Source organism: Lycium barbarum, chromosome 4, assembly GCF_019175385.1.
Source record: "Lycium barbarum isolate Lr01 chromosome 4, ASM1917538v2, whole genome shotgun sequence".
In the NCBI taxonomy this organism is placed as follows: Eukaryota; Viridiplantae; Streptophyta; class Magnoliopsida; order Solanales; family Solanaceae; genus Lycium; species Lycium barbarum.
The window spans coordinates 136,680,183-136,813,999 of record NC_083340.1 but is presented as its reverse complement, the minus strand read 5'-3'; the positions used below and the strand labels follow the sequence as shown (position 1 = coordinate 136,813,999).

At 35.1% G+C, this 133,817-nt stretch overlaps 6 protein-coding genes, 1 long non-coding RNA gene and 1 pseudogene across 18 annotated transcripts in view; 3 read left to right on the top strand and 5 right to left on the bottom strand.

The window, feature by feature from the left end:
• The window catches only part of LOC132637870 (rac-like GTP-binding protein RHO1), a 5,520-nt gene extending 3,032 nt beyond the window's left edge, over nt 1-2,488 (bottom strand). The window contains exons 1-5 of the mRNA XM_060354894.1: nt 2,397-2,488; nt 1,411-1,498; nt 725-812; nt 473-582; nt 313-376 (exon numbers count right to left, since the gene is read on the bottom strand). Coding sequence (XP_060210877.1) covers nt 313-376; nt 473-582; nt 725-812; nt 1,411-1,498; nt 2,397-2,488 — 442 coding nt within the window. The remainder of the gene's footprint in view (nt 1-312; nt 377-472; nt 583-724; nt 813-1,410; nt 1,499-2,396) is intronic.
• Nucleotides 2,489-15,981: 13,493 nt separating this feature from the next.
• Nucleotides 15,982-25,593, bottom strand: LOC132637869 (rac-like GTP-binding protein RHO1; the record flags this gene model as incomplete). Its single annotated transcript, XM_060354892.1, has 5 exons — nt 15,982-16,267; nt 18,291-18,354; nt 18,451-18,560; nt 18,703-18,790; nt 25,417-25,593. Coding segments are annotated over 5 exons (450 nt in total), but the record flags the coding sequence as incomplete, so codon positions are not given.
• Nucleotides 25,594-29,035: 3,442 nt separating this feature from the next.
• On the bottom strand, nt 29,036-34,442 carry LOC132636617 (uncharacterized). Of its 2 annotated transcripts, none has more exons than XR_009581344.1 (5): nt 34,016-34,442; nt 32,672-32,719; nt 30,775-30,808; nt 29,358-29,410; nt 29,036-29,268 (listed from the first exon to the last, which is right to left on the bottom strand). It is a non-coding gene; the product is annotated as an uncharacterized LOC132636617 (long non-coding RNA). The 2 variants fall into 2 exon arrangements; XR_009581343.1 differs by having other exon boundaries at nt 34,050-34,439.
• Nucleotides 34,443-49,864: 15,422 nt separating this feature from the next.
• Nucleotides 49,865-54,648, top strand: LOC132636616 (cytochrome b6-f complex iron-sulfur subunit, chloroplastic). The gene is made up of 5 exons (XM_060353575.1): nt 49,865-50,025; nt 50,895-51,142; nt 53,212-53,329; nt 53,483-53,665; nt 54,359-54,648. The coding sequence occupies exons 1-5, from the start codon at nt 49,987-49,989 to the stop codon at nt 54,458-54,460; spliced, it is 690 nt and encodes a 229-aa protein (XP_060209558.1). The 5' UTR covers nt 49,865-49,986; the 3' UTR covers nt 54,461-54,648.
• A 1,685-nt stretch (nt 54,649-56,333) lies between these two features.
• Nucleotides 56,334-59,750, bottom strand: LOC132636615 (receptor-like protein EIX1). Its single transcript, XM_060353574.1, has one exon. It carries the CDS (start codon nt 59,301-59,303, stop codon nt 56,556-56,558), a length of 2,748 nt encoding a protein of 915 aa, XP_060209557.1. The 5' UTR covers nt 59,304-59,750; the 3' UTR covers nt 56,334-56,555.
• A 26,497-nt stretch (nt 59,751-86,247) lies between these two features.
• On the top strand, nt 86,248-90,418 carry LOC132636614 (uncharacterized). Of its 7 annotated transcripts, none has more exons than XM_060353573.1 (3): nt 86,248-86,663; nt 88,953-89,364; nt 89,543-90,418. In XM_060353573.1, exons 2-3 carry the CDS (start codon nt 89,308-89,310, stop codon nt 90,263-90,265), a joined length of 780 nt encoding a protein of 259 aa, XP_060209556.1. In that variant the 5' UTR covers nt 86,248-86,663; nt 88,953-89,307; the 3' UTR covers nt 90,266-90,418. The 7 variants fall into 7 exon arrangements, with proteins under 7 accessions (XP_060209556.1, XP_060209555.1, XP_060209554.1 ...); XM_060353572.1 differs by having other exon boundaries at nt 86,261-86,663; nt 88,515-89,364; XM_060353571.1 differs by having other exon boundaries at nt 86,264-86,663; nt 87,642-89,364.
• A 3,211-nt stretch (nt 90,419-93,629) lies between these two features.
• On the top strand, nt 93,630-108,013 carry LOC132636613 (rac-like GTP-binding protein RHO1). Of its 5 annotated transcripts, none has more exons than XM_060353562.1 (8): nt 93,630-95,111; nt 96,844-97,008; nt 97,202-97,270; nt 97,866-99,940; nt 101,618-101,705; nt 101,848-101,957; nt 102,054-102,117; nt 107,532-108,013. In XM_060353562.1, exons 4-8 carry the CDS (start codon nt 99,722-99,724, stop codon nt 107,540-107,542), a joined length of 492 nt encoding a protein of 163 aa, XP_060209545.1. In that variant the 5' UTR covers nt 93,630-95,111; nt 96,844-97,008; nt 97,202-97,270; nt 97,866-99,721; the 3' UTR covers nt 107,543-108,013. The 5 variants fall into 5 exon arrangements, with proteins under 5 accessions (XP_060209545.1, XP_060209546.1, XP_060209549.1 ...); XM_060353563.1 differs by having other exon boundaries at nt 96,839-97,008; XM_060353564.1 differs by lacking the exon at nt 93,630-95,111 and adding an exon at nt 95,119-95,334.
• Nucleotides 108,014-117,718: 9,705 nt separating this feature from the next.
• Nucleotides 117,719-121,138, bottom strand: LOC132637868 (transcription factor MYB15-like; annotated as a pseudogene).
• Nucleotides 121,139-133,817: the final 12,679 nt, after the last annotated feature.

Below are 133,817 nucleotides of genomic sequence, written 5' to 3'. Positions count from 1 at the left end.
TTGTCTTTCTATGAGCCGAGGGTCTCCCGGAAACAGCCTCTCTACCTGGCCAAGGTAGAGGTAAGGTCCACGTACATATTACTCTCCCCAGACCCCACTTGCGGGATTACACTGGGTATGTTGTTGTTCTTGTAATTAAATCCCTTCTTGGTTTTGAGAGACATCATATATATTGGACCAACTTTTAGAGGCTAAAACATCAATTATTTTGGACTGGAGGTAGTAAATAAATAAGAAGATTGCAGACACAATTGATACCACAGATCTATGAAACAAACTGCAGACTAGATCGAGTTTGAAGAAAAGCCTCACCAAGTTTTGTTCCAACAAGAACTATTGGGACACCAGGAGCATAGTGCTTCAACTCAGGAATCCACTGAAAACAACCAATAAAAATAGTAAAATTTTCATGTACAGAACAATAAATTAGAAAGAACACTAAACGAGGAGAAATACATAATGAAACACTAACCTTCTTGGAGACATTTTCATAGTTGGCTTTACTTATGAGAGAGAATGCCAAAATGAAAACATCGGCCCCACGATAACTCAGAGGTCTTAATCTATTGTAATCCTCATGTCCTGTTAAAGATTTAATGATGTCAGGGTCATAACAATTTGGACAGCTCACAGGTTTGCACTATAGGTATATGCATTGAACACATTACCATGTTACAGTTATCAGAAGCTTCAAGCAATAAATGTCACGCAAATAAATAATTACCAGCAGTATCCCACAACCCTAGATTGACAGTGGCTCCATTGACAACTACAGTTGCACTGAAATTGTCGAACACAGTGGGCACATAATCCTATCAAACAATTGCATGAATGAGGGAAGAGCAATTGATGTTAAATTAGGGAAAGATGAAGGGACTACTTCTCGGAATATAAAAACTTAGATATTTCAATTGACAAACAAAAAAGAGTAGACTCTATGCATGTAAAGTCATATGTGATAATACAACATTTTCCCTCAAAACCACAAAAGATGTAAATGCATCAAAGAGCAAACACCAGACAATCCGATATAATTATCACCAAGTTCATATTGAAGTAAATTCAATGTCTTCTCTTCCTTACATTTAAGGCTAATTATGAAAAATTTATTTAGAAGGGACATGTGATGAATTTTGTAAGAAATAACTCAATATTCTTATAAAAGTATAGCATAACAAAACAAACATGTAAACCAAGAAATATTTGTGTAAAAATGTCGAAAAAGGTAAAATTTAGCTCGTAACAAGATATTAAAGCAACAGGTCATGCAAACCAAGTAATTTATCCAAAAGATGGAAACTGGGTCCCATTTAGCTCACGACAAGATATTAAAGAAACCAGTCAGGCTTGTAAGTGGAGAAGGGCAAAAAGGCGGATCCATCATCCATTGAGTTTCAAAGCTGGAAATACAAACAAAACATGGAAACCAAGAAATTTGTCCAAAAGATCAAAACAAGATAACGACTTAGCGCCGGACAAGATATTAGGCCAAACAGACCTTCAATAAGTAAAAAAACCAAAACACGCAGCAGGAACTTGTGGACATGCCTAAGCAAAAATTTGAGACACTCGAATTTCTTTTCAAAAACTGAATAAAGGCTAATAAGACACGCACTGTTTACATGATGTTTATCAGTATATATTCACTGTTGACACCCAATTTTGTCCCGCCTCTCTGCCAAAATACCTATTTTTAAGCTTCTAATATTTTTTGAAAAAAATAAAAATATATATATTATGTTTGCTATAATTATTAGCCTCTTATCAATACCGACATTTTATTATTCTATTATAATAATAATAATAATAATTATTATTATTATTATTGTTATTATTATTTATTAATATTATTATAATTCACAATTCTTATCATTTCGGCATTTTACCAGCTTACGCATTTATCTTTGCATAATTAAATAATAGTATTTATTTAGTGCGGATTTTCAAAGAAAAATAACATATATTATTACACGGCTATTATAACACCATATGATTTTATTACCCGAGTCTAATAATCACACATTTTGGTATTAAGCAATATTTTGTCACCCTCGGTATATCATTAATTAAATTAGGTCTTCTATTTAAATTTAGAAGACAAACTATTTCTTGCACTCGATCCGTATTTTGACTTATCGGACCCCAAACCAAAGTCCGATTAACCCCTAATATTTTTTGGACTAGTCCGTATCTCTTATCTCAATTTTTAGAATAATCTGTGTTTTAATTTATTAGCCTATTCTCTTAATACCCAGTCTAAAAAATTGACCCAGTCCATTTATGGACTGGGTCCGACCCATTTTCGTCCAAAAAGGGGGAAACCCTTAGGGCTTCCCCACATTTTCACCCGCCTCCTTCTTCACTTCCTTTCCTCTTTCTCTCTCGCCTCCCTCCACCTTTCCTCCGCTTTCCTCTTCTTCACCCGCCACCCATCGCCGTCTCCACCATCCCCTCCATCATCGCCTCCACCACACCACCATCTCCCCATCGTTCCCTTCCTCCCCTTCATCCTAAAACCTAGCCGCCACATCTCTCTGACACCACCCCCACTGCCACACCATTGATTCTCTCTCCACTCCTCACTGCCGCTCCACTATGTTTCTGACATCCCACTTCCTCCGCTCCACTCAACTTCACCACGTTACACCCACTCATCCTTGTTCCTCTGACACCTCCCGCGCCTCTCCCATACCGCTGCCATTTCCACTCACTTTGTCCCCCACGTTGACCACTGCCATCCACCACGCTTCTATTCCCTCCATCTTCGCTCGTCCCCGCCCCCCTCTCTCTCTCTTTCTTCAACACAAAACCTAAAAAATCCTATAAATAGTGGTGGAGTGGAATCGGGAGGAGGAGGGCAACGAAACCCCAAGAAAGTTCTTGAATCGCCAAATTTCCTCTAAAATATAGGTCTGTATTTGTTCCAGTTCCTCTTTTAAAAAACATCCGCTTTTAATTTTGCTATATATTGTCACAAAAAATATTAGATCCCATTCTGTTTTTCTTCGAGTGTTCGTTCGAATTCGAGCACCCACGAGTTCGAATTTCAAAGTGTTTCGAGTAGATATTGAGACCTTCGCCTCATTTCGCTGCACCCCCAAAAGGTCAGTGATCCTCATTCTCCCTTTGCTTCGGTTCTGTTCTATGTAAACTTGTGTAGTCTGATTAGTTTAGTTTCGTATTGATTTCCGATTTAGCATGAGGATTAGTTATTTTGCTAAGTATGTTTACTGATTCAGTTTGCCCTAGATATAAGAATCATATCATGTGTAGTTTAATTTGCCTTAATAAAGTTATATGTGTTAGCTTATTTGATTGTTGAGCATAATCAGATAAATAATGCTCTCTACCTTATCTAGTAGTTAGACCTGTACGGTATTCCTGGATTAGCTTAAGATCAGTAGGTCCTATATGATCATTCCACTCCGCTAAGCATGATTATGCATTAGTTATCATAGTCTTCTTTGTTTGGAATGCTTAGGTGTGGGTTTGCTTAGTATGATTATCTGATAGCTGGGATTAATTATGTTCCAGCCAACATGTTCATGTTGGTTTAGTTTATTTTACACAGTCGAGATGATGTGACTTGAGAATCATCAATTTCCAGACCCTATTGCTAGCATATATTTAACTAAATTTCGTGTCTTGATTATCTGAAGTATATTCTACAAGATCTGGGTATGTTGTTAATTCATTCCTGTGGCAAATATTGGTCCTTATCATGTGTCAGTAGTATAATGAGGTTGTATGTACGAAGTCGAATTGGGGTTTAGATATGCATATAGGAGTTTGAATCAAAATTCCTACTTGGCCTTCCAACATGTTTAGCTCATTGTTTGACTCCATCATCAGATTAGTATTGCGTTACTTTCCAATTTCACTTCAGCCTTGCTCTACAAACTTGTTTGTTTTGTGTCTATATAATTTCCCATTTTTGGCATGGCTTGGTTCAATTTAAAACTTGTCCATGACTGCCTGTGTTGCTTGTTTATAAGTTTGTATTTAGCTTGTTTGAATATGGCTGAATATTCATTATGGTTCATGTGCTAATATTTTGCATATGGTGTTATTTGGCTTTAGCCCATGTTGAAACACTATTTGGTTGATAATTATAGGTGTCATTCTTATCTAATATAGACAAGTGATATTGGACATCGACATGTTTGTCTCTATTACTTAAGATAATCCTGTGGTATGAATGGTAATCTTGATACACATACACTTTGCCCAGATTTGTCAAATAAGATTATAATTGATCTCTGCTTCACTGCTTAGGACAGTGTCTGTTTTAAACTTTAATATATCGACTGGTTGTGTAATTAATTGGTCATCATATTGTGTTTGCTGAATGTTGAAGCTGATCATTTGTTTCTCTGGTAGTCATCAGTTGGTATGAATGAGAGTAAAGAGTAAATGGGTTTGTCTATCTGAATATGCAACATTACAAGATGAATATTTTCGGGTGTTCATTACTCATATGCTCCCCTCATCTCAAAATACCCAGAATCGACTGATCTGTTCTCTTAGGATATTGATTTGCTTAGGCTGTCTAAATGTTTAGTCCTCTTTATTGAGAAAGACGAAAGGATATGTTTGTCGGTCCTAATCGAAAACTACGAGATATACGTACAACCTGTTGGTTCTACCATTTGTGAATACCTTTTATTTCACCTTTGTTTTGGGTCATTATCTGGCAGAGGGATTCAGAATCCTGCCCTGCTCATTGTGGTGATATGTTCATATGTGATATTAGATGATTCGTAAATCATTCATAATTTGAAAATCCTCCGTTACTGCTACCGCGATGCAGATTCTTCGTCTTCGCGCATTTGTAGTTAGTTTTGCAGTGGTCATTGGCTGTTGTATGATTGATTGGAATATTCCCAATATACCTATAAGTGCCTTTTTTTATATATGTTCATTTTGTTAAGGCAGCGAGGTGGTATATCCATGTTTATGTGAAGTATATTCCAAATATACGTACAATCTACCTGCATGGCTAACTTGTTTGGGTATATCTAATGTGTTTGACCTCGTTTATTCGATTATATCCTAATCCTTTTCCTTTTATTTTTGCATGACTATCGCGTATGAGTCCAAGCGACTCGTCATCTCCCGCATTCAGCGTCGGGCCAAGGCCCAACAAACTCTCCTTCCGCGTCAGCCCAAATCTGCAGCCTGCAGGAATAAAAATGCATTGGGCCGAGGCCCAAACGACAGAATATATAGCAGCATATATTCAAAAGAAATAAATGAATTTTGGGCCAAAGCCCAATAGCGTGAACGGATCACAACAGCAGCATATATTCAAAAGAAATAAATGAATTTTGGGCCAAAGCCCAATAGCGTGAACGGATCACAACAGCCTGTCTTAAAATGGGCTGAGCCCCATTTAAATTATCTCTTCTTCTATTTTTCTTGTGCACTTAATTTATATCATGTAACTAACTCTTTTTTTATTAGTTTGGATAAATCGTGATTAATTAGTAGGTTTAGTTTTAGTCGCGGGTAGTTAATTTAAGTGAGGTATTAACATTAGTTTCATAAGTACCACTCCTTCCTTTTCATGTTAAAATCCCTTACAATGTCTAATATTTATTATGTTTTAAAAAATCAATTTACAAAATAGGATGGTTATATACATATATATATATATATATATATATATATATATATATATATATATATATATATATATATGTATGTATGTATGTATGTATGTATATATATATGTATGTATGTATGTATGTATGTATATCAAGTAAAGAGAATCATTTTATTCTTATTACCTAAACATTTCAAAACGTCGTCAATATGCAAATATAAATTCAAGTATATTTATAAACAACTCTTCAAATTTGGAGTCAATCATGCATACTTTTAACTGGGCATAATTAGTAAGAAAATTCACTTCCTTTTGAATCCTATTATAAGTTCAGATTTTTTTTTTTTTTTTTTTACTTTGCTACATTCACGTTATATTTTCTACAAGTCTTATTTTAAATAATAGTTACTATACTTCATATGAAATCTTAGCAACATTTTAAGCTTTATCTAAACAACATCTAAAATTCTCTTTTATGCAAACTATCTTTTCATAAGTTTTCATTTCCAAAATTAGCATTTCATTTAAAGCCGTAGTAATATTTATGAGTTTATTTAAAATAACATTTAAAGTCCTCTTTTGTGTAAATCTTATTCCAACTAACATTATTTTCTTTTAAAAACTTCAGCAATATTTTAAAGTCATTTTCTAAATTTTATATTTAATTTTAATTAATTAACCTAAGTTGGTCGGATAACCGTAAGTTAACGGATTCTAAAGGATGCCTAACCCCTTCCCTTTAGGATAATATAGAGCCCTTACCTAGAATTACACTGGTTAAGCAGACTATTAACTGAGGTTTAGTTTTAACTTTGCCTTAGTTAACCTCTAGGTGTCCTAATTCACCGTTAAATTAATTAGGTGGCGACTCCTTAAAACAAAATAAACGGGAATCACCAATACGTCATACTCCTTAAATCAACCCGGTTAAAATGGGGTGTGACAGCTTGGCGACTCCGCTGGGGACTTTAGGCTTTTAACCATAACAACTTAGGTTATTAAATGATTTGTTGGATGCTTTGTTTGTTCTGCTTTATCTTGCCTATATTGTTGCTTTCTATGCTTTTAAGTTTTTTTTATTGTTCCATTCCTTATGTGCATTTTCTATGTAATATGTATATTACTGCTTTCCTTAAATTGGCATTCCGCTCATATTTCTTCCACTCCTGGAAAACTCACACATATCCACACACTTAAAACGGCTTCGCAGTTTGCGCCCGTGCACTACTAAATTTCCCTTTAGTTGGATTAGTCTTGTGGATTTAGTCGATCGGCGGTGCAGTCGACGGCCACGGACTTTCCACTCCCAAGTTGTCCGTTTGGGAGAGCCTTGTGTCATAGAAAAACCACTCTTAGTCTACCTAGGGTAGAGCGAAACCAAAACCTTGTAAGGACATGCATCATTTTAAACCTAGGAAGCTTAATACCCTTGGTGTATTAAGTTCATTAGTCAGCCTTACCAAATGTCCAAATGAGTCTATGACTCTAAGTGACACTACTCACTATCTATGTGCATTATTTGAAGGACAAATATGTGGAATATGTGGACCTAATACTCTATAGATAAATATTTCAAGGAAACTGACATTTTGTTGCAGGTTGCCGTGGAGCATTAATTAATGCCGGAGGTTGAAGACAATCAAAGGAAATTAGTGAAGTTGAAGTATTAGATATCTTAGGTTGATTTTGAGATGTATTATTGGCATGTAATAATTTTTATTCTTGCAAATTACTTTTAGGAGGAGTTGTGGAATGATACATAAAAGACATGTTTGTCCTTCAAATATTCGTTAGGCCTACCTCTGGCATAAAGAGGTCCCTTGCATTATAAAACGCGATGTATTATGCGCAATAATGTGTTTATATGCAATAATATGTCCTTACCGTATACTGACTCATTTTCTTTTTTTCTTTTTCTTGTTTTATCTTTTTTCTTTTTAAAATTTATTTTCAAAATAAAAGGTTGACTTGTGCTAAAAGGGAACTGGCGGAGCATCCATATTTCACACGGTCTAAAGCCAAGAAATCAGATTCTGACTCATCACTAATCACCTGGTTAACTAAAAGGACTCGTTCTAAAATGGAGCAAAGTTTGATCAATGCAACCACTTCATCTGAGCCATCTCTTAGTTTACCAATCACGAGTGATCCCACATCCTCTAATGAACCAGAAACACATTTGGAGACCATTGCTCGTCTGGAGCGACGAGTTGCCGAACTAAGTCATATGGTACTTCATAACCGGTCATTTTCTCAAACACCGCCACATATGACTCCGTCCCAGGGAGTTCGTCAAACTTTGCCTGTGCCACATCCATTCCCAAATTTGGACGAATTTAACCAAGCAAATTATTTCACCACTTCTCAGCCAGTTCGTTCCGAACACCTCACTCAAAATGCTCCCTTTTTATTTACAACCACCTCTTCAAAAGCTCAATTCATACCGCCGGCACATGATACACATCAAGGTCCGCCAGTGTATACTTATACCACAGCTCCACCCATGACACAAATCCAGGGACAATGTCGCACAGATGTTGATCATTATGTCGAAGTTGAAAATGAAGCACGGTCAGTTAATGATGAAATGATAAATAGAAAGCTCAAAAGTTTGGAGGATGCCATGAGAAGTTTGCGTGGACTGGGTAGTAATCAAAGCGTGAGATATGAAGAATTATGTGCATTCCCCGAGGTAGAATTGCCACCAGGTTACAAGATTCCAAAATTTGAGAAGTTTGATGGGTCAGGAAATCCTTTCTTTCATTTGAAAGTCTATTGTGAAAAGTTGATTGGTGTGGGGAAGAATGAAGGGATAAGAGTCAAACTATTCAATCAGAGTTTGAGTGGAAAAGCCTTGGAGTGGTATTCTAAGAAAGATACCACCAAATGGCGTACTTGGGATGATTTGGCAAATGCTTTTGTGGATCACTACAAGTTTCATGTTGAGATCGCTCCTGACAGAATCTCAATTACAAAGTTGAAGAAGAAGTTCACCGAATCATTTCGAGAATATGCTATACGGTGGAGGGAAGAAGCATCTAGGGTACACCCACCCATGGAGGAGACAGAAATGGTTACTTTCTTCATTCAAGCACTAGAACCGGAATACTATGAACGTTTGGTGACAATGAGTGGAAAAACTTTTGCAGAAGTGATCAAAGCTGGGGACATGATCGAAGATGGCATTAAGACAGGGAGAATAACAAGTCTAGCAGCTTTGCAGTCTACCAGTAGGGCTATACAAACTGGTACTCTCGGAAATGGAAAGAAAAAAGAGAAAGAAGCAGCATCGGTGATGGCCTTGGGAAACACATCATACCGCCATCAACGACCACCGCGATACCAGCCTAACGCTCACCACTCACAATATTTCCAATATTCTCCACATCCCTACGACCAAGCTTTGTCATCTTACCAACCTCAATCACCACAAATATCCTACCCTGTTTACAACACACAACCAGCATATCGAGCTCCGCGACCACCAACATATCCAGCTCCATCATCACAAACTCATCATCCAAACAATGCATCCGCACCTCGCCCAAATAAACCGTTCCGCAATTTCACACCATTGGGAGAACCACTGAGCGTTGTTTTCGAAAGACTGCAAGCTTCAGGCTTAGTATATCCCGTGGAAGGTAGAATTCCAGATCCATTACCCAGAAGCTTTGATCCCACTAAAACATGTGCATATCATTCGGGGGTAAAAGGCCATTCCACTAATCGTTGTTACGCATTGAAGCATAAAGTTGAGGATCTTATTGAAGCAAAACAGATCACGGTCAAACCACCAACACCAAATGTGGTTAACAATCCACTCCCGACCCATGATGGGGCCACGATAAATATGATTGGAATAGATGAAAATGTTGACGACCCAGCCGAATTTATAGTGCCTGTGGATCGTGTGGAGGATCATGATTTTGTAGCCGTTGCTTCTCCGGCTGTAGTGATAAGGGGTTGTGTGCCTGTCGAGATATTAGGAGCTTCATCAACGCCTGTGGAAGTAGTTCAAGCACCAAATCAGTTACCAGTGCTCGATACAAAAGCCGTACCATGGAATTATCAACAAACTGTGATGGAATGTCGAGGAAAGGACACGATCACTGACAAGGTTAAGACATCAGGAATGACAAGGTCTGGAAGATGCTATTCTCCAGAAGAGCTAGTTAGATTGGGGCAAGTTAAGGAAGCCAATGTACCTCCCAAAAGGGTCGTGACTGAAACCGAAGCAGAAGAATTTTTGAGGAAGATCAAGGCTAGTGAGTACTCAGTTGTGGATCAGTTGAAAAAGACCAATGCTCAAATTCCTATTCTCTCTTTGCTTTTGAGTTCAGATATGCACAGGAATGCATTGTTGAAGATCTTGAATGAAGCGTATGTTCCAAGCGAAACAACTAGTGAGGCGTTAGCTGGGATGATTGAGCGCGTACTTGACAGCCATCGAATCAGCTTCGATAATGAAGAACTGCCGCCAGAAGGATGTATGCATAACAAAGCACTCTATATAACTGTCAAGTGTCGTAACATGTTTGTGGCTAAAGTATTGATTGATGGGGGTTCTGGACTCAACATCTGTCCATTAGCAAGTCTGAAGAAGATCGGATATAATGTTAGTGAGCTCAAGACCAGTGATATGAATATTCGAGCATTTGATGGGGCTCAAAGGCGCCCTATTGGAGAAATAGAGTTGAAAGTGTTGATTGGCCCTGTTGAATTCATTATGGATTTTCAAGTACTTGATATTTCCACGACATACAACATGCTGTTAGGTAGACCGTGGATCCATTTGGCTGGGGCCGTACCATCTACTTTGCACCAAACTGTCAAATTCGAGTGGGATCAGCAACAAATATGTATACACGGAGAAGGGGACACGTCTTTCTATCTAGAGCAATCCACCCCATTCATCGAGGCAGAAGGAGGGTTCGACGGAGCAGCTTACCACGCTTGGGAGGTTGTGAATGTCACTAAGGAGAGTGAAGTATGTCAAACTCAAGAGTTCAAAAGATCATGTGCCGCAATTATGGTTGCAAAAGAAATGGTGAGAAATGGGTACCAACCTGGATTTGGGCTAGGGAAAACACTAAATGGGCGGGTTGAGCCAGTCGTTCTCCCTACGCAACAGTTTACATTCGGTTTGGGATATGAGCCAACTGAGGAAGAAGTGAAGAAAGCACGAAAAAATAAAATGAAGGAGATTGCATTGCCAAAACCTATTCCTACCATTGATCAAACTTTCTCAAAACCTTCAGATCTGATTGTTGAAGTTGCCTATGATGATATCGTGGAAGGAGTCAAAAACCTGTTCGTGGAAGATGAAGATGATCATGCTATGATAATCAAAGACTTTGCTGAAATATTGACTTTATAGGCTGGTGAGCCAGGACCTGAGTTGCAAAATTGGACTTCTATCTTAGCCCCGGTTCGCCGGGAGCTTCAGTATTTTAAGTTTAAATTTCCTTTTGTAGTAGGCCGGAGGCATCAACTAGAACATTTAGTTCCTTTTGTCATGTTGCCTCTATGTTTTGTTACGGCCTTTTTTAAATTAAGATTCTGTCATTTTGTTTGTAACGAACTACGTTTGGCCTGACTTCCTGTTGGATACGTAGGCAGCCCATATCGGGTTCGGCCACTCTTTTCAAATCATTCCAGTATCTTTGTTTGTGGTTGGAACTACGTTTGGCCTGACTTCCTGTTGGATACGTAGGCAGCCCACATCGGGTTCGGCCACTTTTTCAAAATATTTCAGTGTTTTGTTGTATGAACGAACTACGTTTGGCCTGACTTCCTGTTGGATACGTAGGCAGCCCACATCGGGTTCGGCCACTTTTTCAAAATATTTCAGTGTTTTGTTGTATGGGTGGAACTACGTGTGGCCTGATTTCCTTTTGGATACGTAGGCAACCCATATCGGGTTCGGCCCCCCCTTTAGTAAAAAACAAAACAAACTCAAAAATCTTTATGTTCATCACGAACTACGTCTGGACTGATTCCTTTGGGATACGTAGGCAACCCGAGGCGGGTTCGGCCCTTCTATCTTAAAATTTTTATCTTCAGTTTGTTCAAACATTTTGGTTCCTATAAAATATATAAGGATTTTTATACAAAACTTGGTCTTCCCCACCGCTTAAATTCATGTGTCTTAGTATCTTGAAACTGAGACAAATTTTTGAAATCGGTCAAATCACTTTCAAAATTTTCATTACAATTTTCTCACTTTTCGATCGTTTAGAACCAAGCGTTTCCAGGACTTGAAACTGGGACAAATTTCGAAGTCGGTCAAATCACTTTCGAAAACTTTCATTATAAGTTCTTATTTTTCAATTGTCCAGAATCAAGCATCTCTAAGACTGAAACTGTGATAAATTTTTAGAGGTAGCATAAAAGTGGTTTTAAACAAAAGTCCATCCATATTTCTAAAATGTGAGTAAATTCAAAAATCGAGTCTTCTTAATCATGTTACATATCAGAGCCACTAAGTATTTCCTTTCAAAGTCATCTAAATCTCATTACTTTTATTTTCAAAATACATTTTTTTTATAACTGAAACTCCCCGGCAAAGCAAGATATATGGTGAGACATCGAAGAACGTGGACGCGACCGAGACAAAAGTCAATTCAAGGGCCAAGTTCCCCGACATGCACAAGTCAACCAATTTTCTTTTAAACTCACAATTTTTCTTTGTTGAGACAGGTCCAATTAACATGAACACGGTGCATGTATTAAATTATGGGCGTGATCAAAAAGTTAACTTTCTTCAAAATGCAAATACTCTTCAGCGTGGATGCAAAGGTAGCTTATGCCGAACGGTGGGCGTTGTTCCCCTCATCACGAAATTTCAATTGCAACAGTGGACACAAGTTCATCTTCTCAACCAAGGGCTGTAAGTATAATTCTTTCAGACCCAACTATTTATTCTTATCACTAACAATTGTTTTAGCTCGTGACATTCATCGATGGATCGAATACATATAATCATGGACACTGACCTTGATCACCTGTTATTGGTTAGAATTCCTCAATTTCGTCATCACTTCATACATGTTCAAATCATTATCAAATTCTTTTAGAATGAAGTATGTTAATAAGATAACAAGATCGAAATATTGCATCGTATATCAAATTGTGGGGTTAATTATAGATTTAACCCCCGTCACAATGGGACATCGAGTAAGATGTGGATATCTTTTTACAATATTATCTCTAAAGTGGACGTGGATTTACATTTATATTGTGGATACGAGTATGGGAGTGGGAGTAGAATTATATTACAAAAATATACATATAATTGTAGAAAGTGGATACAGATTTATGTTTCGAAAGTAAAAGTGAATTTATTTTTGCGCCGTATAATGCAGACGTGAAAGTAGATGTAAATTTACTGTTGTACCGTATAATACGGACGTCAAAGTCGACGTGGATTTATATTTTGTACCGTGAAATGCGGACGTAGATTTATATTTTGAACTGTGAAAGTGGACTTGGATTTATTTTTCTGCACCCTGAAAGTGGATGTGGATTTACATTTTTGCACCATGGGAAGTGGACATGATATAGGCACCCACCTTAGAATGCGGGTATTTCAAAATTTAATTTGGGCACCCACCTTAGAATGCGGGTATGTCAATTTTCAATTTAGGCACCCACCTTAGAATGCGGGTATGTCAATTTCAATCTAGGCACCCACCTTAAAATGCGGGTATTTCCAAATTCAAATTAGGCACCCACCTTAGAATGCGGGTATGTCAATTTTCAATTTTAGGCACCCACCTTAGAATGCGGGTATTTCAAAATTTAATTTGGGCACCCACCTTAGAATGCGGGTATGTCAATTTTCAAGTTTAGGCACCCACCTTAGAATGCGGGTATGTCAATTTTCAAGTTTAGGCACCCACCTTAGAATGCGGGTATGTCAATTTCAATCCAGGCACCCACCTTAGAATGCGGGTATGTCAATTTCAATCCAGGCACCCACCTTAGAATGCGGGTATTTCAATGTTCAATTCAGGCACCCACCTTAGAATGCGGGTATTTCAATGTTCAATTTAGGCACCCACCTTAGAATGCGGGTATGTCAATTTCAATCCAGGCACCCACCTTAGAATGCGGGTATTTCAATGTTCAATTCAGGCACCCACCTTAGAATGCGGGTATTTCAATGTTCAAATTAGGCACCCACCTTAGAATGCGGGTATGTCAATTTCAATCCAGGCACCCACCTTAGAATGCGGGTATTTCAATGTTCAATTCAGGCACCCACCTTAGAATGCGGGTATTTCAATGTTCAAATTAGGCACCCACCTTAGAATGCGGGTATGTCAATTTTCAATTTAGGCACCCACCTTAGAATGCGGGTATTTCAATGTTCAGTTCAGGCACCCACCTCCGAATGCGGGTATCTTATATTTCAAGTTCAGGCACCCACCTCCGAATGCGGGTATCTTATATTTCAGTTTAGGCACCCACCTCCGAATGCGGGTATCTTATATTTCAAGTTCAGGCACCCACCTCCGAATGCGGGTATCTTATATTTCAGTTCAGGCGCCCACCTCCGAATGCGGGTATCTTATATTTCAAGTTCAGGCACCCACCTCCGAATGCGGGTATCTTATATTTCAGTTTAGGCGCCACCTCCGAATGCGGGTATCTTATATTTCAAGTTCAGGCACCCACCTCCGAATGCGGGTATCTTATATTTCAAGTTCAGGCACCCACCTCCGAATGCGGGTATCTTATATTTCAGTTCCGGCATCCACCTCCGAATGTGGATTCAACTTTCGAAACAGGGGCTGCAAGTGTAACTTCTCCAACCCTGTCTTATTTACATATATTTCTTTATTGCTAACAATTGTTTTTAGCTGGTGGCTTTTGACAACATCAAAGTTGGCATCACACATCAAATCGTGAAACTATTTCTTCGGCAGCGAACTGGGGCAAGTTGTCGGGAAGGATAATCAAACTTCCCGACACGGGTCAAAGATCTACCTCGAACACTCGTCTCTAATTGCAAGTATTCTCTTGCGTTCCAGCAATTCAATTTTCAGAATTCTAAAGTTTCTATCACAATACCCAGTGTTATCATAATTCAGCACTGGGACAATATTTTGCAAGTTTTGCGCCAATTGGGGTTCAAATGTCGTAATTGTCCCAGAACTACACTCGACCTGATTCTCGTATAGCCCGAGATATGTAGGCAACTCAGAGACCGGAGTTCGGTCATAATCCTCTCAGATTTCCTTTAGCCGGGACAAAATAGGCTATTGAGTCAACGTCTTTGCCCGACAACTCTTTTCATCATTACCGGGCAAAGAGGGACAAGTTGTTGACACCCAATTTTGACCCGCCTCTCTGCCAAAATACCTATTTTTAAGCTTCTAATATTTTTTGAAAAAAATAAAAATATATATATTATGTTTGCTATAATTATTAGCCTCTTATCAATACCGACATTTTATTATTCTATTATAATAATAATAATAATAATTATTATTATTATTATTGTTATTATTATTTATTAATATTATTATAATTCACAATTCTTATCATTTCGGCATTTTACCAGCTTACGCATTTATCTTTGCATAATTAAATAATAGTATTTATTTAGTGCGGATTTTCAAAGAAAAATAACATATATTATTACACGGCTATTATAACACCATATGATTTTATTACCCGAGTCTAATAATCACACATTTTGGTATTAAGCAATATTTTGTCACCCTCGGTATATCATTAATTAAATTAGGTCTTCTATTTAAATTTAGAAGACAAACTATTTCTTGCACTCGATCCGTATTTTGACTTATCGGACCCCAAACCAAAGTCCGATTAACCCCTAATATTTTTTGGACTAGTCCGTATCTCTTATCTCAATTTTTAGAATAATCTGTGTTTTAATTTATTAGCCTATTCTCTTAATACCCAGTCTAAAAAATTGACCCAGTCCATTTATGGACTGGGTCCGACCCATTTTCGTCCAAAAAGGGGGAAACCCTTAGGGCTTCCCCACATTTTCACCCGCCTCCTTCTTCACTTCCTTTCCTCTTTCTCTCTCGCCTCCCTCCACCTTTCCTCCGCTTTCCTCTTCTTCACCCGCCACCCATCGCCGTCTCCACCATCCCCTCCATCATCGCCTCCACCACACCACCATCTCCCCATCGTTCCCTTCCTCCCCTTCATCCTAAAACCTAGCCGCCACATCTCTCTGACACCACCCCCACTGCCACACCATTGATTCTCTCTCCACTCCTCACTGCCGCTCCACTATGTTTCTGACATCCCACTTCCTCCGCTCCACTCAACTTCACCACGTTACACCCCTTGGTGTATTAAGTTCATTAGTCAGCCTTACCAAATGTCCAAATGAGTCTATGACTCTAAGTGACACTAATCTACACTAAGTTAGTCTACAACATTAGACTACTTCACCCCTCGCAAACATTCACAAAACACTTACACAATCCACAAATCATATGGAGGTGGAAGACTATATGCAATGCCATTCATGAGGGGATCATGAGGCAATGGAGCGCCGCGTGGTGGGAGACGTGGCGACGAGCTTCTATCTCTAATCGCAAGGTTTTCTGGTGGTCTCCGGGGAACCCCCGTCTCCTTAGCTTTCTTTGTTTTCTTACTCCTCTTTTCACCTGCCATCTATACAATAATGTATGTAAGTATCGCAAATATAAATAAATAGAAAAGGGATAGCTTCAAAATTTGTTTAAATAATTCACCTATTTAACTAAAATCAACGAACTACGTAGTACAGATTATTTGACAACAGAGCAGTTACAAGTTTAATAATAATTCTATTAGAATTTATAAAGTGGAGCAGTGCTTGGCAATGTTACAGATATTCTTGACCTGCATTTTCAATAGATTGTTACTTTAGGAAAACTTTAAAACTAGGTATGTTGGGTAACCAAGATACAGTAAAAGTAATGTGCGGACAATTCAACCTATTCGAATAGTGTTCATATTTTCAATGAAGTTATGCAGTACAAATTTTCAAAAGGAAGTAAAGACTTGGGATTGACCTTTTACTTGGCTTGCACTAATAGTAAGTGAGCATCGGTTTACATTTCAGATAAAGTTCTTTATAGATTAGAAACAGTTATCATACTTGTGATGTGATTCTGCTGGATTTGTATCTAACTGCTCTCACTGTTTGTTCAAGCAATATTTAATGGTCCCTGTTGATGGTGAAGTGTTGTTGATTGATCTGATATGCAACTAATTGTTTGAGGTATGTTGATTTTATATTAAAGCAACCGAGACATTGTACTATTTTAAGCATATTAACTTTGATATAGCAGACATTAAAGAGGTTAAGGAGTGAATAGGGAGAGGAAAAAAATCCGATGAGAAGAATTGACAAGTCGACAAGTAGGGAAGTGACATTTTCAAAGACAAAAAAGCTGCTTACTAAAGAAAGCCAAAGAACTAACAATCCAATGTGAATATTATTTTTCTTCTGCCATTTACTACTACTCCTATTATTTAAAATTTGTATGTTTAGTCTATGGTGTCTATGTGCTTTTTATGAGGGGCTAACAGATTAATGATGCTCTAGGAGGTAAAGGTGTCACCAAGTACTGACTGAAAAGACTAGAGTAGTTATAAAGGATCAGCTGCAAGGAAAGAAAAATAGAAGTAAGAGTTCTAAATTATATCAATATTTTCCTGGTGCCAATCTGATAGCCCTTAATAAGCTCTTTCTTTAATTTTTAACTTGTATTCATTACTCCTTTTTTTCCTTGTAGGACGTTGGACTTAGTTGATGAAATTGGAAGGTTTGGTGAAACCATTTATGGAAAGTCAATTTATTTGAAATTTCAGGTTTGAATTTGTCGATGTCTGTTTATTTTCACCCCTAATTATATATGTTTGTTGTTCCTTTTAATATCACCATCTCCTCTTGCATCACAGTTCAGTTTTGATTGTCTAAAAGTGTAAGAATTTGAACATCGAATCAAAAATCTTAAGGTTATGTATGGGTAAAGTATCCCAAGAAATCATAGGTCCCTTTGAAAATCTTTAAACAACTAATGTGGTATAGGTCTATTTTTATCTTTCTCCTGCAATTTTAATTGCCGCAAACAGTAGGACCTTTTAGCAGCAATTGTTTGGGTCTTTACCAGCTAAAATGTGTGGCTAACCTACTGGTACTTCTTTTTTTTTTTTTTACTAAGATACCCTTAATTATGAATTTCTTTTCTTTTTAAGTTGTTATATACATCATTAAATTTGTACATTGAACTGGGAATATGTCAAAGGCAAATTTGGGAAAAAGAATTAAATCCCTTCTTGCCGCAGTTATCTTATTATCTTGCTATTGTTTCTGCTTGTTGATAACGCCTATTTTTTGTCTTTCTATGAGCCGAGGGTCTCCCGGAAACAGCCTCTCTACCTGGCCAAGGTAGAGGTAAGGTCCACGTACATATTACTCTCCCCAGACCCCACTTGCGGGATTACACTGGGTATGTTGTTGTTCTTGTAATTAAATCCCTTCTTGGTTTTGAGAGACATCATATATATTGGACCAACTTTTAGAGGCTAAAACATCAATTATTTTGGACTGGAGGTAGTAAATAAATAAGAAGATTGCAGACACAATTGATACCACAGATCTATGAAACAAACTGCAGACTAGATCGAGTTTGAAGAAAAGCCTCACCAAGTTTTGTTCCAACAAGAACTATTGGGACACCAGGAGCATAGTGCTTCAACTCAGGAATCCACTGAAAACAACCAATAAAAATAGTAAAATTTTCATGTACAGAACAATAAATTAGAAAGAACACTAAACGAGGAGAAATACATAATGAAACACTAACCTTCTTGGAGACATTTTCATAGTTGGCTTTACTTATGAGAGAGAATGCCAAAATGAAAACATCGGCCCCACGATAACTCAGAGGTCTTAATCTATTGTAATCCTCATGTCCTGTTAAAGATTTAATGATGTCAGGGTCATAACAATTTGGACAGCTCACAGGTTTGCACTATAGGTATATGCATTGAACACATTACCATGTTACAGTTATCAGAAGCTTCAAGCAATAAATGTCACGCAAATAAATAATTACCAGCAGTATCCCACAACCCTAGATTGACAGTGGCTCCATTGACAACTACAGTTGCACTGAAATTGTCGAACACAGTGGGCACATAATCCTATCAAACAATTGCATGAATGAGGGAAGAGCAATTGATGTTAAATTAGGGAAAGATGAAGGGACTACTTCTCGGAATATAAAAACTTAGATATTTCAATTGACAAACAAAAAAGAGTAGACTCTATGCATGTAAAGTCATATGTGATAATACAACATTTTCCCTCAAAACCACAAAAGATGTAAATGCATCAAAGAGCAAACACCAGACAATCCGATATAATTATCACCAAGTTCATATTGAAGTAAATTCAATGTCTTCTCTTCCTTACATTTAAGGCTAATTATGAAAAATTTATTTAGAAGGGACATGTGATGAATTTTGTAAGAAATAACTCAATATTCTTATAAAAGTATAGCATAACAAAACAAACATGTAAACCAAGAAATATTTGTGTAAAAATGTCGAAAAAGGTAAAATTTAGCTCGTAACAAGATATTAAAGCAACAGGTCATGCAAACCAAGTAATTTATCCAAAAGATGGAAACTGGGTCCCATTTAGCTCACGACAAGATATTAAAGAAACCAGTCAGGCTTGTAAGTGGAGAAGGGCAAAAAGGCGGATCCATCATCCATTGAGTTTCAAAGCTGGAAATACAAACAAAACATGGAAACCAAGAAATTTGTCCAAAAGATCAAAACAAGATAACGACTTAGCGCCGGACAAGATATTAGGCCAAACAGACCTTCAATAAGTAAAAAAACCAAAACACGCAGCAGGAACTTGTGGACATGCCTAAGCAAAAATTTGAGACACTCGAATTTCTTTTCAAAAACTGAATAAAGGCTAATAAGACACGCACTGTTTACATGATGTTTATCAGTATATATTCACTGTTGACACCCAATTTTGTCCCGCCTCTCTGCCAAAATACCTATTTTTAAGCTTCTAATATTTTTTGAAAAAAATAAAAATATATATATTATGTTTGCTATAATTATTAGCCTCTTATCAATACCGACATTTTATTATTCTATTATAATAATAATAATAATAATTATTATTATTATTATTGTTATTATTATTTATTAATATTATTATAATTCACAATTCTTATCATTTCGGCATTTTACCAGCTTACGCATTTATCTTTGCATAATTAAATAATAGTATTTATTTAGTGCGGATTTTCAAAGAAAAATAACATATATTATTACACGGCTATTATAACACCATATGATTTTATTACCCGAGTCTAATAATCACACATTTTGGTATTAAGCAATATTTTGTCACCCTCGGTATATCATTAATTAAATTAGGTCTTCTATTTAAATTTAGAAGACAAACTATTTCTTGCACTCGATCCGTATTTTGACTTATCGGACCCCAAACCAAAGTCCGATTAACCCCTAATATTTTTTGGACTAGTCCGTATCTCTTATCTCAATTTTTAGAATAATCTGTGTTTTAATTTATTAGCCTATTCTCTTAATACCCAGTCTAAAAAATTGACCCAGTCCATTTATGGACTGGGTCCGACCCATTTTCGTCCAAAAAGGGGGAAACCCTTAGGGCTTCCCCACATTTTCACCCGCCTCCTTCTTCACTTCCTTTCCTCTTTCTCTCTCGCCTCCCTCCACCTTTCCTCCGCTTTCCTCTTCTTCACCCGCCACCCATCGCCGTCTCCACCATCCCCTCCATCATCGCCTCCACCACACCACCATCTCCCCATCGTTCCCTTCCTCCCCTTCATCCTAAAACCTAGCCGCCACATCTCTCTGACACCACCCCCACTGCCACACCATTGATTCTCTCTCCACTCCTCACTGCCGCTCCACTATGTTTCTGACATCCCACTTCCTCCGCTCCACTCAACTTCACCACGTTACACCCACTCATCCTTGTTCCTCTGACACCTCCCGCGCCTCTCCCATACCGCTGCCATTTCCACTCACTTTGTCCCCCACGTTGACCACTGCCATCCACCACGCTTCTATTCCCTCCATCTTCGCTCGTCCCCGCCCCTCTCTCTCTCTCTTTCTTCAACACAAAACCTAAAAAATCCTATAAATAGTGGTGGAGTGGAATCGGGAGGAGGAGGGCAACGAAACCCCAAGAAAGTTCTTGAATCGCCAAATTTCCTCTAAAATATAGGTCTGTATTTGTTCCAGTTCCTCTTTTAAAAAACATCCGCTTTTAATTTTGCTATATATTGTCACAAAAAATATTAGATCCCATTCTGTTTTTCTTCGAGTGTTCGTTCGAATTCGAGCACCCACGAGTTCGAATTTCAAAGTGTTTCGAGTAGATATTGAGACCTTCGCCTCATTTCGCTGCACCCCCAAAAGGTCAGTGATCCTCATTCTCCCTTTGCTTCGGTTCTGTTCTATGTAAACTTGTGTAGTCTGATTAGTTTAGTTTCGTATTGATTTCCGATTTAGCATGAGGATTAGTTATTTTGCTAAGTATGTTTACTGATTCAGTTTGCCCTAGATATAAGAATCATATCATGTGTAGTTTAATTTGCCTTAATAAAGTTATATGTGTTAGCTTATTTGATTGTTGAGCATAATCAGATAAATAATGCTCTCTACCTTATCTAGTAGTTAGACCTGTACGGTATTCCTGGATTAGCTTAAGATCAGTAGGTCCTATATGATCATTCCACTCCGCTAAGCATGATTATGCATTAGTTATCATAGTCTTCTTTGTTTGGAATGCTTAGGTGTGGGTTTGCTTAGTATGATTATCTGATAGCTGGGATTAATTATGTTCCAGCCAACATGTTCATGTTGGTTTAGTTTATTTTACACAGTCGAGATGATGTGACTTGAGAATCATCAATTTCCAGACCCTATTGCTAGCATATATTTAACTAAATTTCGTGTCTTGATTATCTGAAGTATATTCTACAAGATCTGGGTATGTTGTTAATTCATTCCTGTGGCAAATATTGGTCCTTATCATGTGTCAGTAGTATAATGAGGTTGTATGTACGAAGTCGAATTGGGGTTTAGATATGCATATAGGAGTTTGAATCAAAATTCCTACTTGGCCTTCCAACATGTTTAGCTCATTGTTTGACTCCATCATCAGATTAGTATTGCGTTACTTTCCAATTTCACTTCAGCCTTGCTCTACAAACTTGTTTGTTTTGTGTCTATATAATTTCCCATTTTTGGCATGGCTTGGTTCAATTTAAAACTTGTCCATGACTGCCTGTGTTGCTTGTTTATAAGTTTGTATTTAGCTTGTTTGAATATGGCTGAATATTCATTATGGTTCATGTGCTAATATTTTGCATATGGTGTTATTTGGCTTTAGCCCATGTTGAAACACTATTTGGTTGATAATTATAGGTGTCATTCTTATCTAATATAGACAAGTGATATTGGACATCGACATGTTTGTCTCTATTACTTAAGATAATCCTGTGGTATGAATGGTAATCTTGATACACATACACTTTGCCCAGATTTGTCAAATAAGATTATAATTGATCTCTGCTTCACTGCTTAGGACAGTGTCTGTTTTAAACTTTAATATATCGACTGGTTGTGTAATTAATTGGTCATCATATTGTGTTTGCTGAATGTTGAAGCTGATCATTTGTTTCTCTGGTAGTCATCAGTTGGTATGAATGAGAGTAAAGAGTAAATGGGTTTGTCTATCTGAATATGCAACATTACAAGATGAATATTTTCGGGTGTTCATTACTCATATGCTCCCCTCATCTCAAAATACCCAGAATCGACTGATCTGTTCTCTTAGGATATTGATTTGCTTAGGCTGTCTAAATGTTTAGTCCTCTTTATTGAGAAAGACGAAAGGATATGTTTGTCGGTCCTAATCGAAAACTACGAGATATACGTACAACCTGTTGGTTCTACCATTTGTGAATACCTTTTATTTCACCTTTGTTTTGGGTCATTATCTGGCAGAGGGATTCAGAATCCTGCCCTGCTCATTGTGGTGATATGTTCATATGTGATATTAGATGATTCGTAAATCATTCATAATTTGAAAATCCTCCGTTACTGCTACCGCGATGCAGATTCTTCGTCTTCGCGCATTTGTAGTTAGTTTTGCAGTGGCCATTGGCTGTTGTATGATTGATTGGAATATTCCCAATATACCTATAAGTGCCTTTTTTTATATATGTTCATTTTGTTAAGGCAGCGAGGTGGTATATCCATGTTTATGTGAAGTATATTCCAAATATACGTACAATCTACCTGCATGGCTAACTTGTTTGGGTATATCTAATGTGTTTGACCTCGTTTATTCGATTATATCCTAATCCTTTTCCTTTTATTTTTGCATGACTATCGCGTATGAGTCCAAGCGACTCGTCATCTCCCGCATTCAGCGTCAGGCCAAGGCCCAACAAACTCTCCTTCCGCGTCAGCCCAAATCTGCAGCCTGCAGGAATAAAAATGCATTGGGCCGAGGCCCAAACGACAGAATATATAGCAGCATATATTCAAAAGAAATAAATGAATTTTGGGCCAAAGCCCAATAGCGTGAACGGATCACAACAGCAGCATATATTCAAAAGAAATAAATGAATTTTGGGCCAAAGCCCAATAGCGTGAACGGATCACAACAGCCTGTCTTAAAATGGGCTGAGCCCCATTTAAATTATCTCTTCTTCTATTTTTCTTGTGCACTTAATTTATATCATGTAACTAACTCTTTTTTTATTAGTTTGGATAAATCGTGATTAATTAGTAGGTTTAGTTTTAGTCGCGGGTAGTTAATTTAAGTGAGGTATTAACATTAGTTTCATAAGTACCACTCCTTCCTTTTCATGTTAAAATCCCTTACAATGTCTAATATTTATTATGTTTTAAAAAATCAATTTACAAAATAGGATGGTTATATACATATATATATATATATATATATATATATATATATATATATATATATATATATATATATATATATATATGTATGTATGTATGTATGTATGTATGTATATATATATATGTATGTATGTATGTATGTATGTATATATATATATGTATGTATGTATGTATGTATGTATATCAAGTAAAGAGAATCATTTTATTCTTATTACCTAAACATTTCAAAACGTCGTCAATATGCAAATATAAATTCAAGTATATTTATAAACAACTCTTCAAATTTGGAGTCAATCATGCATACTTTTAACTGGGCATAATTAGTAAGAAAATTCACTTCCTTTTGAATCCTATTATAAGTTCAGATTTTTTTTATTTTTTTTTTACTTTGCTACATTCACGTTATATTTTCTACAAGTCTTATTTTAAATAATAGTTACTATACTTCATATGAAATCTTAGCAACATTTTAAGCTTTATCTAAACAACATCTAAAATTCTCTTTTATGCAAACTATCTTTTCATAAGTTTTCATTTCCAAAATTAGCATTTCATTTAAAGTCGTAGTAATATTTATGAGTTTATTTAAAATAGCATTTAAAGTCCTCTTTTGTGTAAATCTTATTCCAACTAACATTATTTTCTTTTAAAAACTTCAGCAATATTTTAAAGTCATTTTCTAAATTTTATATTTAATTTTAATTAATTAACCTAAGTTGGTCGGATAACCGTAAGTTAACGGATTCTAAAGGATGCCTAACCCCTTCCCTTTAGGATAATATAGAGCCCTTACCTAGAATTACACTGGTTAAGCAGACTATTAACTGAGGTTTAGTTTTAACTTTGCCTTAGTTAACCTCTAGGTGTCCTAATTCACCGTTAAATTAATTAGGTGGCGACTCCTTAAAACAAAATAAACGGGAATCACCAATACGTCATACTCCTTAAATCAACCCGGTTAAAATGGGGTGTGACATTCACGAATAAGGCCTGAAATGAATCAAATTATGAATATAAGAGAATAAACAGAGAAAATGAGGCAAGAGGATGAATGCAATTTTACAAGGTAATACACATTGAAAAAGGAAAAAACTAGAAAGAAAAAAGAAGGAGAAAATAAGCTGTGTATTTTCTGGAAGATGATCAGAAAATGATTATCCAAGATAAAACATTTTTCCAGAAACACCTTTTCCTTTAAGTCCCAATTCTTTAAAAACACAGCTTGTTTTTTAATATCATTTTCCAGGTTTGATGTAAATGCAGGTGACGTACGGCAATGATAAGATACACAAATTGAATCTTTATTAAACTTTAGAGCAAGGATTTACAATAATGTATAAGATATCAGCAACAAATTGGCTTCTTTTTGCACCATAAACCTAACGCACACTAAAACAAGGGTATATGGACCTTAGAGAGCAAGAGATTGAAGTACTCTTTTGGCTAAATGTGCCTTAGAATCAAGAAACCATCACAAATTCAGAAAATTTAAAACCAAACACATGAAAAAAGGTACAATTCTCATTAGACAAGACTGTAAAATCCCATAGCACCCAACATTGTCTTTGGCATGGACATACACTTCCCAATTTGCAAAAAAAAGAATGGTCTTGAATGTCAGGCTTCCCTACTTTCTTATGAACTAGTGGAAATAGATTTTTTTTTTTAAAAAAAAAAACTTGGAAATAGAAATTTTCTCCCTGTAACTTTCTTCCATCAAATTAACAGCACAATGCCAAATATAGAACATTAACCATCATCAGGAGCTTTCTAATTATAGCTCAATATTAATTAAGAAAAGAAAGAAAATATACCTCAAATGATTGGCTGTGGACGCGACAGCGACGAAGGTACTGATTAGGGACGGTGGCGACGGTGACGACAATACTGATTAGGGATGGCAGCGATGGTGACTCCCCGCAATGATGGTGATATCGACGACGTATTATTAGGGTTAGAGAGAGAGGGGGAGTGAAAACTGATAGGGAATGAGAGAGAAGGGTTTATTTGAGTCTGTTTTAATTTAATTTGTTTGCCCAATTATACCGACCTCATGAGGTCGGTATATTTAATATTTTTATTTTTATTTAAAAGAATACCGACTTCACGAGGTCGGACTATTAAAAATAATTTTTAATTATTTTTAATGAACCGACCTTTTAAATTAAAAATAAAATTATAATATTAGGCATCAAATAAATTTTCGACCTACTGAGGTTGGTACATTATTTTTTCAAATTTTGATACAAAATTACCGACCTCATGAGGTTGGTTTATTTTTAAAAAAATTGAAAAATAAATATTACGAATTTACCGACCTCATGAGGTCGGTTTTTTGAGGTCGAAAAATCCTTTTTTTTTTTTGTAGTGTTGGGGTGTGCTTATAGTGTATTGCTTCTAGTTCAAGTTTAATGCTTCCTAATTAGATACAATACCCTTCTGTATTATATAACTAAATTAAGGTATGCACCATGGTATGATGTTCTTCTGTCATTTAATAGTAAATAACATAATAAGTCCTCAGTATTTGACAGTGAAAACCCCAATTAATAACTTTCACCCTTTTCGGTAGCCAAAAGTGTGGGTAGGGAGGAATGTCATGGATTGTATGAAGGAAAAATGTGCTAAGGCATCAGATAATATCGCGTTTAGTAGCCAGAATTCTTCAATTTTACGAGTATATTTTCCTTTCTTTTATCTCTTTTTCCAGTAGATACAACTCTAGTCAACTGGCTGTTGTTCAATTGGTGGACATGGACACTATGAACGTTGTGAAATTCCTATTTGAGTCAGAAAGTTGTGGCAATGGTTGTGGAGGGGAAGGATTTGCTAGTCGTGCAAGAACAAATAGAGGAGAGGGGTAAAATGGGATAGGGTTGCTGAGGTGGCATGCCATGTGGCTTCCACCTCATCAAATGTTAGTGCCACATAGGATTGGATGTCCACTTTGGACAACTATAACGAATAAAGGATATATTTGAACCAATAGTATAACGATAGTAGTATATTTGGACCCAGAATATAACGACAGATATATTTGGCCCTTTTCCAGTAGAACAAGGGTATATTTGGCTCTTTTCCGTAATTTTAATTTCCTTTTATAAATTCAACATTAATTGTTGTCCAAGCTATAACAAGCACTACAATCAAAATGACAGCCAAAGCAAAATTAACAAAAAATTATGTACCTATTAATAAGTTAAAAAAAAAATGAACAGTACATTAGTAATTTAAGTTAAAGATGTTCAGTATAACTACAAATTGAAGATCCAAGGCATGAGGATGTTTTCAAAAGAACGCCATACAGGGTCTTTTAGTAATTTAAGGCGGATTTAGTTTACGGGTTTTGAAGCATAATTATTTTTAATATTAAATTTTAGATAGATTATATATTTTAAATAAAGTTTTTAACATAAATATAAAATTTGAATTAAAATTATTAAATTTTAATCGAACTTGCAACAATAGAAGTGAATCCGCCCTAAACTAGATATGGTGATGCCTGTGCTGAGCTTGGGCCTAACACAACACCCTTGACGTTTCTGCCCTTGTGAACAAAATCAATTTAAATCTCCGACAATTTTGAAGAGAATGACAAGAATCAAATAGTTATTCCACAATAACCTTCAATATTATGGTCAGATTGGAAAAAGGATGGGCAATAGATATGAAGCAAAAAAGAAACAGAACTAATTTAACCCTTGCTTGCCTCGGGTACATCAATTGACTCTGCAGATTGTCATCCTAGTATTTTTCCCCAATAATCTTATTGTTTTGACAAAGTACATATAGCTGCATCCATATCAATTGCACTTCAAGAAGTTACTCTTTTCCAGCTTCAACATTCGATCTTCAAAGAAAAAGTTGATAATATAAGAAGATGTCAGCTCCGAGATATTCAGCTCATGGAAACATTTGATAGACATTTTTGTTCACAAAACATAGGTGCAAAATCCCCAAATGGAACACTCATCAGTAGAAGAAAGGTTGAGAGCTCTAACTTCCAAAAATGTGTTAAGAGTAGAAATGTAACATGTTCTCATATTGATATTGTGAATAAATCTACATAGAATTAGAAGAAGACCGAATCAATTTCAGCGATCATTGGCTCCCTTGAAGAATAAAAGAATTGGATGTCATGTAGCTCGAAATAGTCACTTCAGCAAGCAACAACAAGGATGAGAAGATATAAAAAAAATGATGCTTCAATGCCCATCTCTTCTATGCAATTCAATATTGGAACAAAGTCGATCAAAAATATTAAATTATACTCACTTGTACATGATCCATCGAAAGCTACACAGTGAAATAAAGTTCTGAAAACTCTCAAATTCTACATAACCAAACATTCATGAACTTGAAATTTCATTATCCGTTTGAAGGAACTTCACTTACCTCATATGAAGGTATACACTCGAGCGATGCTAGTGAAGGTGAACAAAAAATTGAACTTCTGAGTAGGTCCAACAAAAAAGTAAAATAAAACAAGAGAAAAGACATCATTTCATCCCTGAACTTGGCACGAAAACTCACTTTAGCAACTAAACTTAAGTTATATTTATATACCCCTCTTAATAACTTATGTTTCAATTATTTTCCGCCCTGAAAAAATAATACCACTCTCACAATGTGAGGTGTATTGCACTCGCGCCACATCATTGCCACGTCATTGCCATGTCAAAAATTACCAACTCTTCATTTTTTATTTTTCTTTTATTATTTTTTCTCTTTCTTCTTCTTTCTCCTCATTCTCACCACACTTGCACCACCACCACCATCGTAGCCACCACGCCACCACCACCGCCGCCGCCATCACACCACCACCACCATAATCACCACCTCCTTAAATCAACCCAGCTGAAAAATTCCATCTTTGTCAAAGATTTTCTTTTATTAATCATATTTCAACCATAATCACCACCACAGCAGTCGTCAACCTTCCCCACCACCGAAGCAACAATAATCACTACAAGAAAAATGACCTTTAAGGAAGGGAAATCTGGTCCCTAAAAGTCCAAATCTGGTCCCAAAAGGGGAAATTACGATGGGAAAAAGTCGGTCGCCACCCGTCGTAATAGCCTTCGCCGCTAAAGGTCAACCGCGACGGGTTCAATAATCTGGTCGTTAAAAGTCTTTTGAGACGGGTAATATATCTGGTCGTTAAAAACTTTTAGAGACTACATATCTCATCCCTAATGGATGATTAATATCATCATAAATAAATGATTTCCGGTCGTTAAATCTTTTTAGCAACCAAATGTTACTGGTCCTAGATTATCTTTAGAGACAAGCATTACTGGTGCTTATTTACAATAATTGTACTAATTTTCACGACCATATTTCTGGTCTCTTATTGACCGCAAGTCTTCCCGAAAGCTCGATGTCACAAAAAAATTATTTTATCAATAAATGTCGGATTCCTACTAAAACATCTAGATACAAAAGCGTTATATATATATAAAGAGGAAGACAAGAGTTATTAATTACAGTAAAATTGTTAACATCCCATGATGTTAGTTTCAATATTTGCTCGACACCTTAACAAAAAAACGTTGCTAACACTCGAGCTAGACTACGATAGCGAGTGCATAACATTCCTAGCAAAATAATGAGCTTGTGCATCTTCTAAACTTCCATCTTGTCTTGTCAAATTCAATCTTCAAAACCTGTAAGTACAAAATTTTGGAAAGACTTGAATAACTATTAGTAAGATAAGATATATAAATTCTACACTAGTAGTAGTTATACCGCTTACCCCAAAAGCAATCTAATAAATTCATTAGGTGTTATCCAGCAAAATCATCGAGGCTGCAAGAGTATAAGAAAAATTAATTAGAAAAGTTTCGGGATGCATTAACCAAGAATCAAAGTCTATTTTAAAACGCAACTAAAATAATAACTGTGAGAAGCATAATGGAAGTGTTTAAACTTAAGCCGTTGTTTCCCGTGGCAAAGTTAGAAATATAAAGAAAAAACCTTGACGGCTCCCATGGAGCTTTGAGCTCTTTTCGGCCTTTCATGGCCTCTTAGGCCACCGAGCGGCAATGGTATTATCCTATGCGTACATTGAAGTGGGATCCTTGGTTTAATCCTAAGGAAGAGACTACTATAACCATTGCATGGATCTCGTTTCCAACCCTAGCACCTAATTATTTTGGCCAATCTCAGCTCTTTCCTATGGCAGCAGTAATAGGGAAGCCTTTGAAGTTGGATATGGCTACTAAGAATAAGACAAGGCCAAGTTGTGCTAGAGTAGAGGTAGAAGTTGACTTGCTTGTTAATCATCCTAAAAGGGTACAAATTCAGGTTATTCCTAATACAACTGGTGCAATCAAGGCTAAATGGGCGAGAATACATTATGATTTCATGCCCAAGGATTGCAAGAATTGTTGTTTACAAAGGCATGATGAGGCAGGCTGCTGGAAAATTCATCCTGAATTGTTAAGGATTTGTACAAGTGGAAAGATGCCAAAGGAAAGAAGCAGGTGAAGAGCAATGGTGATGGACAAAAACAAGGTGCACAAACTGCAGATGCAGCACTTGTCTGAGGTGGTACAGGAAAGGAAGTGCAAGCAGTAGTTCCTAATGCTAATGATGTGCAAACTACTAATAAGTTTGCTGCTTTAGAGGAAGGGAATGAATATCATGTGGAGGAGGCAGGTACTTCAAAGCAACTTGTTGCAGTGAAGGAATCAGTGAAGACAAATGCAGATGTTGTGCAGAAGCAATTAGTTCAAGTACCTGATACTTCTGTGGCTCAAGTTCATAAAGATCCCAAGTCGACTAATAATAATACTAAGTCGACTACAGTTGATAAAAATCAAGCAGTTCATGGTGTGCAAGGCAATGTTGCACCACTGGTAAAGGATGTTTCTCCTGGTGTCACTGGTGGAAGTGGAGATCATATAGAGCTTGAGGGTGTTCTTGTGGTTGGTAATACTGCAGAAATTGGGGCTGCAGTTCCTATTGATGAGAACATTACTATGAAGCAGCTTAATGTGAATTTCATAAAATTTGGATAATTCAATTGCATTTTATTCTTTAGCTTCTCAACTGTTATCCCTATCTCTAGCTAGCAAGAGTTTGTATGAGTAGTGAACTTTGTCAATAAAGCTATAATAGCATAAATAGTGGTAGTTTTCTCTAGAAAGAATGGAGCCATGAGAAAGAACCTGTCACGGTGAGTGGCACACCACCGGATTTGCCCTGCAAATTCCCACAATTAAACAAGTCTTAAAATAGACAAATGCAATCTTGAATAGCACAGCAATCGGCTCATAATCTGCTACACTCACCATTCAAACTACATAATCAATAAAATGAAAAGTATTCTGCTATTTTAAATACAAAACAAACACCATTAAGGTTTTCCATTGTAAGCCACACAAAGAACCTTATATCATTTTCCTTTCATGTTTGAGCATAAAGTGGATAAATTTCTCATGAGAGAACTTCAGTGGCGACTGAGCTTTGCCATATTACAAGGAGCCAGAGTCATGTGTTCATAGAGCGGCTTTCATCACTAATGAAAATAGAAAATGCCAACTTGAATTGAGGAAGATCCATATAAACTTCATAGAGCTAAGAGATGAATATAATCAAAGGAAAAAGGTCAAATATATCCCTCTACTTTAGTTATTAGTCAAGTTTTCCCTCCGTTAGTGAAAGTGGTCAAATATACCCCTGCCTCTACAAAGTCAACACATTTACCCTATTTTGACGGATTCCCCCAGATCGGACCTAAATTATCCAATTTCAATCTAAATTACCCATTCAAACAGATCCCCATTAAAACCCGACCCGCGATCCACTAAATAAAAACCCAAATCTTGTCGTCTTATTCCTTCAACCATGGACAAAAATTAACAAAATTTTCTATTGTCAGGATGTTTATTTTCAGCAACCATCCTTCTCATTCTTCTAGGTACCCAATTGATGAAGTTTATCTGTTCTCTTATGACCAACTGAAGTTCACTGGTAGTGTAAGATTGTTACTTGAAGGACCTACTACAATCATGAACAAATAAACCACGCATAATAATACCAGAATAAAAGCACTGTATTTTCTGTAAGCACAAAATTACGATTTATTACTTCCCTTCTACTTTCAAGTAAAGTAAATCTTTTCCTTGTTTTCTCCTCCACTAAGTAGATATTTGAAAAAATGGCCACTCAAAACGAAGCTCGTTTGCAAAAATCAGAATTTAAACTTTGAAGCTTTAATGGAGCGTTAACTTCTGCCAATGGTGGTTTCAGTTCGGCGTTCTCGCTCAGACGAATGGAACCAGTATTTTCAAGCACAAATTCTAAATCACCAACAAACCACTACAACTCATTTCAATTAATATCGTCTTGCTGTTTGAATCAATCCTCAATAGCAATCTTAGAAATCCTATGAACTTCGGGTGTTTTTATGCTCAGAAAGATCAACAGCTTTTCAATTGGTACTCAATCTTTCATACCAGCTACTGAAATCAAAATTTTAGCTCTAATCTTTTTTTTCCTTTTCCCCCTTTGGCCGCCATTGAAGCTCCATCAATGGTGGTTTCAGTTCAAGGATCGAAGAAAGAAGACAACCAGACCTGCTCTAATCTCTAATTCATGTTTTTTCTCAATGAGGAAAGTGGTATCGTTAATATTGAGTATGGTGGTCGCAGAGTTAAGGAGAGAGAGGGTATATTGGATGATTGAAAGAGGCTCTGTTGATGGTGGCAATGCTGCAGATGAAGTTTTGGTCTGTGGGTTGCGGGTCAGGTTTAAATGAGAATCCATTTGAAATGGGTAATTTCGATTAAAATTGGGTAATTGAGGTCCGATTTGGGGGAATCCGTCAAAATAGGGGTAAATGTGTTAACTTTGTAGACGACAGGGGTATATTTGACCACTTTCACTAACAGAGGGCAAACTTGACTAATAAACTAAAGTAGATGGGTATTTTTGACCCTTTCCTATAATCAAAGTTCTAACATCCAAACATGAAACAACTTAAAAGTCTTCCAGGCAAAAAGAATAAGAAAATGAGAAGGTTCGAATCAAGAAAGATAAGTTGATGGAAAATTTTGAACTCACATTGTTGTATAGTGACTGTCATTACCCTTATTACTCTTAGGAAAAGCACTAGAAAAACAACAGAAAGACAAAAGATAAGCAAGATTAAAGATCTTCCAATGTTTCCATGAAAAACCATAGTATAGTTGTGTGAGTATACAAAAACACATCAGTCAAACCTTCAAAATGCATATCACGATTTCTCCATTTTGATAGAAATTCTTGACAAGAGTAACTAAAACAGCAGTATTTGCATAAGTTCAAGAATTTTCCCCTATGAATATACAAAAACACATGCACCAAATCATTTTGTTTAATTGATCTTCTAGTGACTACAATATACTTTCATCCAGGTTCAATCTCAAACACATAAAACACAGTCTTCATTTGCTTTGATTTTTATGTGATCGCTATACAATGAAAAATCTCAAGCATGTTATTTGGTCTTATGTGATCCTTAGAGACTTTGGGAATATAAAGGGAAATAAAGAAATGACAAAAAGAGTAGTTTTCAGTTGAATCAATTAGTACCACTATGCTCTCAATGATCCTACCAAGCTGGTAGAAAATTCAAGAAGTTAAAATTGAAGGTGATTACCACACAAGTGAATATTTGTACAAACAAAACTAATACAAGTCCCACACAAGTCCCAAAAGGTCAAATGAAGAAGCAAACTTAGGTATATCGATATGTGATTTACTACCAAAAGTGACATAAAAAGAATATAACATACAAATCTTAGCTAGTACCATCATGCTACACATCATTTTAAAATGTTTCTTGTCCATGTTCAACCTTACATTGATGTTATCCCTGATATCTTGGTAATGTCACTATCAGGTGATATACTTGGTGTGGTGTGGTCACAATAGTAATGAGAACAAAGTAAAATTTCACGTGTACCTGATGTTCTTTTCTTACTTGTTATATTTGCTTAAGCACTAGATGAACCATATGTTTTGATTGCAAAACTAAGACTAGTATTAGTTAGTAAAAACCCTTGATACACATTATTTCTTCTTACCATAGCTGGTATGAGTCTATTAAAGCTGTAAGGAGTCCAAAAGCACCAACATAACATCAATATTATTAGAGAACTGTAAATTATAGCACATTTTAAACTTTTTGAAGACCAAAAAAGTTAACCCATTCATCGAAGAATCTATTGATGTCACTAATACGAATACTTTGCATAATTGGAAATGCGTATTATAGAAACTAAGATATTGAAAGCCCAAAAAAAAAAGTAACACGAGTATTCTGTTTTCGACACTAAAAATCTGGACAAAGTACTAGTAAATTCTCAAAAGAGAAAAGAAGGGTTGATAATAACAAAAAGCTGAAGGTTCTTAGGAAACACATACACATTCAAAAAGATTAATGGGTCACCAAGGAAACCTGAAAATCGGCGAAGTAACGGTGTTCTCTGGGTCAAAATAGTCGATTTCCAGTCCTAATTTTCCCCAAACCTGTCAAAACTATCAAATGACTAAGAGAGACATGAAACGATGGAAGAAAAACACCAGTACAGTCTTGGACGGTTTTAATTTTGTATTTGGGAGAAACATTGAAGAATAATTGTTAGATTGAGGGGCTAGGGTTAAGGAATTTTTTTCAATGGAGAAAGAGAGATGAGCGGACTCTTTCTTTCGCAAAAGAGTTGTTATATTAGTGTTATATTTATTCTTGGTTATCTTTTTAGGACCAGATCTTAATTTATTTTGGGACGTAATTAAGATTCTTCCCTGAAAAATAGACAATTACGGGCCAGCACATAATCTCGTCTCTAAAGGTATACCTTCAAGGACTAGATTTTTATCTCGTCGCTACATAATGGTCACAGATAACCCTTTTTCCTGTAGTGAATTTCCAACAAACCATCTTCTTCCAATTTTACTTCTACTTCTCATTCAAATCACCAAATTAAGAAAACTCACAAATTTTGGACTGAAATTCGAATTGCAATTTCTTCATTGCAATTCGTGCAATTTCTTCAATTCTTCATTACTGTTTAGAAAAATAGAGACGATAACAGAGGCTTATCCCAATTTCAATAACATACCCACTTCCACTCTACCCACTTCCACTCTCCGCAAGCTTGCTGCTTCTTCGAAAACTTTCAATGTCATTTTTCAAATCTGATTCGAAAACTACCAGAAACGCATAATTCATTGTTGTTAAACGATGAAGAAATTGCACGAACTGCCCTTCAAATGGACTTATACAACAACAATGAAGAAATTGCACGAACTGCCCATCTTCATTTGCATTTTGTGTTCACATTAAATTAGATAAAGATATGTTTATTTATATTTACCCATTTATAGATGCAATATTACATTTGCTCTCTTCAATTTATCTAGAAAAAGAAAGGAGAAAAATGAAAAAAAAAAAAAAAAAAAAAAGAAGAAGAAGAAGAAGAAAGAAGATGAGGAAAAGCAACGTTTTGAAGGACAGATAAGAAGGAGAGGGAAGGGGTGGGGAGGTGGGGTAAAGGTTTAGGGGCCATGGGGCCCATTTTTATTATTTTTTATTATACAATATACACACATCAGTGGGCCCGCCTTATTTTTATGGAATTTACGCGCATGTTTTTTTTTTTTTTTGCCACATCAGCATTAGAGGTGGAAAATAATTGAAACGTAAGTTGTTAAGGGGGGTATATAAATATAACTTACGTTTAGTTGCTAAAGTGAGTTTTGCTACCAAGTTCAGGGATGAAAAGATGTCTTTTCTCATAAAACAAATTAGATGCATTCCTTATTCAGTTTTGGGCGATGACACTATAACAACTCCAAATTCACGATACAAACATTGATATATCTTATAATCTTAACTGAGAATAAAGGGAATAATCGAAGGATAACCAGAAGGAGATGAAAAAGCAGGACTCAGAGAAAGGAATGAGAGAATACAGATACTTCATAACTGTTTGCATAAACTGTTCTTCTAAGCCGTAGTCCTTTTAACCAGTTGTTAATTGGGTTTGGATTCCAAATAAACCTCTGTGAAGGCCTTCTGGTCCTATTGCTCCTTCATGGCCCAATACCAGCTTGTGTGACACCCTTGCACTCCTAGTACTGGGCTTGATTCATGGCAAACACTTTTATAAGATTCACTTTTTGTGGGAAAAAAAAAATGGAAAACGAGTTAAAAGGATGTGGCAGACTAATTTTATAAAGCGCTTAGTTCAATTATCTTGGAAAAAATCACATTTGTTTGTAAAATTTACAAATGAAAGTTAAACTAACTTTAAATAAATAAATAAAATCTTGAAATCAGTTGGTAGTTACCAAATTGTAAGGTTTGTAAGCATATTTACAAGCTGTAAATGTTAGTTTTAGTCAAATGCATGCCTAACTCATACTAAAAGAACTTTTAATATCTACATTTATTGATAGTTCAATTAGCTCTAAATCTGTTCTGCCAATGAATGACCTGGCTGAAATTTTCTAAAGCCCATCAAATTAAACCACGACCATATGATGTAAGACTATTTAAATGCATATCTTATCCCTTACACTAAACTTTGCTTCAACAAACAGTTGTATTTCCATGCCTCCTTCCCTATGTGACTCTGAAACGGAAATTTAAATTTGATTTTCAGAAAAATGTAGGTTAGCATTCTGTTAAACTCCAACATAATTGCCTAACTAAAGCTCTTTTATCTCTGCAAGCTATCGTAAAATTATATAAAGTATACTGGCCTCTTTTGCAGGTCAACTCAAGGCATATTCAAGTAAGCAACATCAAGCCTTAATAAATGACTTAAGGTGTTTCTTACGGATTAATTGGAAGGGATCAAAGTATGGGCTACGTGGTGTAAATATTTTCAAAAATAGACACAGAGCGTAAATATCCCATAAAGAAAAAAAGTCTTCAACCAGTATTTGGAGAGGTTGAACCACCACAGCAACTAAGCCACAATCCGGGATTGGCTTAACAAATCCTCTAATACGTTCCGCTTAGGGGTGGCAAACGAGCGGGTCGAGTTGGATATGGGCCGGATCGAAAATGGGTTGACAAAAAACGGATCAATTACCCGACCCGCCCATATTTAACACAGTTAAAAAATGAGTTACCTGACGGATAATATGGATATCCATCTTATCCATATTATCCAAAGCTACTTTAAAGATGTTGGCTTCATGTAGCCAATATGGAAAAAGATTAATTTACCATTTGTCCACAAATCTAATCCCTGGTACATAGTTGCGCCTCAACATTTGTGGGATGAATAAAACTTCGAAACTTTTCAATGAAACGACCTCCAAGAAAATCATTCTTGGAAACTACCCGCCCAACCCCACCTCCACCACCCACTCCCCAACCAAATCCCAACCCCACCCAACGACCACCCTCGAACGCACTTCATCTTCACCTACTTACCCCCACTCCACCCCATCCCACACCACCGCTCCACCCAACCCTCACCCACCCCCTCCCAAAGTGTCTATTTCATATACGACTACTTTGCAGTTTGAAGACAACCCCAAAAATTGACTATGTTTGTAAACTAGCCAACTTTTAAAAGTGACACAAAAATGGCTATTTTTGTAAATTGATCATTTTTGAAAAGTGACATAAAAATGGTTATTTTTGCAAAAATATATTTCTTGCAAAACGACCGAAAATGTAAATTTGCAAAAATAGCAACTTTGTTGTCATTTTTCAAAAAATGATCACTTTACAAAAGTAGCCATTTTTGTGTCACTTAAAAAAATGACCTCTTTAAAAAGTATCTACTTTCACAAAATGGTTATTTTCTAAAAGTGACTACTTTTGCAAAACGACTATTTTTAAAAAGTAGCTACTTTTCCCAAGTAATACTTTGAAAAAGCGGCTACTTTTGTAAAGTTACTACTTTCACAAAATGTCTAGTTTTGTAAAGTTGAGAGATAGGGGGTGGTGGTAGAGAGATGAGAGGTAGGGGTTGGGGGTAGGTGGTGATAGGGTTAGGGGTGGGGTAGGTGGTGATATGGGTAGGGGGTGGGGGTAGGTGGTTATAAGGGTGGGGAGGGAGATAGTGAAAGGTGGTGGGGGTAGGGGGTGAGGGGTGGGGATAGGAGGTAGTGGGGGTAGTAGGGTTGGTGGGGGTGGGGGTAGGAGGGGGTGGTTAAGTGGTGGGGTGGGGGTAGTGAGGGTGTAGGGGTGGTTAGGTGGTGGGGTGGGGTGGGGGTACGAGGGGGTGGTTAAGGAACTTATTTTTCTAGAGAAAATATTTTCCAAAACATTTTGACCAATAAAAAATGGGAAAATTGGAAAACATTTCGTCCATACCAAACACACTCTATATGTTGTGGGTTTTATCTATTTTACCCATTAATTTACCCATATTTTAAGTGGATAATATGGGTTGACTCATATTGAACCCATTTTAAATGGGTTGGGTCGGGCGGATAGCCATATTTTTTACCCATTTTGCCACCTCTAGTTCTGCTTCATCTAGACTAAAATAAAAATTAAGGGTTCTCCTAAGCTAGAGACTCTAAGGGCCCGTTTGGCCATGAAATTGTGAGCATGCACGCGAAAAAAGTAGTTTTTGTTTTCAAAGTGAAAAACGGTAATTAAAAATTGGAGTTGCGTTTGGGCATGAATATAAATTGGAGTTGTTTTTGGATTTTTATCAATGATTTGAAGTCAAAAAAGTGAAAACAACTTTTTGGTGTTTTTCAAATTCTGAAAAAAATTCGAAATTTCTACTTCAAGAAAAAATAAAAATTGTTCATGGCTAAACGGCCACTGAATCTCACAGTTTGTCCTTACAGTGCCATACAAATCTTTAACCAATACAATTTATCCGAAATTTTGAAAATAAATAAATAGATGGTTATGTCCACATGATGTAGTCTACCCAATAAATAAAATTTAGCATAAAACTGTCACGACCCAGCTAGGGGCCGCGATGGGTACCCGGGGCTAACCACCGAGCACCACTCGTTCTATGTCTCATCATACTCATTTCATGCTCTTTTATTACTTTTATACTCAAATCGTAGGAAATCATATTTCATATAAAACGTAAATACTTATATAGATATATGCCTCTTGGCCATCAAAATAACATTTATACTATATAGCATCTCGTGAGACCATCTAACCCACACTGCGTATCTGCGAGCCTCTACTAGAGTACTTGACATATGGACGGGACAAGACCCCGTCATGCCCAAAATATATATACACATATATATACACAAAAGTATAAACTCGATTAGCACCTCTGGAATAATGGAGTGCTCCTGAAATTCTGCTGATAGCTCCTATAAGTCTGCGCCGTCTCCCTGTCTACCTGTGGGCATGAACACAGCGTCCAAAGAAAACGGACGTCAATACGAATATTGTACTGAGTATGTAAGGCATAACAATGAAAATACGTCAATGAGATGAATGAAGCATCAATACGGAGCAACTATATATGACTGTAACTTATAGAAGAAATAGCACATGCTGACTTACTCATAATCATCATCATCATCTCATGTATGCAATAATGTATAAGCTGCCCGTCCATATAGGTACGGTGTGATAATGTATAAGCTGCCCGTCCTTATCGGATCGGTGTGATAATCATAGCCTGCGTCCAGGCCTCCCGCGTCCGGGGTATAAGCTGCCCACTATAGTGGTGTGTATGTCTGCCCGTCCATATAGGAGCGGTGTAATAACATCATCATAATATGCTCATCATAATACATGCATAAGAACTCAAGGACAACTATACTTTGTCGGGGTGACGTAGGGTCGTGATCCCCCGACTTCATTATGGACATCTATACGTATCCTGCCTCACCATGAAGGAAGTAGTGTATAAGGTGAGTGTATGCCATAACAGACATCTGTAACTTAATAGTGTTCTGCCTCACCTTGAAGGGACAATACATAAGGTGAGTGTATACAATACATGACATACTTAACTTAACGGTATTCTGCTTCACCTCGGAGGAAACAAGGTATGAGGTGAGTGTATACAACATACGATATCATTAGCGTTATAGGAATGTAATAACATGAACTCTAGAGTCTTTAGACTCAAGCTTATCATCATTGGACTCATAACATATCTCTTGTCTCATATAGCTATTCATGATCATAGATTCTTGATTTTTTCGGGATATATATAGAGAATTCATGTAGAGAAAGGAGAATCATACCATCGGATTCATGCCATAGAAAGAAAGGACTAGCCTCACATATCTTTTACGTTTACTATTCTTATAGCTTGCTTGCTTCCCCTATGATGCACTTATGTATACCTTCAAGAGAATTCATGCTGTCGTTAGCTAAGCAATTATAAGAACGGACTACTATTTTTAGGGAAAATTGGGCAGCATTTCCTTTGTTTCTACTACTTTTCCCATATTCTATTTCAGCTCCCAAACATTCGCAACCATAATCATAATATAGAAACCAACAATCATCATTTATATACATTTAGCAAAATCCACGAATTTCTCCACATTTAGTGGTTTTAGCTTATCATCACATTTTTCTCATACATCACACTTATTTCATGGTATAAACATCATTTATAGCATACTCATGATCACAACATATCAACGTTCATGGTTTCATTCAACTACCATTCAATAGTGACACTACTCATCCTTCCAAAACTCATTTTCCATGTTTTTCTACAATCCAAGCATCTTAGCTTTACAATACCTTAAATAGCACAATAAAACCATGAAGCATACCTTAGATGATGGTGGAACAAGCTTAGAGTTGAATCCTCCCTTTATCACCAAAACCCTTCTTCACCTTCCTTAGGATTTTCTTGAAGAAGATGAATCCTACTTGAGTTTCACACACTTGGGTTCATGAATTTGATGTTGTTAATCTTGGTTCCCTTTGATTTTTCTTGTGGATGAAGTGTTGAGAGGGTTCTAGAGGGTTTTCGGACCAAAAATGGTGAAAAAATGGGTTAAAAACGAAGTTGGGTCTATATATAATTGTCCAGAAGATTCTGGAATGACACAACATGCGGCACTCTATGCGAGTCGCATGTCGAACATGCGAGTCGCATGTTGTGTCGCAAATCATGCCAGCTGACCAACTCTCACTGGCACGCTTTGCGGTTGCATCTGCGAGTCGCATGTTGAACATGCGAGTTGCATGTTGCGCCGCAAAGTGTGCCAGAACGTGATATTCTGCCCCCGAACTGTCTGTCGTAAAATGGCCATAACTTTTGATCCCGATATGCTGTGAGGGACCACCACCTATGGTTAGAAAGATCTTTCAATTGTCTACAACTTTCATCCTGTGGTGGTTTTCCAAAATTCCAACTTTATAATAGCGTGTTTGCCCCTCCAACCTAGATCATTACGAAGATGTTTCCTTAACTCGCCCTCTGGATGGCCTATGCTCATGTTTGGCTTATGGGTTCTTCTTGAAACTTACTTGGCACTTCATTACCAATATAAGGGACATTATAACTCTTCTCCAAAATGTCGTTAAGCCATCATTAATTCGATACTCGAAATTCTTTCCCGATACACAACATATACCTTGCTTTCCTTAACAACTTTCGTCTCCTACCTCCAATGTCTTTGAAATCTCATTTAGAATCATTAAATATTATTTCTTACTTATCAAAACATCATATGCATCATGCCCTTGGGCAGTCAATTCACTGTGCATGAACGAAAAAATTTCCGAGGTGTAACAAAAACTTACTTCAATTAGTGTATAGTTACAGTAAAATGAAGAGTTAGCCCCTGTTTGGATGGTGGTTTCCCGTGGTTCATTAATGTATGGTTTTCTATGAAACCATGTTTGTTTCCATTGTTCTTAAAATTATGTGGTATAGTGTTGTAAACCCGTGATTCATTCCAAGGTTAATAACCATGAAAAGTCTCAATTTTCGTAACCACGGATTTGGTGGTTTTTCCGTGGTTACATATTTCATTTCTCCATTATACCCCACTCCACTCCCACCCTACCACTGACCCCCACCCTCCACCATCCATCCCACCCCATCCCTGCCCCACCTTCCACCATCCATCCCACACCACCCCCACCGTACCACTCACCCCCACCCCACCCCTGCCCTACCACCCACTCCCACCCCTAACTACCCCATTCCTCTGCCACCCACCCCAACCACCCCCTCACCACCGCCCAACCCCACCCCACAACAACTCACCCCCACCTTACCACCCACTACCCCCACCCTTATCCTACAACCACCCACTTCACACCACCCACCCCTCCACCACCCCTCACCACCACCCAACCCCACCCCCACCCTCATCCCACAACCACCACCCAACCCCACCCCCACCCTCATCCCACAACCACCCACCTCACACCACCCATCCCTCCACCACCCCCACCCACTACCTACTTATTTTTTAAAGTTCCTATTTTATTCTTTACCTGAGTTTTATTAATATATATAAACAAGTTTCTAATTAAGAGTTAAGGGTATTTTAGTAAACTTATAAGTTATTATACAGTACCATATAGTCAAACCAAACAATACAAATGTTATTAAACCACAACAGACGATACAGTCTATCCAAACATGGTGTTCATTAATACAGTACAATACAATACAACACCATACTGTACCATACCATACTGTACATTAATGAACCACGGGAAACCACCATCCAAACAGGGGGTTAGTAAGTGCGTTCAATTAATGCAAGAGTTACTGCATCAAGGTAAGCAACAATCATCTAGCAGCGTCTCGAACAGGCTGTTTGGAATTGAAGATAATCAGAACTCCATGTTTGAGTTCTTTGTATGAAACCAGAAAGAAGAGAAGAAGGTGATTGAGAAGAAGAAGAACAGCTTAGTGATGAAGAAGAGAATCAGATGACTTTCATTGATAAACGTGTAAGTTTACAATGCTATGTATCTTTTATATTTACATGTGTATATCAGTAGAATTAGTTGACTAACTACTTCACTAACTACCTTTCACAAATACAGTTATAACTAACATTTTACAGAATGCTATACTAAGCTCATTAACAGCTCATCTAACCAGTTGTGTTAAGCAATAATAATCCCTCAGATTAGGTCAATCAAGGGTTGATCACTGCACTTGATCAAGGGAAGTTGGTGCAACAGGCAAGTGAAAACCAACCTGGAGCATGTGTGTTTACCAAAGAACAATATGACCAGATTCTTCAGATGCTGAATAAGAGCGCAGCTAGTGTCAATGCTACAGGGTCTAAGAGTCAAGCGGATAACACAGCTGGTAAGGATACAGGTATAAGTAATGCTTTTCTAGCTAAACTAGTGCAACGGATTATTGACACTGGTGCCACCAATCATATGGTGTCCAATATAGATATGCTAGATAAATCAACTGTCATTAAGAGTAAGAATCCAAAGCCTATTTATCTACCAAATGGTGACATTTCTATGGTCACATACACTAGTTCAAGCTCTATATCACCTAGAAATACCTTAGAAAATGTGTTCTTATTGCCATAGTTTAAGTATAACTTAATGTCTGTTTCTAAGGCTACAAGAGAGTTAAAATGTGCGGCCTTGTTTTATCCTGATTTTTGTATATTTCAGGATCTGTCCCACGGGAAGGTGAAGGAGATTGGTAGACAAAAGGATGGGCTATATCTACTTAATCAATCACCTGGGGATCATACTCATGGTGTAACTCTAGCAGCTAAAACCAGTCAAGAATTTAATCAATCAGAGATCAACCTATGACATATGAGATTTGGACATGTGCCTTCATCTGTTCTATCCAAATTACTACCTAGTTCAAAAGACAATATTTCTGAAATACTCAATAAGTGTACTGTGTGTCCATGTGTTAAACAGACTAGAATTCCTTTTCCTGCAAGTAGCATTAACATAAATGAATGATTGAACGTGTAAGTTTACAATGCTATGTATCTTCTATATATACATATGTATATCAGTAGAATTAGTTGACTAGCTACTTCACTAACTACCTTTCACAAATACAGTTATAACTAACATGTAACAGACTGCTATGCTAAGCTCATCTGACCAGCTGTATTAACTGATTGTATTCCTTTCTTCAACAGGAATCACGTAAACTTACAACGACGGTAGGTACCAAACATTCAAGGAGAAAATTTCAAGGCGTTCTGTGGAAGACGCTATGCGGCAAGTGTACGGGATTTTCTGATACATATCGAAGAAAATACCAACAGATAGAATTCGGTATACATTCTAGAGAGAGGACGGGAATATAAGGTTGTGTAACCTGAATTCCTTCGACCAGGTCCGACAGGCGACAGAATGTCTATCAAAATGCTATCTGTTGAATTTTCTTCTATATATATCGAGAAATCAGATACATTTGCCTCGTTGTAGCGTTTCTACATACCGACTTGAAATTTTCTTGAATGCTTGATGCATTCTAATCATTTTACTGTAACCTGGATTGTTCGAAAAATCCCTTTGTGGAGCATTGAACTGAAGCTTCAAATTGTAAAGCACACTAAGAGACCCTAAGATTTCTAGAAGCTTCGAGAAGATCGTGGAGTGAACAATGGTGGGAAAAAAAGTGACAGAGGAGCGTGAGTACTGTGGGGGAAAGACGGGAGAAAAGAGAGTTCTTAGAATTTGTATGGAAACTAGGAGGTGGGCATTTGGATACAAGGATTGTAAAATTTGAAAAAAGGTACTCCCTTTTATACTATTTTTACTTGTCCATTACATGTGCTATAATAAAAAAGTACATGTGTATTTTTAATTGTTCACTGTATTAAAAATATATTTTTACTTTTATTTGTCACTTTTAGTATATCAAGAGATTTTTTTTTTTCATATTTACTCTTAGCATTAATTACTTATTCCTCAAATTATTTCTCAAGATCTAAGACTATATAAACATCAATTAATATGAGTATTGTGGTAAAAATATTCATATGAATTAGTAGTATTGTTTCTTGAAGCATGTGTATAAAGTCAAACTGGATGAGTAAAAGTGAACGGAAGGAATAGTTTAGTTTAGCAAACCAAGATAGAATTTGGGATGATTTTACCTCACGTTTGGTTGGGGAAAAATTCCCAGATAATTACTCCTGGGATTAGTTATCTGGAATTGTAGTGTTATTTTTATCCCACATTGATAGTGAATAATAATTTCGGAATAACTAATCCCGAGATAACTTGTTCCCCAACCAAACGAGTCCTGTTTTTATGGAAAGAAGAATCTTTTTCCTTTAGTAAATCGGAATCCATCTTTTTGTTGATATTTACTTGATTCAAATTATATGCTTGTTTAATTTAAATTTCCTTTAAATAAATTCAATACAGAAGCACGCCTGGCAAGAGTTATTGCTTCTTCACGTGACTCTGTTGTAAGGAGTGATCATATGTTTGAATTCAAACAAAAAGTTTTTCTGATGACTGATGAAAGAGAACTTATTGCTCAAAAAAGGTCAATAATGAAAGATGAAATTTTGTGTAAGTCTGAAATTTTGGGGCTAGAGTTATTGGTCTTTATTCTTTTTTTGCTTAGGCTATTAAATTGTTTCCTATTTAGTGTAACCCAAAATGAAGATATGAATCTGTGCAACTACCATAAAGATTTATCCTTTCTTTTAAACATAGTTGAAAAGTAATAAAGCAAGTCAGACTCTAGAGCACATCTGAACGTATGTTATTGTAGCACAGGTCACTTTTCTTTGTCTAAGCAGACAAACTATATATGCCCAATGCCTTTTTTTTTTTTTTAAGAATAAAAAAAAAAAAAAAACAATTGAATTTCTTCTATAGCAAAGTGCCAAATTTTCTTTTCTTTTTGTTAGAGAACTTGTAAAATTTATTAGGGGAAGTGCACGGATAGTCGATTTCAGGACTCCAATTAAATTATATTCGGAGTTCTTAATTTGTTCAAGCTTATATGCTTTAAATTAACTTCAGACACACGATATCTGAAGTTCAAACCTTCGCGCCTGAGTTTAGCTTGTCAAAGTTCAACTTCGGACACTTTAAAAGTAAATAAATTTCAGGCATTTTTACATGAACTTAAAGCACGTATATATGAAGTTTAGTCAATTTTTGCTTGAAGTTCAATTATAATTTTTGGCTTGAAGTTCAACCATTTTTACATGAATTTAGAGCACGTATGCGTGAAGTTCAACCATTTTTTACTTGAAATTCAATTATTTTTTACCTGAAGTTTAATCATTTTTGCATGAACTTAAGACAGATATGCCTTGCTTCACATGCAAATTCTGGAGTGGACAACATGGAAGATATAGGGGAAACTAGTTTCGGAAAAGGGTCAAAATTACCCCTGAACTTTGGGAAATAGTTCATCTATACCCTTCGTTATACCTTAGGGCCAATTATACCCTTATCGTTATACTATGGGGTCAATTATACCTTTATGTCTAACAGCTGCCACGTGGCATCATCCCAGTCCTTCAAAATTATTTTTCCCACAAATAATTTTTTACCTACTAAAATAACCCAACCCGACCCGAATTTTTTTTTCTAGCCAAGGGGTAATGGGTTTGGCTGGAAAAAAAAAATTCGGGTCAGGTTGGGTTATTTTAGTGGTTAAAAAATTATTTGAGGGGAAAATAATTTTGAAGGGCTGGGATGATGCCACGTGGCAGCTGTTAGACATAAGGGTATAATTGACCCCATAGTATAACGGTAAGGGTATAATTGCCCTAAAGTATAACGAAAGCTATGGATGAACTCTTTATTTTGGCCTATCTAAACAATGATATTTTAGAGGTAGTATCCTTAAGATATACCTCACGCACCAATAACTCAAATTAGAGGATGTATCGTTAAGATCATCCTCACCCACTGTACTGTTCAATTATTTTATAAAATCCTTCGTTTCAGCAAAAAAAAAAATAAAAAAAAATGACACATATGCCTGAAGTTAGTCATTTTTTTCTGAACAAGTTTTTGCCCCGGAATGACTTGCTTTTCGAATTTCAACAATTTAGCACATGATTTAATACCTAAATCTACTATAAATGATCTCAAATTTGAAATATAAGTTTCAAATATCATAAAAGCAAATCTCAATCATCAATTTGTCAAAATAATAATAAATCTAATGGAAAAGGAAAATAATGCCCCTCAACCATGACAAATAGAAGTATAGAACAACTTTGTCCTCCGTTTGGATTTGGTCCTAGATTTGCCCTTATCATTGTGGAATGACTCAAATTTGCCCCTTCACTATGGAAAATAGAACAAATTTACTCTCTGTTTGAATTTGGTCCCAAGTATACCTTTTTTAAAAATAAAATAAAAAAACGCCGTCTGTGGGGATCGTAGCCACAACCACGTGGTTAAAAGCCCCAAATATACCCTTATCATTAAAGAACTTGCTCAAATTTATCTCTCAAGACTAACAAAATTCACTTTTCCAAGCAACCCTATAGTTTCTGGTCAAAGGTTTATTTGACTTCTATTTTCTAAAACGACGAGAGGTAGAGCTAAAAAAATATATAGAAACTTTTTTTCTTTAAAAATACACATCAAAAGGATGAGAGAAATTTTTCCCGAACATTTCTTTTTGGCTCAACGTATGACTAATAAAGTCTCTTTCGGCTTCTTGAAGATCAATACTTTTTTGTCTACGTAATTGTGATCCTATTCATAACTATAGTTCAACAAAAATAAAATTAATCTTTTTTTTTTTTTTTGGCATGACAATAATCATAATTTTTTCATAAAGATTAAATCGTTTTGTCAACTATATATAATAACTCCTCCCAATTTCTTCAATTATTTCTCACATATTTGAGAATTTTGATTCGGTATTGAGTGCTTGAAGATTATTTATTTTTCCATAGAAGATATTTGATTTTCTCGAATTTGTGTTCGGTTCAATTGTTGTTTAACTTCAAGAGAGTAATTTCTTTCTAATGGGGGAAAGACATCTAGATGTAACCCAACTCTTTTAACCATCTTGGGTCAGCTAATTTCCTTGACAAAAATTTTTATAAGAAAAATTTAGTGTTAAGATTAATATCTTTCAATGGCATTCCATTTCAATAATAAAATATGTTTTAAATGAGTAAAAATAAGTTATTGAAGGTCCGTTAATTTTGACGGACAAATTTAAGCAAGTTCTTCATTGATAAGGACATATTTGGGATCATATCTAAGGGAAAATTTCAGCTATTCAACAACTATAAATAGGCGTTTGGCCATGAAAATTCAGTTTTTTTTCACTTTATTTGGAATTTTGTCTGTTTGGCCTAGCGGCTAAAAACTGCTTATTTTGAAAAGTGTTTTTCAAAAAAGTACTTTTTATGAGAAGTAGTTTGTGTTTGGCTAATTCATTTGAAAAATATTTTTGACTGCTTTTAATAAGAAAATTGGGTTTGGCTAATCTTCTTAAACATTGCTTTTGAGTGTCAAATTAAGAAAAAGGGCAAGTATCAATAAACATTTACTATCAAAATTATTTTACAGATAGAAATTATTTTAAATAGCTATTATGAGAGACATTTATTAAATTTACTTTTACCTAATTAAAATTTAAAAGTACATATTAAACTTTTTAATTAATATGATACAAAAATAAATAAAAAACATATTAAATATTGATATTATATCAACACGGTCATTTAAATATACTAAAAAAACTACAAAAAAAAAAAAATTCAAAATCAATCCACAAATTAAAATTCAACGCAAAAATAAGTAGAATCCTTCATACATCACGAAGATTCTCAATGATTTTATCCCTAATGGATTAATGAGGGATATACTTGGTAAATATGTATTTGTGGTAGGGATATTTTTGTCTTGAAGAAAATTAATTTCTGCTTCTGCTTTTTTCAAAATGCAAAAATTTTCTGTTTCTCCTCAACCGCAGAAAAACTGCTTCTGCTTCTACTTAAAGCAGTTACTAATTGGCCAAACACTTCAAGTATCCAAAAAAGTGCCTTTTTCTCAAAAAAAGTGTTTTTGGCCCCAAAACTGCTAGGCCAAACAGGCTCTGAAGTTGGAGTTGTGTTTGATTATAGTTTTTGAAAAAAATATTCGGTTGTTTGAATGTATTAAAAGTGAAAACAAAGTTTTAGGTGTTTTTCAAATTCCAAATACAATTTCAAGTTGTATTTAAAATTTTCATGGCCAAACACTCATTTCCAAATAAAGTGAAATAATTTTCCAAAAAAAGTGAAAAATTATCATGGCCAAACGGGAGTTAGGATCGAATTCAAATGGAGGGCAAAGTTATCCTATTTGTCATAGTGGAGGGGTATTTTGACCCTTCGTGGTTTGCCAGTGTTCAAGTTTTACAACAATAACCATCTTATTTAGACTCTCTTATCATATTTGAAATTCAAGAATCACACCTGCAAAACATTATACTTCAATTGCTAGGGATACAAAAATGCTATTGTACAAGAAGGAGCAGGAGTAGGAGGCCGCGTATTGTTATTTGATATTTGCCTAAGCATACGTTGAATAAATTTTAAAAGTTATTGCTCAAATGACAACGACCAAATAAGGCATTCCATGAAAATATTTTACGGACTTATTTCGACAAGAATGATTTTAAAGTTGATTTTTTTTGCGCCGATTCCCTTCAAACGCGCTGGTCTTTAATTTTGACCCTCAATTGCTAGTCTTTAATTTTTGTTCTTCGCTTAAAAAAGTAGCAAAAAATAATTCGAGCTTCTGGGTTCGAATCCGGACTCAATTAAAAAAAAATCACGAGGCAAGATTTCGCCAAAGTTAAGCCTCATAAGGCCTAACTTAGTTATGATGTAGTTCCAAGTTAGGCCTTATAAGGAAGTTATGCCGGAGAAGGGGTAAAGTTATGGCTTAAAGCATAACTAGAAACTATGCCTTACGATTTATTTTTTTTACTCTGCTGAGATTCTACAGAAATTAGGCCTTAAGGCCTAATTTTTTCCCGAATAGGCTTAATTTGCTATGAAATTCTGTCTTGCGAAATTTTATATTTTATACTCTGTTGAGATTTGAACTCAGAGTCTCAGAATATTTTCGACAACTTAAAATGTCAAAGGATATAAATTAAAGACCAGCAATTTGAGGGACCAAAATTAAGGACCACCCCCGAATAAGATCATTTGTGCGAATGACCCATTTATGAGCCCAACTAGGCCCAACAGCTCATTTGTTGGATATACAACAAAGGACTGAAATGTAAGAAAACAGACAGCAAACTCGAAAAGAGGATAATTCATAATCCAATAAATATAAAATAGAAACCAATTGAAAAATCTGAAAGGCTAATATCCAAACGTGTGGCTCTACTGGGCACTGCCTTATCTGGTAATTGAGTGACTCTGATCATCTTCTCCTAATCTATTATTTCTACAATACAAAGAATAACATCATCCACTTCCTCTATACTCTCAAAAACAGCAACATGGCTTCTTCTACTCTTTCTCCTGTATCTCCTTCTCAGGTAATTAAACTGAAACCATCTTAATGCACAACCGTGGGAAGAGCTAGTGTACTTCGTCGAAAACTCATATTGTATTAAAATTATTGTTTATGTATATATCGTACATGTTGAATTTTTCTTGACTTCTTCGTATGTTTGCTTCTTTATATTTTAAATATACTTCGTGAAATTCTGCTTTAATCACCACAATCTGCTTTAATTAACTTGGGAAATTACATTGTACGCAGAATGTTAAAATTATTTTTTATGTATATAGTGTTGATGTTGAGTCACCTTGACTTCTTCCTATTATATTTCTTTATATATTGAATTCCCTTAGTGAAACTCTGGCACTGCCACTATAATCCCAACAATCGGCTTTAATTGAACTTGCAAAATTACACTGTACACAGAATGACAAAATTATTTCTTATGTATAAATAGTAGATGTTAAATCATTTAACTTCTTCGTATGTTTCTTCTTTACATATTAAATACCTTTAGTGAAAAATTTGGCTCTGCCACTGTAATCACAACAATCTACTTTAATTGGACTTGCAAAATTACACTGTATATAGAATGTCAAAATTACTTTTTATGCATATACACTAGATGTTGAATCCCTTAACTTCTTCGTATATTTACTTCTTTATATTTTGAATACTCTTCGTGAATATTCTGGCTCCGAATCACAACAATCTGTTTTAATTGAACATGCAAAATTACAGTGTACACAAAATATCAAAATTATCTTTTATGTACAAATATAGTAGATGTTGAATTCCCTAAACTTCTTCGTATCTTTACTTTGTTATACTATTTTGAATTCCTTTAGTGGAAATACTGGCTCTGTCACTGTAGTAGTTTTTCACGTTTTACTTAATTTTCAGCTATGCTCGAGCAAGAGCGGGTTGTCATCGGTTTCACAAGCATTGCTTGTGAAGCCCATGAAGGTTAATGGCCTTGGATTGGGAAAGGATAAGAGGATGAAAGTGAAATGCATGGCTACTAGCATTCCTGCAGATAATGTGCCAGACATGGAAAAGAGGAAGCTCATGAATTTGCTTCTATTGGGTGCTCTTGCTCTTCCCACTGGAGGCATGCTTGTACCTTATGCTACTTTCTTTGCACCACCTGGGTTAGTTCTTCTTCCTTTGGTCACAAATTAGACCCCTGTTGTTTTGCATTGAGTTCAACTCCTATGCATTGAAAGTGTAGTTTTTATATTATCAGCTCAGTTAATAAGGTACTAACCTTATATATATATATATATACACGGTTTTTTGATGATGATGATGTCTAGATCAACTTGCGTAACTCAATTATTTCATCAGGTGTTTGCTATTTTCTATCAGAGAAATTAAAGGATAACTCTGCCCACTAGAGCTTAGGCAGATCAAAAGAAATAACATAGTAACTAATAATTCTAAGAAGAAAGATTGGAATATTAATCTCATCAGCATCATGAATCTCATATAAAATCCTATCAATCGAAGCAGTTTTCAAAAATATAAAACGACTTACTAGGATTGAGTTTTATATTAGGGGGTCTAGCTAGGAGCTTTGTTACTTCCCGATCCAATTTATTCTGCCTTTTCCTTGAGATTGGTTTTTGTCAGTACATCGTTTTCTGTTTAACTCCTGCTTTATGGCTTGATAGTGTAAAACTATATTCAATTTATTCTGCCTTCTCCTTGCAATTGGTTTTTGTTAGTACATTGTTATTCTATCTTAATTGGTTTTTGTTAGTACATTGTTCTTCTATCTAACTCCTTTTTTGTGGCTTGATAGTGTAAAATTTATACCTATTAGATAAGGTTTTTCAAATTGTGGCATTTTTATGTGGCTTTGAAATTTCATGGGGATGTAAGAGGAGGACAACTAGTGTAAACTTTTACGAAGTTAACTGAATGCCAGAGGGCTGCTTTTTCTTCTGATCAAGCTTTTGAATTGTTAATTCATCAGACTGATACTCCAGTTTCTAGGTTCAAGTTCCGTCACATTTGTAACTCTTTTGCCATCTCTGCATATTTGAGCAACTGGTGTAAAAGTTTTACCCTTAGCGGTCGTTTGGTAAGCGGGCTAAATTATCCCGGGATAAAATACAAGGATTATTTTATTCCATTTGGGAGGTGGGATAAAATAATCTCAAGGTTAATGGGATAAGGTGGGATATGTCATCTGTCAGTTTAAGCTTCATTTTATGCTTTGTTTGGTGGAAGGTATAAATTTATCTACCTTCTACCAAACATGATATAAAATTAATCCCAAAGTTAGTGCTGCGATATCCACCTTATACTGTGTACCAAACGACCCCTTAAAGTTGTAATTTAACAATGTTTTCTAGTCAAAAACACACCTCAAGTATCACCTTTTTTTTTTAGTTTTCTACCTGAATTATCAGTTATGGGAGTTTCCTACCTAAACTATTACCAACTATCAGTTGGTCACCTTTCCTACCTAAACTATCACCAACTAGTTTGCAAAACACATCTTAACTATTAGTTATTCACTTTTAATGAGTTGTGTTTTGCAAAATTAGTTGGTGACAGTTCAAGTAGGAAAAGTGAACAACTAATAGTTGAGGTGTGTTTTGCAAACCAATTGGTGATAGTTTAGGTAGGAAACTCTCATACCTGATAGTTCAGGTAGGAAATTCAAAAAAAGGTGATACTTGACTTGAGGTGTGTTTTTGACCCTTAACTCTTTTCTTTTTCTGGAAGAAATTAGACGCCTTCTTAATTGAATTGGACAGGATTGCAGTACCAATTAACTTCAATTTTCTAACATTCAGCATGGTAAATTTCTGAAAACTATCCGTTAAGAAGGATCAACTACGTTGGCTGTAATTTTGATGTTGTCATTCATTTTTATTGGAAGAGAAAAAGACATATATGTTGTATTGACTATTAAGGAGTCTCAGTTGTAGACCATAAGTTAATTTTATTCAGTTAGTAGTGTTTTTTATTATATTTTATACTCTGGAAGATATTCCAATACGTTAAAAAATAAAACTTTCCTGAAATGATAAGCCTGAAAACTTGATATTCGTTCATCTTAACAAGATCTAAGGAGAGAAAAGGCTGTTATATGCATGAATTATTGGTATGCAATGCTTTTGTATCACTAGACGGACTTGATCTCATATTGTCCGCGTTACTAACTATTACTCATGATTTGTCGTTCCATTTGGAATTGATCCAACAGCTCCGGAGGTGGTAGTGGTGGTACCGTTGCCAAGGATGCGTTAGGTAATGATGTCGTTGCAACTGAATGGCTCAAAACTCATGCCCCTGGAACCCGAACCCTCACACAAGGATTAAAGGTACTCATACCTTCTCTTTTAATATAGGAATTTCTTTGTAATTCAGTGTTGCTTAATGATCTTAATAAATCCGTGGCGCATTTAAACAATTCTTCCAACATGTATGTTATTTTGAGTTTTCCATGTCGTGATACTGTTGCAATGAAATTCTAGGGAGATCCTACTTACCTTGTCGTGGAGAACGATGGAACACTCGCGACCTATGGAATCAATGCCGTGTGCACCCACCTTGGTTGTGTTGTGCCGTGGAATACTGCTGAGAACAAGTTCATTTGCCCCTGCCATGGATCCCAATACAACAGCCAAGGAAGAGTTGTTAGAGGACCTGCTCCTTTGGTAAGTCATAAACTCCTTTTTCCATGCTGTAGTAGCTATCTTTATATCTTTCTTATCAATGAGCCTTCAGACTTTGAAGAAAATTCAGGGCGGATTCGGTCGGTCCTACTGAATCCATTGTTTTTTTGCTCGAACTATGTATAAATATGAAAAACAGAATATAAAATGGTATACATACACTAAGATCATACTTCTAAACTTAACTGATTCTGGATTCGGAGTTTGCCTCACAACCAGGCTAGAGGCAACATCAACCCGTAATAATAGCAGAAAATCCTAAATTTGAATGTGACACTTGCTATCATCAATTGCCCCCCCCCCCCCCCCCCCCCCCCAAACACACACACACACACACAAAAAAAAAAAAAAAAAAAAAAACCGACCCCAACAACGGAATCAAGATTTGAAGCTTATGAGTTCGGGATTCTAGTTCTTTTAGATTAGTTGGTTCTAAATTACTAATTTGTACATATTTACTAACTTTAATGGGTTGTCGATATATTCAACCTTTTTTTCTTTTTCTACTTTCTACCCGTCAAAAGGTAGGGGTAAGGTCTGCGTACACTCTACCCTCCGCAGACCTCACCTGGTGGGATTATGGAATTATATTAGGTATGTTGTTGTTGTTGTGGTCCCTCATAATGAAAAACAGTTACTATGACTAGTAACATCTTGTTTTTCTGGTTGGCACAGTCCTTGGCATTGGCTCATGCAGACATTGATGATGGGAAGGTGGTGTTTGTTCCATGGGTTGAAACAGACTTCAGAACTGGTGATGCTCCATGGTGGGCTTAGAAATACCATATAGCTTTATAATTATAGTATATATATTCTCTTGTATCATTGTTACATAGAGCTTATTCCCTCTATCATCAAACAAAAAAAAAAATGTAACTATTGAAACACAATCCTTGCAGTCCCAAAATAACATTTTTTGTTTGGGGTACAGCTATATATATATATATATTTTTATTTTTTTTGTATTTATCACTTTATTTACATCACTCCATTTCATTAAGGTCTTTAAAAGATGTTTTTGAATGTGATCCTAAAAACAAAAGTCGACCACTTGTTTATCAGTGTTAATGTTCAAAATCATATTTTCATTTATTAAGTGTTAATAAGTGTGTAGATTATAGACAATTGATGGATTTCATAATCAATCTTCTGATATGTTTCTTTCCTAAAATGTGTTGTGGTTCTCAAAGGTTTCCCTTGTTAGTTTAAGGGATAACACGTGAACATACCCTCAAACTTGGCATAGACAAGTATACTCATCAATTTTGGGTGTGCACAAGTAGGCACCTCAATTTGTCTCAATTTTGTCAGTTGAACACTTCAATTTACAAAATGATCATCTAGACACCTTCAAACTTCATGTGCCACATCAACATAGGTGTTTACGTGTTCAACTTTATACAAGTTGAGGTGTCTACTTGTGCACACCCAATGTTGGAGGGCATACATGCTAGCATAGGCCAAATTTGAGGGCATGTTTATGTATTATGCCTATAGTTTAATGTGTTATAACTTAATGACCATTTAGGATGGCAATAGGGCGGCACGGGAGTTAAATCCTTGGATGGTCACCTAAGTTTAGAGAATGTCCTGCAAAAATCATTTTTCTTTCATGTAGGACAATAAGGTCACTCATGTATCACTACTTTTCTCCAAAAAGTATTTAAACACCTCAAAAGTCTCTTTCTCTCCTAATTGACATATCATGTCACTAAAGTCTTTTTTTTTTTAATAAACATATTTAACTCATCTTTTTTAAAGTTGAGGTGCTTAGATACTTTTTGAGAAAAATAGTGTTTTATTATTCTAAATGAAATAAAAGTAACTTTTGTAAGAAATTCCTTCTACTTAGTCAATAATCCCAACTCATACTTATATACAATTTAAAACCTGGAACTCTGGTTGGATATTTTTTTCTTAAATTACTGCACAAAGGCTTCAGATTTTCTTAAAGGATTGTCTTTAAAAATAAAAGAGAAACAGGGAAAAAAACAACGTAAAGAGAAGACACTCCATGAAACAAGAGCTCATTTCTTCCCCCTCCAACGAGTTCAGCATAAAATGTTCATCAAGCATCAAACCTTCAAGAAATAGTTTCACTTCATCTTTGTTTACTTAAAATTCCAATTACAACAAAACCATCACCTGAAAACTATAGTTTTATCTTGAACCCCCCAAAAAAAAAATTAGTAATAATAAAAATCTGATTTTTGTTCTTCCTCAAAAAGTTCATTCGTCTTTCCAAATAGCACCACTTTTACTTGTACTGATTTCCAACCTTGCATTACATAAATCAAAATAGAGGGAGATGAAAGATAGAAAATAAAAATCATAAGGTTGTGGGTTAATCAATGTTGCTGGCATTTTCAACTTTCAATCGGTCTATAGTTGAATTAGGAAAATTGGATATAGGGGGAGATGGGTAAGAAGAGAGAGTGGTAAAGAAGTAAAATGAATTGGGTAAATTCTGGGTCCCCCAAGGACACTTGTCAACCGTAGAAAGGGTCACACAACTGACACTACTATGCCTCACGCAGATTAAAATTTTTCAAACCAAATCCTTTTTTAAAAACAAAGTATTACATACTCGAACAACACTTATTTATACCAATTTGAGATTACACTCTTTTGTTATATTTATATGAGTTGCTTATTTGATTCATTAAAACTGAAAGTGTCAAGCTACTTTCATTGCACAAGCCGAAATATTATAAAAGAAAATGAAGAAAGTAAAGGAAAATATGCAACTAAGCATACACACAAACATAATAAGTAAGAAGATTTTACAAAACCAAATATAAGAAAAGATACAGAAAGGTAAAAGGAGTAGCTCGCTCTGGACAAACTTCAATCTTATGATGTTTTCTCTTGCTCACCCTTCTTGCTGCTTGTTATTTTTCAATCTGATGGCAGCAAACACATAAATCTTGTTGCCCATGTTATCCAGGCACCTCATATAGGCATATCTCCAAGACTTTTTCAACATTAGAGTAGCCCAAAATACCCAGAAACCTGAATTGAATCCAATTCCCATGCTAATGTAGAACGAAAATTCCTCGAGCCAGTTGTTGTTTTCTCCGTGTTGAACGGCCTGCCCCTCCTGCTCATTATTACAGTGATTCATGTCCTCAAGTAAATGATCCGAGCAGACTCGTGAGAGTGGCCATCCGCACAAGTTTGGATTCCCAACATAAGAATTATTCTTGAAGGTAGCGAATTGACTTCCAAATGGAATTTTTCCTGTCAAATCATTGAAAGAAAAATTCGCAAGCGCAAGATTGGGAAGTTCTGCGATACTGGGAGGAAAGGTACATGACAGCTTGTTCCTGGAAAGATCGAGAAATTCCAAATTTTGTAAGTTGCCAATGTCACGTGGAATTACTCCTGTGAAATTATTCCTTGATAAATTCAAACTCACTAGTGCAGAAAGGCTGGTGATTTCCTTGGGAATTTCCCCTGATAAATGGTTCTCCGCTAGATCAATTATTTTCAAGGGCATGGAAAGATCCCACACCAAAGACCGCCCAGTATCGAACGTGCCATAAGTTCTGTAATCTGCATAGGGTCCATAAGTAAAGGAAGGAGCCTGATCTACCCCGGACATGGTGTGGAGATTTTCAAGACACCTTGGAATAATTCCTGATAGAGCGTTGTAACTAAGGTCCAACATATACAAGTATTTCAGCTGGCAAATCTGCCAGGGAATATTTCCGTCAAACTTGTTTCTGCTTAGTTTAAGAATCATTAGAGTATTTAAACTCTCCCCTAACCAAAGAGGTGTATTTCCAGATAAACTATTCTCAGAAACATCAAGAATTTTTAGTCCAGTTATCTTCTTCAATGATGAAGGCAGATTTTTGGAGAAACTATTGTTCTGCAATTGCAGAAAGAAGAGTTTAGCAAGATCTCCAATTGAATGAGGTATCTCCCAGGATAGGTTATTATGGGCTAAATTCAATCCTTCCAGATTCTTTCCATATCTCCAACAGTCTGAAAGTTGACCTGATAGAGAATTTGAAGATAGGTCTAGAAGACTGAGAGAATTATTCATGACAAGTGATTCACATACAGGGGCAATTGTACCATTAAAGAGATTCTTTGCCAAAATCAAGGTCATCATCTTGGGTGAAAAATGAGGCAAAGGACCATGAAAATTATTTTCACTCAGGTCCAATCTAGTAAGATGAACTCTTTCTGTGAATTCAGGCACTTCCCCTCTGAAATTGTTTTGCGAAAGGTCTATGTGATAAGCCTTCGCAGAAACATTCCAGAACCAATCAGGCACTTCACCTGAGATCATAGCGTTAGAGATATCAATAAATGACAACTTCTTTTGTGTCTGAATCCACTGGGGAAACTGTGTACCAAGTCGGCAAGATTGCAGGCTTAGAAAGTCAAGTTGAAAACGAGGCATCCAAGTTGCGCTTACATTGAGGATAAATGAGTTAGATGACAAGTCTAACACTCTCAAGTCACTGAAATTTAAGAAATGTTCTGTAATCGAGTCATTGAAAGAGTTCCCAGCAACTTTGAGGACAACTAATTGCCTAAGTTGTGCAATGCTTTTTGCTAAAGGACCCTCCAGATGATTATTAGAAACATCCAAATATTCCAGCTTTGATGGCAGGGCTGGTGGTAAATTGCCCGTAAACTGATTATTAGAAACATCCAAATATTCCAGCTTTGATGGCAGGGCTGGTGGTAAATTGCCCGTAAACCAGTTTAGTGGGGGCTCAGAAAAGTAATGTCGATGGTTGACAGGGTTCCCAGACAGATCAAGAATTCTAAGTGAATGCATGTTTCCAAGGGCATTTGGAAGTAAACCGCCCAGCTTACTTCTTGTGAGATTAAGATAAACAAGACTCTGGCTGGTATTAAACAACCAGCTAGGAATTGGAGAATTGAAATAGTTCAATGAGAGGTCAAGAATTCGAAGGGATGTGAAATTCACAAAAGCGGGAAGCGATTTTGGAAGCGTAGCAAGCTGACAAGCAGACATACGTAATTCTAAGAGAGAAGTTAGCAAATTGATGTCATGCAGCCAGTTTTTCGCTATGCTCATGTCAACATCACTCAAGTCAAGAATCTTCATAGAGAAGAGGTGCTGAAGCCATTGAAGGTTATTGGCCTGGAGTGAAGAATCACCACTGAGATCAAGAAACTGCAAGCGTGACAGATTCCCAAGATGTTCAGGAACGGTTCCTCTAAAATTGGTTTTTGACAAATTGAGATACTCTAGGTTCTTAAAACGGGAAACAAAATTAGGAATTTTTGCCCCGAGGAAATCATTTTGGCTCAGATCTAAGTGACTTAAATGAGGCAAGCCAAGCAAAGAATTCCCGAACTCACCTTTCAAGAACTGTTTATGCAGATCAAGAGTTATCACGTGCCCGGTTGAATTGTCGCATTCAACACCTTCCCACCTGCAGCAGTTCTCCTCGAGCATCCAAGACAACATGCTCCGTGATGGATTCTTGAAACCTTGCCTGAACTTGATAAGAGCATTTTTTTCACTCTCAATGCAATGAATGCCTGAATAAATAGAACTAGTTTGCGCACAGGAAAATCCATCTAAAATAACTACAAGAATGAGAAGGAAAAGTAAAGTTACACCATCCATGAGCAGTAACTAAATTTTATCAATAATCAAGATTATCAGAGCAAATTTTACTAGAAAATTTTCAAAATAATAGATAAACAGCGTGTTCAAAGCAGAAAGCGACTATTTATAATTTGTTGACTTGTCTTTTGCATTGTGTGTGTTTGCGGGTTTCCCAGAAATTGCATATTATACCAGAAAGGCCTAATACATATACGGCCTCCTGAACTTGTCAAATATTTTTCATTTAGGCAACTCAACTAAGGGCATAACCTATTAAACCCCTTATCTATATTCTAATTGTGTCTATTAAACACTCCCGTGACAATCTCTCACAAAATTAAAGAGTGTGAGCCTCAAATGCGATTTGAAAAGAAAGCAAATAACTAAGTGACACCTGGAATTAAAAAGAGCAAACTCTCTCTGTACATCACCGTTATTCGTCTTCTTCAAGCAAATCAGATTAATTCTGTAACACCTCGTCACTTTGTCTGTTCATGCACAGTGAATTGACTGACGAAGGGCATGATGCATATGATGTTTCGATAAGTAAGGAATAATATTTAATGATTCTAAATGAGGTTTCAAAGATATTGGAGGTAGGAGACAAAAGTTGTTAAGGAAAGCAAGGTATATGTTGTGTATCGGGAAAGGATTTCGAGTATCGAATTAATGATGGCTTAATGAAATTTTGGAGAAGAGTTATAATGTCCCTTATATTGGTAATGAAGTGTTAAGTAAGTTTCAAGAAAGACCCATAAGCCAAATATGGGCATAAGCCATCCAAAAGGGCGAGTTAAGGAAAACGTTTTCGGATGTTCTGATTTGAAGGGGCCAAAACGCTATTATAAAGTTGGAATTTGGGAAAAACACCACAGGATGAAAGTTGTAGATAATTGAAAGAGCTTTCCAACCATAGGTCGTGGGACCTCACAGCATATCGGGATCAAAAGTTATGGCCATTTTACCGCAGATAGTTCATCACGTTCTGGCGCAACATGCGACTCGCATGTTCAACATGCGACTCGCATTTGGTGTCGCATGTTCAACATGCGACTCGCATTTGGTGTCGCATGTTGTGCCAGTGAGAGTTAGGCTGCTGGCATGATTTGCGACACAACATGCGACTCGCATGTTCGACATGCGACTCGCATATGGTGTCGCATGTTGTGCCAGTTCCGAACCTTCTGGACAATTATATATAGACCCAACTTCGTTTTTAACCCATTTTCTCACCATTTTTGGTCCGAAAACCCTCTAGAACCCTCTCAACATTTCATCCACAAGAAAATTCAAGGGAAATCCATGATCAATAACACCAAATCCATGAACCCAAATGTATGAAACCTAGCCAAAGTTCATCTAATTCAAGAAAACCCAAGGGAAGTGAAGTAGGGTTTTGGTGCTAAAGGAGTAACTCCACTCAAGACTTGTTCAACCACTATCTAAGGTAAGTTTCATGACTTTCTCATGATGATTAAAGTGTTGATGTATTCTTGGGAGAATAATAATTGGGTTTGATGAAGGGAATTATATGAACTATGCTAGGGTTGTTGGATTGTTGACTTGGGATTTGTTGTATTCATATGAGTGATGAAGAATGATGTTAATTACATCTAATTGAGATTGTAGAATCATCTAGAAGTAATAGAATGGGATTGGGTGAAGAAAACACCATTAATGAAGGTTGTGGAGCTTCATGCCCACCAAGTGTTTGATAAAATGCTTAGATGACCAAAGCATGAATATTATTGCTAATATAGAATCCCTTTGACTTGTATTGATATAGATCAAAGTTGAGAGGGTTGACGAACATTGTATTACGCTCAAAGGCTGGAATTGAGGTATGTGAGGCTAACTATCTACGTTAGGGAATGTTCATGATTCTCCCTACGCCACATTCTTCATACTTGTTAGCAATTCGACTCAGAATATAGTTAGCTCTAGTTTCATGATATGATATAGAACTGTTATCTTCTAGGGTTGCAGTTACAGAATTCGTTCATGGTTGTCACTTTGAACATCATGAACTCAGCACGTGATCTTTATAGACTTATGCATTGTTATCACATGAGTCTCAGTCAGTGTATAATCAGTTATTGGCATGAGTCCCATAATCAGAAACAGTTATCATGCTATCAGCTATAGCCAGTCTCAGTTTTGTAAATTGTTAATGTTGAATACCTGTATCTGTACTTTTGGGCCCTAGGCCACAGTTTATGCATACGTATTGCTTGGGCCAGAGGCCACAGTTTTTGTGCACATTATTTGGGCCCCAGGCCACAGTTATATTTACAGTTTTACAGGTGATTCTTCATCCAGAACAGGGAGTACTTCAGCTTCTTGCTTTCCTGTGTAGTTCAGTTTCAGTTTTCAGTTTCAGTTCCAGTATTTTATTGCTTCAGTTGCTTTACATACCAGTACAATTCAAATGTACTGATGTCCCTTTTTATTGCTTGGGGGCCTGCATCTCGCGATGCAGGTAACGATACACAGGTTGACGACTCAGCTAATTAGGAGTGCACGTATCAGCTACTGGTGAGCCCCACATTCCTTCGGGGCGTTGTCAGCTATCCGGTTATTTCAGTTTATAGACAGATCTATCATTCAGTACTCTCAGAGGCTTCATAGACACAGTTCAGACAGTCAGATATTTATTATGTTAGCCTTGTTGGCAGTTGTTCAATCGTTTTGGTTTAGCCATGTTGGCTACTGTCAGATATATTTCAGATTGTCTAAGTATTTCCGCATTATGATTTCAGCCAGACCTTTAGTATATCATCATGTGTTTAGTTGTTTCCATATTCAGTCATGTTTTGATATCACATGTTGATTCAGTCAGCCAGTTGGTTCGCTCGGTCACATGCAGTCAGGCACCGAGTGCCGTGTTACGTCCAGGCCCAGGTTCGGGGCGTGACAAAGCTTGGTATCAGAGCCCTAGGTTCAAGTGTCTTAGGGAGTCTATGAAGCCGTGTCTAGCGGGGTCTCTTTTATATGTGTGAGGGCCCCATACATATAAACAGTTGACCACCAAGACATTCAGGATTTGTCTCATTTCTTTCTACTCTAGATCGTGCCATAAAGCTTAGAGCGATAAGTAACTTCTCTTCCTATCGAATTACGTACGTTTTGAATGCGCAGGCGACAGACAGATAATTCAAGGTCCAAGTAAGGATGTTCACCCATAGAGGGTACAATTGTGTAGTACTTACCGGTATCGAATCAGACTTCAAGTGCTATTGAAAATGTAATACAATGTAAGATGCCTGAGAAGGGGTGTAGTAGAAAGAATGGTATGTTGAATGATAATGATGTTCTTAAGAAAGGAGAATGAAATACAACAGGGAGAGGATAACAGAGAAATTAGAAAAGGAGCTAAGTCAACAGGAAAAAGGTAAATCATGGAGGATCTCGAGGAAGTAGTGGCAGACAATTTTCTACCGGAGGTCATGAGGACCTGGGAGCCCTGTGTGGCTATGATATGATATGATATGATATATATGTATATATATATATATATGTTGGCCTTGTGAGGCATTGTTGGTATTTCCTGCGTGCAGGTTTTGGGATAGTAAGAAATGCAGAGGAAACTCTGCCAAAATTTTCCTAGAAATAGAAGGAGAATGAGATATAAGTTCGTAATATGTCTTGAAAGGCCGTGTCAACAGTAATGATAGGATTTTACCAATTTACAAGTCTGACTTCGAGAAATAAAGTTAACTGTCAAATTGATAGTAATAGTAATTATGAGGTCAATATCGATATGGTAAAAAGTAATGCTAGGATAATTTGGAAGGACTTGTGATACTAAGAGATGATATGGAAAAGGCTGGCCAATCTTAATGGAGTATTATATTGAGGTATCGACTGAATTGATAAGCAGGGATAAATTACGACGAGTTTATATGTAAAAGAAGTAATAGTATGATTGAGACAAGAATACCAAGGAGGAAGAGTTGTGACGAATATGAATGATTTTAGTTTGTTTAAGTTTTAGTCAGATCAGAGTTAGAGAGTATGACGGCTGTAAGTTAATTCAGAAGTAATTATTATTATGAGATAAGGAGATGTGACAGTCCTCTCTTAAGCTATGTGAGTAAGTGTTTATTCCAGATGGGTATAGTCTGATATGACTTTGAAGTGTATAGAAAGCTTGGGTATCTTTCGTATAAGATAGATAAGGGTTTCTTAAATGTGATCCATAGTTCAGAAAAGATAGTATACAACCATAGAATAGTGTCAGATGATGAGGGAGAGTTAGAAATAACTTAGGTTATTCAGAGCAGAATAAGAAAATATGAAGCTAGCAGGTGATTAACAGAAAAATAGTAAGTAAGTTTTGAGTAGATACAACGCATTAGCAATTTCAGCAGAACTATTAGAAATATGATTTGATTTCCTATTCAGATGAACACCTTGAGTGGGTGACAGTTCAGATACATCCGAATATATGTGTTAGAAACCAAGGGCTTAAGTTAAGTTTAGAGTCGAGTGATTAATGGAAGAAGAAATCAGCTAAGTCGTAAGACAACAAACTACAGAAGAATAACCTTTAAGAGTTGTCAAAAAGGGTTTGTCCTAAGATTTACAGTGTGAGCAGAGTTAAGTCATTAAGATGGAGTATGCCAGTTATGAATACAGGAGCAACCCGTTCATGTAAGTAAATTTAGTTTTTCCCTATGAGAAATTGCTTAGATGTGAGTCAAAAAAAAAAAAAAAGGGGTCAGTGTTGTAGAGTACAAAGGAATTACAGAAGATAAGGAAGGTTAATTGGATCCCATCAAAATAGAAGAATTTGTAAGTATAAGACGTTAGCCTTGGTCTAAGGGGGAGATGCATAAATCGCTAGTAAGTCCAGTGAGATAATTGAAGACCCGAAGGGTTAGTATGAGATATGAAGAACCTTAATTCAGTTAGGTTGGCATAATGAGAGAGTCTTCATAGGGAATATGCCTAACCCGAAATGAGTAGAATGATGTCGGACGAATTGTGTCAAGTTCAATTATTATTGATTAGGCGATCACAGAAAAGCTATGAGATCATGCCCAGTTATAGTGCCATTGCACGAGACTCTAATATTTAAGGTGCTAGTCAAAGACTTAGCGCACAACAGTACTATGAGTATTTTTGGAAGTATCTCCAAAAAAAAAAAAAATCAAGTATGGGAAGTATGGCCCATAATTTAGGTAAACAAGAGAATTATGGTGAAAGAAGTTCACCGATTATCCAAGATAGGAATTCGACTTTCGAACTCCGAAGTGGGTGGAGTTGTTGCCCAGAACGTGGCTTATTCCTCCTTAGTCATCGAAGTTAGAGAGAAGCAGTTTGGTGATTCCTACTTGCTGCAGATGAAAGAGGGGATTCACGAATAGAAAGCCTTAGCTTTTGAACAAGGGGGAGATAATGGTACCTTGAGATACCGAGGCAGATTATGCGTTCTAGATGTAGATGAACTAAAAGAGCTAATTATATCAGAAGCTCACCATTCTAGGTCTACCTCGTTCAGCTAGGAGGCATGATTTAATTCGGGTGATTGTGGACAGACTTACGAAGTCAGCGCACTTCTTGCCAGTTAAGACCACAGATTGAACAGAAGATTATGCCTAGCCATGTGTTAACGAAATTGCCGGATTGTATGAGATCCTAGTGTCCATTATTTAAGATTATGGTGCTCAGTTCACAGCGAACTTCAAAAAAAAATCCTTTCAGAAAGGATTGGGTACGAAGGTGAACCTTAGCACAACTTTTCATCCTCAGACAAATGGTCAGACAGATACGCTATTCAGATCTCATGTTATAATATTCATGTTAGTTCAATACTTAGATATCAGTCCAGTATTTAGCTAATCCAGTATTCAGCTAATTCAGTATTCAGTCAGCTCAGTATTCAGCTAATCCTGTATTCAGTCAGCTCAGTATTTAGCTAATCCAGTATTCAATTAGCTCAGTATTCAGTCAACCCAGTCTTCAGTCAGTACAATAGACATTCAGTTTAGTATCTCAGCAGTTTAGTAATTTTGTATTCATTCAATTCAGTAAGCTTGTGTCCTTGATTTCAAGGTAATTGGGATGGCACCATTTGAGGCTCTGTATGGGCGGAGGTGCAGATCACCAATCGGTTGGTTCGAATTTGGTGAAGCAGAGTTGTTAGGACCAGATTTGGTTTATCAGGCTATGGAGAAAGTCAAGTTAATACAGGAGCGTTTGAAAACGGCTCAGAGTCGCCAGAAGTCTTACGCAAATGTGAGGCGAAGGGACTTAGAATTTTCAGTTGACGATTGGGTGTTCCTTAAAGTCTCACCTATGAAGGGTGTTATGCGATTTGGCAAGAAAGGGAAGCTCAGTCCCAGATATATTGGACCTTACAGAATTTTACGAAAGGTCGGTCTAGTAGCTTATGAACTTGAGTTGCCACAAGATTTGGCTGTTGTACATCCCGTGTTTCATGTGTCCATGTTGAGGAAGTGTGTGGGAGATCCATTGTTGGTCGTTCCTGCTGATACTATAACAGTTAAGGATGGTTTGACCTATGAGGAGATCCCCGTAGCCATTCTTGATCGTCAAGTTCGCAAGTTGAGAACTAAGGAAGTAGCCTCAGTGAAAGTCCTGTGGAGGAGTCAGAAAGTTGAGGAAGCTACATGGGAAGCCGAGGAGGATATGAAATCCAGGTACCCGCACTTGTTTCAGCCCGCAGAAGAGATTTATGATGAAGCGCCAAGATTTTGAGGTATGTAAGCTTTCTTTTCATGTTTTGGTCGTGTGTGGCCAATTTATAATGCTATTGTGATGTAGCCTTGTGAGGCAATGATATTATGGGTTGTTGTGACAGGTGGGTAGTGCCTCATTACAGGGGAAACTCTGGCGAAATTTTTGTAGAATCCCGAATGGTTATCATTCGAGGACGAATGATCCCAAGGGGGAGATATTGTAACACCTCGTCACTTTGTCTGTTCATGCACAGTGAATTGACTGACGAAGGGCATGATGCATATGATGTTTCGATAAGTAAGGAATAATATTTAATGATTCTAAATGAGGTTTCAAAGATATTGGAGGTAGGAGACAAAAGTTGTTAAGGAAAGCAAGGTATATGTTGTGTATCGGGAAAGGATTTCGAGTATCGAATTAATGATGGCTTAATGAAATTTTGGAGAAGAGTTATAATGTCCCTTATATTGGTAATGAAGTGTTAAGTAAGTTTCAAGAAAGACCCATAAGCCAAATATGGGCATAAGCCATCCAAAAGGGCGAGTTAAGGAAAACGTTTTCGGATGTTCTGATTTGAAGGGGCCAAAACGCTATTATAAAGTTGGAATTTGGGAAAAACACCACAGGATGAAAGTTGTAGATAATTGAAAGAGCTTTCCAACCATAGGTCGTGGGCCCTCACAGCATATCGGGATCAAAAGTTATGGCCATTTTACCGCAGATAGTTCATCACGTTCTGGCGCAACATGCGACTCGCATGTTCAACATGCGACTCGCATTTGGTGTCGCATGTTCAACATGCGACTCGCATTTGGTGTCGCATGTTGTGCCAGTGAGAGTTAGGCTGCTGGCATGATTTGCGACACAACATGCGACTCGCATGTTCGACATGCGACTCGCATATGGTGTCGCATGTTGTGCCAGTTCCGAACCTTCTGGACAATTATATATAGACCCAACTTCGTTTTTAACCCATTTTCTCACCATTTTTGGTCCGAAAACCCTCTAGAACCCTCTCAACATTTCATCCACAAGAAAATTCAAGGGAAATCCATGATCAATAACACCAAATCCATGAACCCAAATGTATGAAACCTAGCCAAAGTTCATCTAATTCAAGAAAACCCAAGGGAAGTGAAGTAGGGTTTTGGTGCTAAAGGAGTAACTCCACTCAAGACTTGTTCAACCACTATCTAAGGTAAGTTTCATGACTTTCTCATGATGATTAAAGTGTTGATGTATTCTTGGGAGAATAATAATTGGGTTTGATGAAGGGAATTATATGAACTATGCTAGGGTTGTTGGATTGTTGACTTGGGATTTGTTGTATTCATATGAGTGATGAAGAATGATGTTAATTACATCTAATTGAGATTGTAGAATCATCTAGAAGTAATAGAATGGGATTGGGTGAAGAAAACACCATTAATGAAGGTTGTGGAGCTTCATGCCCACCAAGTGTTTGATAAAATGCTTAGATGACCAAAGCATGAATATTATTGCTAATATAGAATCCCTTTGACTTGTATTGATATAGATCAAAGTTGAGAGGGTTGACGAACATTGTATTACGCTCAAAGGCTGGAATTGAGGTATGTGAGGCTAACTATCTACGTTAGGGAATGTTCATGATTCTCCCTACGCCACATTCTTCATACTTGTTAGCAATTCGACTCAGAATATAGTTAGCTCTAGTTTCATGATATGATATAGAACTGTTATCTTCTAGGGTTGCAGTTACAGAATTCGTTCATGGTTGTCACTTTGAACATCATGAACTCAGCACGTGATCTTTATAGACTTATGCATTGTTATCACATGAGTCTCAGTCAGTGTATAATCAGTTATTGGCATGAGTCCCATAATCAGAAACAGTTATCATGCTATCAGCTATAGCCAGTCTCAGTTTTGTAAATTGTTAATGTTGAATACCTGTATCTGTACTTTTGGGCCCTAGGCCACAGTTTATGCATACGTATTGCTTGGGCCAGAGGCCACAGTTTTTGTGCACATTATTTGGGCCCCAGGCCACAGTTATATTTACAGTTTTACAGGTGATTCTTCATCCAGAACAGGGAGTACTTCAGCTTCTTGCTTTCCTGTGTAGTTCAGTTTCAGTTTTCAGTTTCAGTTCCAGTATTTTATTGCTTCAGTTGCTTTACATACCAGTACAATTCAAATGTACTGATGTCCCTTTTTATTGCTTGGGGGCCTGCATCTCGCGATGCAGGTAACGATACACAGGTTGACGACTCAGCTAATTAGGAGTGCACGTATCAGCTACTGGTGAGCCCCACATTCCTCCGGGGCGTTGTCAGCTATCCGGTTATTTCAGTTTATAGACAGATCTATCATTCAGTACTCTCAGAGGCTTCATAGACACAGTTCAGACAGTCAGATATTTATTATGTTAGCCTTGTTGGCAGTTGTTCAATCGTTTTGGTTTAGCCATGTTGGCTACTGTCAGATATATTTCAGATTGTCTAAGTATTTCCGCATTATGATTTCAGCCAGACCTTTAGTATATCATCATGTGTTTAGTTGTTTCCATATTCAGTCATGTTTTGATATCACATGTTGATTCAGTCAGCCAGTTGGTTCGCTCGGTCACATGCAGTCAGGCACCGAGTGCCGTGTTACGTCCAGGCCCAGGTTCGGGGCGTGACAAATTCCTTCTTTATAGTCCATTAATGGAGATGACCAATTCTTTGAAATCAACAGATCTGACCCGGATGATGCCGATTACCAGACTCCGAAGCCGATAAGTCTCCGTTCGAGAGAAATCCTTGCGAAGAAAGCCGCTCAATTTGAATTATTTCTTTTTTAGATTATTGGTTTTTAATAGATGTTTTTATAGACTAGATATAACTCGAAATAGTACTAGTTTCAATGTTGTTCAATCCGATGTCGTCGTAAATTTTAATACAATTTAAGCTTTACACAATCATGTCTGTTATTTCAATAAATTTTTTGTGATAAGTATTAACTGAAAAAAGAAAAAGAAGGCCCCCTCGCCCCGAGGGTCCTTCCCCCGAACTCTATGTTTTCTTTGATGGTGGCCGTGGATTTCTAGCTGTGTTCATGGGAAATTCAGTTGGGTTCTTTAGTTGAGAATCTAGCAAGTTTGATAAGTGCTGTAGTTGGAAGATATTAATTTCTTTTTGTTCTATGCTAGTTAAGGTTGGTGATGATCCTTTTTTGTATGTACTTGCTGCTTTAAATTTGAGGTTTTCATCACTCTAAAATGGTGATAATCTGCAGAGGAGAAAAAGGGTGTTGATGGTGGATTGGAGGTCAGCAGACAAAGGGGTGAGGGAGAGAGAGCAGGAAAAAAAAAAAAAACACAAATTAGGATTCAATCACTCTCTCAGGTGTAATACAATCTTCATGACAATCAGCAATTTGTGTCTAATAGACACAATTTCAATATAAATTAAGTGCTTAATAGGTCATGCCCTTAGTAGAAGTGCCTAAATGAAAAATGTTGACAAGTTCAGCGGGCTCATGTAATAGGCTGCCAGAAATGATATGAAAACGAATGGAAAAAGACAAAAAGCAAGAAGCAAAAAAGCAAAACATAGATAAGAATAAAGAAGGGTACATTCATGCTTTTTTTGGATGGTTGTTAAACATGTGTCGTGTATCATATTATATTCTACGGTATTGATTGTTTTTATGAATACAATTGGTTGAATAGATTGTATCGTTTATTGTCACCCGTTAGCAATTTGGAGGATAAAAAGTTAGGGTGAAGAATAAAATAGAATTATCATCATCTATTATTAAAAGTAGGAAGCTCTAAAGTTAAAAGTTAAAATACTAAAATAGCCCCATAAAGTTGATGAGTGACTATAATAACCTTCACTTAAACACTACTATCATTTACCTTTCAATATTTACTGTAAATGTGTGCAATTTATGTACACCTAAAGAATAGTACTACACTAAACGATTGTTAATCATTTAGAGACTCTTAATTGCTATCAAGCCAAGTTTCTCTACGTTTCAAATCAAAACATGGATAAGTTGAAGAGTTAGTAATCTCAAAGATTTTTTGGAAGAAGAAGGGTCAATTAGGACTCTTAAATAGTGTTGTGTTGTGCAAGATCCAATCTGTGTTTGTTCAAGCGGCTCTAGAAATCTGCTTACACTTAACTTTCTTCTTCAATTATCAAATAATTTAATCAACTTCCCATCTCCTACTCTCATGCTCTAGCTCCCCTATAGAATGAATTTCATCTTAAATTCCTCCCGAATCCAACTTTTCTATTACCTTCTAAAATTAGCTTTTATCCAAGTAATATATTATGTTTCTTTATGTTCTTCTTGCTGATGATTTGTTATATAATGTTTTCTAATAGTTAAAGTCTTTTGCAGTGTTGTCTGAAACATAATTTATTGAAGCCGAGGAGGTATGAATTTTGCAATGATAAATCATCAAATTAAGCACCATCATGTTGTATTGCACATGATGATTCGTTATATAATGCTCTCTAATAGTTACATTTTCTTGCGGTGTAGTCCTAGACCTTACTTGTGAGATCACACTAGATTTGTTGTTATCGTTGTAGTCCAAAACATACTTCATTGACGTGGAGGAGGTATGAGTTTTACATTGATAATCATCAAATTAAGCACCATCTTATTGTATTGCACATGATGATTGGACTTTTGGGTATTACTTTTTCTTTTCACATAATCCTTTATCAAAAGAGTAAATACTTCCTAAAATGAATGGATTACTTCTTTCCTATTGTAGTTTTCAAATATTCCTGGTTGTTAAATTCTAAATCAAGTTTTCTTCCCCTCTTATGAGTTCTTTTGCTTTTAGGTTGACTTCTCGAATGCTCCATATTTATCAAAGATTCAAAGGCAATATAAGCTTGCATCATAGATTGATCTTACGTTTTATTATTATCTTTATCTCCATAAATACTATTTTTTCTTATAGAGTGAAAGAAGTTCTATCATAATATCTACTACATGCCAAAGTTCAAAACTTTTATTTGGGTTCTCAATTGGACTGGAACTTCAACTCCGAATGGCATCTCCAATAAATGAAAGAACAATATTCTTTTTTTATCCTTTTATGTAATTTTATACAAGAAACAACAACGGTTATAGTTATTTTCAACCTAAAAGGGAATAATGAAATTAATTTTAGTTTGAGTAGAGGAAGAGACGGTTGTTTGACAAAAAAAAAAAAAAAAAAAAAAAAAGGAAATAGTATTTGAATTCATGGCATAAAGAATTGACGGTAAAGCAAAGTCTAAACTTACAGCGTTCCTCATGAATTAAATTAGTTACTCCATTCGGGTATCACATTAGAAAATGTTTTAATATTATCTCTATCGTTTTAAAAAAGTCTTAACTCATTTATATGAAACACACGTGCAACGCACGTGTCCAGAAACTAGTATTATATTAAAAATGAGAAGGTTCTAAATCCAAAGTTGGATTACAAAAATGTCCATTAAAAATTAATGGACCATTTTACCCTTCACAAAATTTCCTTCTACTAATGAATAATTATAGCTCCAATGAAAAACCGATAAGTGGACACAACTGTTTCATCTTCCATTCATTATGGTAGGCGGTTGTACAAAACGTTTTAAATTTTTTAAATATCTCCTTTTCATATTTCTTTCGTTTATTTGATCTTTTGAGCTTCCACCGTTAAAATTTTGTATTCATGTACAGTCTTTTAATATTTTTTTGTTATACTTTATAAAAGTAGAGCCAAATCATTGTATCATTGTTAACCTTTTTATTCTTTCTGCTAAAAATTTCCTTTCCATGAAGACCTTCTATTGATCTTCTCTCTTAGCATGTAGTCACGTACAGGTAATTAAATTATTTTGTTTCGTGCTATACAAATTCAATTTTTGCTTACTGCAAACTATTATTGTTGCTTGTATATTCCGGAATAACATGTAAATGTAATACTTACAATATATTTTAACAATAATTATTCATCATATGCGGTATGCCAGCTTGTTTGTTATTTATATATTATACACAATAAATATGGGACACATCTTGCAAGTCTCAAGTTTTAGTTCAGACTTCTCAGTTTTGCTACAAATTTGAGTCAAGATTTTTTTATATTAACCGTGGTGTCCGGGCTAAGTTACACTCACCTCGACTAACTCCACAGATACTTGTTTATTCAAAGTTATTAATAATTCGTTTTCCTTTAATCAAACATTGCTTTGCTTCTTTTACTGGGCCATCCTTAAAAAAAAAAAAAAAAAAAAAAATTTCCATGCTAGGGGATAGTAGAATTGAAGATACAGTTTGCACCAACTTTGTTTGTCTAAACAAAATCATGGAGAAGCTTCATATAAATTTTAACATATCTTTTTTAGACCTTATTATGCATTTGTTGGATAACTTTGGCCGAATCCCATTTTTAAAAAGTATCGTTTCATTTTTCAACGTTAAAGCCAAAAGGAAATTTAACAGCCTCAAGTGCATGTATATTTCATTAACTGATTTTTTAAGACCACTTAATGTCAAAAACGTACTATGCTTAATTAATTCATTTGCTAAAACTTTCGTATCTTTTTCAGATGCTATAAAGTGCGCAGTTTAGCATCTACACCTCAAGTAGTCCAGCCTTCATCTTTTAGTTTTTATGTCAAATTGTTACTCTGTTTTTATTATTTTTCTTAAGAACTCCATTACAACAACAACAACAACAACAACAACAGCCCAGTGAAATCCCACATCTTGGGGTCTGGGGAGGGTATAATGTACGCAGACCTTACTCCTACCAAGGTAGGATGGCTGTTTCCGAGAGACCCTCGGCTCATTTGCGTTGATGAATTGCGTAGCAACTTCTGCCACAAAGGCCTAATCTTCTTCATGATAGTTGGTGAGAAAGAGTTATCCTTTGAACTTCTAATTCCTAGTTCAATTTGTTTTTATTTCCATTTTGCACTTTTTAATAGCTCCATTATTGGTCAATCTATTTAACTAAATTTTAGTTTTCTAGGTTTAGACAATTTCTAATCATTTATCATTAATCAAGTCAATAGAATAGACTTATTGTTCATCAATTTCGGTTGTACTTTTCTTTTCATACTGTTTGTTATCGTTAAACTCCAACTTAATTATGATACTAAAAATGAGAAGGTTCTAACGGCAAAGTTGAATTACCAAATTGTACATCAAAAGTTGAAGGACCATTTTATCCTTTACTTGAAAATTATTCATAAAATATTTTTGTATTAAAATTTAAATGCACCTTTCAATAAATAATAAAGTAAATAGCAAAATTTAAAAGATGGATTACTTCATTCATTACTATTAAAATATGAAGAATGTGAAGAGTCAACTTTACATTAAAAACCAATAAAAGACCATATTCATCTATTAAAACCAAACTTATTATACATAAATATAATGGGAATGAAAGGATAGGAAAGTACAGAAGAGAAAAAGTCAGGAATTTTGTGGATTAGATACGTGGAGCAGTAGGTGGATGTTGGAGGATTGATTCTTGTCATCTTCAATATATTAACTACTTATTTATTTAGTTAATTACTGTACATCATAGCGTATATATAATGTATATGAATATAAAAATTCCAAATAAATATATAATTATGGGAACGTTGCTTCTTGTCATCTTGAAGGATATATTATTTATTTATTTATTTATTTATTGTGATTACCGACAGAGAACTCCAAGTCCGGAATTGTCACCGACTGCCCAGAGTTTTCCTTACTTCTTACTTTGTTTTTGCTTACATACGTTATTTTAATACGAATATCTTAGTCTTATTGGTAACCCTGCTCCACGTGTCCGTGACCACATCTATAAATTCAACTGAACCGTTTTATGGGTAAACAACAATCACTATCGCAGACATGATAACCTTTCTCATGAAGATAAATTCAGTCCACTGATTAATGCATTCACTCTACTGGAATTTTCTGCAAATACTTTTCTTTGTTATTTCCCTTTCAGTTTTTTATTATTTTTGTAAGCATCTTGCTTTCGAACTTCTGTGCCTATATTTTGCTCTAAATTAACACTTCTTCAGCCATTCTTTTTCCCTACTTTACATCAAATAATTGTTGCTAGCAATTTGAATGATTCAAAGTGAGCTGGAAAAGAAGACCTTGACTATCACTATCAATAACTCGAGACCCTTCCTGTGGAAGTTTCTACAAACATTTTTCTTGTTATATTACATATTTATCTCCATTTAACCTTATTTCTTTTTTCTAATAGTTGACCAGATTTTTCTTCATCAGTTTCCTCGTTTCGTTTTCCCCCAGCCCATACACCTTTTGTGTGGAAAAAATTGTTTTCCATGCAAAAGGTTCTTCCTGGAAGATGTTTTACCTCAAGAAATAAGTTTCTGAATCAGATTCCAAAGTTTGGTTGGTACAGAAGTAAGGTGACATGATAATCATACAAAGATTGACAGCAAGCTGGTAGAAAAAATGACATGGAGTAAGAGTTGCAATATTTATGAAGGAAAATGACTTCCATCTATATAAGTGACATAAATCATTTCATAGTTTTGTGGAAATCATTTTCTTTGAGAAAACTATTCCAATAATTCGAGATAACCAAATTTTGAAAAATGATTTCATCAGGAAAAACATGTAAGATAACATTTTTTGGAAAAATAATGTCTATCATACTAAAATCCATCTCCATCCATCAACAAGTCAACAGAACTTGAGTCCTTAGCCACCTTTTCTTACTACTTCCTTCGTTTTTGTCGATTTATCATCGTATATTATACTGAAAGTGGGAAGATATCAAGTCTAAAGCCAAACCAAAATGCCCACTAGAAAAAGATGACGAACCATTTTGCCGTGCTCTTCTACTCCTATTAATCAAATGAATAAAAATAATAATTCAGCTTCCCGTACTTATTGTTCTTTTTGGCTTTCATACCATTAAGATCATTAACCAAATTTTATTTAAATATTCCTGTGTCTTTGATAAATTACACAATGAAGTGTTGCTTCAAAAGCTATATTGATTCTTTCAAATTCCACTAATTTATTATGTTAAAAAATTATGGAGAAGTTAAGGAGATACAAATTAAAGAGTAATTAATTTAACGCTGACCAAATTCATTTGATTGTATATGAACGGTCATTTCTTCATTTATGTACTTAATGATGCCTTAAAGAATCTTAGAAATGTGAATAAAGAGTGCCAACTTTATGTAATTCCATGATTGAGACAGTTCAGCACTACTCCACGGTTAGGATGCCCCTCTCAATTTATTTTCTCTAATCATTTTGATTTTTACAGAAATTGCAAGGTTGTTGGTGATCCATGTATTAGTGCCTATGTTCCTTAGATTATTGTTTCTTGTCTCTGTATTGTTAAATTAAGAGCAATTAATTAAGTTCTTCATCCCTTTGGTACACATTTTCCTTTGTCATTTTTTATTTTTTAATTTTTTAAATTCGTAGCAAAGCCACACAAATCTAATGCTAAATTTTCGATGTCAGCTAGCTGCAAAAGATATAAAAATCGCCTTCCTATATCATTAGAGCAATAAGTTCTCATGGAAAGTTTAATCTGATGGATTTTTAGGTTCCAATGTGTGATGAACTTTGGATGCGTACAGCTAGAAAGGTATGGCCTCCCTATATCTTTCCCTATAGAGATTTTACAATTACATTCTTATCTATAAATGATTCAAAGATTCGATTTCAGAGATGGTCACTAGACTATTTTTTTTAACTACAAAGATCACTTAACAAAATTGGTAATATTTTTTTTTATTAAGGGACTGTTTGGAAAGCCACCCAGGTAATTGGAATTAAGTGTAATTGGGTGTAGTTACACAGTTTGGTCTATTTCTTTGATCAAGTAATTACACAATTAAGTGAGAATTGAGTGTAATTACACTGTCCAATTCTCAAGGGGGTTGAGAATAGGGGGGTAATTACACTCTGAATTCTAGGGCTACTTTTTAGTTTCTTTCTTTTTTTGTTTTATTTTAATTTATTTTTTATTTTTACTTTTTACTTTTTATTTTTTTATTTTTTTTAATTTATCTTTCATTTCCTTTCTTCTCGTTCCCAACCTTTACTTCTTGTGGTTCCATGTAATTGCCCGTATTTTTTTATGTTTATTTAATTTTATTAATCAGCATAACCGTGTTATTATTCTAATTTCTAAAACTAAACCTCTTTATATTAGAAAGAATGAGTCATTAACAAACTTGACATATAATGAGTGATGCTAATTATTAAAGTAGAATTTCGTTATGAATGAGGTTATAGACTTTATTCTTCCTTTCTTTTAAATTTTTGAATTTAGGTTATATTTTCGATTTTTATTTATTTGTTTTAGTTAAAAAAAAAAAAGGGGGCATAGAGAAAGAGGATATCTTAGGATCCAGTACTGATGATTCATATGATAGTGATCCTAATGTTATGACATTATATTTATAGTTTTTTTTTTTTGTCAAACATCTCATCCATGAAGTTCTCACAAAAAAAAAATTGTTTTAAGTTTTATAATTAATTAAAATATATATCAATTATTTTTTATAATATTAGTCACAAATATATGATTATTAATTAGTATATATTCAAGAAACAATGTGTTATGAATATGTTAAAAAAGGGGAATTGGGTGAAGATTTTGAATACTCAAATAACCCGAACGAGAGATACAACTAACGTTACAACAATATGATAACAGACGTGTGAAATTGACTTGTTAGGAAGGCTGCAACACTGGAAGAAACTTGAGGTCACTAGGACTTAAATACCTAAAAAGACGTCAGTGTATTATAAATACTCGAGGGATCAAAAATACTTTTCTCCCAAAAAGAAAACAACTTTCTTTGCGGAAACATTATCTTCTTAGGTCCACTATAGATTCCTAGTGAAAATGGAAAATCCTACCCGTGATTAGATGCTTGTGGAAAAAAAAGTTATTTTAGAAAATGCGTGATAGTTAATCTCATATGTAAATAATACACTAATTGACTATCAGCATCAAACAAAGACACTATAACCTATCTCATGAAGAAAAGTTCAGTACACTGATTGATTGAGTCCTTAGCCACCTTTCCTTACTACTTTCTTCTTTTTTGTCCATTTATCATCATATCATATATTATACCGAAAGTGGGAAGATATCAAGTTTAAAGCAAAATTACCAAAATGCCCAATAGAAGAAGACGACGAACCATTTTGTCGTTGTCTTCTACTCCTATTAATTAAATGAATTTATATCTATATATAGTATAAAGCTAAGCATTGACAATCCTATGTGGCACCTAGGGGTGTACATGGACCGGGTTGGTTCGGATTTTTTAAAGACCAAACCAAACCAATTGCATCGGATTTTTAAATCTATAAACCAAACCAATCAACAAAAGTCTGGTTTTTCAACCTTGGGTTTTCTCGGGTTGCTCGGGTTTTTCGGATTTTTTCTGGTAAAGTCTTCATACTAAACATATAGCTTGTACTTCAAACATTTTTTTTAGTCCTGGTAAGATACGAATATCTAATTAAGATATTTTTTTTAGAAAATAACACAAAATGTGAGATGAGAGATGACATTGTACCCATATTCAACAAAAAGAAGTAATGAAATTGAATAAAATAAAATGATCATATTCTAAAAGTACTAAGTCATGCTATAATAAGTACATTTAAATTATAAGGCACATAGAAAATGATCATAATCTAAGAGTACTAAGTCATGCTAAAAGAAGTGCGGCTAATAAGTATTAATTACATGACAAATATTAAAGAAAAAATAAAATTAAGTTATGTATTTTCAATTTCTAAACCAATATAAAACTAAAAAATAGATATACAATATTATTGTCATTTCTAGCGTTAGAATTGAATTTCTTTTATTAGCATTAATATTGATTTGATTTTTGTTGAGTTTTATTTGAGTTACTACTATCTAGCTATGGGCTATAAAACTTATTGGACCATTCAAAATTCTAATTCCAAGTGAAATAATATGTTAAAATACAAAAAACTATGAAAAAGTTTAAGAAATATTTATAAATTACATTATAAATAAATATTTTTATGTATAAAATATTTTGAAATTTAAAAAATGTAATGTCGGGTTGGTTTGATTCGGTTTGACTTTTTTTTAGTTAAAACCAAACCAAACTAATAGTGGTCGGATTTTTCTTTTTAAAACCAAACCAAGTCAAACCAAAGCACTAGTCGGGTTTTTTTCTTGATTTAGTTCGGATTATCGGTTTGGTGTGGTTTGTCAGTTTCCTTTGTACAGCCCTACTGGCACCTCTCTATGACCTCCATTAGCATTTATCTTTTTTCTCCTTTTTTTGACCTTTTTCCTATTATTTCCCATTTTTGGATGTGTTAATTCAAAAGATACTTTTTAGATTAAATTACTTAACTTTACTTTTTAAATTAAATTACTTAACTTTCCTCTTCCTTTATAATTACTTATCTGTTTATGTGAAATAGTGGATAGGAAAAGCTTGAAACGGTAGAATATGATCTTGCACATTTATAATACCTCTTAATTTTCATTAAAAATATTAGTCTAGCTTCCCTTTAAATTTATTCACACCCCAAACATCTTTAAGCTTTGGCTATCCCTTCGTTTCGATTTCTTTTGCACATTTTTGTTTATTGCTTTTGCTTCAAACCTGTATATTCCTTTACACATGTAATTTTGCTTCGGATATTGTAAAAATTCTTACATGTACTCAAGTTCTTCCTTCACTTTTCTTTATTTTAATATTCAAAATAATAAGACAAAAGCAGAGTGCGCATTAACAATTTGGTTCGGCTTGATTTGACTATTTGAGCGCGAGGAAGTTGATTCCTTAACTTGATGATGATACCCGGCAAACATGTTGAGTACAAATTCTGCACAGTTTTTTTTTTTTTTTTTTTTTTATCATAATTGGGTGTTGAAATTGAGTATTTTTCGTAGATATTAGATTTATTAGGCAAAATTTTCTCTTCATAGAGTGATTGTTAGTTTTGCTTGTGGTTTCAGACCATGTATTAACTAACAAGTGAAAAAATAAACAACAATATCTTCAAATGTTGAAAGTGTAAATAAAATATTTTTGTACATCGTATTATGAATTTGGGAAAAAATTTGTACCGTGAGTTTATTGTCTTCTATTATTGTTTGGCCGTCCATGATAGCAGATAGTTTTTGCTTATTCCATGTGTGCTTCAGGCTTATGTATCCTTAATTTAAAGTGAAAGCTTTATTTGAATTTTTCTCTCCGGATGGCTTTGAGCTACTTGCTTAGACAAAAAACATTTGTTAATACATCTGTAAGATGTTGGAAATTAGATGTTCAAGTCAACTTACTAATGGGTATTCAAACCAGATTCTATACCATTGTTCTTACTTTTAATATTTAGCTTTGTAATTTGCAATATGCAAGTGATGTTTTAATTTTTGGTTTAATTTTTTAAAACTTAAGATTTACAAAATACATATGAATTGTTATAAAACAATAAACTAAAGCAAGAATATTTGTAGAGAAAGAGAGAAGAGAGTTCTTATTTCTTTTGTGGAATGAAATAGAGGAATGAAATACAATGAAGGGAACATCTCTATTTATAGGAGAATATTGACTTGGTGCCAAAGTTATTAGCCCTAATATTTCTCCTAAAGATAGACATCCACAAGATATGATAATATCTATAACACTCCCCCCTTGAATGTCTATTTTGATAGATAATATGTCTCATTAAAACCTTACTAGAAAAAATCCAGTGGGAAAAATTCTAGTGAATGAAAAAGAGTACACATTTCTAATAATACATATTTTAGTTGCCTCATTAAAAACTTTACAAGAAAAACCCAGTGGGACAAACCCTCGTATGGAAAAAAAAGTACAACATGTATTAATTCCCCCTGATGAGAACTTCAGTCCAAGTGCTTGAGTCTTCGCATTTCTATCTTGTGCTCCATCTTCTCGAAAGTTGCAGTTGGTAGAGACTTAGTGAACAAATCAACCATATTATTACACGACCGAATCTGTTGCACGTTGATATCACCATTCTTTTAGAGCTCGTGTATGGAGAATAATTTTGGGGAAATGTGTTTTGTCCTATCTCCTTTGATGAATCCTCCCTTCAATTGAGAAATGCAAGCTGCATTATCTTCATATAAGATTGTGGGTATTTTGTCACATTTCAAACTACACTTTTCTTGAATAAGATGTATCATTGACTTCAGCCACACAACTTCTCGGCTTGCTTCATGAATTGCTATTGTTTCAAAATGATTTTGATGAGGTAGTTACGATAGACAGTTTTGTAGATCGCCAAGATATGGCAGCACCTCCACATATAAACACATAGCCTGTTTGAGATCTAGCTTTGTGTGGGTCAGATAAATACCCTGCATTGGCATAACCAATAAGACGGGACTGAAATTGTTAGAATAAAATAAGCCCAAATCGATAGTCCCTTTTAGATACCTCAATATGCGTTTAATTTCGTTCTAGTGTCTCCTTGTAGGAGCACTGTCACGACCCAGTTAGGGGCCGCGAAGGGTACCCGGGGCTAACCACCGAGCACCGCTTGTTCTACCGCTTATCATAATCATTAGACATTCCTTTGTCAAATTCATGCTCAATTTATAAGAAAATCATCCCTCATTTGAAACATAAATACTTTTATAAACATAAGCCTTTAGGCTATCAAAATAATATGTGTATATATACATTTACATAATGGCAACCTCGTGAGACCACATAACCCACACTGCGTATCTACGAGCCTCTACTGGAGTACTAGACGTAAGGACGGGATAGGACCCCGTTGTGCCCAAAACATACATATACATATATACCAAAAGAATAATCAATGGCACTTCCGGAAGATGGAGTGCTCTTCAAATTAGCGAGTCGCTCCTACGAGTCTGGGTCGCCTCCTTGTATACCTGTGGGCATGAACACAGCGTCCAAAGAAAACGGACGTCAGTACGAACATTGTACTGAGTATGAAAGACATAAACAATAACGATACATCACTGAAATAAAGGAAACATCAATAAGGAACATTTGTATCTGACTGTTACTTATAAAAGAAATAACACATGCTGGCTTACTTCATAATCATCATCATATCATATATGCATAAATGTATAAGTATAAGCTGCCCGTCCATGTAGGTACGGTGTGATAATCATTAACATGCGTCCAGGCCTCCCGCGTCCGGGGTATAAGCTGCCCACTATAGTGGTGTGTATATCTGCCCGACCATATAGGTACGGTGTAGTATCATCATCATGCTCATCATAATATACTCATCATAATACATGCATGAAGACTCAAGGACAACCATACTTTATCGGGGTGACGTAAGGTCGTGATCCCTCGATTTCATTATGGAGCATTCACAAGCATTCTGCCTCACCTTGAAGGAAGTAGTATATAAGGTGAGTATGTATAGTGCACAACATCATCAACTTTATGGTACTCTGCCTCACCTTGAGGGGACAATACATAAGGTGAGTGTATACAATACATGACATACTTAACTTAATGGTATTCTGCCTCACCTCGAAGGGAATAGTGTATGAGGTGAGTGTTTACAACATACGACATCATTAGCGTTATAGGAACGTCATATCATGAACTCTAGGATCATTAGACTCATAACATATCTCTTATCTCATATAGCTATTCATGATCATAGATTCTTGACTTTCCGAGATATATAGAGAATTCATGGAGAGAAAGGAGAATCATACCATCGGATTCATGTCATAGAAAGAAAGGACTAGCCTCACATACCTTTTACGCTTAACTAATCTATCGCTTGATCGTTCTCATTCGATGCTCGCGTTTCTACCTTCAAGAGGATTCGCATTAACATTAGTTAATCGGCTATAAGAACATTTTACTATTTCTAGGGAAAATTGGGTAGCATTTCCTTTGTTTCTACTACTTTTCCCATATTCTATATCAACTCCCAAACATTCATAACAATATTCACAATATCGCAACAACAATCATCAATCATCTACATTTCCCACAATTTACCATATTCCTTCAATTTCTCCACAATTATGGTTATAGCTCACTATCGTATTTTATCATATATAATACTTATTCCATGGTCTAGATGTCATTTATAACATATTTACAATCACAAAATATCTATAATCATGACTCAATCCAAACCTTTACCCAACAATGTCACTATTCACACATTTATGACCCATTTTCTATACTCTTCTACAATCCAAGTGTTTCAACTTTTCCATACCCTAAATAACATATAAATACCATAAAACTTACCCTAGATATTATAGGAACAAGCTTTGAGTTGAAATACTCTTCTAGCACCAAAACCCTATTTCACCTCTCTTGGAATTTCTTGGCTTGGATGACTTTAATGGGTTTTACACTCTTGATTCTTGTTGGTTTGATGAAGTTGATCATCAATTTCTCTTGATTTCATGTGAGTGAAGTTTGGAGAGAATTCTAGAGGTTTCTATGTCTAAAATGGTGAAAATAATGAGTTAGGGTCGAATTGGTTCTATTTACAGTGGTCCAGAAAATTCTGGACCGACACAACATGCGGCACACTTTGCTAGACGCAAAACGTGCTTTGTTAAACGCATGTTGTGTCGCAAACCTTGCAGAATCACAAAATTTCACTGGCACACTTTGTTGTGCAACTGCGTGGCCGCAGGTCGTGTTTGTTGCTCGCATGTTGTGCCACAAAGTGCGCCAGAAGGTGATATTTTGCCCAACTTCCACCGAAACTTAACTCCGATGATCCGACGAGTCTTAAACCTTCCTGAGGCTTACTAAACATGATTTTACTCCATTATATACTCGAGATGGACATATCTATCTTCATGACCTCGAAAAATTTATCCTACTTCCCAAAGCTAGGACAATTAGCATTCGGCGAAACTTAACGTATGAAAATGAGAGGTGTAACAAGCACAACTATATCTTGCTAGCACATCAACTGAAAATGCTATGTCAGGTCTTGTTGTATTGGCAAGACACATTAGCATACCAATTGCACTAAGATATGGTGCTTCAGGACCAAGAATTTCCTCATTATTTTCTTGAGGTCGGAATGGATCTTTATTCACATCAAGTGATCAAAAAACCATCGGAGTACTTAATGGATGTGCTTTATCCATATAAAACTGTTTCAACACTTTCTCTATATAGGCAGATTGATGGACAATGATACCATTTGTCAAATGTTCAATTTGCAAACGAAGACATAATTTTGTCTTTCCAAGACCTTTCATCTCAAATTCCTTCTTTAAATAATCAATTGCCTTTTTGAGCTCTACAGGAGTTCCAATAAGGTTTATGTCGTCAACATATATAGCAAGTACAACAAACTCCGATATTGTTTTCTTTATAAAAACACTTGGGCAAATGACATCATTTGTATAGCCTTCCTTCAACAAAACTCACTAAGGCAGTTATACCACATGCGCCCGGATTGCTTCAGACCATGTAATGATCTTTGCAATCTAATTGAATACATTTCCCGAGACTTTGAACTACATGCTTCAGGCATCTTATAGCCTATTTGGCCAAGCTTATTTTCCCCCAAAAGTATTTATTTTTTTAATAAGTAAAGTGAGGTGTTTGGCCAAGCTTTTGGGAAAAAATTAGTGCTTCTGGGGAGTAGCAGAAGTAGTTTTTCAGAAGCTAAAAAAATAGCTTTTACCCAAAAGTACTTTTGAGAAAAATACACATAGAAGCACTTTTTAAAAACTTGGCAAAACACTAATTGTCTCAAAAGTGCTTTTTAAATTAATTCGCCAAACACAAACTGCTTTTCGCCAAAAGTAATTTTTTGAAAAGTACTTTTTAAAATAAGGTGATTTTAGAAGCTCGGCCAAACAGGCTATTAAATCCTTCAAGGATTTTCACGTATATTTCATTTTCAATTGATCCATAGAGATAGGCTGTAACCACATCCATTAAATGCATCTCAAGTCTTTCATGAACAGCGAAACTAATGAGATAGCATAATGTTATTGCATCCATAACGGGTGAGTACGTTTCTTCGTAATCAATCCTAGGCCTTTGTGAAAATCCTTGTGCAACAAGGTGTGCCTTATGTCTTTGTATCTCATTTTTCTCATTTCTTTTTTTTTTTTGCACAAAAACCCATTTATAACCAATAGGTTTAATACCCTTGGGTGTTTGAACTACATGTCCAAAAACTTCTTGTTTGGTAAGCGAATTTAACTATGATTTAATTGTCTTTTGCCATTTTGGCCAATCACATCTTTTCAGCATTCTTTAATAGATTGGGGTTCATGATCCTCGCTATCTTGCATAATTCTTGTTGCAACATTATAAGCAAAGACATAATCCATATTTATTTCCAATCGATTCAAATTAGTCCCAACATTACAACTGGATTAATTGATATTCCCTCATTTTCTTGAGTCTCAGGCTCATTGATCACTTCAATAATATCAGTATTGTTCAAATCTTGAATTTCTTTATGAGGTTCTTTCGTAGTGTCATCTTGACCATTTATTTTTCTTTTTCTAGGATTTCGATCCTTAGAACCCAATGGTCTACCACGCTTCAGGCATGCTTTGGACGCACTTGCTATGACACTTGTAGACACGTGATTTTTGACCCTCCCCGTGGTGTTTCACCTTCTAGCGTCGAAATATTTCTTTTTATTTTAATTTTTTGATGTGTCAGTTTTTCTATTTTTATTTAGTACGTTTATTTACGGAAACGAAAATCAAGGAAAATTTCTGCTTTTTGAAAAAAGCAGAAGCAGAAATTAATTTTCTTCAAGAAAAAAATATCCTTACCACAAATACATATTTACCGAGTATATCCCTCATTAATCCATTAGGGATAAAATCATTGAGAATCTTCGTGATGTATGAAGGATTCTACTTATTTTTGTGTTGAATTTTAATTTGTGGATTAATTTTGAATTTTTAGTTATTTAAATCATCGTGTTGATATAATATCAATATTTAATATATTCTTTATTTATTTATGTATTATATTAATTAAAAAGTTTAATTCGTACTTTTAAATTTTAATTAGGTAAAAGTAAACTTAATAAAAGTCTTTCATAATAGCTATTTAAAATAATTTCTCTCTGTAAAATAATTTTGATAGTAAATGTTTGTTGATACTTGTTTTTTTTTTTTTTTTTTTTTTTTTTGTAATTTGACACTCAAAAGCAATTTTTAAGAAGATTAGCCAAACACAATTTGCTTATTAAAAGTAGTCAAAAATATTTTTCAAATGAATTAGCCAAACACAAACTACTTCTCATAAAAATTACTTTTTTGAAAAGCACTTCTCAAAATAAGCAGTTTTTAGCAGCTAAACCAAACAAGAAAAATTCCACATAAAGTGAAAAAAATGGATTTTCATGGCCAAATGCCTATTTATAGTTGTTGAATAGCTGAAAGTTTCCCTTAGATATGATCAAATATGTCCTTATCAATGAAGAACTTGCTTAAATTTGTCCATCAAAATTAACGGACCTTCAATAACTTATTTCTACTCATTTAAAACATATTTTATTATTGAAATGGAATACCATTGAAAGATATTAATCTTAACACTAAATTTTTCTTATAAAAATTTTTTATCAAGGAAATTAGCAGACCCAAGATGGTTAAAAGAGTTGGGTTACATCTAGTTTCTCATTATATTTCTGTCTTCCCCCATTAGAAAGAAATTACTCTCTTGAAGTTAAACAACAATTGAACCGAACACAAATTTCAGAAAATCAAATATCTTCTATGGAAAAATAAATAAACTTCTAGCACTCAATACCGAATTAAAATTCTCAAATATGTGAGAAATAATTGAAAAAATTGGGAGGAGTTATTACATACAGTTAACAAAACGATTTAATCTTGATGAAAAAATTATGATTATTGTCATGCCAAAAAAAAAAATTAATTAATTTTATTCTTGTTGAACTATAGTTATGAATAAGATCACAATTACGTAGATAAAAAAGCACTGATCTTCAAGAAACTGAAAGAGAAAAGCTTTATTAGTCACAAGTTGAGCAAAAAAGAAATGTTCGGGAAAAATTTCTCTCATCCTTTTGATGTGTATTTTTAAAGAAAAAAAGTTTCTATATATTTTTTTAGCTCTTACTCTCGTCGTTTTAGAAAATAGAAGTCAAATAAACCTTTGACCATAAAATAAAAGGTTTGCTTGGAAAAAGTTAATTTTGTTAGAGCCCGTTTGGATGGGCTTATAAGTTGGTCAAACCAACTTATAAGCCCTTTTTAGCTTATTGTAGTGTTTGTCTATCAACTTAAAATGTCAAATTTAAGCCAAAAAGTGCTTAAAGTCACCCAAAAATGAAAAGTTGGGAATCCTAATTTTTTTTTTGATGGCTTAAAGCCATTTTCGTTGACTATGAAACTTACTTGTATATCCCTTATATTTTATTTTAATTCCTAAAGTACCCTCTCAGCTAAAGCCCTAAAATTCACAATTGTTCCTCATTTCTTCTACAACGCAGCCTCCATCATCTCTGTTCATCATCTTCTACAACAACCAGCCTCCAAAACAAGCTCTTTCTTCACTCCCCCACTCACTCTCTTTCTCTCTCTAACATAAATCTACAACATTGCCGCTGAAAAAGCTTCATCGGATTACTCTACTTGGGCTGCTAAACAGACTTTCAATCTTGGTGACTGTTTGAGTAAGTTTTTTGAGCACCCTTTTTGGTCTTTGTTAGTTTTTGATTGATGGGTCTAGTCAAATCTGTATGGAACTTCTATTATTTGATACTCTAATTAACTTTTCCTAATGTTGCTGAGTTTTTGAGCAGTTTTAGGCAGAGAGAGATAGCAGGCTGTTTTTTTTTTTTTTTGGATAAAGATTGCTCCTTTTTGGATTATTATGAATGGTGGAGTTGAATCTGCTTCTGATTTTTTTTTTTTTTTTGGTTTTGAAATCAAGATTACTCCCTTTTGGATTATTATGATTGGAGGAGTTGAATCTGCTTGTGCATTTTGGGGAGATAGACTTGTTAATAAAACTTATAATCTTGGCTATTAGTAAAACCTGGAGCTACTAGAAATGATACTTCTATAGTTAGAAAGGTTCTTGATAAGTTTAGAAAAGAGGATGTGAGAAAGATGAGGGAAATTTTGATTGATGCTATGCCTAAGTATTTGTATGCAAGATCTAATCAGGGATTAGGGAGTAGTAATGATGCTTTTGATATTGCTATTGATGAAGTTTTGAAGAGATTCAAGCAGCAAAGGGAACAAAAACAAATCTTGGAGTCAACAAGAAAAGATGAAAATTCTATAGAATAAAGCAAGAAGAAAGTACATTACATTACTCAACAGGACCTTTGATCCCTCATTCTTTTTCTTTAAAGCGATTATTTTTGTTTTGTTTATCTATATAAGTTCAAAGGGGGCTGCATAACTTAGAGAAAAAGAAGATATTAGCTGAATAATCAATTGGATTTTGTTACATGTAAATTTTCATCATTGATATAAATGTTACATGGTACTTTGCTGAATTAATGTCCTTGCAATTTCAGTAGTAGAACTAGAATGTACAAAGGGGATTTCAATTCAAGAAATCCAAGTAGTTTTTGAGTAGAGACTTTTTATTAAAAGCATTATGAAACAGGGGGTTGTGAAATTATTAAAAGAAGATGCAGCTTCATATAATCTTGTGCAGGTTTAATACTCTAAGCTTGAGATGGACGTTTACTTCATAGGGTTGCTAATTATGACGGCTGTTAAATTATGAAGCAACTTCAGGTTTCTGCAATTTTGGTGCTTTGGTTGAGTTGATTTAATACTCATTGTGCAAGAGAGAAGAGGAACCTTTTTGTTCTGATCAAATGATGGTGGTTATTAGAATATTTTCAAGCATGGATTTCTGTTTTCTTTATCGTTGCAGTCCTTGCTAATATATTTTGTTAGCATTGTTGTGTATTGTCCTTTTGTTATTTGTATGAATGGGTTTTTGGCTATCTGCAAACTGGTGTTTTCACTAGTTGGAATTTGGCAAGGCAATGAGTAAAAAGAGGAAAGAAAGTACAATGAATGATTATAAAACCAATGAAATAGATTAAAAATGACGAAACTATAAAAAGGGTTGCCCAGTTCTCACGTGGGTAATGTCATTTTGGAAATCTTAGAAGCCATTTTTGTCAGTTAATTTATGAACCTTCAACAAATAATATGCTAAAGAAAAAAGTACGTACAGTATCTTGGTTCTAGTGAAACTAACAACTAACAAGTGGAGTAGGCACATGACTAAAGAATATAAAATTACAAAAAACAATTAAACTTTAATATAATAAAGATGAAAGGCTTAAATCAAGAATGGCCCAAAGTTTGGAGTATGGATATGACTGCTGCTGCTGCGCCTGCGGCTGCTGCTTCCACTTCTTCTTTATTATCTCTCTATTTTGGTATGTGTACAAAAAGTTGTGACTAGGGAATTGTGGTTGTGTGTTTAGTTATTGGGCTGCCAACATTATGATGTTGCAGAGTTCATGAGCGTTTATTTCTCCTTTCTTTAGATTGTTTACATTCAATCATGCCGGAAACTAGTAAAGCAAGAAGTAATGCTAAGTGGGATGATGATGCCAACATTAAATTTATAGATTTGTGTGAAAATGAGATTAGACAAGGATGTAGACCACACACTCATTTAAATAGAGATGGATGGAATAATGTTGTTGAAGAATTCAATAGAGCCACGGGAAGAAAGTATGATAAAAAACAAATGAAAAATCATTGGGATAACATGAAAAAAGATTGGATTCTTTTTAAGAAGTTGAAGAAAGGGGAGACAGGTTTAGGATGGGATGCCACGAAAAATACAATTATGGCAGATGATGATTGGTGGGAGTGAAAAATTAAGGTACATCTCTCACATTTTTCTCTATGTCTTTCTTTTTTCTTTCATTGCTAAATTTCTTGGTTAGTTTAAAATAGTTTTGATTTTTTTGTTACAGGAGGATGATCGATACAATAAGTTCAGAAAAATAGATCTTTCACTTATATGGTATCGCTATGATGCATTGTTTTCTGATATTGTTGCTACTGGAGAAAGAGCACGTGCAGCGAATCAAGAACAAATGTCTGGCATTGGAGTAGATCTTGATGAAGAAGGAACAAATAATATTGGTGGCTATGACAAAGAACACTTTATCAATCCTAGTGATGAAGGGAATGATGAAAGTGATGATATACAGAATGTGGATTCTATTATGTTTCCTAAGCCGTCACTTAAAAGACAAGGTTCAATTGATGATACTGGAACTAGCAATCAAGTAAAAAAAAAATAAGGCAAAATCTGGTGCGGCATCAATGAGAGAGGATATACACTCTCTAGTTATAATGATGGTTGCGATGCTCACAAGCCATGTAAACAAAGATATCTCCCTTTCTTTAAAGAAGTAACCCGTTTATGATAATTTGTTATTCTACATTGTATCTTTACTACCCTTATATAACAAAAGCTTTATGATAGTTTCTTGCCCCTTAGAATTCAACGAGAAAAAAATGGATCCCAAGTTTCTTATTTTACATTCACTTCTTGTAGGACTGTATTGGAGCAATTGATGGCACACATGTTAAAGCTAGATTACCGCAAGGTCAAGAGATACCATATATTGGACGTAAAGGTTATCCGACTCAAAATATTCTCGCCGTTGTTGATTTTAATATGTGTTTTACATTTGCATGGGCTGGGTGGGAAGGAGCAGCTCACGATAGTCGTATATTTGCTGAGGCCCTTCGTAGAGAAGAGCTCAACTTTCCACATCCACGCGGAAACAAATATTATCTAGTTGATGCAGGATATTCACACATGAAAGGATACATGGCTCCATACAAAGGAAATAATGTAAGATATCACCTAGCTGAATTTTGCCGCGGTGCAACTCGACAATTGCGAGAGCCAAGAGGACGCATTGAGAAATTTAACTATTTACATTCTTCTTGTAGAAATGTAGTAGAGCGCACATTTGGCGTTTGGAAAGCAAGATGGTCTATTTTGAGAGACATGCCATACTATCACATTGACGCACAAAGGGACATCGTACTTGCTACTATGGCCATTCACAATTATATTAGAAAGAAATGCAATGTGGATGATGCATTCCAAACAGCCGAGAATGAGAGCTATATTCCAATTGTTGATTCTAATGATATTGGCACAACTTCAAGAGCTAACAATGTAGATGTCGAAGATGTAGGAGAACAAAATGATGTCTATTGGATGGAGTTTCGTGATATGATTGCTAGTGACATTTCTAATGCTTGATGCTTGTATTATATGAATATTTTTCACTTCTTGTATTTATAGTGGAGTGCTTTCGATTGTATTAGCACTTTTATTAAGTACATCTTATGCCTGTTGCAGGCTTATAGAGGCAACCACAACTGTTTAGAGTATGAGAAATATATTATTATCGCACTGCTATTGCCAATGGTTTGACTCTTTTTGAATGGTAATAAATAGGAATGATCACAGAGGGCCTATAACAACACCTTGGTTTAAGCAGTATGTTCAGATTTCCAGTATGTACCTCAACGTACAAGCAAATAATGAAATACCAACCACCCACATTTCCAACACTAACAATATGTGCTACTATTTTTTTTGCAGTTGTTATTAACAAGAAAAATAAAGTTATCTTCTAAGCGAATAAAAAGGTCTAGTATATTGAACAATTACACAAATGACAGAAACTTCTTCCATAGACTAGCCATATATGAAAAACTACACCTGAATTCGTAAATTTGTTTGAGATGGAATTCTACATGTACAGGTAAAGTGGAAGTGATTTTAAAATATAAATTACTTTTGATTTGAATCAACTTTAGAGTTTAAAAATCTTTTAAAATCAACTTATTATGGTGTTAACAGCTTTAAGGGTATTTCAGTCATTTTGACAGAAAATAAGTGCTTAACAGCACTTATTTACCAAACACATCAATAACTTATTTTCAGCATAAACACTTTTATCCAAACACTCAACTGCTTATTTATAAAAATAACTTTCAGCACTTAAAAGTTCTAAAAACACTTTATACATAAAAGTCACTTTTTTTAAGCCCATCCAAACGGGCTCTTAGTCTTGAGAGGTAAATTTGAGCAAGTGCTTTAATGATAAGGGTATATTTGAGGCTTTTAACCACGGGATCGTGGGTTCGATCCCCACAGAACGCGTTTTTTTTTTTAAAGGTATATTTGGGACCAAATTCAAACAGAGAGTAAATTTGTTCTATTTTCCATAGTGGAGGGACAAATTTGAGTCATTCCACAATGATAAGGGCAAATCTAGGACCAAATTCAAACGGAGGACAAAGTTGTTCTATTTGTCTTAGTTGAGGGGCATTATTGTCCTTTTTCCTTAGATTTATTATTATTTTGACAAATTGATGATTGATATTTGCTTTTATGATATTTGAAACTCATGTTTCAAGTTTGAGCTCATTTACCGTAGATTTAGGTATTGAATCATCTGCCGAATTGTTGAAATTTGAAAAACAAGTCATTCCGGGGCATAAACTTGTTCAGAAAAAAATGATTAACTTCAGGCATATGTGTCCCCCCCCCCCCCCCCCCCTTTTTTTTTTTTTTTTGAAACGAAGGATTTTATAAAATAACAGAAAGTAAAGACAACGCAGAGGGTGAGGATGATCTTAACATACATCCTCTAATTCGAGTTATTGGTCCGTGAGGTATGTCTTAAAGATACTACCTCTAAAATATCATTGTTTAGATAGGCCAAAATAAAGTCAGGAGCAACATTCCAAAAACTAGTTTCCCCTATATCTTCCATGTTGTCCACTCTAGAGTTTGCATGTGCAGCAAGGCATATATGTCTTAAGTTCGTGGAAAAATGGTTAAACTTCATGTAAAAGATGATTGAATTTCAAGTAAAAAATGGTTAAACTTCAGGCATATGTGCTCTAAGTTCATGCAAAAATGGTTGAACTTCAGGCAAAAAAATTATAATTGAACTTTAAGCAAAAATTGACTAAACTTCATATATACGTGCTTTAAGTTCATGCAAAAATGCCTGAAATTTGTTTACTTTTAAAGTGTTTGAAGTTGAACTGTGACAAACTAAACTCAGATGCGAAGTTTTGAACTTCAGATATCGCGTGTCTGAAGTTAATTTAAAGCGGATAAGCTTGAATAAATTAAGAACTCCAAATATAATTTGATTGGAGTCCTGAAATCGACTATCCGTGCACTTCCCCTAATAAATTTTACAAGTTCTCTAACAAAAAGAAAAGAAAATTGGCACTTTGCTATAGAAGAAATTCAATTGCTTTTTTTTTATTCTTAAAAAAAAAAAAGGGCATTGGGCATACGCAGACAAAGAAAAGTGACCTGTGCAGTAATGTACATTCAGATGCGCTCTAGAGTCTAGACTTGCTTTATTACTTTTCAACTATGTTTAAAAGAAAATCTTTATGGCAGGGGAAAAGATGAGATTCATATCTTCATTTTGGGTTACACTAAATAAGAAACAATTTAATAGCCTAAGCAAAAAAAATAAAATAAAGACCAATAACTCTAGCCCCAAAATTTCAGACATACATAAATTTTCTTCTTTCATTATTGACCTTTTTTGAGCAATAAAGCTTTCTCTTTCATCAGTCATCAGAAAACCTTTTTGTTTGAATTCAAACATATGATCACTCCTTCCAGCAGAGTCACGTGAAGAAGCAATAACTCATGCCAGGCGTGCTTCTGTATTGAATTTATTTAAAGGAAATTTAAATTAAACAAGCATATAATTTGAATCAGGTAAATATCTACAAAAAGATGGATTCCGATTTACTAAAGGAAAAAGATTTTTCTTTCCATAAAACAGGACTTGTTTGGTTGGGAAACAAGTTATCTCGGGATTAGTTTTTTCGAAATTATTATCCCACTATCGATGTGGATAAAAATAACACTACAATCCCAAATAACTAATCCCAGGAGTAATTATTTAGGAATTTATCCCAACCAAACGTGGGGTAAAATCATCCTAAATTCTATCTTGGTTTGCTAAACTAAACTAGTCCTTTTGTTTACTTTTACTTGTCCAGTTTGACTTTATACACATTCTTTAAGAAATACTACTACTACTTCATATGAGTATTTTACCACAATACTCATATTAATTGATGTTTAGTCTTAGATCTTGAGAAATGATTTGAGGAATAAGTAATTAATAATAAAGGTAAATATGAAAAAAAAAATCTATTGATATGCTAAAAGTGACAAGTAAAAGTGAAAATGTATTTTTAGTATAGTGATCAAGTTAAAATACACATGTACTTTTTTATTTCAGTACATGTAATGGACAAGTAAAAATAGTATAAAAGGAAGTACTCCCTCTATCCCAAAAAGATTGTCCTACTTTTCTTATTAATTTATCCCAAAAAGATTAGTACTTTTTCATATTTAAAAATAATTTAACTTTATGGAATGATTTGTAACCATACAAATATTTAAAATTTGTTTTGAATCATACATTTTAAAAATCATTCTTTATTTCTTAAATTTCGTATCAAGTCAAACTAGAATAATTTTTTTAAGAGGGGGGAGTACTTTTTTTTTCAAATTTTACAATCCTTATATCCAAATGCCCACCTAGTTTCCATGCAAATTCTAAGAACTCTCTTCTCCCTCCTCTGTCACTTTTTTCCACCATCTTCTCGAAGCTTCTAGAAAGAACCTCTCTTCTTTTCCAGATGTTTGCTTAGATCTTCTGAAAGACAACGATTTTAGGGTCCCTTAGTGTGCTTTACAATTTGAAGCTTCACTTCAATGCTCTACAAAGGGATTTTTCGAACAATCCCGGTTCCACTAAAATGATTAGAATGTATCAAACATTCAAGAAAATTTCAATGCGGTATGTGGAAACGCTACAACGAGGCAAATGTATCTGATTTCTCGATATATATGGAAGAAAATTCAACAGATAGCATTTTGTTATACATTCTGTCGCCTGTCGGACCTATCAACAGATAGCATTTTGTTAAAAGCATTACTTATACCTGTATCCTTACCAGTTGTGTTACCCGCTTGACTCTTAGACCCTGTAGCATTGACACTAGCTGAGAAGCAGCTGCTCTTTTTCAGAATCTGATCATATTGTTCTTTGGTAAACACACATGCTCCAGGTTGGTTTCCACTTGCCTGTTGCACCAAATTCCCTTGATCAAGTATCCCTTGATACATACCAGTGATATTAGCAGTGATCAACCTTTCATTGACCTGACTTGAGGGATTATTAGTGCTTAACACAACTGGTTAGATGAGCTGTTAACGAGCTTAGCATAGCAGTCTGTTAAGTCTGTTAAATGTTAGTTATAACTGTATTTGTGAAAGGTAGTTAGTGAAGTAGTTAGTCAACTAATTCTACTACATACACATATGTATATATAGAAGATACATAGCACTGTAAACTTACACGTTTATCAATGAAAGTCTTCTGATTCTCTTCTTCATCACTAAGCTGTTCTTCTTCTTCTTCTAAATCACCTTCTTCTCTTCTTTCTGGTTTCATACAAAGAACTCAAACATGGAGTTCTGATTATCTTCAATTCCAAAACAGCCTGTTAGAGACGCTGCTAGATGATTGTTGCTTACTTTGATGCAGTAACTCTTGCATTAATTGAAAGCACTTATTAACTCTTCATTTTACTATAACAATACACTAATTGAAGTGAGTTTTATGCTAAATTTTATTTATTGGGTAGACTACATCATGTGGACATAACCTTCTATTTTTTTTTTTTTTTTTTTTTTTTTTTAAGAAACCACTAAGTGATATACTTAGTGGAGGGATATTATTAATAATAAATAGATAGTTAAAAAAAAAATAAAAGTAAAGCAAAGACCCATCTGAACGATCTGGTCCAAATAAAAGCAATAAAAACAAAATGCAACAGACCAAACACCACACCACTCCAACATTTAGGAAAGTTCTCGATCGGTCAACTTCGCCGGAGCAAGGCATCACACTTCCGCCACAGTTCAAAAATCTGATTTTCCGGTATGGATTCACATCATCTTCGCACCATCAAGCTCTCACCAGGTGCAGCGAACCCATAACCAAGGAGTTTAATCTCAGAACAACCAGATCTGTTCCTTTCAGGTAAGATGTGCTTCCAATCTTCAATTTTCCTTCATGTGTTTGAAATAATGAGTGCTATGTCGGTTTTCTCCTATTGTCTTCTCCAATCTAAAGAGATATGTGTTGATGTGTTCTTGGAATTTGTGTATCTGCTGTGCTTATTTGCCTGTTGAGCTGAACTCGATGATGATTTCCCCTAAATCAGTTCCAGATGCATAACCAGTGTTGTACTCTAGCATTGAATGTACGTACTTGAACCTTCTATTTATTTATTTTCAAAATTTCGGATAAATTGTATTGGTTAAAGATTTGTATGGCATGTAAGGACAAAGTGTTTGCCTTAAAAAAAAAAAAAGGATAAAGTCTGAGATTCAGTGGCCATTTGGCCATGAACAATTTTTATTTTTTCTTGAAGTTGAAATTTCGAATTTTTTTCGGAATTTGAAAAACACTAAAAAGTTCACTTTTTTTTACTTCAAATCACTGATAAAAATCCAAAAGCAACTCCAATTTATATTCATGCCCAAATGCAACTCCAATTTTCAATTACCGTTTTTCACTTTGAAAACAAAAACTATTTTTTTCGCATGCATACTCACAATTTTCATGGCCAAACGGGCCCTTAGAGTCTCTAGCTTAGAAGAACCCTTAATTTTTATTTTAGTCTAGATGAAGCGAAACGTATTAGACGATTTGTTAAGCCAATCCCGGATTGTGGCTTAGTTGCTGTGGTGGTTCACCCTCTCCAAATACTGGTTGAAGACTTTTTCTCTTTATGGGATATTTATGCTCTATGTCTATTTTGAAAATATTTACACCACGTAGCCCGTACTTTGATCCCTTCCAATTAATCCGCAAGAAACACCATAAGTCATTTATTAAGGCTTGATGTTGCTTACTTGAATTTGCCTTCAGTTGACATGCAAAAGAGGCCAGTATACTTCATATAATTTTACAATAGCTTGTAGAGATAAAAGAGCTTTCGTTAGGCAATTATGTTGGAGTTTGGATGGGAACAGGGGCGGAGCCAGCATATGTCCAGGGGGTTCCGAACCCCTCGGCAAAAAATTACAGTATATTTTCAAAGTTAAAATTATTTTATTATGTATATATAATAGATGTTGAACCCCCTGACTTCTTCGTATATTTACCTTTTAGAATTTTTGAACCTCCTGGATGAAAATTCTGGCTCCGCCACTGGATGGGAACAGAATGCTAACCTACATTTTTCTGAAAATCAAATTTAAATTTCCGTTTCAGAGTCACATAGGGAAGGAGGCATGGAAATACAACTATTTGTTGAAGCAAAGTTTAGTGTAAGGGATAAGATATGCATTTAAATAGTCTTACATCATATGGTCGTGGTTTAATTTGATGGGCTTTAGAAAATTTCAGCCAGGTCATTCATTCGCAGATCAGACTTAGAGTTAATTAAACCATCAATAAATGTAGATATTAAAAGTTCTTTTAGTATAACTTAGGCATGCATTTGACTAAAACTAACGTTTAAAGCTTGTAAATATGCTTACAAACCTTGTAATTAGGTAACTACCAACTGATTTCAAAATATTTTTTTATTTAAAGTTAGTTTAATTTTCATTTGTAAATTTTACAAACAAATGTGATTTTTTCCAAGATAATTGAACTGAGCACTTTATAAAATTAGTCTACAACATCCTTTTAACTCGTTTTCCAAATTTTTTCTCCACAAAAAGTGAAACTTATAAAAGTGTTTGCTATGAATCAAGCCCAGTACTAGGAGTGCAAGGGTGTCACACAAGCAGCTATTGGGCCATGAAGGAGCAATAGGACCAGAAGGCCTTCACAGAGGTTTATTTGGGATCCAAACCCAATTAACAACCGGTTAAAAGGACTACGGCTTAGAAGAACAGTTTATGCAAACAGTCATGAAGTATCTGTATTCTCTCATTCCTTTCTCTGAGTCCTGATTTTTCATCTCCTTCTGGTTATCCTTCGATTATTTCCTTTATTCTCAGTTAAGATTATAAGATATATCAATGTTTGTATGGTGAATTTGGAGTTGTTATAGTATCATCGCCCAAAACTGAATAAGAAATGCATCTAATTTGTTTTATTTTACTTTTTTGTAGGACCTACTCAGAAGTTCAATTTTTTGTTCACCTTCACTAGCATTGCTCGAGTGTATACCTTCATCTGAGGTAAGTGAAGTTCCTTCAAACGGATAATGAAATTTCAAGTTCATGAATGTTTGGTTATGTAGAATTTGAGAGTTTTCAGAACTTTATTTCACTGTGTAGCTTTCGATGGATCATGTACAAGTGAGTATAATTTAATATTTTTGATCGACTTTGTTCCAATATTGAATTGCATAGAAGAGATGGGCATTGAAGCATCATTTTTTTTATATCTTCTCATCCATGTTGTTGCTTGCTGAAGTGACTATTTCGAGCTACATGACATCCAATTCTTTTATTCTTCAAGGGAGCCAATGATCGCTGAAATTGATTCGGCCAATGATCGCTGAAATTGATTCGGCCAATGATCGCTGAAATTGATTCGTTCTTCTTCTAATTCTATGTAGATTTATTCACAATATCAATATGAGAACATGTTACATTTCTACTCTTAACACATTTTTGGAAGTTAGAGCTCTCAACCTTTCTTCTACTGATGAGTGTTCCATTTGGGGATTTTGCACCTATGTTTTGTGAACAAAAATGTCTATCAAATGTTTCCATGAGCTGAATATCTCGGAGCTGACATCTTCTTATATTATCAACTTTTTCTTTGAAGATCGAATGTTGAAGCTAGAAAAGAATTACTTCTTGAAGTGCAATTGATATGGATGCAACTATATGTACTTTGTCAAAACAATAACGTTATTGGGGAAAATACTAGGATGACAATCTGCAGAGTCAATTGATGTACCCTAGGCAAGCAAGGGTTAAATTAGTTCTGTTTCTTTTTTACTTCATATCTATTGCCCATCCTTTTTCCAATCTGACCATAATATTGAAGGTTATTGTGGAATAACTATTTGATTCTTGTCATTCTCTTCAAAATTGTCGGAGATTTAAATTGATTTTGTTCACAAGGGCAGAAACGTCAAGGGTGTTGTATTAGGCCCAAGCTCAGCACAGGCATCACCATATCTAGTTTAGGGCGGACTCACTTCTGTTGTTGCAAGTTCGATTAAAATTTAATAATTTTAACTCAAATTTTATAGTTATGTTAAAAACTTTATTTAAAATATATAATCTATCTAAAATTTAATAATAAAAATAATTATGCTTCAAAACCTGTAAACTAAATCCGCCTTAAATTACTAAAAGACCATGTATGGCGTTCTTTTGAAAACATCCTCATGCCTTGCATCTTCAATTTGTACTTATACTGAACATCTTTAACTTAAATTACTAATGTACTGTTCATTTTTTTTTTTTACTTATTAATAGGTACATAACTTTTTGTTAATTTTGCTTTGAATGTCATTTTGATTGTAGTACTTGTTATAGCTTGGACAACAATTAATGTTGAATTTATAAAAGGAAATTAAAATTACGGAAAAGAGCCAAATATACCCTTGTTCTACTGGAAAAGGGCCAAATATATCTGTCGTTATATTTTTGGTCCAAATATACTACTATCGTTATACTATTAGTTCAAATATATCCTTTATTCGTTATAGTTGTCCAAAGTGGACATCCAATCCTATGTGGCACTAATATTTGATGAGGTGGAAGCCACATGGCATGCCACCTCAGCAACTCTATCCCATTTTACTCCTCTCCTCTATTTGTTCTTGCACGACTAGCAAATCCTTCCCCTCCACAATCATTGCCCACAACTTTCTGACTCAAATAGGAATTTCACAACTTTCATAGTGTCCATGTCCACCAATTGAACAACAGCCAGTTGACCAGTATCTACTGGAAAAAGAGATAAAAGAAAGGAAAATATACTCATAAAATTGAAGAATTCTGGCTACTAAACGAGATATTATCTGATGCCTTCGCACATTTTTCCTTCATACAATCCATGACATTCCTCCCTACCCACACTTTTGGCTACCGAAAAGGGGGAAAGTTATTAATTGGGGTTTTCACTGTCAAATACTGAGGACTTATTATGTTATTTACTATTAAATGACAGAAGAACATCATACCATGGTGCATACATTAATTTAGTTATATAATACAGAAGGGTATTGTATCCAATTAGGAAGCATTAAACTTGAACCAGAAGCAATACACTATAAGCACACCCCAACACTACTAAAAAAACAAGATTTCCCGACCTCAATTGAGGTCGGAAAAAAACCGACCTCATAAGGTCGGTTGGTAAAGTCGTAATATTTATTTTTTAATTTTTTTAAAAATAAACCGACCGCATGAGGTCGGTAATTTTGTATCAAAATTTGAAAAAATAATGTACCGACCTCAGTAGGTCGGAAATTTATTTGATGCCTAATATTATAATTTTACTTTTAATTTAAAAGAATACCAACCTCACGATGTCGGTTCATTAAAAATAATTAAAAATTATTTTTAATAGACTGACCTCGTGAAGTCGGTATTCTTTTAAATTAAAAATAAAATTATTAAATATACCGACCTCATGAGGTCGGCATAATTGGGCAAATAAATTAAATGAAAACAGACTCAAATAAACCCTTCTCTCTCTTTCCCTATCAGTTTTCGCTCCCCCTCTCTCTCTCTCTCTCTCTAACCCTAATAATACGACGTCGATATCACCATCATTGCGGGGAGTCACCGTCGCAGCCATCCCTAATCAGTATTGTCGTCACCGTTGCCACCGTCCCTAATCAGTACCGCCGTCGCTGTTGCGTCCACAGCCAATCATTTGAGGTATGCTTTCTTTCTTTTCTTAATTAATATTGCGCTGTAATTAGAAAGCTCCTGATGATGGTTAATGTTCTATATTTGGCATTGTGCTGTTAATTTGATGGAAGAAAGTTACAGGGAGAAAATTTCTATTTCCAAGTTTTTAAAAAAAATAAAAAAATAAATCTATTTCCACTAGTTCATAAGAAAGTAGGGAAGCCTGACATTCAAGACCATTCTTGTTTTTGCAAATTGGGAAGTTTATGTCCATGCCAAAGACAATGTCGGGTGCTATGGGCTTTTATAGTCCTGTCTAATGAGAATTGTACCTTTTTTTATGTGTTTGGTTTTAAATTTTCTGAATTTGTGATGGTTTCTTGATTCTAAGGCACATTTAGCCAAAAGAGTACTTCAATCTCTTGCTCTCTAAGGTCCATATACCCTTGTTTTAGTGTGTGTTAGGTTTATGGTGCAAAAAGAAGCCAATTTGTTGCTGAATTCTTATACATTATTGTAAATCCTTGCTCTAAAGTTTAATAAAGATTCAATTTGTGTATCTTATCATTGCCGTACGTCACCTGCATTTACATCAAACCTGGAAAATGATATTAAAAAAAAAAAAACTGTGTTTTTAAAGAAATGGGACTTAAAGGAAAAGGTGTTTCTGGAAAAATGTTTTATCTTGGATAATCATTTTCTGATCATCTTCCAGAAAATACACAGCTTATTTTCTCCTTCTTTTTTCTTTCTAGTTTTTTCCTTTTTCAATGTGTATTACCTTGTAAAATTGCATTCATCCTCTTGCCTCATTTTCTCTATTTATTCTCTTATATCCATAATTTGATTCATTTCAGGCCTTATTCGTGAATATATACTGATAAACATCATGTAAACAGTGCGTGTCTTATTAGCCTTTATTCAGTTTTTGAAAAGAAATTCGAGTGTCTTAGATTTTTGCTTAGGCATGTCCACAAGTTCCTGCTGCGTGTTTTTTTTTTTTTTTTGCTTATTGAAGGTCTGTTTGGCCTAATATCTTGTCGGGCGCTAAGTCGTTATCTTGTTTTGATCTTTTGGACAAATTTCTTGGTTTCCATGTTTTGTTTGTATTTCCAGCTTTGAAACTCAATGGATGATGGATCCGCCCTTTTGCCCTTCTCCACTTACAAGCCTGACTGGTTTCTTTAATATCTTGTCGTGAGCTAAATGGGACCCAGTTTCCATCTTTTGGATAAATTACTTGGTTTGCATGACCTGTTGCTTTAATATCTTGTTACGAGCTAAATTTTACCTTTTTCGTCATTTTTACACAAATATTTCTTGGTTTACATGTTTGTTTTGGTATGCTATACTTTTATAAGCATATTGAGTTATTTTTTACCAAATTCATCACATGTCCCTTCTAAATAAATTTGTCATAATTAGCCTTAAATGTAAGGAAGAGAAGACATTGAATTTACTTCAATATGAACTTGGTGATAATTATATCTGATTGTCTGGTGTTTGCTCTTTGATGCATTTACATCTTTTGTGGTTTTGAGGGAAAATGTCGTATTATCACATATGACTTTACATGCATTGAATCTACTCTTTTTTGTTTGTCAATTGAAATATCTAAGTTTTTATATTCCGAGAAGTAGTCCCTTCATCTTTCCCTAATTTAACATCAATTGCTCTTCCCTCATTCATGCAATTGTTTGACAGGATTATGTGCCCACTGTGTTCGACAATTTCAGTGCAAATGAAGTTGTCAATGGAGCCACTGTCAATCTAGAGTTGTGGGATACTGCTGGTAATTATTTATTTGCATGACATTTATTGCTTGAAGCTTCTGATAACTGTAACATGTTAATGTGTTCAATGCATATACCTATAGTGCAAACCTGTGAGCTGTCCACATTGTTATGACCCTGACATCATTAAATCTTTAACAGGACAGGAGGATTACAATAGATTAAGACCTCTGAGTTATCGTGGGGCTGATGTTTTCATTTTGGCATTCTCTCTCATAAGTAAAGCCAGCTATGAAAATGTCTCCAAGAAGGTTAGTGTTTCATTATGTATTTCTCCTCGTTTAGTGTTCTTTCTAATTTATTGTTCTGTACATGAAAAGTTTACTATTTTTATTGGTTGTTTTCAGTGGATTCCTGAGTTGAAGCACGATGCTCCTGGTGTCCCAATAGTTCTTGTTGGAACAAAACTTGGTGAGGCTTTTCTTTGAACTCGATCTAGTCTGCAGTTTGTTTCACAGATCTGTGGTATCAATTGTGTCTGCAATCTTCTTATTTATTTACTATCTCCAGTCCAAAATAATTGATGTTTTAGCCTCTAAAGGTTGGTCCAATATATATGATGTCTCGCAAAATCAAGAAGGGATTTAATTACAAGAACAACAACATATCCAATGTAATCTCGCAAGTGGGGTCTGGGGAGAGTAATATGTACGTGGACCTTACCTCTACCTTGGCCAGGTAGAGAGGCTGTTTCCAGGAGACCCTCGGCTCATAGAAAGACGAAAAATAGGCGTTATCAACAAGCAGAAACAATAGCAAGATAATAAGATAACTGCGACAAGAAGGGATTTAATTCTTTTTCCCAAATTTGCCTTTGACATATTCCCAGTTCAATGTACAAATTTAATGATGTATAGAACAACTTAAAAAGAAAACAAAAATCATAATTAAGGGTATCTTAGTCAAAAAAAAAAAGTATCAGTAGGTTAGCCACACCTTTTAGCTGGTAAAGACCCAAACAATTGCCGCTAAGAGGTCCTACTATTTGCGACAATTAAAATTGCAGGAGAAAGATAAAAATAGACCTATACCACATTAGTTGTTTAAAGATTTTCAAAGGGACCTATGATTTCTTGGGATACTTTACCCATACATAACCTTAAGATTTTTGATTCGATGTTCAAATTCTTACATTTTTAGACAATCAAAACTGAACTGTGATGCAAGAGGAGATGGTGATATTAAAAGGAACAACAAACATATATAATTAGACATCGACAAATTCAAACCTGAAATTTCAAATAGATTGACTTTCACTACTAAAAAACTGGCAAAATTTGACGGACAAAAAACTGACGGACTGCGTCGCTTTGAAAAACCAACGGAAAACCGACTCAGTGCGTCGGTTTTGTGTATTTCTATTTTTTTTTTTAATTAAAAAACCGACGGACAACATCGGTTTTTTCCGCAAAATTTTGAAATTATGTTTCCGCCAAATTTTTTTTTACAAAAACCGACGTCCCACGACGGTTTTATTAAAAAAAAAATTAATTAATTTTTTAAAAATATATTAAATAATTTATAATTCATTTTGTTTTGTAAAATATTAATAAACGATTTTTTTTAAAGAAACAGACGGACTACGTCGGTTTTTAATTTTTTTTTGGTCAAAGGCTGGTCAACATTTTAAAAAATCCGACGGACCGCGTCGGTTTTTCCGTCGTTTTTTTTTTAACAATATGATAGAAACGGGTTTGGCATATCATTTGCTATCTTCCCCAAAAAAAACCCACTTCTCTCTAAAATAAAAAACCCTAACCCGCCGCCTACCCCCTCTGCCCACGCCCGCCACCTGCTGCTACCTGCCGCCCACCCGTCGCTACCTACGCAGCCCAACCCCACCTACCCCAGCCCCGTTTTTAACTTGTAATTTGAGGTAGTTTCTTTTAAATTAGGGCTTTTAAAATTCTTTCAATTTTAGTTTTATTTGTAGATTTTAGGCCTAATGTTAGTCTATTTAGCTTTGTTAAACATCATTTGTAATGTTATTAATGTTGAATTTGTGAAAAATGTAAACTTTATTTGACTAGTTTACTTTTTATTTTTGCTTGAGATTGTGCTATATTTTATGTTCATTGTCAATGTATTTGTGTTAGCTTAGTTATCATTGTTTGTAATATTATTGATGTTGAATTCGTGCAAAAATGTATACTTTATTTGACTAGTTTTTTTTTTTTTTTTTTTTTTTTTTTTGGGATTGTGCTTTTTGTTAGAATCCATAAGTTAGTAGAATTTTTATTGAGCATTCAAAATTAAAATTGATTGAGATTGTGTTTTTCAAAGTAGAATTGTTAACTTATAGTATTTCTATAACCTCAAAACTAAAGTGTAGACTTTATTTGACTAGATTTACTTTTCAATTTTTGGAATTGGTTGGGATTGTGCTTTTCAAAGTTATATTAAAGTTAAAATCCATAAGTTATTAAAGTTAGAATTGTTATTGAGAATTCAAAGTTAGAATTAGTTAGGATTGTGCTTTTCAAGGTTAGAATGTTAAGTTATAATATTTCTATAACCTCAAAACTAAAATGTAGATTTTATTTGGCTAGATTTACTTTTCAATTTTTGGAATTGGTTGGGATTGTGCTTTTCAAAGTTATATTGAAGTTATAATCCATAAGTTGTTAAAGTTAGAATCCATAAGTTATTAAAGTTAGAATTGTTATTGAGAATTGAAAGTTAGAATTGGTTGGTGTTGTGCTTTCTTAAATTATTGTTAAATTTGTGAAAAAATATAAACTTTATTTGACTAGTTTACTTTTCATATATATATATAGCTTGAGATTGTGCTAATTTTTATGTTCATTGTCAATGTATTTGTGTTAGCTTAGTTAGAATTGGTTGGGATTGTGCTTTTCCAAGTTATATTAAAGTTAGAATCCATAAGTTATTAAAGTTAGAATCCATAAGTTATTGATAATTCAAAGTTAGAATTGGCTGTGATTGTGCTTTTCAAAGTTTGAATGTTAAGTTATAATATTTCTATAACCTCAAAACTAAAATGTAGACTTTATTTGGCTAGATTTACTTTTCAATTTTTAGAATTGGTTGGGATTGTGCTTTTCAAAGTTATATTGAAATTATAATCCATAAGTTGTTAAAGTTAGAATCCATAAGTTATTAAAGTTAGAATTGTTATTGAGAATTGAAAGTTAGAATTGGTTGGGATTGTGCTTTTCAAAGTTATATTAAAGTTAGAATCCATAAGTTATTAAAGTTAGATTTGTTATTGAGAATTCAAAGTTAGAATTGGTTGGGATTGTGCTTTTAAAAGTTATATTAAAGTTAGAATCCATAAGTTATTAAAGTTAGAATTGTTATTGAGAATTCAAAGTAGAATTGTTAGGATTGTGCTTTTCAAGGTTAGAATGTTAAGTTATAATATTTCTATAACCTCAAAACTAAAATGTAGACTTTATTTGACTAGATTTACTTTTCAATTTTTAGAATTGGTTGGGATTGTGCTTTTCAAAGTTATATTGAAGTTATAATCCATAAGTTGTTAAAGTTAGAATCCATAAGTTATTAAAGTTAGAATTGTTATTGAGAATTGAAAGTTAGAATTGGTTGGGATTGTGCTTTTCAAAGTTATATTAAATTTAGAATCCATAAGTTATTAAAGTTAGATTTGTTATTGAGAATTCAAAGTTAGAATTGGTTGAGATTGTGCTTTTAAAAGTTATATTAAAGTTAGAATCCATAAGTTATTAAAGTTATAATTGTTATTGAGATTTCAAAGTTAGAATAGGTTGGGATTGTGTTTTCTTAAGTTATATTTTAAGTTAGAATTCTTAAGTTAAAATATATTTCTATAACCTCAATAATTTGTGGGTATATTTTTGTAGATGGATCATCGTAGGGCTTATGTTTTAGTTTAGATTTCATAATGGACTTATGTTTTATGCTTTATGGAACTAGTTAATGGTACTTTTGGTTGGACATTTAAATAGTTTTGAACTTTGAAGGTCTATTTAGATCGTATTTAATGTGTTTAGATAGTGTTTGATGTGTTTGATTGTTACTTAGAGTGATTTTATGTGTTGTAGCTCTTTTAGAATTGATTTGGAGCATTTTAATGCTAGTTTTGAGCAGCTTTTGGTACTGGTTTCTGTGCAGGTGTGGCTGCAGAAAATGCATGAATTGCATGCAGGAAATTTTCCAGAAAACCGACGCAGTCCGTCAGTTTTCTGGAAATTAATTTTGAAAATTTTCCAGAAAACCGACGGAAAACCGACTCAGTCCGTCGATTTTCTGGAAATTAATTCTTAAATTTTATGAAAAAACCGACGCACTGTGTCGGTTTTTATTTAAAATAAAAAAATTTAAATAAAAAACCGACGCAGTGCGTTGATTTTTTCATAAAATATATATTGTTTTAATATAAGATAAAAAATCAGAAATTAAAAAAACCAACTCAGTCCGTCGGTTTTTTTTATTTTTTAAAATTATTGGATAAAACCCGACGGACCACGTAACCGACGCAGTCCGTCGGAATAAACCGACGCAGTCCGTCGGAAAAAACCGACGTGATCCGTCGGTTTCCAAAAAGTGAGGCTATGTAAACGGACGGATCGTAAAGGGTCGGTTTCCCGTCGGTTTCATTAAAAAAACCGACGCAGTCCGTCGGTTTTCATCGTCGATTTTTCCCCTTTTTTTAGTAGTGTTTCCATGAATGGTTTCACCAAACCTTCCAATTTCATCAACTAAATCCAACGTCCTACAAGGAAAAAAGGAGTAATGAATACAAGTTAAAAATTAAAGAAAGAGCTTATTAAGGGCTATCAGATTGGCACCAGGAGGATGTTGATATAATTTAGAACTCTTACTTCTATTTTTCTTTCCTTGCAGCTGATCCTTTATAACAACTCTAGTCTTTTCAGTCAGTACTTGGTGACACCTTTACCTCCTAGAGCATCATTAATCTGTTAGCCCCTCATAAAAAACACATAGACACCATAGACTAAACATGCAAATTTTAAATAATAGGAATAGTAGTAAATTACAGAAGAAAAATAATATTCACATTGGATTGTTAGTTCTTTGGCTTTCTTCAGTAAGCCGCTTTTTTCTCTTTGAAAATGTCACTTCCCTACTTGTCGACTTGTCAATTCTTCTCATCGGATTTTTTTTCCTCTCCCTATTCACTCCTTAACCTCTTTAATCTCTGCTATATCAAAGTTAATATGCTTAAAATAGTACAATGTCTCGGTTGCTTTAATATAAAATCAACATACCTCAAACAATTAGTTACATATCAGATCAATCAACAACACTTCACCATCAACAGGGACCATTGAATATTGCTTGAACAAACAGTGAGTGCAGTTAGATACAAATCCAGCAGAATCACATCACAAGTATGATAACTGTTTCTAATCTATAAAGAACTTTATATGAAATGTAAACCGATGCTCACATACTATTAATGCAAGCCAAGTAAAAGGTCAATCCCAAGTCTTTGCTTCCTTTTGAAAATTTGTACTGCATAACTTCATTGAAAATATGAACACTATTCGAATAGGTTGAATTGTCCGCACATTACTTTTACTGTATCTTGGTTACCCAACATACCTAGTTTTAAAGTTTTCCTAAAGTAACAATCTATTGAAAATGCAAGTCAAGAATATCTGTAACATTGCCAAGCACTGCTCCACTTTATAAATTCTAATAGAATTATTATTAAACTTGTAACTGCTCTGTTGTCAAATAATCTGTACTATGCAGTTCGTTGATTTAGTTAAATAGGTGAATTATTTAAACAAATTTTGAATCTATCCCTTTTCTATTTATTTATATTTGCGATACTTACATACATTATTGTATAGCTGGCAGGTGAAAAGAGGAGTAAGAAAACAAAGAAAGCTAAGGAGACGGGGATTCCCCGGAGACCACCAGAAAACCTTGCGATTAGAGATAGAAGCCCGTCGCCACGTCTCCCACCACGAGGCACTCCATTGCCTCATGATCCCCTCATGAATGGCATTGCATATAGTCTTCCACCTCCATATGATTTGTGGATTGTGTAAGTGTTTTGTGGATGTTTGCGAGGGGTGAAGTAGTCTAATGTTGTAGACTAACTTAGTGTAGACTAGTTTAATGTTTTGTGGATGTTTACAAATGTTGAAGTAGTTTAATGTTTTTTTGATGTTTGCGAAAGTTGAAGAGCTTAATGTCTCTTGTGAATGTTTGATTGATGTTTTTATTCAACTTTGAAATAGTTTCGAATTGAATTTGATGTATTGGTGGTTGTAATATATGTGTTGTAATAGTAGCTTAATGTTTTATGTATTTATAGTAGTTTGGTGTATTGTTGGCAGCTATTTGAGCTGGTTTTAATTGAAAGTAAAATTATTTTCATCTTGACAGGTGGGCAGCTGGAATAACAGCTAGGTGCTACCATTTTTCTTGCAGAGTACCGACCTCATGAGGTCGGTTTTGGGCCCAGACACATATAAAATACCGACCTCATGAGGTCGGTTTTCTGCAAAATATTTCCAGAAATTGCAAATTACCACCTCATGAGGTCGGTTTTCTGGAAAATTTTCCAGGGAATTGCAAATTACCGACCTCATGAGGTAGGTTTTCTGCAAAAAATTTCCAGAAATTGCAAATTACCGACCTCATGAGGTCGGTTTTCTGCAAACTTTTCCAGGGAATTGCATGAGGTCGGTTTTCTGCAAATTTTTTCAGGGAATTGCATGAGGTCGGTAAACTAATATCATTACATTATTAATATAATTTACCGACATAATGAGGTCGGTATTTCATATAATTAATATCCGACTAAAAAAAAATTACCGACCTCATGAGGTGGGTTTTTGGCAACCTCATGAGGTCGGTAATATTTCCGACCCACTCTTTTCCGACCTAATTTTGAGGTCGGTTTTTGCGCAAAACCGACCTCATGAGGTCGGAAATTGCCCTTTTTTAGGTCGGAAAATGCAGTTTTTTTAGTAGTGCAAATGTCTGTGGCAGAAGACTGTCAACACCAATCGGGTCACACTATATTACCATCAACGTATCCCCAACTAATATAAGCTACAGAGGTGGTCATGGTGACGGTAATGGTTGGCATTGGTGGTTGAGGGGAAGGATAAGCTAGTGGTGAAAGAAGAAATAGAGGGGATGGGTAAAAAGGGATGGGGGTGCTGAGGTGACATGTCACGTGGCTTCTACCTCATTAAATGTTAGTGCCACGTAGGATTGGATATTCACCTTGAACAATTTTAACAGAGAAATGGTATATTCGAACCAATAGTATAAAGGTAGGGGTATATTTGGACTCAAAGTATAACGAAGGGTATATTTGGCCCTTTTCAGTAATACAAATACGTTTGGCCTTTCCGTTTAAATTAAACAAGCTTACAATTTGAATCAAGTAAAGAGAAACCATATGATGGATTCCAAATGCAAAAAATATTACAATGTGCAGATTGGTCACATCCATAGCAAACAAATCTTCAGAATTAATAAAACGGAAGCTCAAATTCCACATGGAGTTTTGGTTAAAAAGCTAAAGAATGGCGCTAAGAGTTGCAGGGTCAAAGATCGTGTAAAAAGTAACCTAATTTGACCAAAATGCTTATGTGTATTCAATGAAATGTAGTTTTCTGTTAACAGCCATTAAGTTAACCCAATTAATCTCCCATTACTTTCTAGGCACTAAATTCTTCCCCACCCATGAAATTACCCATTATTCACATTTTCATTTTTTTTTCACTAGGTTGTTCCAAATTATATGCCAAAAGTCCAATCTTTTCCCAGCACCAACACTATAAATACTATAGTTAAATGAATATGTAGGAAAAAAATTAATACAGTTGCTTTGACCAATATAGTTGAAACAGACTTGGATTACTATCAAGGCAATCTTTGTCGCATCTTGCAATGCATCTTTTAAATATTGGGCAAAACTTCCTTAACAACAAGCTAAGGCCTCATTTGTTTGCACTTAATGAGGGTCTGAATCATTTTGATTTAGATCTCAGCTCATTAAGTGCAATTATTTTTATTTTTAAAAAAGCTCTTAATAAGTCTGAAAACATCTGATTCGTTCAGGTCTGGGAAGGAGTCTTAACACTGTTCAAACCTTAAAATACACGCTTTTGTTTTCCTCTCCCTCAACCTCACGCCCCGTTTTTTTTTTTTTTTTTTTTCCTTTCCATTCTCAAAACAACTTCATGCTTCCTCATCTCTTTCAACTGTAAATCAACCAGCCCAATATTTTTCTCTTGAACTGGTAAAGTGACAAAATCCTAATTGGGTATTCTTGAATTCAATTCTCCATCTTTCTTCCGTATTTTTAATGGTAGTTTCCAGTTGCGAGATTAGGGTTTAAAAGCACTCTTTTGAAATATGCTTTGAGGAGACCAATGGCTAAAATAGGAGGCACCAAAAAAATGGTGGTGATTGGTTTACTTTTGTTAATTGATCATTGACTGAGCGAGCAACTTTTGTTGCCTAAATTTTATGGGTTCTTCATTTCTCATAGTATTTCATATTTACTAATCAGATCTAGGTTACTGTATTTCTCAAGCAGCCATTGTATTTCATTGATCAACTAAACACAAATAATAATTATCAATAAGATTTTTTCTAATATTTAATTACTTTTTATTTAAATTATATATTTATTATGTTTAAATATAAATAAATTATACATTCAGATGTTGAAAAACAAGCAGTCTTAATCATTCAGTGTTTAGATCTAAATACAATATCTTAATATTCAGATGTGTATTCCGATTCAGACGTCTTAATCTTAATGAAAACAAATGCACCCTAAGTCAGTATTTGTCAGGATTTTTACCCCAAATTATGGTGATTGTTAGGATTTTGGCCAATCCTAACTCATCGTAAGGATCTTTTCAGCAGCTGTGACTGAAAATCTTGGCACTTCGTTCAGACATGATTACATGACCAGAAGTTCTTAATTCCACTATAACTTGTAGTATAGAAATTTTAACAACACATTTTTGTTTCAAAATTGATCCAAATTGTTATAAATCAACTCTAAATGACTTCAAATTTGATATTCATCCTTGTAATGCAATTTAAACACATTTTCAATTGTTAGATTCAACTAAAACTTTCATAAATCGATAGATTTTCTTTAATTTCTTCTACACACAAGCTCAATAAAACTCAATAATGATGTTATTCAAGTTTCTTCAATCGAAACCAATTCAAAATAATCACAAATACTTAATGAGTCTACAATTTTCTACTATACATATGAAGAAGAAGAAATTCATCTATTTCATGCATGCATGCATAGCTATCTTGTTGGACAATTAACTTACTAATTCTATCCGAATTCTATCGGATATCATGATTTTTGGTCCGCTCATAGTGCGTCATATAAAATTATTCCATTTATACTATGGGATTATAAAGATTTCTAGTTTTCACTCATGATACCTCATTTAGCACTCTAATTATCATAACTATTAATATTCACTCATAGTACCTCACATAAACTTATTCATTTACTCTACCAGATTGTCATGAGTTTTAATTTTCACTCATGTTATCTGATCATATAGTCATATAAAGTTATTTCATAATCTATCATATTGTCACAATTTCTAATTTTCACTTATGGAACTCATTTAAACTTATTACATTTACTCGACCGAATAGTCATGATTTTTAATTTTTCACATGTTCGCCATATAAACTTATGCCACTTACGCTGTTGACACCCAATTTTGTCCCTCTTTTATTTAATTTTATTTACTCGGGCTTCTAAATTTACTGACGAGCTAAACACTTTATTTTCACTATTTTTTATTTTATTACTACTACTATTAATATCGTTACTTTTATTTTCAACATTACGAGCATTACTTTATCACAAATCATTTTCGGGTTTGGACTCGTTAAATTAATTACAAAACAACACTTTGCAAAATCTTTATTTCTACATATTAATTATTAATTGTCTTTACATAGTATATATTGTAGGAGTTATTAAATTAGAAGCCCAAAAATAATTTAAATAAAGGAAGAAGGATCCATATTTTCATCCAATTGCTGGCCCAAACAATAAAGCACAATATGCCAAATAAATGGCCCAACCCATGTTTTTAATTTCATCAGACCAGCCCATTTCCTCACTTAACCGACCAGCCCAAATCACTCTTTAACAACTTACCCAACAAATCAGCCCACTACCTAATATTACCCGGTCCAGCCCATACATTCCATACCCGACCCGGTCCGTCCCACAACATGAAATGAAACCAGTAGGGTTTCATTTCATTTTCTTCTTCACCTCACCCGCCGCCTCCCTTCTCTTTCTCTACTCTCCCTCTCTCCCTTCTCAGCCTCCCTTCTCTCTCCCACGTTCCCTACGCTCCCTCCACTCACCCTTGTCCCCCACGCCTATCTCCTCACGTTCTCCTGTCCCCCACGCCTGTTCCCCGCTCCTTCGTCTCTCCTATACGCTCCTCTCTTTCTTCAATACAAATGAAACCCTATAAATACAAGGCGAGTTGAATCGTTTTAGGGGGATCATTCAGTTTGGGAGGGGATTGAACATCGTTTTAGAACGGAGAGGATTTGATGAGTAAGAAACCCGAATCAACAAGGATCTGGAACCCGAAATTTTCAGTACTTAGGGGAATTTTCAGATTTTTGAGGGATTTTTCTTGAGCAAAAAAAACCGAATCAACTTTAGATAAATAGATCGGAAAAACGCCGGAAAATCCCCTGAAAAACAACAATCGGGGGATCACCGAATACTTTACTACATTTCACATTTTCTATCTCTCCACTGCTTTAAGACTTAGCTTGTTCTAATTCCATTCTGTTTCAGGGGAGATTCAACATGGATTGGTGATACATGAGTATTTTCTAAAAGTCTTGAATTCTCTTTCATTTTCAAAAATCGGGTCTTGCACTTTGTTTCAAATCAGAGAATACTCTCTGTTATGAAATTCGAAAAGTTATGTTTTCGTGATTCAATCAACTTTCATCGCTGTTCGGCAAAAATACTTTAATTGCGACAGAAATACTTTAATTTTGACTCGAGTTTCGAATCTGTCAAGACGAGAGTAGATTCGAGACGTCGACGCCCAGTTCACTGTACCCGAAAAAGGTCCGTGGATTCCCTTTCCTTTCTTTATTTTAGCATTTTTAGTTTCTTAGTTATCATGTGTTAGCTAGCTTACTGTCTATATGATTTAGCATATTGTAGTGTTAAGTTTCAGTTGGCGGCTCTGTGAAGTGTGTTTATATACTAGTATAATTAAATGACTGTGTTTGCTTAGTAGTTAAGTGTGCTTTAATATGTTGGGGGTTAGCTGCTAGTATTAATAGTTTCAATTTTTCCTCATTCAGGACTAGGTAGATCAATATGAATCTTGTTGGTGATTGTTAATACATTAGCAGCATGCTCGGTTGATTTAGTTTGTTATAAGAGAAGAGTGTTAATTCGGGTTAAACTGTGTTAAGCTGGGTCAATCTGACTAGGTATTGCATTATGCTTCAGCAGGCCGTTAAATGTCCTTATTAAATAGTGCTGATGCCTCAAATTTTGATATATATGTGTGTGTGTTTTGACTTTCTGACTGGTCTTGGCTTCAACTAAGTTAAGTATTTGTCAAAGTAAAATAGCAAAGTTCTGGAAATCATATGTGGTCATTATTTTGATAACAAGAATGATGGGAATAAACTCTCTTTGCATTCAATTAGCAGGTCTTAACTTGTACGTCTTTGCTTAAAAATGGGTAGTGTATTTACATGATTTTACCTCTGTATATTTGACAAACTAGTTTGGCGAGGCTATAAGCTTGAGAGGTCGTTTGAAACATGCTTAAACACTTTGAAATTTTCCTCAAACTCGTTTTCTTAAGAATACATTCTTCTCTCCGATACTTTACGCAATCAGTCAATCAGTTCAGTTAGTTAAATATCTTTCAAGGATAATTTAAGGACCTCAAACTATAAGCCTTCAAACATTTGCCTTTCATTTAGAATCTCTATTTGAGGACTGGATATGTAAGCGTTAAGTGTTTCATTTCCTAGTTCATACTTCGTGCCTTAATATGTATCATGAAAATATCAACTGTTTTCTGGTTTTGAAGATTTAGGTGTCGGAAAATAGATATTACGCAGATCCTGTTTTGTTAATGTTATTTCTATTGAGCCAGTTTTGATACATCAGTTCGTTAAAAGAGCACGAATTCGGGATTTTATATTTGGTACAAAATCTGGTTGTATGATTTATGTGGAAAATGTCCATGTGAACCTCATTCTTTACAACTGATAAGATTGATTCCAATTTGAATGACAAAGAGGTAGGAAGAGATGTTGATAAGCTGGTCTTGCTAAATAGAATCCTGTTTGTCGGACTACTTCCTGATCATATTCATGCTAACACTTGCCTATAAAAATGAACAGAAGCAAAATCAGTGAATAAAATGCGTGTCTTTTGCCAACAGCAGTGATAGTAATAACTGGTCAACACTTGTCTACTTTATTTGTTTTTCTTCGCTTTTGAATCATGAGTCTAAAAGGCAATGATAAGTGCTTTGTGTTACGGGGTGGTTCTCTTAGATTATTATGATATATTAGTGGGAGAAAATCATGTTTAGCCTCTGTTTGAACAGCCATTAACGACTTTATTTCAGTGTTGCGATTGGAAATTTTGAGTTTATATTCGAATGAGGTTGTATAAAGCTGATAATCTTGTTTGGATAAATGTCTTTCAGGGACTTGAATCAAATCAGAAATCGTGTAAGGTGTCCGTGAGAAAAATGTTTCTTTGATTCTACTCTTGTAGTATGATATAAGGAAATTGATGTGTGCTATGTTTCGGTATACGAATATCGGCTTTGAATTTGTTTGTTTTCTTCGGGTGACTTGATATTATGGCGAATGTAGTGTTTTGAATTTGTTTGGCATAAGTTCTTTAACTTTCTTTTTTATCCTCCATAATGACTTTAATTGGGTTTTTCTTCTAATCCTTTTCATTCTCTCTCTTGCATGAACTGGGAATTTCGAATCCCAAACATCCTCGAGTTGCTTCGACAACCTTGCTGCCACATTAATGAGACAATGCTGCGTATCGCTGCTGTTCCTTTAAGACCAATCGCCATGACAACTTAGGCAAACAGTTGACGTTTTAAGGCCAAGCTTACTGCTTGCCATCAGCTGCTGTTATGCCTCTGTTTCCCTCCGTAGTCGAGCTAAACAGGAAACATTATAGCTCGGCAGAACGTCCTATTGATTTGTCCCGTTGGTTGTTTCGTTTGCTCTATTTGCTTGTGTGATACTTGTTGAACAAAAGACTAGTAATTGGTTTTATTTAGTCATGCTAAATTCCGTCTATAGCTAGTGATTAAAGGAGTAATTTTAGCACATATAGCATTACACGTCCTTGAGGGCAATAGCTATAATAATTTTCTTTCTCACTTAGAATATGACTTGAGTTTAAAGACTAAAACCAATAACTCAACGTCCTTTCTCTCATTTCCAGATTCAAATGGCCTTTTCATCATATTTAAGAATTAAGTCTAGGCATTTCTACACCACCATATTCATATAATATCATTTTTATCTAAAGATCATATTGTCAAATCATCTTTTAAAAGGCTATTATTCATAGGCAAATTATCCTATTTTCTACAAATCATATTTTTGAATAACATTACTATATTTTTCATTTAAGGCCTTAGCAATATCTTTAAGTCTCATTAAACATTTAAAATCTTCTTTTACGCAAAATATTATGTTTTTCTACAATATTATTTTAAATAACACTATTATACTTTCGTTTAAAACCTTAACAACATTTATGAGTCGTGTCTTCAAAATAGCATTAGAAGTACTCTTTTATACAAATTATTATTTTTCTACAAGTCCTATTTTGAACAACATTCTTACATGGCTATTTACAACTTTAGCCATATTTACAAAGCTATTTTCTTTCCTATAATACTATATTTACACTTAGCCTAATTAATTGTAAGTCCGGTCGGTTAACCATTGTTAATGGGTCTTATAGGATGCCTAATAGCTTCCCTATAGACTAATTGAACCCTTACTCAGATCTTTTGGTTTCGTAGACTTTTTAAAACGGAGTTAACTTTAAAATAACTTTAATAAACTTTTAGGTGTCCTAATTCACCATAAATAATTAGGTGACGACTCCTTAAAATAAACAAAAACAGAAATTACCAATATGTTGTACTTCTAATTTAACCCAGTTAAAATGGGGTATAACATACACTATCTAATTGTCATGATTTCTAATTTTTACTCATTGTACCTCATACAAAACACATAAAAGTACACTTATAAAACTGCATACTATCCACGATACTGCTAAACAATATACCAAAGCATTTAACCATGTAAAAAGCTATAACATTGAAGCTAAACACAAGAAAAAAAATGAAGACATTTAAGAACTGTGGAATGCAAATCTTACCATTTGGGAGGAGTTCATCATATATTCAGCCTAGTGCACTAGCATAATTACCCTATGTTTAACAATGTGTGCAAACTATCATTAGTATTGAATGTACTAAGCAAATTGAGCAAGGATCGATACGTTCAATCATATAGTAGAAGAAGAAACATAACTTTGTATCGCATTATCATTAAAAGCACAAGGACATGACAAATATATCAATTGCCTTACAACAGCAGTAGCAACAACAACATACTCAGTATAATTTCACAAGTGGGGTCTGAAGAGGGTAGAGTGTACGCATACCTTACCCTTATCTTGGGAGGTAGAGAGGTTGTTTCTGCTAGTGCACTACTTCTCGGCATAATTACCCTATGTATAACAATGTGTGTAAACTATCATTAGTATTGAATGTACTAAGCCAATTAAGCTAGGTTCGATACATTCAATCATATATATAGTAGAAGAAGAAACATAACTTTCTATCGCATTATCATGAAAAGCACAAGGACATGACAAATATATCAATAATTGCCTTACAGCAGCAGCAACAACAACATACTCAGTATAATTTTATAAGTGGGGTCTGGGGAAGGTAGAGTATACACATACCTTACCCTTATCTCGGGAAGTAGAGGTTGTTTCCACCAGACCCTCAGCTCAGGATAAAGCAAAAATAAAGCAGGTCAAAAAGAAAAAGGAACAGTAACTACCACAAAACAGTATGCTAAGCGAATCACACGAGACAGTAGATAGTAACAGAAAACAAAGGTTATGAAACTACATGAAAAATACTATGACCACTAGTAAGGAAGGAAAAACGAGACAACGCTACTATATACTAACCTTCTATCCTAATTCGTGTCCTCCACAACCTCCTATCTAAGCCATGTCCTCGGTAAGCTTTAACTGCACCATCCTGTCTAATCACTTCTTCCCAATACTTCTGCGGTCTACCTTTACCTCTTCTGAAGCCATCCATAGCTAACCTCTCACACCTCTGCACTGGGGCATCCGCACATGTCCTCTTCACATGTCCGAACCATCTAAGCCTCGTTTCCCATATCTTGTCCTCCATCAAGGCCACTCCCACCTTGTCCCAGCCATCTTCATTTCTAATCCTATCTCTCCTAGTATGCCCACAGACCCACTGCAACATCTTTATTACGCAACGTTCATATTTTGTAAGTGAGAGTTCTTGACTGACCAACACTCCACCCCATATTATATAATTGGTCTAACCACCACTCGATAGAAAACAAAACCTCTTGGTTTACAATGTGTTTCATGAACACATGGCAATGAGCAAAATGCTTATTGAGATTACCAGCATATTGACTCGAACAAGATTCAAAATAATTTAGTAAGAAGTTAGAAGATTATATATGTCACTCTTTGACTCGAACTATATAATTTGTAAGAATTGAAAGGAAGAAAGTACAATCATTTTTGCTAAGAGTACAATCAATTTCAATCTAAAAGGGACGACGTCAGATAGTTACTGACTTTTCACTACCTCTATTCCTCTCTATTAGATTTTTTTTTTCCCCACAAATTCTAACCATCAAATTCCTTTTAAGGGGTTCACTACCTTTAATAATATGAGCATATAAATTCATTATAGTACATGACTGGGGAAAATGGAGATACAATTAGTCCATGCTCAAATTCTAAATTAGGCATAAAAAATTCACTACTAGTGGTACTAAAACTATCTAGTAAAAATGGTTCTGTCCAAAAATTTCCACTGGATTCTTCAAATATTTTTTCTTGAAAGACCTCACATTCTCCATCAATAATATTTTCCACACTTTTTGATGATCAGTTGTAGCACAAGGAGAAACTTCACTACATGATTGAATTGGTGAACATTGAGAAGTTTCCAATAATTTCTTCTTTTTTCGATTGCTGGACTGGTAGTTGTTATTAGATGATTTCTTTTTTGAGGTAATTAATTCTTGAGTTGATCTTTTCTTGAGAGAGATGTGCCAATGATTCTTTATTTCATTGTCTGATCTTCCAGGTAAGTGAAAAACAATTGCCGACCATCTGAATGTAAAGAAACAATGAAGAAAATTTTACATTAGATTTTTTAAAATAGACATTTAATAGCTTTAATCATAAAAAATTAGTTGTGCTTCTCTCTTATTTGTTTCGCTTAATTAAAACTTGACTAATTGAAATCGTAAGAATAAATTTGAAAGAAAAAAAAGGAATAAATGTTTTTTTTTTATGTCAATTATTTTAAAGGAAATCAGTTAACCTAAAACTTACTCCATTTTTTAGGTGAAAAGAAAGCTTTATTGATCACCAGACAAACAAGTACATATGTCAATTCAACTTACTCCCGTTGTCTGATCAATTTATATGGCGGTTGTTTGGGCGTAGAATTTTAGAAAGGAAGAAAGATTTTTAAAACTGGTGTATGGTGATTTTAAAACAAATTATAAACATTTGTGTGGCTATAAAAACAATGAAGGATAAAATGATAAGTTTAAAGTTTAATAAAGAAAATCTAACTTTTTTTAGACCGTTTAAAAAGAAAAATATGACATACAAATTGAGACAAAATGAGTAATTAATATTTGGAACCATATGTACGTATATTTCCAGTGGAAATTTATAAGTCCATATATCTGAAGCTTTTAGCTGCAAGCCTGCAGTTGTGCTGTTTATGTGTAAAAGAAAAATAGTCCTTCTGTCCATTTTTACTTGTTTCGTATACTAAAAATAGATGTCTACTTTTATTTGTTCAATTTGAAAAATTATGAGATAATTTGCATTTCATACCTATTTTACCCTTATTATTAATTATTGGGTTGAAAACTTCAAGCAATTTTTAGTGGTTGCACAATTTTTAAAGTATGTTTGATTGATCTCAATTATTTAGAAAATTATTTTATAGTACTAATAACTAGGAGTGATAGAATAAAATCGTCATTTTAATTATTGCTTTTTAAGGGGGGGGGGGGGGGGGTGTCGAGTTAAACATGATCAAGAAAAAATGGACGAAGAGAGAGATGTTGCATTGCTTACTTATTTCCGATTTCTGCATGAAGCTTCATGATTATCTCGTCTTCTTCCTTAGTGTAATTTCCTCTTTTAATATTTGGTTGCAGATAATTCAGCCATCTCAGCCTGCAGCTCTTCCCACACCTGGATAATCCTTCACAAAGAGAAAAAATGACTCATTTAAACTAAACAATAATGGATGTACCCCGCTACTTGATACAATTTGCGGGAGTTCTAGTGACCGTCACAAATTATTCACAATTTGAGGGGGTTTGTAGTTATTTGTTTTTAAAATATGAGCTTACAATAGAGAGGCAAACGTTTTTTCCCTTGTTCTATTCTTAACATTAATTACTCATTTTCAAATTATCTTTCAAGTCTGTAACTGAGACTATTCACCAATTAATGAATATTATGATAAAATATCATTTATTAAATTCTTAAGGAATGTGCAAAGCCAATAATAAACGAGTAGTAAAAAGTGAACGGAGGGAGAAATGAAAAGTTCTTATACTACTCTTCTTGAGAAATGTAAAATAGATTTTAATTTTTTGAAAACAAAAGAATTAGTAGGCAGTTCATTGACACAACTAAAATATATTTCAAAATAAAGGGTCACTGAAAGTTTAGTATTTTTTATTTTTTTCCAGCGACAAAAGTCACCATTATATCCTTTTTTAGAAGCGACCAAATTTTTCGAACACATTGGTGCTCATATTTCGGGGGAGGAAATTACCTTTGTGGCGTAACTAGTTGCCACAATAACAAGCTTCCACGTGTCATGCACACTTTTAATTTCTACACAAATTTCACCTTAGAATCATTATATTCCCCTTTCGAAAGACTTTACTTTGAGCTATATTACCAGCAAAATTGTGATAGAGTGATAAGTACTTCCTCATTCTTAATTAAGGTTTTGGGTTCGCGATTTGTTGGGTACGGAATTGCCCTTGTTAGGGAGCGTTTTACCCACATTGACTCTCCGACACAAATCTGAATTTAGTCGAGCCCCAATACAAATACGTATCGGACACTAGATGGAGAAGAAACAATATATATACTTTAAGCTCGGTCCTTCTAATTTTTATTTTCTGGTAAACTTTAAAGGTTGAAATACTTATAAAGCCTTGTTTGGACATAAATTTTGGTATTTGCTTATTAAACAAACCCATTATTTCAGATTTGACATATACAACTTGAAGTTAAAAAAAACAGATTTTATGAGTTTTCTCACAAGAAACTTCAATTTATTTTTATGTTCAAACACAACTTTAATTTTTAAATACCTGTTTACAACCACATCATCAAATACTACTTTTTTTAAACATCTCAGCCAAATTATGTCCAAACGCCTATTTAATAAGTATATGTATGGAGGAAATTGCATGTGGCAATTTAACCCCTTATACTTCACAGTTACCAATTTTTCGTGAGTTTAAATTCTATTTGTTGATACTGTTAAAATGCGTATACATATTAACATAGAGGCGAAGTCGGAAGTCATAGTTTATGGGTTCTAAACTATAATTTTTTTGTTTATTGAATTTTACATAAATCATTTGTACATATTAAATGATTTTTTAAACACAAATATGGAGTGGATTTGAGCAAACCTGCAGCAGCCACTCCCCCTCCCAAACAAACTTGATATTACATGTTAAAGTTAAGTGATAATGTAAACAAATCTTTATACTCTCGGTATAAATAACTTATTACTATTTTTTGCAATATATATAAAGTAGAGTATCATTAAAAGAAAATTAAAGAAGAATACAAGTTTAGTTTAGTATACCAGCAAACTTGGGAAGTTGACGCCAGTTCCAGCAACCATATCTCCTAACATAAGCTGCTAATTTTCTATCTTCTTCAGGTGTCCAAATCCCCTTCTTCAATCCACTAATCTTGTCATAACAACGTGTTCTTGCCATTTCTGTACCTCTAATTTTTCTGACTAATTTTGTTGTTTCCCTTTTATATGCACCAAAATATACAAAGTGAGAAAAACGTGCAATCTTGTGTGAAAATAAAAAAAAATAAAAAAGGAAAAAGGAAAATGGAAAACGAGGTACACAGATATACTAGGACGGCCACGACGTTATAGCATCAGGTACATTTGAATTAAATACTTTTCCGCGTTAATGGTTAAAAACACATTTGAACCATCATTTTTTTGCGAGTTTCACACCAAACTATTAGCTCTTCTTTTTTCCTACCTGAATTAGCATCATTTATGCATTAAAACACACCTGAACTATCAGTTGTTTCCTTTTCGTACATGATAGTGTTTAAGGTTTTCAGATAGGAAAAAGGGAACAATTGATAATTGCGGTGTGTTTTATTACATAGGTAATGATAGTTCAGGCAGGAAAAGGGAGCAGTTGATAATTGGGTGCGAAACTCGCGAAAAAAGCGAAAGTTTAGGTGTGGTTTTTTAACATTATCTCTACTTTTGATATGAATTACAAATTTATGTGTAAAGTTTATTAAAATTACAATATATAATAGACATGAAGTTACAATTCAATTTTTTTTTATAAGTTCAATGCTAAAATCTTAAAAATTAGATCTGTATATGGTTAAAACCGGGGTCGGTAGTCCCGACCTAAGGTTCGACGGTCCTGATTTGGAGAAAGAAGTAACGGATAGAAGAGCTCAACTAAACCGGGTAGAGACATTCGGACCCGACGATTGATGTGGCGTGATTTTACACCACAATCGATGCTTTTTAACTATAAGTTTTACTTGTTTTTAAGCAAGTCTATGTCATTTTACATAGTTTTTGTCATGTTTCAGGTAATACGAGGTCCCTAGAGCCTAAGTGTGGAAAACAAGCAAAAAAGTTGCAAAACTGGAATTAACTGGAAGTTCTGGAAAATACCGTGGAAAAATACTCTACGCGATCGCGCAGAGTACCCACGCGATCGCGCCCACGCGGGAATTGCACTCCACGCGTTCGCGCTGGAATGTAACGCGACCGCGCCTACGCGCGTAATTAAATCCACGCGATCGCGCTGAAAGTGCACGCGATCGCGCTGAAGGAACCGAGTGGAGCTGATGTCATCCACGCGATCGCGCAGACACATGGCGCGATCGCGTTGAAGGATTTTCGGCAATTTTCGACCAGAACTTGAGATTTGACGATTTCTTCCATTCCAGTTCATATAAATAGAAAATTAGGGCAAAACATCAGATATCTTTGGCAGCTCCCACAAGTTGGAAGCTAGGGTTCCTACAAAAATTGTTCTTTCTTCTTTTTAATCCTTGTTGATAGAAATCTCTTGGTGACAATTAAGATTGACACTCTTGTTGTGCTTATTTATTCATTTGCATTGTTCTTAATCAAGTAAGTTTTTGCTATTTTAATTATTCTTGTTCTTGAATGTTTTCAAGGGATTAGCTAACCTTTGAACTTGCCCATTTACTTTGTTTGAAACTCGGAAGAGGAAAAACGGAGTTGGGATAGGATAATTAACATGAATTTGGGGCGTTAACCCTCATCTAATGGAAATTGACCTAGGAATAGGCAATACCAATTGTAGCCATATTCGGGTGTTCTTAATGCTCCTAATTGCTTGAGGGATCTTCAATTGGGTAGTCTAGTTAATCTTTGGAAGAAGTTAATTTAGAGTCATTATCCGAGGCTAAATAACATAAACTTGCTATTATTTACAATTCGTGAAATAGATTGGATCGTTACTTGAGAAGTTGTTTCCCTCCTTCTATTCTTGTTGCCATTGATCAATTTACTTGCTTTCTAGATTAGAATTTATATTTCCATATTTTATAAAAACCTTATCAAAAACCACCATTGATGCGTTCGGGCATAACTATTGTTAGTGATAATTCCTAATCTGCTTAAATCACCTACATATTGTTCTCTGTGGGATTCGACCCCAACCTTGTTGGGTTACTATATTTGACAACGTCCGCGTTATACCATTAATAGGTGTAATTTGAGTGTATCAACGATTCCCGAGGAGCACACCAGCAGTTGGCAACATTGCGGGAAATTCAGCCCGTTGCGGATTTCACTCCGCACGACGCAGTGACAGTTGTCAAATTCGTGATTTTGGGGATCCTTATCTCCAATTGGTTTAGTTACCTAGTTGAATGTAAGATCTTGTACTATAAATAGGGCAGGGGGTAAACACTCAATATCATCAGTTCTTCACCATCTTCCACACGATCACACCATTGTCTTAGTCTCATAGTTTTGCTAAGCATTGATGTTAGGTGTATTTATACACTTTTCCGCCATCTTTTACCCGTACTTATACTGTATTTTAGAGCTAAATGCATTAAATACACCTAACATCTATTAACCATGTGATATGGGACTATTTTGTGCTTTATTGTGGAATCTAGGTAGTTTAAGTTGAAAATGCTACAGTGTGAAGATGAAGAGATTTGGATCAAAATTGAAGAAGAGGAAAAAGAAAAGAAGGTCACGTTGAAGTCTTTTGGGTACAACAATGTCACGACCCGACTCGGGGCCGCGACGAGCACCCGGTGCTAGCCCACCCGGGCACCCTCTTAGCTTACTCTTATGCTTACACCTAGGTGAGCCACATAATTATACATGCATTTCCATTCATTCGTCAACTAGCCCCATTTGGACAACAACACATTTATATCATCATAGGCATCTATGCCATATCAATGTACATGGGCCAACGTGGCCGACAAAATGATATACAAAATATAGGCCGACAAGGACAAACACATCTACCCACACACACGCATGTCTACGAGCCTCTAAGAGTATAACATATCACATTAGCGGGACAGGACCCCGCTATGCCCATAATTATATACACAAAAGAATGAGTACCCAAAAGATATGGCTCCGAAGGAAATGGAGCTCTCTATGTAATCTCCGAATAGGCAGCTATGGATCAAGTCTGTCTCCCTGTGCACCTGCGGGCATGACGCAACGTCCACAAACAAAAGGACGTCAGTACGAAGAATGTACTGAGTATGTAAAGCATGAGAAATATCAATAAATAAGCATCATGAACAACATATGAAATAACATGGGAGGGGGAGACAATAATATCGTCGTCGTAGCACTTACCTGCCTTTCGTAGGACTTTCCATTTTTCCATACGTATTTGTACACCTACGTCATCATCCGTATTCCATAATAGTACTCGTACCACACTTGTGCTCATATTCGTATACATATCCTTATTCGCATTCTTATACATAGTCTTATCACATTCATATTCATATTATATATATATATTTAGTCATTTCATAAACATAGCATTTTACATAGCATACCCGACCTCATAGGATCGGTGTTTCATACATACTTGGCCAACCAAGGCTCAAGGTTACTCATACCTGGCCCTACCAAGGCTTCAGGGTTATCCGTACCATCTGCAGATGTGTGCGCGCGTTTCGTAATCGTATACATACTTTATACATATTCATATACATATATCCTACCCGGCGTTATAAGCTCGGGGTGTCATTATAGCCCTTCATGGGCACATATTAGTACAATAGCCCGTAGGCACCTTTAGCATCATCATTATTATTATTTTCGTCATCACTATCATCATCATATTCGCTACATCTATATCTTATGCTTACTCGTCATATGGGGAGCGTAGTACAATCGTAGCACTTATCGAGGATCGTGAGCTTATGAGCTCGGAATGTCAATCATTTGAATACAATATACTCATATAGAGGATTTAAGAGTTTGGCCAAGGAACCATGCCTTATGAAAGAAGGGTTAGCCTTACATACCTTTTCGTCGGACTATTCTACACTTGCACGCTTCCTTCCAATGCTAGCGTCTACACCTTCATTAATATCATAACAATGGCCATTAGTCATTCACATCATCTACATTATCTAGATTCCTTAATTTGCCTCTAATTCACCCACATTCATGGTCATAACATCCAACTTCGTTCATTCGTCTAAAGTGTCGAGTTCATGATCTTTGTACCATTTATAATACATTCATATCACAACACAACAACATCCATGGTTCAATTCAAACTATTCCTCAAAATGTCACTATTCATCATTCATGACCTACTTGACTATATTTTCTACAATCCATGTATTTCAACTCTTCAATACCTCAAACATCATGTAAAAATCATGAATCTTACCTTAGAAGTCATAGGAACAAGCTTTGGTTAACAATACTCCACTTTGAGCAAAACCCTAGTTTTTCTCCATTGGGATTTCTTGACTTGGATGACCTTTAATGATGTTCTTACTCTTGATTTACTTTGTTTATGTTGTTGGTGACTTATAATCCTTGAAAACTTATGAAATAAATGTAGAGAGATGATTCTAGAGAGAAGTGGTGTAATGTAGAAATGAAATAAAACAAGTCTTGGTCCTCATATTTAATGAATTGAAAATCTGTGCTGAGGTGAACAGTGGTCGTCCATGGAGGTTTACGGTCCATATTCCAGTTTACGGACCGTCCCTCGTGGTCGTCTTTAACCCTAAGAAGAACCAGAAACTTTGGCTGTATGCATGGTGATTTACGACCATGGTTTACGGGCCGTAAATCACTTTACGGTCCGTCCACCAGATCGTTTTTAACCATTTTCTCGACTGGCAGAAAGTTGAAGTTTTTGCATGCCAAGTTACGACTGCCAGTTTACGGACCGTATTCCATTTTACGGTCCGTATTTTGCACTTTACGACCACTGGGCAGTTTTGCCAACTTTCAACTTTTCACATTTCTCGACTTTTCATTCTAATCATTCTCGTCCATTTACGCACATTGCTCATGAAACATTATACACTCGCACTCCTCGCACACATCACTAGTTCATTTACTTGTGTACCAACGGGAAATTTTCCGAGGTGTAACAAACAAGGACCAATGAAGGGTAATCCGAGCAAGTCTGGTTGATTCTGATGAAGTGCGGGTTGGACGAGTGAACGGAAGGAGGTTGCAACACTTGAAGGCAAAATACGACCACTGAAGGGTCTCATGCATTGGCTATGTGTTGCACACCCAGCACACAGAATACCCTTTTCTGATTCTCAGATCTGTTATGCATTGGCTGTGCGAAGCACAGCGGATGCACAGACATAGTCATGCGATGGCCATGCGACGCATGACCAAAGCACAAGAGGCGTCAGTTCTCCTAAGTTGATCAGGATTGGGCCCACTTATGTCATATTTGCCCTAGCTTATAAATAGCCGTTTTTACAATAGAATAGAGGACTTTTGACCTAGAGAGAGTAGGAGCCGCCGTGGAGGCCGGAGATTATTGGGTTTTATCTTTTCGTCTCCTTATTACTAGTTTGTATATTTTCTTTGAATGATTTGTTGCTTTTCCTCCATGTCTATGTGGAGCTAAACTTCTCGTTTTAGGGTTGTGGTAAAACATGATTATTGATGTTTGGTGATTATTTCTTATCTTAATATGAGTTGTTGAGTTTGATTGCTTCTTTAATTCTGTTCATAATTGCTTGATTGTTTGGCCAACAGTTAGGTTCTATGGACTATCTAATATACATGCTTGGGAAAGATGTTGTTAGATTAGAGAAGGATTAAAGAGGGCGTGATCTGATTATCCCTACTGTTGGGCTAGGATTTGTGGCTAGGATAGGAATATACCTAGGCGTCGCGTTCAATTAAATACCATAAATGAATTGCATTCTTAACAAGTCAATTCCGTTGAAATATAGGCGGCGAGTTGTATTGAATAGGCGAGTAGTAGTTCGGGAGAATACTACGAGAATTAATAATCCGGTAAATTAGCAATCGTCGACAATTCAGATTAAAGGGAAATAGTTCGAAAACTCAACAGGATTGGTGAACCAACCGCAACCCTGGAACATTCGTCTCATTGATAATATAAAAACTCGCTCTTTCTTTGTTGAAGTTCACTATTTGTCTCTTTTATCTTCAATTAGTTTATAATTACAATCTTCGAATTTCATCTCTTGTATAAATAATTTGGATAGTTTAATTTAGTTGACGGTTAATCATAACTCCTTGTGGGTTCGACATCCGATTTCTAAAATCACTATATTACTTGTACGACTACGTATACTTGCGTGTGCGTTTGGACGCAACAAGTCACTTGGTTCCTTATAGGAGTGATAGTCGAGTTCATCCAAGCTTTGCACTCCGATTCCCAAAGGAATTTGATTAAGGATTTCAATTCTATTCGCACTTGGTTCCTTATTGGTTCCACATTATTTTACTCCTAATTCCAAAGCTCTTTCCTTTTATGCAAGTGTAGCAATATTTCCTTTTGATTACGTATTCCTTGATCCACACATTTAATCCATAAACCCAATTCCTCGAGGAATGTTTTTTGCACTTGGAATCTGCTTCGCAACTTTTGATGAGTAGTCGTCTCTAGTCGTTTGTGAAGGACTTGGTCCTTCAATATCTACGTAATACTCTGCAACCCAATTGTCAGCATAACCAATTCCTCCACGAGACCTGCTAAGGACGTGGTTCCTTATACTTATTCGCTAATCATCAAAACTAATTTCACCTCTGATCAACAACATTAATAAGCTAGGGTACGCCAATGGGCAACGCCTCATATGAGATTTATTGTCTATTTTAAATTATCATGGGTGGAAAATCACAAGGAATGAAATGAATTAGTACATTACTCCCATTGATATATCAACAATTAAAGTAAAGTTTCAAGATTCGAAAAATCTTCAATCGCTACAAGTAGATAAATCATTTGATTGGACATAGAAAAGCACGGGCAGAAGTTTAAATATTAAAATCACCAGTTTCTTCCAGTCACTAGATAAGTGGAGGCAGGATGAACAAATTGGAAAAAGGTTCTGGTACTAATATTCAACTATTTGTCTGAAGCAAATCAATTAGCATATATATTTTAATTAGCTAAATAGTGGGATAAAATGTGTGGTAATTAACGGTCCAAAAAATTCAGGAAAGTCATGAATTGTGCTATTGGTGGTAGAAAAAGTGGAGGAAGGTGGGGGAATGGGTTGGGGCTTTGAGGTAACATGTTGCATGGCGTCCACCTCACCAAATATTAGTGTCATGTGGAATTGGACGTTCACCTTGGACAATCTTAACGGAGAAAGAATATATTTGAGTCACTAGGGTAATGTTGAGGGTATTTTTTTACGGATAGAAATAACGAAAGGGTAAAATTGATCATTTTTGCATAATAAAAGGAAATATTTGACGCTTTTCCAATCTTTTTTTCCCTTTCCGATTTATTTCTAACCACAATTTTTTTTTTTACATTTTAAAATATTTTTAGTTATAAAAACTTAATTTAGAGTATAATTTATTATTGTTATTCTCTAGCTTTTAATTATTTAAACTTTTATTTTAAAAGATTAAGAAATTATTGTCTAGATTGGTAGTGAAGACTAGAAGTTTGACCCCACCTCGTCACACATGGTCACCAAATTTTATCTCTTGTATCAGTAGAGTAACATGTTTTTGTCTCGTTGATGTCAATGAAATTTACCTGTTATATCACAAAGTCACAAAATATTACTATAAATTTTATCTCATTAAAATTACTAAACTGCATGGTTAACTGTTTAGAAAATATAATTCATCGAAAAGCCAAATTTCCAGCAACTATCTGTAGGACTAAACATTAGGTTATCCCGTTTGCGTAATTTTTTTGTAAGAAAAGTATCCATTCGCTGCTACACTCTGAAGTTGGCAAATTTATAAAGCTTAAACCCTTGCTTTTCTTTTAATGCTTCTATAAAATTTCGTCGTTTCAGCCACCCCCCCCCCCACCCCCCCCCCCCCAAAAAAAAAAAAAAAAAAAACCTTGAATTCTTGAATTCTTACTCTTGACGAAGGCATGAGGATCTGCACTAGATAAAGTCAAATACTCACTATCAAAAATATTTTTGACATATGTGTATTGGGAGAAACATGCTCCCGAGGCTAGGCCACATGACCGGATGATCAGGGAGGCCGAAGGTGCTATACAGCTGGACTCCACCCCTACTGAGTTAGGTTATGTCTGCAGGCCTCGATTAGAGTACCGCAGCAGGGCAGCACGTTAAGCCACAGGCAAGTCACATCACCCAAACGTTAGGGTTGAAAAGTCTTGCTTTGGCTTATATAAGGTAGCTTTGGGTGGAAGGAAGAGGCATCTTCTTTTTCATCCTCTTGAGCTCACCATTTGTAGTCCCATTATTATTTTCTAAGCAATATACATGGAATCATCACTTTCTAGTCATTTTTTAGCTATTTAAATCTTATCAAACGATCTTTGTTGTTTGTTAAACTCTATCACGATCCAAACTACTCCGGATCGGGCTCATAAAAAGAGTTCTCGGGGTTAGATACGTCTCACTTGTCTTTAAACCCTATATAAACAAATCTCTAGCTGATTTTTTGATTAAATCCGATTTCACCGGAAAACAATATGAATGATTTTCACAAAAATAAAAAATAAAAAACCCTCTAATATATGCACATAAAACAAAGTGTCTAACTTAACAATTCCTTTTTTTCAGTGGCGTGATGGATAATTCAATGCGCAGTGCCAATTTGTTTTCGTAATGTCAAAGGTTGAGAGATCTCTATGTATTTGTTGTCTGTTTAAATAAGTACTTTCTATAATCTTGGTACGTAGATGCCAATATCACATGGATTACTATGGTTGAGAGATCTCTATGGATTTGTTGTCTTGGTTCGGGTCAAAAAATTTTGGCACAATATCTAGAGAGCCTTCTAAACTTGACACAATTTATTCAAATTTCTCTTTAAATTATACTTGGATCTAATTACCCCCTCCCCCCCTTGTTTTTTTTTAAAAAATAATTATTACCCCTCAAACAATAACTAGTTCTAATTATCCTCTTATTTCTTGGATTTTCTATAATTATTACCCCCTTAAAAGTAAAATGATAAAAGAAGGAAACTGATAGTTGTAATTTAATAGAGAGGAATATAGAAGATGTATGGAAGGAGATAAGGAAATAGCCGTTGAAATGACTAAATATAAAAAGAAATGGTATTTTAAATTTTCTTACACGTCAGATTAATATGGGGCTAATTAAGACCAGTTATTGTTTGAAGTGGTAACAATTTAAAAAAAAAAAAAAAGGTCAAGAACAAGAGAGTAATTAGGACCAAAAATAGTTTAAAGAAATTTAAATAAAACGCGCCAAGTTTAGATATTCTTTCTAGCAAAGAAATTGTAGCCTTTTGGCTAAACGTTAATATGTTTAAACAAGATTTATAATTAAGTGATTTTATTAATAAAAAATAAGATACGTGACATTACTATACAATCTCACTAAATTAAGTGTCATTTGAGAAATTTACTCCATAAAATAAAACAAAAAGAATTTGAATTCACTGCAACAGGAGGGGCATCAAAAATCAAGATGCGCCAGGTATATTATAGTACTCACTACTTAGGAAGAAAAAAAAAATCACACTTTCATTGAATTATCAACAAACGATATGCTTGAAAGAATATGTGCCATCACACACTTTGCCTTCTATATATCGATCATCCGATCTTTTCCTCAATTCTTATCTGTTAAATATGGTAATTGATTAACAGAGTTATAGATTCGTCCGTGTAACAAAAGATTATGCACCCAACTTGGGGCCCTCACCTTATTATATAAGTTAAAAGTTACATTTATTATTAAACATTGATAAATACAGTTCGACATGTCAATTTTAAGTCTGTTTTTTTTTTCCCCTTTTTCGTTTTACGTAATAACATCTTCTACCCCAACTACGGAAAACATGATAATCCACTACTCTGAAAAGCGACCTACAAAAATCTACCTCAATGAGGTCAAAAAAAAAAGCGACCTCATGAGGTCTGTATAAGCATGCATTTTTATTTTTATTTTTTTTATTTTACAAAAACCGACCTAAAGCTAGAAGACGGCTAGACGAACTGCTAGTTTGCATAGGGGGAGTAAGATAGGCTAGTTGGTTTTCTCTAAGGAATGTGGAAGGTTGTCTAAGAGAGAGTTCACAGAAAGATCAAGAATTCTAAGTGAACGCATGTTGCCAAAGGCATTTGGAAGTAAACCAAGCAGCTGACTTCTTGTGAGATTAAGATAAACAAGACTGTGGCTTGTATTGAACAACCAGCTAGGAATCGGAGTATAAAAATGGTTTAATGATAGGTCAAGAATTTGTAAGGATGTGAAATTCACAAAAGCGGGAAGCGGTTTAGAAAGTGTAGCAAGCTGACAAGCAGACAAACGTAATTCTGAGAGTGAAGTTAGCAAATTGATGTCATGTAGCCAGTTTTTTCGCGCTGCTCATGTCAACATCACTTAAGTCAAGAATCTTCATAGAGAAGAGGTGCTGAAGCCATTGAAGGTTATTGACCCGGAGTGAAGAATCACCACTGAGATCAAGAAACTGCAAGCGTGACAGATTCCCAAGATGTTCAGGAATTGTTCCTCTAAACTTGGAATTTGACAAATTGAGATACTCTAGGTTCTTGAAAGTGGAAATAAACTCAGGAATCTGTGCCCCGCGGAAATCATTTTGGCTCAGGTCTAAGTGTCTTAAATAGGGTAAGTCAGGCAAAAATATCCCGGACTCACCTTGCAGCAATTGCTTGCGCAGATCAAGAGTGATCACATTCCCGGTTGTGTTGTCGCATTCAACACCTTCCCATCTGCAGCAGTTCTCCTCGAGCATCCAAGACAACATGCTCCGTGATGGATTCTTGAAGCCTTGCCTGAACTTAATAAGAGCATTTTTTTCACTCTCAATGCAATGGATTCCTGAATACACAGCACTAGTTTGCACACAGGAAAATCCATCCAATATAACTCCAAGAAGGAGGAAAAATAGTAAAGTTAAACCTTCCATGAGCGGTAACGGAATTCTGATAAAAAAATCAAGATTATCAAAGCGAAATTTATTAAAGCAGTTTCAAAAGGATAGGTAAATAGAATGTTCAAAGCTCAGTTTACTCGGTCTACTACTTGGAAATTCAAAGCAGAAAGTGACTTACTGACGTTATTTGACCAAAGTAAGCCATTATTTTAGTCTGTCCCAAAAATAATGATATATTTTTATATTTAGAAATAATTTAACTTTAAAACTTTTTCCTTTATCCTTAATGAAATAATTTACAACTGCACAAATATCTATGACTTGTTTTAAACCACAAGTTTAAAAAAATCTTTCTTTCTTTCTTAGACATCTTGCCTAGTCAAACTATACCACATAAATGTTGTCTCTGGTTGTCTTCAGGGACTTGAATGAATGCGGAGACAGCCGGAGGCCTTATTACTATCATCTTCAAACTGCAACTAGAGATATTACTACATCTTCAGCATAAACATCACGCATTCATTCAAGTCCCTGAAGACAACCAGAGACAACATTTGGACACACAAATATCTACCTATGTGTCCAAATGTTGTCTCTGGTTGTCTTCAGGGACTTGAATGAATGTGTGATGTTTATGCTGAAGATGTAGTAATATCTCTAGTTGCAGTTTGAAGATGATAGTAATAAGGCCTCCGGCTGTCTCCCAGGACTCGATGATAAATGATGTCGTTTGGCTTATGCAGATGAGGCCGTGTAGCCATGTAATATCTCCGGTTGTTTTCGGGATTCGATGATATGATATCTCCAGTTGTCTTCGGAGATTTTGATGAAGATTCCCGTACAGTCCGGGGTAAAGTCGTAAAGTGGATGATGTCTCCGGTTGTCTTCGGACCCTTGATGATAATTCCTGTAAAGTTCAGTATAAAGTCATTAGAGTTGGTAAAGTGAATGATAAAGTAGAGAGTAAAGTCATAGTGTAGCCGTCTGGCTTATGCATATGAGGCTGTATAGCCGAATGATGCCCCGGTTGTCTTCGGAGACTTAATGATAATCCCTGCAAAGTTCGGGATAAAGTCGTTAAAGTTGGTAAAGTGAATGATAAAATAATTGGTAAAGTAAAGTGATGGTGTAGCCGTTTGGCTAATGCGGAAGAGGCTGAATAGCCAAATGATGCCTCCGGTTGTCTTCGGAGATTTAATGTTGATTACTGTAAATTTCAGGGTAAAGTGGTTAAAGTAGGTAAAGTAAATGATAAAGTAATGGGTAAAGTAAGGGGTAAAGTAAGGGTGTAGCCGTTTGGCTTTTGCAGAAGAGGTTGAATAGTCGAATGATGCCTCCGGTTGTCTTCAGAGACTTGATGTTGATTCATGTAAAGTTCAGGATAAAGTGGTTAAAGTTAGATAAAGTAAATGATAAATAATTGATAAAGTATGGAGTAAAGTGATAGAGTAGCCGTTCGGCTGATGATGTTGATGGTATCGTGACAGGCCAAACTAATGACACGTAATCCTGATTTAATTTGTCTTCAATCTCGACAACCTACAAAAACAGGTATATAAAGTCATAAAGTTATTGTGATAAAAATAAAATTAAAGATAACGTTAGAAATAAAGCCGTTTGGCTTTTGAGGCGAGGCCATGATGAGCCAAATAATGCTTTTTGGCCCTGATTGATAGACTTAACTGTTGATCTCGTGGTTTCAGGTTCCTGCACTCAAAGAAAAATTCTTAGTTTGGGAGGGGGAAGTTGATTCGTGTTGACTCGAAGCTTGACGTTGTTGGAGCTCCGTTCGTCTTGTTTGTTTGGGTCTTGTGATCTCCGTTCAAGCCTCAGTAGATGAACAGTAATGAAACAAATGAAAGAAGGTATTTCATTTGAAAGATAGGTATG

Coding starts and splice junctions, on each gene's coding strand:
- LOC132636616 (XM_060353575.1), top strand. CDS start 49,987: ATGGCTTCTTCTACTCTTTCTCCTGTATCTCCTTCTCAG. Junction 51,143..53,211: donor ACTTTCTTTGCACCACCTGG/GTTAGTTCTTCT, acceptor TTGATCCAACAG/CTCCGGAGGTGGTAGTGGTG. Junction 53,330..53,482: donor CCCTCACACAAGGATTAAAG/GTACTCATACCT, acceptor ATGAAATTCTAG/GGAGATCCTACTTACCTTGT.
- LOC132636615 (XM_060353574.1), bottom strand. CDS start 59,303: ATGGATGGTGTAACTTTACTTTTCCTTCTCATTCTTGTAGTTATTTTA.
- LOC132636614 (XM_060353573.1), top strand. CDS start 89,308: ATGAGAGAGGATATACACTCTCTAGTTATAATGATGGTTGCGATGCTC. Junction 89,365..89,542: donor TTGCGATGCTCACAAGCCAT/GTAAACAAAGAT, acceptor CACTTCTTGTAG/GACTGTATTGGAGCAATTGA.
- LOC132636613 (XM_060353566.1), top strand. CDS start 99,722: ATGAAAACAGACTCAAATAAACCCTTCTCTCTCTTTCCCTATCAGTTT. Junction 99,941..101,617: donor TCCACAGCCAATCATTTGAG/GTATGCTTTCTT, acceptor ATTGTTTGACAG/GATTATGTGCCCACTGTGTT. Junction 101,706..101,847: donor AGAGTTGTGGGATACTGCTG/GTAATTATTTAT, acceptor AATCTTTAACAG/GACAGGAGGATTACAATAGA.